The sequence below is a fragment of the Sparus aurata genome, chromosome 7, assembly GCF_900880675.1.
Source record: "Sparus aurata chromosome 7, fSpaAur1.1, whole genome shotgun sequence".
Taxonomy (NCBI): Eukaryota; Metazoa; Chordata; class Actinopteri; order Spariformes; family Sparidae; genus Sparus; species Sparus aurata.
Genome location: NC_044193.1, coordinates 28,479,954 through 28,601,849, shown reverse-complemented (window position 1 = coordinate 28,601,849; position 121,896 = coordinate 28,479,954). Strand labels below are relative to the sequence as shown.

General features: G+C 41.1%; 2 protein-coding genes across 3 annotated transcripts in view; both read left to right on the top strand.

The window, feature by feature from the left end:
• The first annotated feature begins 2,010 nt into the window (after positions 1 to 2,010).
• On the top strand, positions 2,011 to 99,984 carry LOC115585245 (copine-9-like). Its single transcript, XM_030423482.1, has 21 exons — positions 2,011 to 2,090; positions 4,211 to 4,251; positions 27,991 to 28,037; positions 32,244 to 32,347; positions 38,285 to 38,324; positions 38,582 to 38,584; positions 42,473 to 42,549; positions 63,319 to 63,382; positions 64,904 to 65,007; positions 67,169 to 67,273; positions 69,964 to 70,005; positions 70,313 to 70,388; positions 73,459 to 73,512; positions 73,750 to 73,811; positions 74,227 to 74,273; positions 77,249 to 77,430; positions 79,836 to 79,963; positions 85,924 to 86,026; positions 86,794 to 86,851; positions 90,317 to 90,390; positions 95,364 to 99,984. Exons 1-21 carry the CDS (start codon positions 2,011 to 2,013, stop codon positions 95,544 to 95,546), a joined length of 1,674 nt encoding a protein of 557 aa, XP_030279342.1. The 3' UTR covers positions 95,547 to 99,984.
• Positions 99,985 to 118,038: 18,054 nt separating this feature from the next.
• The window catches only part of LOC115585647 (Krueppel-like factor 15), a 10,861-nt gene continuing 7,003 nt past the window's right edge, over positions 118,039 to 121,896 (top strand). Inside the window, exons 1-2 of one of the 2 annotated variants that reach the window (XM_030424197.1) lie at positions 118,039 to 118,277; positions 120,085 to 121,674. In XM_030424197.1, the coding sequence (XP_030280057.1) occupies positions 120,191 to 121,674 (1,484 nt within the window). In that variant the 5' untranslated portion in view covers positions 118,039 to 118,277; positions 120,085 to 120,190. Of the gene's footprint in view, positions 118,278 to 120,084; positions 121,675 to 121,896 lie in introns of those variants that run through there. The other variant, XM_030424199.1, reaches the window with a different exon arrangement.

Genomic DNA, 121,896 nt, shown 5'->3' with positions numbered 1-121,896 from the left:
GTAAATCTAGGATTCATGCAGTACATCCTACATTAATAAATGTATTGAATCAGTGAATACGGAAATCACCTCAAACTAACCGTGACGCAGACAAATAAATCAACTTCTTGTCGCACCGCATCTGAAAAATGAAATAACTTGCTGTGCTGCTGAGCCTGGGATATTTCATGTGTGTTTGTTTCTCGTTATGTTGCGCATTATGCTGCAGAGGCACCCGTCCTTCAAAGTTGAAGCTGAACTTGAACTTGTGTTGGTGCCACACTGCAGAAAATCCGTCATTACGTTTTGACACAGGAGGTGACATCTCACCTCAGGAGACAGCAGAGACCCAAGGAGGAGAAAAACATCTCTGCGTATTCATGTTTTATTTATGTCACTCATAGTGACATGTATTATTACTGTCGCTCAGGAGTCAATACAGCTGAACAAACCACATACACACATGCATTCACACACATCATTTAGTCATATTTTATGCATTTATTTTGATATATTACTGTCATTATATTTTGCCATAACCCTTATGTACTCACATTATTCTCTGTATGTTAATTTTGTGCTCGCTCTACCTTCATGGAAATTTAAATATCATTTATGATATGGGTTTTCTGCTTCCCCCCATATATATTATTTATTAGTTGCAGATTTTTTGTTACCTTTGCCATTTTTATGTTCCATTTATGAGAAAATAAATAAAACTAAACTAAACCAATGAAAAGTCTGCTAATTTTGTCAATTTAAAGCAGACCTGTTGTGCTTTGGTTTTTCCCCATCCTCCAGTTTTTATCATATAGGTTGTGGTGCATATAAAAGATCTTGAAAGTAAGTAAAAGTCCAAAACGCCTCATCAGGAGTCCCACCTTTTATTCCGTGACTTTGTGACATCACACTACATCACAGAGTCACAGATTTGCGGTATTTATGCCCAGTGGTTAGTTTGGCATATATGAATTGATTTAGCACAGCTGCTCTGTTGTTGCTGGAAGTGCTCGGTCAGGTGTGTGTGTGTGCTGACCAATCAGAGCAGATTGGTCACTGATGTGTTTTTTGCATCTAAACGTATTCTAGTATTCACCCAAAATAAAATTATGAACCTGCAAACAAGCATAATAGGTCTCCTTTAGAAAAAAACTAAACTAATGACACTTATAATAACTATCATTAACAAATGATTAATTGATAGTTGATTAACAGTTATTTCAATGCTGACAAACAATAAAATACATTCATTTATTTAGAAATGTAAGGTTTATAAACATAATGAATTCCGAATAATTTTCAAAAATGAACTACACATTATTTGTTAACTATTTACATGAACTATAAAGATCAGTTGCAACTTTCCAGCACAAAAAATGCTTCATAAATGATTGATAAAACATTCAGTTAACAATGACATGTTTATCATATATTTTCATACATCTATATTCATTTATATATTATTATCTACTATCAGTTTACAGTGAAATTTGTATTTACTTAAATTACATTAACTATACATTTATCAAGTGTCAGCCACTCTATTAGAGGAATAGCGGCGTAGATAGACTTGGTAACATGACACACGCGCGCGCACACACACACACACACACGGTGAAGCGGTGAGGGGAGGGGGGAGGGAGGGAGAAAGCGCCGTGTTGTTGCCGGTGCCTCCGGTTGGCTGCGCTCTCCTCCTCCTCCTCAGCGCCGGACGGACACATGGAGCGCACCGTGAGCGCATGAAGGATGAATGAACTTTAAATCTGCCTCACAACTTTCACTCCCTCTCCCTCCCTCTGTTATTCTCTTTCTCTCTCCTCTCTCGGTGCTTTTTCCTGTCTCTCCCTCCTCCAACGCTCTGTGCTCCAGAAGCGGAAAGAAAAAAGAAAAAAAGAAAGAAAAAACGCACAAGAAGAAGAAGAAGAAGAAGAAGAAGAAGAGGAAGACAATGGATTTACTGCGATCACGAGCCTGTTGTGAATGATCCGATCTGGTTTCTCGGCGGATGCTCGTTGGGAGTCGTGAGTCGAGATGATGGCATCTATAGGGGAATTCGACCCTCTCAACACCAGAGTCCCCGCAACTAAGATAGAAGTTACCGTGTCGTGCCGGTAAGGTTCCACTAACTCTCGTACGGATGCGTGTGCGATGCCGTTTAAAGTGTGTGATGTTAGAATCTGTCTGATGTAGAAATTCACATTTCCACATGCAGCAGCAGCATCAAAGTGACGGAAGTTAATTAGATTTCCTCTTCTGATCCATCACTGGTACCTTCTGCTGGAGGGTTATCCCCCCCGGTGTGCCTCCACCTCTGAGACCAAACCTGCGGTTTTTTTTTTCCTATTATTTAAGATTTTTAAGTGGAAGGCATTTAAGTGAATCAGCGGGCAAAAATGATCTTCAAAGAAAGGTTATCTATCTATCTATCTATCTATCTATCTATCTATCTATCTATCTATGACCTTTTACTTGCCCTTTATTGCTTTCATGTAAATCAGCAGCTTCCAGTGGGAAAAAAAAACAACCCTTGATTTCCATGAGTCCAGGCGATGATTACATTTCATATTCACAGACATGCATGGTTGATCGTTGATATGTGCAGCCAGATTGCTGGTGTGACACTGTTGAATATCAAGTTATTTGTATAGGATTCAGTCACAATCCTCAGGACGCACCTTTAAGTGTTGACTCTGTAACCCTGACACAAAAACGTCATTCACATGTACCTGACCTGTGTGCTGTCAGGATGCCCTAGCTGAATGCTCGGCTGCTCTGGAACCGACTGGCTGACTAACTGACGGAGCAGGGCAACTCAGTCAGGGTTTTGCCGACTGTCAGCCTGCCTGGCTGCCTCCCTGCCTGGTGGTGTGCTGACTGCCTCTCCGATCCACTCCTGAATAATGAATGGCTGTTGCTCCCCTCCTGAGATCAGCCAGACTTGAAGTGGCCAGACACCTGAGTTAGACAGCCCCAAACCCGGGTGGGGTTGGGGGAGGAGGAGGAAGGGTTGCTCGAGCTCAGATGGGGGAGATAGATGGGGAAGTTGTTTGTGTTTTCATTTCCCTCCAAAGATTGAGAGGGGGAAAAAAAAAAAAAAAAAGCATTTCAAACATCTGAACACAACAAAAGAAGTCTGGCTTTTCATGTGTTTACTGTATTCTCTGACATATTCTCTGATCTATTTTTTATTTTTTTTTCTCCTCCTTTTCTTCTAAGGATGGGAGGAGGGTTGGGAGAAACATGTCTGAATAAATAAATAAAATCTAAATAGAAAATTAGAATAGAGTTATTTCTGACGGAAAACAGAAAGAGAAGATTGTGAGCAGCACATTTTCTTCTTGGCTTGGTGTTTTACAAGACTCCAGTGTAAATTTACAGTTGTTTTTTTTCCCATAATGTTTTTGCTTTAAATTATTGTGTTTTGTGCATAGGCTCGTGGTTGCACAATGACAATAACACAGCCAGCAGCTGGTCAGCTTAGTTTAAAGGAAAAGTTCACCCAAAAATGAAAAATCTGACATTGTGTACTCACCCTCATGCAAGTTTCGTACAAAAAAGCATTGGAGCATTCTCCTGAAGCAGATGGGGACAAAAAATGTTTTACATGTAAAAAACAACTGAAAGAAAATCATTAAGTGGCATAATAAAAGTCTCTAGCCAAATCCATTTGAAAAGATGCTTTTTACACCCAAGGTCAAGCCTGTGCACTCACTTAAGGCGTGGTGCATGTTGACGCTTTTAGCTTAGCAGCAGCAAAGGTTTTGTCATGTGAATAACGTCTAATCAAATGGGTTTGAGATACGTCTCAAACTTGGACTGGCCCCTAGAATCCTGAGATGCCAAATTTATTTGAAAAGATGTTATTAACACGCCTTTGTGAAGCGCTTAAATCACTGTATCTGCTAAGATAAAATCATCAGCACACACCCCATCTGAAGTGGGTGCATGAGCTCGACTGCACATCGAGGGAGCGTAAATAACTTCTTTCGAATCTATTTGGGATCTCTGGCTTCCGGAGACTTGGATTACGCCAGACAAGCTGTGGAGCCATTTTATGTTTTTTTTTTTTAAAAGCCTGTTTTATACATTTTAAAACACGTCTTCATCTACTTCATCAACTCTTGATACATGGCCATCATTATAAATGATCTCATACATAAGGCTGTGCTATTGTAAACCAGCTTAGACCCTTTGGATCCATTTTGACCTGCACTTGTTGCTGTTTCCACAGGAACCTGCTGGATGTGGACACATTCTCCAAGTCAGATCCTGGTATGTACGAACCCTCTACCATCTGAAATGCTGGTGATGGCAGAACACTGACGTCTGTTGCTGGCCATCACTTAATGAATAAACTATTTTATTACCAATTTAGATATTGAAGTCATTTGATGTGAGCATGTAAAAAAGAAAAAAACTGGGACACACATTTGCTTGATTTATGCACGCTCTTTCTACACCAGTATTCTCCCTTACATGAAGACAGGCAGTGAGACACAATGACTTTTACTTTCCCAGGCTGTTGCACTGTTAAATAACCCAGAAGGTCAGAGCTGACAACTCTGCTGATAAAATACAAGAGTGAGGAGGGGCAGAAAAGTCAAGGTTGAACAAAGGTCAAGACTTGAGTTTGGCTGAGTGTCGGTGTGTTGTGCAGGGGAGAAATGACAGGGGTGAGGAATTAAGGGAATGCTCAGAGCTGTGAGACAACGTGTGGGGTGAAAAGGCAGTATTGGACTGTTGGATCCACAACAACCTGTCGTCATTGCCCCCCCCCGTAAGCCAAAGCGTGGCCGCACTATGTTAGCTATCTCGGGACAATACGTCTTTGATGCAGAACTGGAGCTGCTGATGTTATCAGGTGTCACGTGTCTGAGCTGTGCATCATCCTAACTGAGTTAAACCAGCCACATAATTCAATTTACATTCTTCAACCTAAAACCTGGTAAACAAATCAAGACCGGAGTTATGTCTTCAGGCAAGGAAATATGCATTTGGAAACTTGGAGTAAGGAATAACACCTCTGCCTCCGCATCATCCATCACAGCCATGGGATGCATTAAGGAGGTATCGCACCACTTATTGCCACTTGCCGACAAAATCTGTACGTGATCAAATTACTTAAACCAGTTGTTTATTTACATAAACAACTCTATTTTTTAATTGTATCCGTTTTAATCAGAACGAAATGTATTGTGCCATTTTTAGACACAGATAAGGAGGCAGCAATACGTGCAATGTGTGACAAAGACACCCCAACTTTCTGATCTAAAATAAGCTGCAGTGATGTGTGCAAAAATCCAAATCAGAGACCAACTGCGCTGCAGCTGGATGTAACACGAATTTGCATGCATATATGAAATGGCACTATCGTCAACTGCTGATAACAGTCGGCTGAAAAACGAAACGAGAAAAACATCATGTTGTTTTGTGTAACAGAAACTTCATTGACCCTGAGCTATTCTGTAAGACACTTAAAGTGATGTTTGAATATTTCTCATAGAAAAGTACCATCACCTTCTCACATAAAGTAACACTGTCATATACGTTTGTGCTCTTCGACCTTGATAATAATTTTAGTCTTGTCAGCATTCAGTCTCGGTTTTCAAAAACTTGAAGAGTTGTCTTTGTGCCTTCAATGGCAGAAATCACAGCGTTAATAAGGGGGAAACTTTGACATCCTCAAGGATTCTTCCCAGTTCGCTCACAGTGCAGAATCAACTTTTAGCTCCAAAGCCTGGATTTTAGATGATGCAAAGCAATATTGTGGTGGATAGTTTTGCACAGTGGAGGGTGGAGAACGATTTAAGTCAAGACAGCTCATTTAACACATATCTAGTGTCAGGTCAGCACATACTCACACCTGCTGAACAACTGAACAGATAGATGCAGTTGATTTCCAAAATGAAACCATTCCCAAAACAACAGGACCGTTGCAGTGTGTACCAGCGACAGACCTTTGTTGTACCATCCCAATTTGGTGGGTTTAGGAAAAACATCTTGGTTTGAGTTAAATGAACTTCTCATGTGACTTAAGTTATGAATAGAAATGAAAAGTTATTAGTTTTGATTTAGCCCAACAGCGAGAAGGTCCTGGGTTCGAGACTGGGCAGGGCCTTTTTGTGCGGAGTTTGCATGTTTTAATTTATGTACCAGATTAGGAACATATATACCTTTAGATTAAAATACCAGCCTCAAAATAATATTGACGGTACAGTGTCTTGTAACTGGCTGAATGGTAGGTGGTCAGAGGGTAGGATCACAGCGAAGTTTTCAACCTATAACATTGTTGTAATGTAATGAGTTGTGTTTGTAGTTAGCACCTACATTACATCTAACAAACTGTTACAGACCTGGAATTTGTATTTACCACAGTGCTGTTTCAAATCCCCTGAATTGTCAATTTCTACATAGTGATGCTTTAGGTTACGTTATGTACCCAGATTACCCAGCCATCCACTCGGACCTTGTCCTAATACAGATTTTGTCACACTTTATACTGATTCACCTGACTGTTGTTGTATTAATAACTGCGTCCACGAAAGGTTGACAACAAACGTAAATAAAGGTCATAAAAAGCTGCTTTTACAGTCGACCTATATGCTTGTTTTTCTGATGAGGGCAGGGTGTATCTGGTATGTTCGGAGCCAACAGTGGGACTTTCACACATGTGTGCATTATGACTATATTAGGATGTATTAGGATATATCCAGGATGAGGTGCTTTGATGTTAACCTATGCATCAGCTAAACAACAGGAATTTATTATCAGTAATGTCCGTAGGTATCTTAGTGCTATTTTTCTTTTTATGCTAATGTTACTTGTATGAGGGGAGGCTTCTGTGCTTTTAGCCCATTCTGCTGGATGATCACATCCACTAACCGCTCATGGCTTACGCCCTACAAAGTCTCGGTTAACATCATCATATCCACTAGCTGCCACTGGAATTCAATGTTTCACATTCGCAGATAAGCTAAGGCCAAGACAGGGGCGTGATAATGATACATCTTGACGGGGTAGAGACAGCATAAATGTGAATTCACCTCACAGAGCACTATTTCGTCTGGCTTTTTTTTCTGGAATACTGACAATCATTCACCACCATCTATAATTTATTTCCCATCTAGATTCTGATGATCAGCTGCCGATCATCTCTCTGCAGGATGTAGCCTGGCTATCACAGCCGATAACTCACAGGAAAAATGGAGAAGCTCTTAGACTTTATTTCATTGTTGAAGTACAAAATTGTGCCCTGTGATGGAAAAAGGTGAATAAAACCTGCAGAGCTGAGGAGGCAGTTAAAAGACATGAGGATAACAATAAATAAACAAGAACCGAGCATGGCACAGGCTATGGACGAGTGAGAGAGCAAGTGAAAAGTGGGACAAAAGATGTTGCAGTGCTTCAGTCATTTGATGCAACTGTAAAACACAAGAGATCAATTGACACACGTCTCAAGAAACTACCTTCAGATCCAGATATGTTTGAATCCATGATAAAATTATAATTTTAAGCTTTGCAGGTGTTTGGAAGTTGTGTCTCTGATCACAATCATCAGAGCGAAAAGTGTGGCACACAAGGAAACAGAGAAATGCCAAGACGTTGTTTTAGTTGGAAATGCTTTGACAACAAGACCGAGTGCCTCCAAATAGACTACAAAAAGCCAGAGAACGTTAGAAGGTGTGCGTCTTCTCCGCACCTGACAATCCACACTTCTCTGTACAAGTTTTAGTTGTTATCCCTTTTGTCCTCGTTACATTAAAACTTCCGAAACATGCTGAGCAGCCTCTGAGCAGAAATCGTTGTGGCAACTTTATGAGCCCGCAGGGTGCAACTTTTTCAGACGAATGTTACCCCAAATTAGCCAGACAGTCGGTGTAAATGAGTTACACAAATCACAGCTGGAGAGCACAGCTGTGAGACACCTCACCCGGGCTGGTCTTGAGGCTCGAGTGATATTGTCCGTGACTGGCCACAGATGTGAGGGCATCCTGTGGAGTAACTGGGCTCCAACCAGTACATACAGGGAGCAGGGGGAAGTGGTGCATGAGCCTTCAGTCTGGGAAACATAAGCAGCTGGAATGAGCACACAGCTGGAAGATCAGGACAGACACTAATAGCGATTGCAGTGGCAGACTCAGGGTGTTTGAGGGTCAGGGGCAAACAAGAATAAAAAGGGCACCGGCTGTATGTGGTGGGGCACCAGTGTGTAGAAAGCAGTGATGCATTCATGCGTACTCCTTAGAGGGTTCTATCAGGCACTTTTTAAGTCTTATCATCCAGGAGGGCATCGATTTCTCTCTCATCACAATGCTGTACTTGCAGTCTGCTTGGGTCTAGGTACAGAAACCACTTGGTGTTGGTTAGGAAAACATCATGGTTCTGCTCAAAATACATGTTTTTGTCGCCTCAATCATGGACGGAGATGGTCCAAGTTTCCATGAAATATTGCAGTTTGGTCCCAACAAAATATGTCAGGAATTGTGCAGTGGTCACCTCAAAAAAACACTTGTAATAATGTAGTAATAACTCACCCCTTCCTCTTCACCTCCCATGTGGTAATACGCAAATAAGCATATAATGAATGTGATATGCCAAGTTGGTACAAATTCCAACAATGGCAATTATTCTGGTTTGCAGAAACATTATATCCCGGTGATTGGGCTGAAAAGTAAGTGAACTTTGCACATAGGAGATGAGGGAGGATTCACTCGGAAATCTTAATAATAATCTTCATACTAATAACTGTGTTAAGTCATCTGTTGTTCCAGTGCATTCATATGCTCGCTAATTAACGCTTATTAATTCCATTATTATCACCATTAGTATTCCAGTGGTGGCTGAAACTAATTTACTTGTTGATCCCTGGACTCATGCATACGTGTTCAGACAAACATTAGCAGTTGCTTGAAAAAATGCCCTCTACTGTTTTTGTCATCAGTTAGAGCTGTGTGTTGGCCTGGCAGAGGTGCCAACATGGTGGATTAGAATAATAAATAAAAAACAACGGGTCAGCTTGATTAACCTGGCTCAACTTTTTCTGCAAGACAACACAGTGTCATCTGGCATAGGCATAATTTCGTGGGTGCCTGTGTGCTCTGGCAGCCACATGTAAATGTGAGTACCTAATGGGAAGCCATCTGCAAATTCTCTCTCTCTTTATTAATTATTTAAAATTAAGAAAGAGTTAGTTTAGTTAGAGTTAGTTTTCTAAGTTTTCAAAGCTAACTCTGTGTCCTCTAACTTTCTTGGGGTCCTAATTGTACCCCACCCACAGCCGCTCTACCTCTAGCATCAATTTGGGAGAGTGAAGGTTTACAATGATGCAATGTCTGGTTTGACTTTCTAAATGAAGCTTACTGACAACAATTATGCATTTAATAACATATCCTGCTGTTTGGGCTCATATCAACATTTTAGTTAGTTTAGATCATACTTGCAGTTAAAGGTTCAGTCATTCACAAAAGGTAAATCACATCAAATATCAATCCTGACTCTTGGTTAAACTCGGGACATGAACCCCCACCCCCAGGTTAAAATCCCAAATGTGACCCAACCAACCAACCAACCCAACCGCTAACTGGCTTGGACTTTTCAACAGTGCCAAAGTGCTGTATTTGACGTTTTGGGAGTGAGAACAATTGGTGTGGATCATCATTTCTGCATCACACTTTCCATTTTCCCTGAACAAAACTATAAACATGTTAGAATTGCAGTTGAGAACAAAAACATTTTTGACATCATGACATCGATGTATCTTCCAGATATTGAAATTAGCATGCTAACCAGCTAGCCCAGCAAGTCCAAAGCTCCCATGCTAGTGGTGTAAGCACCAACGCCCCCCCACAGTTCAGACTGCTAACTGCAGTGCTAACGGCAGCTATAAATTATCAGCAATTAGAGGTCACTCTGATGATATCCTATCCCTGTGTGGATTTAAGTATGGATTTGACAGTTGGCCAATACTCTGCTTCAATATGGCACTTGATGGCCATCTGACCTAATTTGCTCTAATAAGCGCACAATAACTTTCAAACATAGGCCGCAATAGGAAGCTGAAATCAGTGACAGGTTTAAAAGCTTTCTGGAAACTGCAGTAACTGCACTCCTACAGACCATTTATCACTAATGTCTTTATCCAAAGTGACTTTTCTGAGCACAGCGTCAATCATAACAGAAACTCTGTGCCCATGACAAAACAACATTATGTAGAGTGCTGCTATTGTAGCCACTTTACACCGTGTTGTCTGGACATGGATCTAACTACACCTGTCTACAGGTGTTTTCACAAGTTCGACCACAAACCGTTGAACCTTCAGTTAACTGAGTTTACGGTCACAGCTGCTCCCTGCTGTTTGTCCAGCCTTTACGACTGTCGAGTCTCAGCTGTTGGGGGTTTGGCAGAAAAGCTACATGGGAGCAAAATGCCATGGCAGTAATGCAACTGCAGTTTGTGACAGGAAGGAGGTAATTGACAGTGTGGGTGCCGTACAGGAGAGAGGAGATTGACCCTCTTAATCAGTCATTCCTTTTCCACTTCTTGTGTATGCCATTTAATCCAATTACACATGTTCAATCAGTGCTACTTGTATGTCAGAAATCTCCATAGTCTGCTGATTGTGAGAATGTTAAATATAGTAACTGAACAGGCCAGAGAGGAAAAATACACAATTTACAATAAGTTCAAAAAGACTGGAGAGCTGAAGGACATGTTTAATCACTCTATTCTGATGTTAATGTCATTCAGAACTACGAGGGAGCACTCGGCTGTATGTTACAACCTCAAGTTAGAAAGAGGAAATGTTGTAAAGATGTTTCAGTTTTTATTAGCCAGATTTGTAAATGTAAATTCAGGGAGAGAGCTGGCCAAGGTAACAAACTAAGCAGCCCTGTCTAGAAATAAAATCAAAAACGGAACAGACTAGCTAAAAAGAAGTTACAAAATTAAGTACCAAAAATTCCAAGACAACAGGTACGACGCGCAAAAAAAGCAAGTAAAGATAATACAATTAACCAGTTGACCGAAATTTAACAACATAATAACTGCTTTGCTGACATTAACCTGACACAGACATCTAAAAGACTGACAAATAGCTCATCCCCTTGGGTGTTAGGAGGAAGCAAACGTAGCCATGAGGCCTGGAAGCTACTCAGCATTTTACAGCCCCAGACGGACTGATCCCCAGATCCCCAGATTTGCCAGCCAATAGCACGACAGAGGGGGGCGACCTAAAGCTGAGACCCATGGAGACTTTCCCAGGAGGTGTGCAAGTGCTGTGCGCTGTCCAAACCCACAGTTCGTTCAAACCACAAGGGGCCTCAGGCGGACTCGCTGCCGACTTCCAGAGAGTCCGCTGAAAGAAAGAACCCAGTATGAATGTAAATAGTCACTTTATTTTAGAGTTATTTGAATTACATAGGCCAAAAATAATATTCAAACACATTATGATACAGAAATATTTAGCAAACTGCTTTTTATTGATGTTGTCTTGGCTGATCAGCAGGCTCTATAGTATTGCAGTCTCACACCCTTGCAGTGCTTGTTGTGATGACAGTGAACACAACACTGAAGATAAGGAAGATAAAGTTTTCCCCATAAGGTGAGACAGTGGAACACTGGTGGGACCACTTAGAGAAACACAGAAAACAGAGATATTAGCAGGGTATATGCAAGGCCCCAGAACAAGGCCCATTCAAGGGGCCTGAATTGATAAACATAGGTCATTATTTTCATTATTTCATCACTGTGACTCATTATGAGACACAAGTAACCGGACTGCACCTAAATTGTGTTTTTTAGATCAGCGCGAGACATTTATTTCATCAGTCAATCAGTAAAAAGAAAGGGTTGAAGCTGGGACAACTCCGGCTGCCCATGTGAAGGCTGTGAAACAAAGTAAGCTTTTTGTGCACTCTGCCAAAAAAAAATTTTTTGTCTTATCCGATCTGCAAAAGTCAAAATTTGACCAGGTGACATGTGTGAAGAATAACTATGAGAAATGTATACAAATATCAATACAAATATCTTCTCACTGACAGTCTCGTTTGCCTATGTTGGTCATATCGAGACATCTCATCAAATTCAGTGGACATTATAACAAATTTCCAGAAAATTGGCAAAAGAAGACTTTAACTTGTGTGTCTTTTCCTCCACTAGTATTCTGTGAGTTTTTGGAGTTAGGTTTAATCAGGATTAACAGCTGTTGGCACAAACTCTCCAGTTGGCAGTACCATTGTTTTTTCCTCGGTGGGGCAGAAGCTTCGGTGGATGTTGAAATCAGGTGCTTGATGTGCATCACGACTTATTTGCTAAGTCTGTTTCTATTATCGACAACTTTTCCAGCTCAGCCGAGCGTGAAAACTTTATTGCAATGTTTATACTTTCTAACACTTCTGGCGTTCCCCCTCAGGTTTGTATTTATGTGCAAATCGAAAATGTTCATACAAACCAGAAAATGGAAATTCACTTATTCTGCCTCTCAGATGTGTGGTTTTGCTGCTGATAAACGGGCTGCTTCCCTCCCTTTTCACAACATTAACAGTTTTTCATGTGTGAGGTAATAAAATTCAGTCAAATGTTCCCATTAAGGCAATTTTTTTCCTTTCTGCCTGTGATGCAGGCAGCTCTTCTGCTCAATTAGTGAAAGTGAAAACAGGTGTGTATCATTCTGTCCTAGTGGCAGCTTTGTCACGTTCTGCGAGGAGGTAAAACTGCTCTACAAAGCATGACCGTTTGCCTGTCGCTACATGTTCTTATCTGGAGTTGACATGCAACCAGCCTTTAGGCTATCCAGGAACAGCATCAACATGCTGGTCCAGATGCTGCCCCAGCAATAAGGCCCGTGGATGGAGCCAAAAAAATGAGGTGCTAGTCACAGTCTGCTGGCTTGCCCGTGGAGCCCCCTACAGGGCAGTCTGCTGTAGCCAGACCACTGTGTCAGCGCTGGAGAAAGTTGTGGCTGCAGCCATAATCGTTTTGACAGAAAACCAATCAAAATTCAGTCTTTGGCAGGGCTTCTTCCTGCTCCACAGCCACAGAAGAAATGTAACACTCCTCCTCAGCAGACGACTGGTGTGCTGACCGCGGCACCTGTACTGGCAGTTGGGTTTGCCAGGGGCGGCATGAAGTGCAGCATCCATTACACAGTATCACTACCAGGCGGCAGCACGCACACCACCCCTTCGCCCGTGGGTGCGCTCAGGCTCCTGAGATGGGGTATTAATCATTACACTGTGAAACTGCATGAATGTATTCACAGACCAAAAGTACACTTAACTCCATGGACCACTGCATCTGTGTTGTTGTCTGTGTTAGGTTTCATTTCTGGCCTGGCAAAATAAAGCTCAGCAGTTCCTTCAAAAGGAATCTCAGGAAGGCTCCCGCAGTATATAATCAAATGCAGAGAACCAGGAAGATTTTTGTTTGTCTTATAAATTATTCTACTTCTTCTTGGAATGATTTGTAGTCCACACCAGAAGAGGTAACAAAGTTCCTGGGCAAAACAAAGAGCAACACACTGACACTTCAATCAGATATTTATCATTATGGATGGAGACCTGGCTCCGACTATTCCCCTGACTTACAGGCACTGATACAAGCACTCAAAATCAATACTCACTCCTAGTTTTTTTGCCTGCTGGTGAAGAGGCTCTCATTGGCCGCCCACCAGTCGTAAGGGCCTAGGTTTCCTAGTTGTCCCTTGATATATTACTTAACGTTAGTTTTAATGCATAATAATAGCCATAATAACAAGTATAACACATTTCTACAATAGGGAATAAGGACAAGCAAACACATTGTCAAACGTACAAAGACAGTGATCTAGTTGAATTAAAATAACTAATTTGACTGTGTAGAACAAAATCAACCATTGAAATATGTGGGCTCTGGGAAATCTTTCTGACATTTTTAATGCATGTTTAAAGACATACAGTTTCCTAGATACATTGAGATTCCTTAATCATTGCAAAAAGTCTGACTTTTAACAAAAGAAAAATAATATGTTAGGATTTAGTGGCATCAGGCAGTGTGGTTGCCATTTCCAACCAACTGAATACCCCTTGTCTCTCCCTCCCCTATGGTGGCTAATAAAGATCCAAAAAAGGGGCCTCTCTAGAACCAGTGATTGGTTTGTCTGGTCTGGGCTCCTGTACAAACGTGGACTGCTCTTGACTGGTTCACCTCCCACTTGTCAGACACAAGTTTTTCTGTGGCCATTGACCATTATCTCTCCTTATCTGCCTGACTGACATGTGACGTACCCCAAGGTTCTGTCCTTGGTCCTATTCTATTCTCCCTGGAAATTCTGCCACTTGGTTCCCTCTTTAGTTGCATAAAAATTAGTTAGTGATTCTGGAGAAAGATAGTTGATTGTTGAGTCTCATTCCCAGGTCATCATGGGTCAGGACAGGACAACCTAAGAGTGAGACTCAACAATCAACTCTCTTTCTCTAGATTTGCCTGCCCCCTCACCGTCAACAAAATCCCTGTTTTATCCCTGACAGATAACTTCCTCCGACTTAATCCTGACAACACAGAAGTCCTTCTGATAGTCCTTGAGTGCATCTCTCATCAAACACAACAACATATTGGTCCCTTAGCAGTAAATGTAAATGAAAAATTTAAAAAAATGGAGTTTCCCTCGATCAATTTTTTTGAGCGGCATGTAAAGAAAGTGGTCAAATCCGGTTCCTTCCAACAAATAAACAGCCCGTATCAAAGCTTTATTATCTTTTCATGACCTGGTTAAAAGTAATTAATGTTTGTCTTCTCCTGTCTTGATTATTGTATTTGCTATTCAAAACCCTGAGTCTTTCTCCTATCCCTTGGCCCGAGTTTGACCAAAATGCGCCAGGCTTCTAACACTAACAGTCTCCACCGATTACCAATTGAGTGAAGAATTGGCCCCTCCTAAATCCCCCCCATTTTGTCCTGTGGTCCAATAACAGTTGAGCAAGCTTAGTACCACCATGTACCTTAGCCAAATTTCCCACTTACTATTAAACTTCTATGTACTAGGTTTGCGTTTGTTAAAATAGAAAATAACTAAGCAAAATGGCTAAAAGATTACTGGGGGACTTCTAAAAGCGACACTCGACACCCTGACTGCGTGGAAGGCATTGTATTTATCCCGGTCCCCAAAACATAGACACATTTTGTCCAATGTGAAGTGTGGAGTAGGGTGTGTGGTAGACCTCACCTTCATCTGAACATCAGCACCATCACCCAATACCCCTTGTTTGTTTCACGGGCTGGCTCAACTTTCGTATTTCAGAATTGCTCTATTCCCTGTCCACGATGTGACCACTGAGGTCTAAAGGCAGGAAGACACTGGCCCAACAATCGGACGTCTGAAGCATTTGGGGAGACTCGGACGAGGTCAGAAACAAATCCGTTCGGTGTGTTCAGCTGCGTTGGAAGCTTTTGGAGCCACGCAGACGTTGTCTGATTCAACATGCGACGTCTGAGAAGATTGGCTGTCGGCCGTCTGAGCCATTGGATTCTCTGATTGGCTGTATGCCAGCTGTATGACCATTCTGATTGGTAGTGTGCTAGCGAATCAGCGCGGTGTGTGTGGGGGGGGGGGGGGGGGGGGGGGGGGGGGCGGAATACTGCGCATGTTTTGTTTTTCTATGCACTCGGTTCCATCATTCCCTGTTTTCATGTTTTGGAGTACTGGCATGAGACTAGCTGTTATGTCCGTTCAGGACAAATTAATCTGTGTTCGTTTGGTAATGCCTCGCTGCATGTTTAGTATGCAGCTGTTTTTGTCTGAAAAAGTTTCGTTTTGATCAAAAGTAAAGAAAGTTGCATGCATAAAGCCCTCGACTAGTGTCTTTTTTACACACAACACTTGCGCCACCCGTTTATTGCATCTCGCGCAAGCGCAGAACGTACACACTACTGTGCAGTGGGCAGCACATCAAAGCGGTTTGTTCAATGCAACTTTTCTGCCAAACGGGTCAGGCGAGAGGCAACGGAGTGGTCGGATAAAGGCAGTCTGGGCGGTGTGTGGGGGCCTTAATGATGATAATTCTATCCTTTAACACAACTATTCTTAGTTTCCATTGATTTTCTCATTATTATTAATGAAAACATAATTAGCAATATCATATTAGATTTCTGCCCCTAAACCCTATGAACTGGACCTTTAACTCAAGGTCCACTTGCTTGCTTTTTTATGGAATGTTCAACCATATATCTGTATATCTGTGACAGCAGGTCTGTACCCAAGCTTTGCAGCTCAGGACCAAACTCAGAGAGAGAAACTGAGCTTCTGAGATGAATACTTCAAGCAAAGCGAGACTAAGACAAAAAAAAATGTGTGAAAGCCTCGGGGACTATGATGATGAGAGCGCATATTATCATGTGAGGGTTTCAGGGATCAAAGTTAGTGATCAATGACAGACCTCCAGTGCAGTACAGATGCCACGAGAGATAACAACGCAGACTTGAAACATGGAAGCACATGATTGCACATTTGGGACACATACAGAAATAGAAAGAAAGAGCCAATTAGAGCCAGGCTTTTGCCCTTTGAGGTTCTGTAAACCAGATGAACTTAATGATACCCAGTGATCCAGGGATATCCACTCGGTTTTCTGTGCAGCACTGTTTTGTTTCTTACACCTGAGGGAGTGGTCGATTGCTCCTCAAAAATGTAATGTGAAAACATGTATAAAAGATTTTCTTCCTTGCAGATTCCCCCTTTAGAGTTTCAGTCGTTAACCGTGCCAACAGTTTTAAGCCAAGCGCGTGTGTGCATCTGATGTTGCACGTGTTTGTTTGTTGCGGCTTTGTACAAGAATGTGCCAAGATCACCGGAGCAATACTGTAAAGCACTTCTCCTTATCTAATTTTATAGATGACTCAGGGTTTGTCCTTGGGGATGTTGTATCACGTTGCCTGGTCAATTAAATTTGAGTTTCTTTTACTCCGCCATCAAACTACCTTCATATCCGCCCACACGTGGAGGATGTATAACTTTGCTATAAACGTGTGCTTCAGTCTGAGGTGTGGAACTACAGCAGGGAGCCGGCTCGCAACGGATGGACATGAATAAACAGAAGCACAGAGCGCAGCAGGCACACATACCAGGACAACATATTTACAGTTCAGAGCTCTTCTTCATTCTGAGCAAGAAACCCTCCAGTTATTTTACTTTTTATGTCGGCTGATAATGTTTCGCGTTGTGAGTGTGTGTGTATAATATCATGGTCCTGCAGACGAGTTTTGTAGCGTGAGCCACATTTACATTTAGCAGCAATTTTGTCTAAAGAGACTTACAGTAATGCATACACTGATGGCGGTGGCTGCCATGTACGGTGCTGACCAGCGCATCAGTGAGCAGTTTGGGGTTCAGTATCTCGCCCAAAGACACTTCCACATGGAGACCAGGAAAATCCAACCAGATATCTTCAGACAACAAGACGCTGGCTCTACATCTGAGCCCCAGCCGCTACCACAGAAGCAGTATCGAGTACTGTGGTAGCTGTTTACATTTTGTTACGATTCCAAAGTTGCCGCACTACAGTAGCTAATCAAACAAATATGTTTGTTACTTGCGTTTCATTTAACAATTATTCCCATATTAGGCCGACAGAAGTGACATCTGGCCTCTGTTTATATCCATGAAATTCAACGCAGCTCTGCGGTGTGCCTGTGGAGAGCCTCTCCAGCATGGGTAGCACTGTCTCCGAGACAAAACAGGTGTCTGAGAGACAGACACCTGGTCAGGCATCAACACTGCTAATCAATGTCAAATAAGATGGACTAGTCTCCTATAAAGCTATAGTTTGCTAAGCTAGTGACTTGAGGGAGGTTTTCCTTTCAAGTCAGCATTTGTTTTAGTTTAGAAAAAGGTGGACAAGGTCCAAGTTAGGGGACCGGAACTAGAGGTGTGGCCCCCCCATTTTTCACCTCTGAGCCACATTCTTGGTCCATTGTTGTGGGAACTAGCACAGAAGCAAATTTGAGTCATATTTCTGTCCGTCTGTCTGTGGACAGATCTAAGTCATCATCATCATAAGGCCTCAACAGTGCAAGATACTGTACACTGAAGAACGTCAGCCATGGAGTTGGTTGTAGGGTTTCAGCCAGTGCAGTTCGGGGGTTTCATTTTTGGCTTCTGGTCACAGCTGTCATCTCTACAGTCCATTTCTTTGCATTTTCTTTGCCTCTTTTCTTTTGTTCCTTTCCTTCCTAACATTTCTGGCTTTTTTAATCAACAACAGCTCATATTATGATGTGCTACGTGAAAGGGCTCTTAAATAGTTCAAAAACCAAAGGGAATGAGCAGTCAGCAGCTCCCCTCAGCTCTGTGGAGAGTTCCGGATTATCATTTTGTTTTTTTTACGGCCCACAACATCACTGCTTTGGCTCAGTCTCACACCTTTAACACTTTCAGGATGATTTACCTACTCTAATCTCTTTAAATGGTGTCATCCAACTGTCCGGTTGCCAAAATTGAGATAAGAAGAGCGAGGACTTGATAAATGTATTGCTATATTCTTCCAAGTCTGCATTAATTATTACTGTGTGCTCAATTGCTGTTTTCAAGCAACAGCAAGAGAATTTAAAACTTTGTTTTCCTGTGTTTTGCCTCTGAGGCAACAGCCTCTCAAAGAGGTGGTTTGGACCACAGCCAGCCTGAAAGAAAGACTGCAGTTACTGCTCAGGGCTGAAGACAGTGCTCTCTCCTCCACTTTTTTGGGGCTGAAAACAACAGACTTACTCTCAGATTATATTTTCAGTTGATATTCTCCGGAAACAGTGCAAAATTAAACGTCAATTAAAGGAAAGACAGAACAGGACAGTTCTTTTTATAGGAGAGCTGTAATTAGGTGACACACTATTTATCATAAAGTTACAGCGACATGCAGGAGCATACACAACATTATTTCGTGACTGATGGACCTCAGACGCCCTCCCGAATGCTGAAACCAAACCAACATCCTCGTTAGCATTTGTTTTGTTTTCCCTTTAAAAAGCTGTGATAAACCCAGCACCACCTGCTCAGAGCCAAACAGCAGACAGACACAGTCAGAGATGAGCCGGCGAACAGAGGAGGAGACAAATATTTCCCTCAGGAGCTGAGACCAAAACAGAGCTAAAAGGAGAGTGAACATCGGACCGTAATGAAATGTCAGACGTGTGATGCTCAGCTTGTTTGATAGCTCTGGACCAAAGAGGGCCAAATAAATATTTCTGCCTTAACATCTTGCCCTGTTATTTATGAGTCAGGTAATGTCTGTATGATTGCTGCCAACTAATCCTGCCGGGCACACAGGTGGCCCATCGAGACATGCTCAACATATAAAAGAATGTTGCACCACCAGGTGGTTCATTTTTGAGGATTTAACATTTTGGCTGATAACTGACGAACCATGTGGAGCCGAAGAAAAATTTCTGTACAGCGGTCTCATCGGATGAAGCTGAGTGGATTTATATAGGCCACATTTTGCCCTGGGAATATATTTATTTATTTATATACTCTTTTGATTAAATGAAGCCCGACATATGATATAGCTAACTGTTTGTTTGACAGGCTACAGCTCTTCAGTGCTCAATCTGATTAGGACCAAATTTGGAAATGTTGTGTATACAGCCACATTGCACAATTTTCATATAATTTCATCCCCAGCGGGCGCTACAGTAACAATAAAATGTGCCATTTCTGCAATAACTGTGGTCTTAAAGCAGACAGATGTTGGTAAATGAGTTCTCCACGAGCATAATGCACAATATATTACAGACTGGTTACAATAGTGCCACCGAGCAGCCATTTCTAAAGATAGATAAAGATAAATACAAAATCTGTTTGTGTCACATTTCAAATGTTTTTACATTTAAATGAGTGCACTGATCATCACAATAAACCCTCTCTACGAGCAACAGTAAGATATCTGCATTAAAAGTATTATTTGTTTATTGGTTATTTTAGGTCACTCTTGAGCAAGTTTGGACTTGTTTCAAGAGATCCTTACATCACCATTTGTTATAATAAATCAATCAATTACTAGCTGAGTTTTTCAGGGAAGATATAAGTCCCATTTGAAAGTATTCATGCATGACACTTTCTTAAGTGATGGATATTTGATTAGAAACGGAACTATTTTCTGCCGCGACGCTCTGCTTGCTGTTTGTCAGGATACTCACGGCGACTCCTTTGAACGGTTTTTACTCAGGCCGTTCTTGATGGGGCTCTCACACATTCCAGGCATGTGTGACCTCAGCCACATTGATGTCGCCCTTGGAGGGATGCGAAGGGCTCTCGTGCATTTCCCCGAGCGAGTGGAATTCTTCTCCATTTGAACTGCGGTAATAAGAAAAATTGAAATCTCTCGAGAGATTACAGGCTGTTCTGTCATTTGGTCAGGGACAAATGCATCTGTTTGATGTATTCTTTTGGACCCAGATGAAAATAATGGAATTCATGAGATATTTTTTCTTCTCACTCCCAGTAGCTACGACTGTACCTTTTTGTGTTTCGCACAGCTGTCCTGCCTCTGAAGTGACCCTTCTGCACTTCAAAAATTGTCATTTCAGTCTCCAATTCCTATTCAGATTTATATTACACTGACATCATGTCAGCCCTGAAGTGCGAAGAAAATCACTGATGACATTGGCTCAGTGAAACTTTGGAAGTTTAAGAGAGAACACTCGAGGAAATCTTTTCCCCGCTTCGTGTTCCTCGCTGAGCAGCTCCTCAAGCTGCACACTTCCAGCACGATTTATCTGGCTCTTTCATTTCCAACCAACACCATCTAAACTGCTATCAGGCTCCCATATGAAACATCCCACTTCTCTTATGTAACACCATTTGCCAGTGGAGTACTGGCGGTTTTCAGCCACATGCATGGGTGTTTCACTCCATTAAAAATCTGTAGGAGAGACGGCCTCCCCGCTCCCACCGGTCCAGAAGTGTTTAAAATTAAATACAATTATGTGTAACATTGATTCAATTGCCATAATTGTACATGATTCTTCCGTGTGGTCTGTCCTCGCAAAGCCGGTGAGTCATGTTGATTAAATTCTAGACGCTGTTTAGATGTGATGCTCCGCTGTACATTCAGTTTGCTGCATCTGCTTGAGGATTGTGACTCACTGTAAGGTAGGAGTGGATGTTTTGTTATAGCTCAGCAGGTGTGGTTGGAGAGTGTGTTCGTTTTTCCTGTTCTAAAAATCCATTCCAGTGCCCGCTGTGGTTTTAAAATGACTCATCTGGAAGATCTTGATAAATAAACTATATGGTCCAGGCTGGGTTTTTTGGGGGGGTCTTTTATTACTTTTTCAGTGCTTTGGCAATCTTCTCTCAGTGTGTGTGTGTGTGTGTTGGTGAGAGGTTGCTGCTGTAAGTGTTTGAGCATACACTTTAAGAAAACAACTTTTAACTGTTTTTAAAGTGTGTAATTTCTGTCATGGCGCTAAAAATAACTTCCAACATTCCCCTCATTCATCGTTACACCCCAGTCGATTATACTTAAATAAAGGCTCAGCGGCAAGGGGAATAAAGACGAGGCCTGAGCCGTTTTGCTAAATAAAGGTCGCTGGTCTGTAATTGGTCCTCAGGTCTCCTGATGAGATCTGAAAGATTGAGTGACCCCTGTTGATTCCGTCCCACTCCCACTCCATTTAATTGCCATGTTCATTTAAAAAGGCCATTCTTTATAAAATGTGTCCCTTCCTCGCTCAGGATTTTGTTGACACACACATGGCGACAATGTGACAAAGCAGTAATCTGCCGTTTCACATTTAGGTTCACAGCTATGAACATGGTTATGTGCATTTTAAAGGAACAGTTCACCCAAAAATGGAATGCACCTCCATGCAGATGGAAAGTCAGGTAAAGTTTGGTAGTCCACAAAGAGTTTCTGGAGCTTCACAGCAAAACAGCGTTGCAGCATTCTCTCGAACAACGGGTAGCTGTAGATGGGGACTTGTTTTGAATTGTTAAAAAACAACAAACCACAAAAAGCCCCCATAAAATGGCTCCATACAGCCCATCCAGTGACAGTCTTTAGACACACCCGAAATTGATTACACCCTTTTTAAGCTCCTGCTAATCGTGTAAATAATGTCTTTTCAAATCAGTGTGGGATCTCTGGGCCTCTGGATACTTAGCTGACCTTTTTAAGTTTCAAAGAAAATCTCCATCTATGAAATGGGAAACACTGCTTTGTGCATCTCCGGAAATGTTTTGTAGACTTCAAACGTTCACCTGACGAGAGCATGTGGGGAGTCGATAACAGCAGAATTTTCATTCTTGGTTGAATTTCCCTTTAACTAACAGTTTATCATCTTTATAAGATGGTAATAATGCAGTGTTTTGGTTTGGGATTCAATTTATTATCTTGGGCAAAGAAACATCCCCACATGGACTTGATTCTGAGAATCGGGGGGAATCTCTGCCATTCCAGTTAAAATGGCTTGCTCTTTGTGATTTAGGCTCTTAAGAAGGCTGGATTTTCACAGAGAAAAACCCTGCCAGGTGCAGAATATCTCTCTATATTGGCTCCCAACCACGCGGCTTTGTCGTCGATGCTCCACTGAGGTTCAAGAAATGGCCTCCAAAGGTTCGGGGCTCTCTTCCCTTATCCCTCTCTTGGCAGGAGATCAATAGATTAATAGGGGGGGCAGGCGGGCTGTGTGCCCACCGTGCCTCACCTAAATTGTTGTGTGAGAGGTGCATCTATGGAGGATTTCTGACAGTCAAGCCCATAAACCCACCACATCTTCTCCAGAGGAAATCTGCCACCACCTGACTGTGTTGGACTCAGATTTTCCACTCAGCTTCTGTTTGCCAAGCAATCACCTGTCCGCCTCATCTTCTTACCTTCATCACGCCTCGCTTTCTTTATCTATTTCTCCAGTCTCTGTCCCCTCTCACTTTACCCATTATTCTTATTCCACCTTCCCTCCCTGTCCTTCTCTTTAATATTCAATTTTGTCCTCCCCCAGTCCTCCATTTCTAGCTCCATCCCCCTCCTCCTCCACCACATGCTCCTGCCTCCCGACCACCTCTCTGTCTCACCTCACTGTGAGCAGCTTGTGCCCTCAGCCTGTAAGTAAGCCCATGGCATCCTGTCTGTGTCTACCTACTCTCTGATTATATTTTCCTGCAGCGCAAATCCAAGAGGCAGGCGGCAAGAAATCCCCTGTCGAAAAAAAACCCCCTTCACACAGGTGACACTTGCTGTCAGCTTGCTCAGCCTTAGCCGGATGAGTACGAAAAAGGAAACTCTGGCATTTTCAATTACACTCAACACAGCGACAGGACATAAATTATATAATATAGGAGGGATTGCCTGCAAGTACATACATGCAGGCTGGAGATTACATGCTCTTTACGTCCCGTAGCAATCCGTTTAAAAAAACTCATGGCGGTGAGTTATTTGCCGACAGTGACTTGCACACATGGTGGTTAAAGTAGTTCGATCTCCTCTGGGCCAGATAAATATTAATACACCAATTTCTGATTTTCATTATTACACACAATTATCGCTGTTAAACCCAATACAACACCGTTGTAAACACATTAACGTCACATGACTGGGCCTACAGGAGCTGAATTAATAGAGCAGGTATCTTCTTGCTCGTGTGACTGACACGATCCACAGCAGATTAACATACGTCTCATCATTTATTTTTTTAATCCCCTGGTCGTCTGTCTGTCACACTGCGGTGATTTCTACGTCAGTCACGTTCTTTACATTATGTTGCGTTGCTTCTTGCCTTGTTGCCTTATTTAATAATTCATAATCTTTCCTCATAGTCATTTTCATCCTTGCAATGTTAATTGCAGCAATTTCAGCTTTGGTCTTTAGACAAAAATACATATTAGTTTGAGTCATGTTTTAGTCATTTTAACCCTTCATGGTTTAAGAGTTACTATCTTCCGAGCTATCTTGGATGGGGATAAAATGTAATCGGTCGGCTCTTCTAGACTCTCCAAATATTATTGGACCGAATTGTCCAAATTCTGACAATAAAAAGAAACCTTTTCATGGGAGATTTGAGGCTTTAAATACGCGCTGACTTAAGTGAGTGAGAACAGGATGCGCAGCTCCAAAAAAGGAAAATCAATATGTGGCGGCCAATGTTGATATTGTGGCAGACCACCACAAATAAATTAATGCGTGTGAAACAACACTTCTATGCTAACTCTAACTTTACAACTTGTAAACTGATCAGTTCATAGGAAAGGTATAGTAGTTATTTCATAAGATTTGCTGCTTCAAAAATCACAAAAGCGGTGTTCATCTGTGAAGATCATCTTGCTGAACATAACGTGTAAATATCATAAGCTTGTGTTTGCGACAGAGCTTATTTTCTGCATTCCATCAAAATCCAATGAAAAAATCCTACAGGCTTTTTGTCGAGGGAACCAGGGCGATGCCAAGTTGCGAGGTTAACCTACAAAATATACGCCATCCCTACACCACTCTGTTTGAAGATTTCTTGGCATAATACACAGTTTCATCAGGCTCTTGTGCAGATTGTACTGATACCACCATTAACATCACACTAATGCTAAACAATGTACCCATGAATATGCATACCTGGCCCTGGGGCTAAGAAATTATACACAGATATCTTCCAAAAGTGGAAGAACTTCTGTGTCATCTCAGAAACAACAGTTTGACTCCACTGTGATTGCAATGCCCTAATTCAAAGCTTGGGGCAACATTGCAGCGCAGTGGTTAGCGATGTAGGCCCCCACAGTAAGATTGACCTTGGTTTGAGATCTGGCCAGGTCAGGGCCTTTCGGTGCAGAATTTGCATGTTCTCTTCTGCGTGGGTTCTACTCTGGCTTCCTCCCATGAAAAGAAGTTAATGTTGATTGGTTACTCTAAATTGTCAGTAAGTGGGAATATGAGTGTGAATGGTTGTTTGTCCCTATAAGTCAGCCTGTGATGAACTGGCAACTTATTCAGGGTGTACCCAATGGCCAGCTGGGGTTTCAGTTAATGGATGGATCCTTGCTAGCTTTGGATGTGCTAAATTTAAGTCCGTTATTTTATACTAATTCCTTTAATGTGTAGCTTAATGACTACAGTGTTTTATTTGACACTTTCCTGGGAATATTGACAGTTTTGCGTATTAATAATGTTGCACATTCCAGTGAAAATGTGTCCTTTAAAGGGCTGAGTGAGGTAGTTCTCAAATGTCTACATTAAAATACATTTGTGTTCAAATTTTTTGTGTAAGTTAGAATTGGTTATAGACAAGGCACATTTTTTAACACAATAATGATACTGGACTTTGTATTTCATCAGTGGTCTATCCAGTGTGCCATCAACAGGAGAAGGCATGGGGGCAGTACAGAAGGTGTGGGGGCTCCACTTCCCCCTTAAACATGTCTGTTCCTGTTTGTGTATGATTCGTGCTCAGTTCAGAGTCACCTGCGCACCTGTCCTGCAGCCAGACTGCTGTCAGGACTTGTAGTTGGAGTAGGGTTCAGAGTAAAGTACGAATTGCCTTGTGATTATGCCGCTCCGTGGCTGACCAGATGGGCTCCATCTTTTCACTTTCCATGAAGCAGGCAATCAGCCAGGTTCTCCGGACGCTGCCGACACTGATGTAGCCTTGGCGCAGATTAGTCTGAGTCCACTGTCTAGCTGTGGTGCTGTTACTCTGCAACCAGGGTAGACATAAAGGTCCTGTGCCTTCACTGCTCTATCTCTGATAGAGAAGTACACTCTGCCTCTTTAACATCATTATTTTAGTTGTTGGGGCAGAGAGAACATTTGGGTGTAACTTTGATACAAGCAGATCTAATCTCTGGAGTGTGCTTGTCTTGAATGTTTTTGTTTCTGTAATTTAATTGAAGGCTAACATTCACAAGCTAATTAACTTGTAATTGATGCACAAAACCCCTTCCCTTATTGTTAACAATCTGACAAAGAGATGTTTGTGTTTCTTCTCAAGACGCAATGCCCGAAAGGTCCGCTGCCTGCTGCCCCTTTCTCTGTTATCTCCCCTCTGTTAATTGCTCATTAGGAGGGAAAATGTGGTTTTAATCATCCAGTCTAAAGTTCATTAGAGCTAATGTCCAAACTTGACAGAGGCACACAGTCGCTGATGGTGCCCGTCTAGACACCAACAGCAACACTTGGCCTATTATTAAAACATCCCATAAGAGCCTTCAGTGAGTGTTCTTTGTTTGCATATGCATGAACATAATCCTAGCATGACAACATGATAAATCTCTGAGTTATAATTGGGCTGCCTCTGCTGTATTCAGGCAGAACACTCGAAGCAAAATTTCACTGTAGGAGACTAATGTAATGTTTGGTGAACAAACCACAGCAGGAATTTGCAAACAGGAAAGCACAAATAATGGTTTGTCAGGGGACCCATACTTCAACTTAGGCTCACAATCACTGAGACTACTTTTGTTTTTATAATGATATTAAGAGTCTAACACCTTTGTTAGCCTGTAATGTCAATATAAAGCCAAACCAACCAAGCTGAAGTCCCAAATTAGTTTATGGCCCTGAGCAGTCCAATATAAAAAGAAAATCAGACACAAATGATGTGCAAATGCTATGCTGGTGATAGAGAGCATGCCAACAAATTCCCAGTCCATTTTTTTGATTTATTTTTCCAATTTTTGAAAATTTGTATTAAAAAAGTATTAACTTTAATATTTCAGTTTAGTGTGTTAGCGTGCAAACAGTTACATTAAGTTAAGGCTGTTGAGAATGTTGTTCATTCTGAAACTATTTGGCCATAAACCAAAATGAATGTTGGTAGCATCACCAGTTAGTATGATTCATCCTCTGGGGAACACAGATGTCTTTACGGAAATTTTGTACCAGTCCATCTGGATCCCCACACGAGTAGGATTCATCTTCTGGAGACCATGATTGTGTGCACAGAATTTAATGACAGTTATTGAGATATTTGACTCTGAACCAAAAACGATTATGCTCCTGGTGTAACTGGATGAAAAGTCAGGATGATTTTCTGTGGAACATGAATATCTTTATCATTTTATGCCAGTCCATCTGTGAGGCGTACATATTGGATGACTGGATGAGGGTGCTAGATGAAAAGTAAAGGGATCGCCAACATCAATAGGATTCATCCTCTGGAGACCCTGACTGTCCGTACCAAATATTATGACAATCCAACAATTGTTGATATATTTCACACTGAACCGAAACGGTGGGCTTACTGGTGGAGCTGGAGGGAAAGCCAGAGGATCATTAAAACCAGCATGATTCATCCTCTGGGTATCATGAATGTCTGTTCAAGATTTTATGGCAAGATATCAAAGAGTTGTTGGGAAGAACGTCAACGACGTCCCTTGCCCACAACGGACAGGAGTCATAATTACTATGGCTCCGTGAACATGGTGTTTTGGGGACTTGTTATAACTACTGATTCTTTCTTTTTCCTTGGAGAACAGTCATCATGGGACTGTATGTTTCATTTGTTCCCTAGAAAAACGCTTCATACACAGTTTTTCTGCCTTTTTGTAATTATAGATATTAATAGGCAGGGAGAGGCCTGTCTGAAGGTGGTGACAACATACCTGCAAGGCAGAAAATATCTAGATTGATTACTCCTTCACTGTTATGTAGGTATACTTGGAGGAAAAATGAGAATGAGCCCACAAAAGAAATACTGTGTTAATATGTTTTCATTATCCTGATGTTCAACTCCTCTTTTGTCTTATTGAATGTGTCTATTGAAGATTAGACACAATTAAATCCTTTAATTGTCTTGAGTTTCCAGTCTGACAATGGTGTTGCAATGTTTTTTTTATTAAGAAATTATCGACAATGCTTCCAGCTGAGACACATCTGATAAAATTAGTGTGGGTAGCATTGATTTTCTTACCTGACAGTTTTGATATTTCTCAGGTGCTGCAGGTGCCAACTTAAAAAAACAGCAACACAAAAAAAAACCATCAGACTAATCACTAAATTGAACATCTACCCTTTTTCCTCTTTTCATCACCCTTCCCCCCTCGGCTTCTTCTCCTCCTCGTTCCCTTCCAGTGGTCGTGTTGTATTTGCAGGCTGTGGGAACCAAAGAATGGAGGGAGGTAAGTTAAGTAACCTTTTGCTCTCTCAACATTTATATCCAGTATCTGTGTCTACCTGTCTGCCAGATGTGTGCATTTCTTTTAGGAATTTAATATAATGAGTATTAACTTTCAAGACTTTCAGCCAGGGCTGAGCGAGGGGGGTTATTAATATGAAGTCCGGAGGCAACTCACTGCAAGCCCTTGAGAACATTGTTGTAGAAAATTGAAAGTGTCAACCTCTTCACTTGCCCACACAAGTGTAACCACCGCTGTCTGAAATAGACTCAGGAAGGGAAGGAAACGCTTCATATGCTTGACCCAAGCTGATGAATTCTTAGTAACGGTTAAAGAATGAATAAATAAAATTGATCTCATTATACCAAGTGTTTGATGATAGATAAAATGAATTCATATCATGACTCTGGGAGATTCCTTTTCGGCCTCATCAAATATGCATCGTCCACTCTGCTCAACTTCTTGCTGTCTCGCCCTCTGTCACTCTTTTTTAAGGCGAGGTCATGTGACCTTCCATTCATTTCTGCTCCTTTGAATTCCTTCCCTTCTTTCAGCAGCGCTCGTTGGCTCGCAGACACATTTCCATGTCATCTCTTAGCCCTATTTCCCCTCAGCTAATTTGCCTATGACATTCTGCCTTTAGTCGATGTATTTGCCCATTTGCAAATTCAAAGTCAACACTGTTGTGTCGTGGGGGGCGCCGCTGATCCTCTCATTCCAAGACACCTCACACCTTTTCTTCCATGTGGCAGGGCTTAATCAAAAACACGGCATGAATTGCACTGCAATCAGCGGAGTAAACATCTCGCTGTCAGCCGTACACATAGACACTATGAGCAGGTAATTGTGCTCGAATAGAAACTGGCAAAATCCTCTCCTTTCAAATGACATCATGTTTTGCATTTGCAAAACTCTTTATAATTTGTCAATGGATGTTTGTTGAAAAAAGGGCATTAGCATTCCGTATTGGCAAGCAATGACCAATCCCTGCAAGAAGCATTGGTTTTATTCTACCACATCCTAAAGGTCTGACAGGATGTCTCCAAATAGCCCATCTTCAACCGTTCACAATAGAGTGCTTTTTTTGAAGTGGTTTGTGTACAGCTGTTCTTTTATGGCTGTTTACTCTTCCCGCTTCATTAGGCTGTGCAGAATATATATATTTTTTATCACAAGCAGTTCCAATTTCCGCTGCCCATGGATAACATCCTCCACTTACACGCTCCCGCAAAAAATCCTCATGGTTGCCAATGGAGGACTACAAAGACCTATCTGTGTGACTTCATGCTGCAAAACTAGAATAAAGGCCTGACTTACTGCAGCAACAAACCTTTGTGGGGAAATCAATGCTTTTAATGAAATTGGTACATTAGTGCATTCACTTGTTGAGGTAAAGTAAGTACATGGAATGTTTATCTAAACTATCCATGTAGTTAAAAAAACTAAACTAAAAACTAACCATTTTGATGGTGCTGGAGACATGGATGTATTATTTAAACCAGGGCTGGACCTGTAAAGCGTTTGCCCCATAGACCCCCATCATAAAAGAGACATCTGTTAACAGGTCACTTCAAACTCTGTTTTCCATTATGAATTTTTCGTCCTTGCCGGTTTCATATTTATAAAACTTTCCTTGGGCCAAAAAAAGTTATTTAAAAATCTTTGCCATCATCACAATGTAGTCTATGGGCCACATTGTTGGCTATGAAACATAATTGGATACAGTATATTCAGTTGGTTCTATACCCAGGAGGTAAACCCAGAAGCTAGAAAACATTTGCTGTATGCACCAGCCTAGTAATTCTCATTGGACTGATTAGGTGCCATCTTTGATTATAGATATATGCTTCGAAATGTGGGAATCTTAAGCCTATAAGCTCTGTCTTATCATCAAATCTTAATTTAGCCTCCACTTCGGAGTATAAAGTAGTCTGCAGTCACTTGAGACACCATACAAATGAATCTTATGAATACACTGTGTTAACTAAGTTGGCAACCAAGCTAACGATCTTGTTTAGCAACAGGCTCACTGTCAGTTATTAGCTCTGAGAGCTTTTTCCCCCCACGCAATAAAACTCTTTACTGCATTAAACAATTTGCAATCCAGTCAACGAGATGCCAAGAGGGACGGACAGAGAAAGAAAAGTGCCAGGAGCTATTGACTGACTAGCATTATCCTGTCCCTGCTGGCTAGAATAATAACAGTTAGCCCACCAGCTTCGAGAGTTCTCTGTGTCACCAACCTTCCATAACTAAATATTCTGAGAAGAACTTCAGGTGGATGTTGCTTTGCAGCTTTCTGCTGTGAGGTCTGATTATTTTCAGGTTCTCTTGTTTGCATTAAAGGTCCCAAAATAAACTTAATTCTTAATCTGCTTCTCACTATCCCACATAAACACACAATGACCTATTTAAATGTGATTGTTATATTTAGTAACAACTATAAAAGAGTTCATAAAGAGTCATATTCAGAGAGGGGAGTAATATACTTTGAACTCACATAAGGCCACTCATTATCCTCTCAATTTGTAAATGGACATTCATTTATGTAACACTTTCTGGTCTAACGACCACTCATAGCACTAGACAACACCTGTCATATTCACCCACTCACACACACTGATGGCAGAGGATGCCATGTGAGTTGCTGACCTTCTCATCAGGAGCGATAGAGCATTTCCAAACTAATGCACCCCACAAAATTTCTATTCTAAGCCATTCTCACACACATCAGCCATTGGGAGCAATCTTGGGTTCATTGTCAGGACATTCCGATACGAAGTAGGAGCCAGGAATCGAACCATTGACCCTCTGATTATTGGATGATCTGCTCTACTTCCTGAGCCAGAGCCAATGTTATTATTATAAACCTGAATACATGTTAATCTGGGTTCTTTCCAGGTGTTGACTCAACACGAGTCCCACCAAGGTCATGCTGTAAAACACAAACAAAGTGCTAAGTTCAGGGTCAGTTCACTCCATTCTGCAGCCTATGGTACACCACATACAACACATATTGCACAGCCTCTGTACTGCTGTACTTTTACTGCAATACCTATTCCATAAGCATTTAGACACAGCCAAACCCCAGCATGAGACCTGCAGATTTCCTAGGCTACACACCTACAACAAACTGCTTCAAAATGAGTAAAGCGGTGGATGGTAAACCTTATACAAGTCAACACACAACAGCTGTACACATCCACACACGGGAAACAAATCAAAGCTCAAATCCTTCTTGTGTGCACCACTGTTGATATTATTTAGCATAGCATTTCTGACACTGAATGATTGTTTCACCTCAGAGGTTTATTGAAAAACAGTAAATCGAAGGGTTACGTTAGATATATTTGAAAAAAAAAACCCTATGGTATTTGTAATAGACCCATTTGATAGGTCTCCATAGCCTGTGCTGTAACCAATGACTGTCTTGCAATCTGCTCTGTATACTCTTATTTCTTCCCCAGTAACAAAGCAATTCCCCAGCCTTCACCCACAATGCCCCAGCACCTATTAACCAATCACGCCTGAGTGAGATTATAAACCAAAGGCCCCCAGCCCTAAAATTAGAAACACTACAGGGAAATATCATGAGATTTTCCCCTCAGGTCGGTGTGGCAGGTAGTTTCTGGGGTCCAATACACTCCCCTGCAAGGCTTTGGTAATGGATAGGCTGGGGACGCAGTTGATAGCACGGATTATGTGCACTGGACACTAAAGACATGAGTAGAGGTATTGAGGCTGGGGTGAGGCAGTGCCAAGATCAATAGCTCATTACACGGTGCTGTCGGGCCAGGCCACGGAGGCGAGGCTGGCAGTCCACCGGGGGGATTACTGGTGTGATTGTCACAGAGATGGAGGAACGGCATGGCCCAGGAGGGAGGCTGGGAACGGAACTGTGTGGGTTCGCAGGGTGGAGAGCTGGTGTGAATGTAGCTTCCTGATTTCTCTGGGGACACAGATTTAGCACACAGCACAATGAAGCCCAGTGTGATCCAGTGTGGTCACACTTTTGCAGAGGACATTTGTATTTATGAATTCCGAACCCTTTTTTTTTAAATCTTACAATGCTAATATCATGCTGAATCTCATTAAACGCATTCTCTTCTCTCTCCATGTCTTCTTGCTTATTAGCCTAATAGCATATTTTGACTCATTAATCAATGCTGCCAATCAGCGGCAATTATCATTTTTGTTCTATTTTCGTAGTTTGGCAGGACAGAGGTCATCGACAACACTAGGAGTCCAGATTTCGTCAGGAAGTTTGTCCTGGATTTCTTCTTTGAGGAGAAACAAAACCTAAGGTTTGATGTGTAAGTATGTATTTGACTCTTTCTGAATAAAATCTGAATTTATTGAATTATAAACTTGGGCACATTCTACTACGTCAATACTTCAATGTGGATCCAGAGTAACCAAGCTTAGGTAGCAGTAGCTTTGATTAAATCTAAATGATTTCTCTCTCTGCAGGTGTTGAGTTGATTATGCCTGATGAGGATAGATGAACAGGCCAATCACTGCTAAAATTAGGTGCTAGGATGCCATGGAGGGAGATATTTTGGAAAAGGCCTCTTACTGAGGCCACTTGATAGCCCCACTGATTAAATTAGTGTGTGTTTACCCACTTGGTTATTCTGTTCAGTTCACCTGTTCTCATTAATCAATAGCAGAGAAAGATCACTTACATGCCTCTGTAGCTTTAATCAAGGTACAGACGTGCTCTCACTGCTCAGTGGGGTCTGTGGAGCAGCAGCTCGTATACAGTGTGAAAGACGGACATGAAAATGGAACAGGAGCATTGTTTGTGGTGATGCAATTAGGTTGGTGTTGTGCATACTTTAACCTAAAAGCGTTCCTCCTGCTATGCAAGGTCATTTCAGATTTCCAATCCACAAACAGTTTTTTCTGTGAAACAAACAGATGCTACAGTCTACTGTAAAAACTGACAAGCTGATCTGACTTTAAAAAATCTGATTACCTTAAAATAACCAGGTAAATTACACTAATAATATTTAAGTTATATTTTTTCAGCTCATACACTGAAATGTATTTTACTCGGTCACTCTTAATTAAGAGGTTTCCTCACATTTCTTGAGGGTGCAATATGTAAGAATTGGCCATCCCTAAAATTCATACTCCAAACAAGTAGGGGGCTGCATATCACCAGAGTAACTGCGAACTGTAGCTACCGTTAGCTACTTAGCTTATTTAGCCATGCAGCTAGCTGTCCGAATGTGAAGCTCAGAGTGGTATTTTGAAAGAGAACGGGTCGGGGCTAGGTGGTGAGCAGCTAATTTCCGTAGATATCTGTAACACAACACAGAGTTGTCTTTAAAATATTGTCAGAACTATCCTTTCTTCACATTCTGTTGATCAGTTTTGCTCAATTGTTTTGTTATGCTGCTGTATTTAATGTTTTAAACTAAAATTCTTACATATTGTTTGGGGGAAGACATTTTATTTAGAAGGGAAAGGTCTTCATTCACTGATTTTTTTCTGCTAAAACAAACTAAATAAACCAATTCTCTTTGTTTTCATGACTGAATAAACTGAATAGACAAACTGACCTTTATTGACAATACAGTTTCATGCTGTTTTACTTTGTTTATGTGTGGTGGACCCTGCCACCTTTCTAGCTTCAAACAGTGTTCTGGAACCTTATTTTCCTCTGAGAACAGCTTGTTTATTCACTTGTGGAAAATAATTACCTCATTAATATTGAAAATATTAAAAGTCTTGCATTTCATTTCTTCTCCAAAACTACATAGTGCCCCTTTATGTAGAGCCAACTTTTACTTACACTACTTTGACTGATTCTGGGCTGCTTTTATGTCAGCATTTTCAAAAAATAGATAAAAATACACATGATACACATGTAGGATACTATGGTGTGCGGTCCTGACATGGGCAGCACCATAAATATATGATGTAGGAGACACTGCTCACACACTACTTTGATATATATATGATTATTAATCACTAGCAATTAATATTACACTCGTTAAAGGGGGCACCACCTCCGTGTTTAGTTATTGGAATAATCCGGAGGACATTATTCCAAACACCTAACTGTACCAGTTGGCTTGGACAGTTAGAGTCCATTCAAAATCAATTTATTCAATATCAATCAATATTCAGTCTCAATATTCTGAAGTAGTGAATTCTTTGCACGTATCCATCGGTTCTCCATATTAAAATTAAGTTCCAGACAAAGACAAACGATTATATGTTTATTGACTAAATAATTTGGGTAAAATAAAAGACATGACAATTTTAGACGAACAACAGATAACAGAAAATGTAAAGACTGCAATTAGGAAAGTAATAAAGTCGTGTGACCGTCGGTAGATGGTAAAGTTAAAGGGTTGGGTTTTTATATATTAAATATTACGGGAGTAATCTTTTAATACTAACGAGACCCTAACCTCAATTCTTTTAAGTTCATAAGATAGAAGTTAGAACTTTGACAGAAGTCAGAACTTTAGACAGAAGTCAGAACTTTAGACAGAAGTCAGAACTTTAGACACCACTCATTCTCACGTGTGTGGATCCAGCTGTATGAAGACGTTCAGCCTGTTTTGTCTGGGCGTCAGGAGGCACTGAAGCTTGGTCTCTTTGAGAGTTCTGGGTTGAACCACGGCACGGCGCGTCGGTCCAGTAGCCAGAGGGAAGGCCGGTACTCTGTTGAGGGACTCTTGGTCCGAAGGCCCAGCGGGTTTCCGCCTTGGGAGCGCTGGGGGCAGAGTTGATCTCGGCTGGGAGCACACAAAGGCTCTATTTACGGAGACTCCTTGCACGGCTTCTGAGGCAGACGATGGACTGCAGCGTTCTTCATCAGATGATTACAGTCTTGAAAAAGACTTTTGTTGGTGGTTTCAAATAGTGGTAGTCAAGTTCTGATTCTGAAACTAATTCAACTTCTTCTGGATCAGGCGGTGATACTTTAACAGTATAAAATCAAAAAGAAAAGAATTTGTCCTATTAAAACTTGAATAAAAGTGAATACTTAAAGTAGGGATTCAATTCGCTTGTCTTAGCTTGTTGCAAAAATAAAAGTAAAGATTACTTTAAAAATAAAAATAAAATAAAAATGAAAAACAAAGAAGAGAAGAAAGAAGAAGAGGGAGAAGAAGCAGGGGGAGAAGAGGACAGGGGGAGAGCGTGTCCGGAGAAGAAGAGAGAGAAAAAGTAGTGAGGAATGAGAGAGAATGAGAGCAGGGGAGAGTGTCTGTTTTTATGGCCTGCAGCAGGGGCTGGCTGACAGTGTCACACCTCCTGTGATCTGAGTTGAGGCTCCCAAAAGTTAATCTAACTATACTATTTGTATTTAACATTTCGAAATCGTGTTTAAACCTTCCCAAAACTTCACCATCTTAAAAGTCGAATGTTTGCCTTCGTGAAAAGATGCAACATGATAATGATCATTTGTCATTCGAAAGAATTATAACCTGATTAACACATGAAGCACTTAAGTATACAACATATGACAATAAAGTATACAATACACAGTAGAACCAAGGACTTATACATATTCCTTGTAGTTCTATCTTTTAACAAAACATATCAGACATTTAACTGGTAAATAATACAAGTATTACACAAGGAATGGTGATCTTCAAATCTCTCCTCCATCGACAAAGGGGAGGGGGTTTCTATTGACCTCAAACTTATTGAGTAATAAACTTCATTTGGGCTTCACAATAACATAAGAAAGATCTTGTTGAATGACCTTCTTAACTCTATTTCGGGATCCGTTAAATTTAAGAAATTGAGATGTAGTTTATTTGTTATTTAAGACTTATTTGAATTAGGGTGAGAACAGAAGACTGCAAAAGGGCGAATGGTATGTCAGACCCAGGAACAACAACGATCGTAAATAACAGTTGGACATGTGAGGAGAAGAACACACAGATAAGGTTCCCCATTAAGCCTTCCCCCACTGGAGAATGTTCCAGAGGAAGAGAAACGTAGATTTGAAAAACATCTTAAATCACCACATCTATGTTAGAAACCAGTCCTTCTTCCTTTTGGTGTGACCAAAGAAAACTCTATCAGGCTTGACCTTGTTTGACCTGAGGAACAGGGGTTCATCTTCTTTGGAGGAAGAGGAACAGACCAGATGTGCTTTAGTCGTTGTAAATTACAAAGAAGATCTCTGGTGATCTGTTTATTGCAAGAAAAACAACATCTTCCCACTCTGTGGAGAGGAGAGGAATTTGCCAGGCCAGGATATGGGGGCTTTCAGTCCCAAATGCTGGAAAAAGGAGTTGATTTGGGTTAAAGGTAATCATGGCCAAAATGAGACCACTTTACGATGCAGAGACAACGGCTTGTGTTCCTACACACATAATGATTAAGAGTGCTTGGCAAGTTATTTAAGGAAATATCGTTTGCATTACTTATTACTTACAACAGCTTCCATGATCCCACGCTACTTCACGACATCATCATTCTTACTGGACGTTAAAGGAGTTGAAAAATGGAGAGAAATTGTTTAGCTTCAAATAGCAAACACAGCAGAGGCAGGTGGAACTTGTTCTTGCAAAATATCTCCACCAGCACCTCCAACGATAGCAGTTTACAGCAGATGTTCCCGTTTTATTAAATCTATACACAAACCAGAACTGGTTGGAAACAAATAAACAAAAACACGTACCCAAATGTTGCGCGATTCCATGAATTGTTTTATTTATCAGCAAAAGTAGGTGAAATACTTCCTGAATTGGAAAAAGGAGGTTGCATTTCATCAATGGGACTCTCAGTGGAGTTCTAGCCCCAAATTCGACTGAGCATATTCCAAAAAACATGAAAGGATAGCACGTCTCAGATTTTCAAAGCGAAGAAGGACAAAATACTCACATTTGACTTGTTTATTAGGCGCTGAGGGGGACTCATTTAATGTGACCTTCATCTTATAGATGTTTTTACTTTTGCTCTCACCACAAACTGGCTTTCAGACTCAAGTGGGTCAAAGAACGTAATATTTTCATCATTTCACTTTTTATGGGCTTCCCACCAATAATTAATCTCGTCTTGAATACATATCTGTCCGTCTTCGTCAACACCTTTGATAACGTCGGGTTTGCAGCAAGAGTTTTTAGTGCTAATTTTCCCTGCTGAAGTTATATTTAGTTATAGACCTAGGTTTAAACTGCATAAAAGCTCTGACATAGTCCTCAGGGTGGTGGATTGTGAAGGAAGCTGAGTGAAGTGTGGGTTCACATTGTGAGTGTGAGGTAAAGGGAACCTTTCTTTCTGTCCGATATACCCAAAATAATTCAACAATTTATTTAATTTAACTGGCAGTTAGTGTATCTTGTTCTCCTTGACTTGGCAATTTGAGACATTCTATGTTTTTGGAATGTGCATACTCCTTTCATGACTTTCTGTTGCTCAGCCCAGCTGGCCAAACTCAACAAACTCCAATCCAACACATCCTCGTACCTAGAAGACTGAAAAGAGCAATTGCTAGCGACTCCTAAAATAATATATATCACAGTTCCCAAAAATACACAACTGATGCTGCTTTCTGACCTTCATCATGTGGTTTCACTTTGGTTGGGTTTAGGAAAACATTGCGGCTTGGCTTAAAATGACTACCTACTTATGTGAGTGCAGTTACAAACTTCTGGTTACACAGTTGATGTGATAAACCGTCTCTGACATTAAAGCCCTGTGCTTGTCTTACCCGGTTGTCCAGCCTGGCTTTCCAAATCCATAATTACTCTTTATACTACTTTACCTGACTTCCTCCTTTTGCGGGCATTATAATGATTACGCCCGCTAGAGGTCACCTCCTAACGAAAATTGTAAATACAGATAGCTTACCCTTCACAGTTGGCTTTTTGGTTGCTTTTCCGGTGAGGATGGCCTTCTCCGGACCTTGGTCTCTTGTGTGAGACATCTCTTTTATTTCTAAATGTGTAAAAATAAACGCAGATATTTCATCTTGATAAAAATCCTGAGTATGTTTTTTTTTAAGGTGTATGCTGACCGTCAAAAGTTAGATTAGCCGGGATGATGGTGCAGTGCCACATAGCACTCCAGAAGTCCCAAACTTACAGTCAGTTCTTGAAAAACTCCTGAAACCAGATACATTTTGAGGTACTAGAAAGAGTGAAATTTGCGCATCTGAAGGCAAACAGCTCCATTTTTGTCAGGACTAACCCTGGTGGCTCTGATCATGTAGCTGTAAATCGCAAATTCAACAGTTCTTCCAATTTCATCACCCCTTTTTTTTTTTATCGCAGGTACAATGTGGACTCCAGAAGCTGTAACATTTCCAAACACGTAAGTACACAATGTCCAACTCAAATGACAGTTCTGACTCAGCTCTGACAACTCCCATCAGCCCTCGAATGTACCACGTTGTATTCAGCGCTACTCGTACCGTTGAGGCTAATTTGCAGTGAATGACTGAAACAGCTTGTAATGATTCAGCATGAATTAAGTCTGTTATTTTGTCTACTCTATTATTTGGTATACTGTGAACCTGTCTAGTGACACTCTTTTCTTTCTTCCTACCAAATTAACTTGTGGGAGAGCAGAAGGTGAGTGCTGTATTTGCTGAATGTATTATCCTCATGGGTGCTGGCACCACAAGATCCTTCATTCATTTCACCTTTTATTTCCCACTACATTTCAGCATCCCCGCAGGAGACTTGAGTGATTTTCTTTTTATGTGTGTGTGTGTGTGTGTGTTTCATTCACTTTAATTTTATTGTTTTCTTGTCCCCCTCTTTTCATCTCATTTCACCAAGGACGAACACCAACAGCTCCCATCCAGAAAGCCTCCCCCGTAGTGTTGTGCCTCATTTTGTCTGTCTGCATTTTACCATGAGCCCAGGTAAAGCCACTTTCAGAGCTCGACTTCAAAGTGAAAGCAGATGTTGTTGTTTCAGACGGTATAATGCGGCAGATTTTGCATGTCAGGACATTTACAGGGAGCTACACGCGTTACGGGTTTGCGGAACTCACACCTACACCTGCTCGCGCCCACACGCGACAAACATCAACGCGTAGTGCTCTGCCCTCAGTGCTGTGCTGTTTTATTGTGTTGTGTCATCTCCCTGCTTTTTTTATGTTCCCATATGTCTTTCCCTGTAGTTTGTGGGCTGGTTGTAAACTTCAGAATCTGTTGCTCAATGAAAATGATGATTGAACGGGAAAACAATTTATTTCTCATTCAGTGTGGCCTTTTTGAGAATTTTAATATTTACAACATTAATGAAGTAATCATAGAATCTCTGAATTTTTGTCTACCCTTTAAATTTGTGTTTATTTTGATCCATCTTTTTGGAAAAAGCTGACTTAAAGGGATATTCTGCTGTAAGTTTAAGCCATGGTCTAACACACCGTGAAGCTGTGTTAGACTCCCTGTCGAGAGATAAAGTTTGCAGACCACTAGCTAACGTAGTTTTAGCATCCTCAGAAACGACCGCACGACAACAATACACTGCAGTAAATGGGTCCAAATATAAAACCGCCATCAAAAAGCCACAAATAATGCTCAGAACAGCACCAAACTTCAGCAACATTAGAAACAGGGTCCCAGCACATATTTCGAGGCATCAAACATTTGATATAGTTGCCGTATTTGTCGGAATAGATAAACAAATCTCACCACCCGAGAAGCCTTCATTGTTGTGGGGAAGCCCTGTGAGTCCATTACCGAGTGCAGTAGAGTCCTGCAGTAATGATCATCATTGAGCTGCGGGACTCTACTGCACTCGGTATTCGTCTCACAGGGCTTCCCCACAACAAGGAAGGCTTCTTGGGTGGTGAGATTTCTTTATCTATTCCGACAAATCCAGCCATGATATCAAATGTTTGATGCCTCGAAATATGTACTGGGACCTTATTTCTAATGTTGCTGAAGTTTGGGGCTGTTCTGAGCATTATTTGTGGCTTTTTGATGGCGGTTTTATATTTGAACCCATTTACTGCAATATACTGTTTTCGTGTGGTCGTTTCTGAGGATACTAAAACTATGTTAGCTAGCGGTCTGCAAACTTTATCTCTCGAGAGGGAGTCTAACACAGTTTCACTGTGTGTTAGACCATGGATTAAACTTACACCAGAATATCCCTTTAAAACAGCCTAAAATCAGTCACAGTAGTGAAAGTTAAAGTTGACTCTACCTAAAGGGGCACTATGTAGTTTTGAAGAAGAAATGAAAAAGTCAGAATTTTAGTTTTTACAATAATAATGAGGTAATGATTTTCCACAAGTGAATAAACGAGCTGTTCTCAGAGGAAAATAAGGTCCCAGAAAACAGTTTGTTGCTAAAAGGGTGGCAGGTCTGCCACATATAAACAAAGTAAAACAGTGCAAAATTGTGTTGTCATGTTTATTCGGTTTATTCAGTCATGAAAACAAATAGAGTTGCTTTATTGAGTTTCAGTCAGTGAAGATGTTTCTCTTCTGATTAAAAGCTCTTCACCAAAACTACGTATTGCCCCTTTAAGAATAATCAGTCAACAAGCGCCTGAACAATGCTACTCGCTGGGACTTCCTGGGCTTCATAACCAGACCACATTATGTCGACCGAGTTTTTATTGTTGCCCTCTGGTCGACACTATAATGTGCCCAGGAGCAAATCTAATCGATTTGCAAAGTCTTTTATCCCATCTGCCATCAAACTCCTAAACTAATTTTAGAAGAATTTAACCTATTTATTTATTTACTCATTCATTTATTTATGACATACCCATGTGCCTCTTAAATTGTTTTCTGACTGACTGAATGAATGATCGTTGTAATGATTTAATTTTTTTTTATGTTTGATGTCTGGAAAGCTACAACTAAATTGCCCATTTGGGATAGATAAAGTGGTCTGAACTGAACTGAACTGAACTAATTTAGTGTGTGCTAATATAAAAGGTGGGATTAAACATTAAATTGAATTTTTAACTTATTATGACACTTCAATAAGAAGAAAAAGCACTTTCATGGAATTTTAATAACTTTAATATCTTCTACCATCCCTGTTGATTTTGGAGTCTTTCATACTATCCACAGAGCCTGTTTACTTTAGTGTTAACCCTGTTTATTAAAGCACATAAGGGGCAGAAATGTGTAGAGTCGTTAGTTTAGTGTTCATATTTTATTGGGCTGGTACCCCTGTGCTAACTAATGAACTCATATGTTGGAAAAGTTTAAGAGGTCCTGGAATAAAAGCTAATAAGTCACCAGAGACCAAGTGTAGAGTGTAGAGTTAAGAGTTGCACCGTGGCTGCATCATCAAAGGCATTGTTAAAGAAGAGGTCCACATTTTCTCAGCATTTCTTCGATGCAAATAGGAGGATTGAATCCTGTTTTTGACTTGCTGTAATTGTTTCTCCTGTTCATACAGGCCATGACGCAAAAAAAAAAAACATTGAAAATTCTGTAAGAAAGGGTTCAACAGTTTAGGTGTTGAGGTGTTTTCTATACAAAATGTCCCCTCTGTGTTACCGCAAGGAAAGACGTCTCTCCTCGCTATTTGTCTGACGCGCGTCACGTTAGCTGCAGGTGAACATTGGGATGCATTTCTGGGGCTGTGGACTTTTTGCCTCATCACTTACAGTGCATTAAACCAAACACAAACACCCGCTAGGATCTGGTCCTGAGCGACACATCGCTCTGCAGGTGTTCCTCTTTTTATACATCCAAGGCAGCATCATAAAATAAAGAAGCAATTTATTGGAGAAAAAAAAAACAATAATAATATACCCAAGTGCAGGGTGAGTCATCAGCATTTTAATGATTTTCCAGGAAGCTGGAGCATGACGTATGTAATAAGAACACCTAAACAGCTATTTTGGCTCCATGGGGATTTGATTAAAGATATTCCTTGATGTATTTGTGCCTCTCTCTGATTGGTGGTTAAAACATTTTTAATTGGTTACATTTATCATGGTGATTAATCGATTAATTAATTGATAATGCGAGATGTCTCACCCCTTAGCAACTTCCATCATCAGCTTCTTAAAAACAGCGTGTCGAAGTTTTATAGATTAAACACACCTTCAATATCTCCTAGATGTAGTCTGATGAGGTAGAAGACCTGCTGCTTTCTCCTGTTCCATGTTTTCCTGGTGCGTTTTGTGAAGAAAGAGCGTGACGCACAAGGAAAAAAAATAAATAACAGAAAGGCAAACTCATCCTCTGGCAATGGGAAATGAGTCAGTTGCTGTCATTTGCGGTTTTACCCACGTCAAAAAAGAAAACCTGCATTCACATGCTAACTTTGGTGCGGAAATGGTATTTAGAAAAGCATTAGGAAGGGACACTGTGCTCAGGAGGAAAAGATTACAGCAAGTGCTTGATGATAGACTCCTTTAAGGTATCAGCAGGTTATATTCATGTTGCTTTCCCGCCGGTGAGAGTCTGCCTTGAACCTGGACTGTCTCTTGGTTCTGTCATTCAGCTAACCCTCTCTCCTCTGTCCCCCATAGGACTTTCTGGGCCAGACCTTCTGTACCCTCGGAGAAATCATCGGCTCCACAGGGGGGCGGCTGGAGAAGACTCTCTCGTAAGTTCCCCCCGCCCCACGTCCTATCATCCTGTCACATGTGTCAATAAGACACGACTGCTCTTTCTTTTTTCAAGCATTGATCAAAATAAGTTATGCACATAAATAATCTCAACATAAAAGGCCGTCAAAGTGAGAATCAAATGAGTCCCCCCCCCCGTGCTCCGTCTCTCCTCTCGTGTTAATTGATGGCCACGGTGGAAAACAACACGATATGAGTCATCTCACTAATGCTATGTGAGATTAAATGGCCTCATCTTTTATATTGTTGGACGAGAGAGTGAGAGGGCAGATCAACCTGTTGCATCACTACACGCCGAGCTGTTGCTGTTGTTGAGGTCAGTTATTATATGATGCACAAGAGCGAGAGAAGCCTGCGGAAATATTTTAGTCGAAAGTCGACACAAATCTGAATATTGAGGGATGAGTTCTGCTCGGTTATATGTGGATGGAAGAAATCAGTCTTTTATCATGTTGCAAAAAGGGGAAATACAATATGTACCCTACTTGTATTGCCTCTCTGCAGCGTTAGATAACACACAGTACTGTGACGAGCGAAGAGAGGAGTCAGAGAAGTCATGAGCCAAATTTGAACCCATTTTACTGCGGAAACGAGGTATTCCCCCACGTCAGCCTGCACTCTGCGGAGCTCATCATGAAGGGAGCGGGGAAACAATTCTTCACAGCAACACTCATCAAAGAGCGGAATTTGCATCAGAAGCTGAGTAATATCAGCCGAATCGAGCCATACTGCGGCACAGCGGCTCATTTACCTGCAGGATTAAAAAGAGACATGATTTGATTGGATATGGTTTTTGGCGTTTCATTTGTGGCTGCGCTGATTTCAAGAATATTGATATTTAAGGCTTCATTCTCCAAACGCAGGCAGAAATAATCTGCTTGACTGAGCAGGTTTATCGAGTCAGAGAGCTAGAGGGGCATGAGGAGGTGGTTGGTACTTTGCGAGGTTTTGTTCGTGAGTCGCCCCCCTGACTGACAGGCTAGCATATTTCTTTGTTTACTTTGACGGAGTCAGCTGAAGCGCTGCCTCGTTTCAAGCGCTCCGGGTGGGGTTGTGTGCTGCCAAGTTGACGCCACAACCTGCTACACCTCTAGAGTGGTAAACCAAGCAAGCCAGCTTCAAGAGACAGCCCGCAAAAGACGGAGCTTTGCCAACTGTGAGATACCTTGCAAGGACTGTGGCAAATAATTACTTTCATATCAATCAATCTGTTAACTATTTATTTTATATTTTTTTCTTGAACTGTCCCTCTCATTTTCAGAATCCAATCCAAGGAGTTGATTCAAATGTCTTAGTCAGTGTGCAATGAGAAAAACAGCAGGCAGTAGGGCAGATCATATTTGTTGGACCTTTTGGTGCTGTAGATCTTGAGACAGCACAGGTTGTTGCATTTTCAAAACTGCACTGTGCCGCTCTTCTGTCTGACTTCCTGTCTGGCTCGATCAGCTCTGTGCAGACTGACAGCTGCGTTTCGCTTCTGTTGAAAACATGAGTCTCCGCAAAACAGAGTTCAGATCTGCTTCTGGAGTGACGCTGAGACGCCAGTGGAAACGGCGTTCTCTAGAATAGCTGCAATCAATTTTAATGCGGCAGAGACGAGCGCAAGGTCATATATTTCACTCTGGACCCAAGTGGTGGTTAGACCAACTGATCCATCCATCCATTGCCTGTAACCACTTTATCCCTTTTATGGGGTCGCAGGGTTTTTGTTGCTGGAGCCAATCCCAGCTGTCTCTGGGCGAGGGCAGGGTACACCCTGGACAAGTCGCCAGCTCATCGCAGGGTCCTTACTGATGGCAGAGGCCGCCATGCAAGATGCCAACCGCACATCAGGAGTATTTGGTGTTCAGCATCTCGTCATGGACATTTCAACATGCAGCTCAGCTCAGCCCAGCCCGGAGATGGGGTTTGAACCAGCGACGTTCCGATTACTAGATGACCTGCTCTACCGGCTGAGCTATAGCAACCCCCCCTTCAACTGATCTAGCTACCTTGCAATCCCAGCACTTTACTTCTAGCATGGCTTATGGTACTCAATGTTCACCAACTCGTTTTTCCCAGGGCTTTTAACCACATCTTAGTCTTTCCACTGCCCACTTGTCAGCTGTCTCTGCAATCATTCAACCAAAGTTGTATTTTTTCTACTGTCAAGCGATTGATTTCCATGGCAGCTGACCATCCATGATGAATGCCTTGAAAAGCAATTGAAAGCTCTGCAGAAAAGTGAACTAAGAGAAACTAGAGGCTTTTTTGAATGTCCTTCTGCTGCTGTTTCAGTGTTCACAACTTAACTTTAAACTCATGCGTTTTATATACTATTTGTATTTCCACCAGAGTTTCTTGTTTCTGTCCAAGTGTATAATTTACTCTCCCCAAAGCTTGCTTGGCATTGCTGGTGGAGTTTAAGCTCAACCAGCAGCTCTGAATATAAAGTAATACTTGTATATTTAAAACTCCAATCTGTCAAAAGCAAGTCCTGATTGGTTTGTGAAGTTTTTTTTTTTTTGTCTGGCAGTAAAGTATATGAATTACTGCCTCTAACTTCAACGGGACTTGCTGCTGAGTCCAGTCGGCTAGGGGCCAGTTTATGGGTCCTGCAGCTAGCTGTCCCCTGCCAGTAACACTGTTGACATGTTTTAGAAAGCTTATCATGCTCAGGCAGACCAAACAATCAGCCGGTCATGGTCCACTGTCGGCCCAAATGCCACAGTGCTGGGCCAGCAAGGGATGATGGGAAGAACAGAAAGGGAGTGTGGAGAGAGGGGAGGGAATACAGCGTTTTACATTTTGGCATCATTGAGTTTAAAGTGAATGTGATGCCCGTGCTTGTAGACACATACACAGCGAATACAAAAGTAGCTGTTAAACCTGACATCAAAAATATAATAAAAACAAAACAACAAAAAAACGTTCAAGCCATAACTTAGTTAATGGACTTTTTTTATAAGCATTTAGCATGTCTCCTTTTAACCATGCAAACTCTGTCAAGCACAGACATGCACACACAAATGTTTTCAACATGGAAGCAATTTATAGATTTAGGCTCCCACTTTTTAATTAAATGTTCTTAAAGACAGGGACAATTACTCACACTCATCACAAACCTGCCATACGATCCATGTGATTAATCATATTTCCACTCCGTCCTTTAGTAGATTTCACCTTGAGGAGAGAAATGAGAAAAGTGACATAAGTGAAAGGTTACATACAAAAAGACCCCTCTTTGAAGGATTGTTATAATGACTTATTCTCTGATTAATGGGGGACAATGGTGCTTAAAGACGGTGACAAGGAGCATTCTCCAGCATTGTACAGATAACAGTCCAATCTATGCATCGACTTATGCTATGAATGAGGAAAAATACATGCAGCATTTAAACTCACTGAAGTCTAAAGCAGGGACTGGTAAGATTGTAGAAATCAGATGGGAGAGAGCTAGCTCTTGGCAATTTAAGTCTGCTAAATACATAAATAAAAAAGCAAAAATTGCCATCACAAACGTACCTCAGTCGGAAAAAGCTACCTGGTATGACAGCTACTCCTTGATGCTGTAGATGTGTGCTTTGTGCTAACGTTAGCCACTGAATGAGTCTGTTGCTGCTGCAGCAGATTGCAGTCATAGATAACTGTATCCAACTAGCTCTACTCACATGAAAGAAAACGGCTAACATTACCATAATGAGCATAACCGACAAATATGGCTACTGTTATTACTCACCGCTGTCAAGCTAGCATGTAAGCATTGGGAAATTTTGGTGGCACTCTCTGCCATTCATGAGTGACTATCTTGCTAATACATTTAGCAATATATATACATACATGACATATATATATATATATATATATATATATATATATATATATATATATATATATATATATATACACATATATATACATATATATACATATATATATATATGTATATATATATATATATATATAGATATATATATATATATATATATATATATATATGTATATATATGTATATATATATATATATATGTATATATATATATATATATATATATATATATATATATATATATATATATATATATTCTAACATCAGCTGTTTCACCACCTCCGTCTTGTATGTCAGTGAAGCCTGATCTCAGAGTATGGGTTTGTGGTAGGTAAACAGATTTATAGCATAAATACACATCAAGAAAAGGACAAAGTGGCATCCTGTGACGTGAGTTTGCTACAGTTGTGCTGTGACGAATTAAAGAGTCATTAAGCTAAATGTCAACTTCATGAAGTCACAGTATTTGTTATGCTCCCTTACCTAGAATTTGCCATCAGATATTGAAGGGGGGATTTGAAAGCTGATAAGATAAAGGTCTCAGACTCCTTGAAGAAAAAGCAAACAATCCACACCAGCACCGGTGTTGAAAAATGGTCTTATTAGCTGTTAAATGCTCCACAGAAGTATTCATTTGTATTATGACTTCAGTGAGAGTGAATCAGAAGAGTAAAGTTGAAGGCTGTAAAACTGAAATAATGAGCTGTTACACCATTAACACTCTGGAGAGCTGAGGGGAACTGCTGAGTGGGGTGATAGTGAAGAGACCACTCTAACATTTTATGTGGTCATTTGATCCTTTGAAAATGTATTATTGCAGCTGTAAATGTATTCCTGTACTGCAGAAAGAGATACTGTACACCTTGACGGTGTAATTTGTAAGAGATGGACAGAATTCAAAGGTAGCTCCAAAACTATAGGGGGCACTGTGTAGTTTGTTTTACGACTGGTTGAAGTGTCAGCTAATCCGTCTTAGGTTGGTGAAAGAGAGGAACTAGAAATTCAGATGGGGTAGGGTTGTATTTTTCTGTTGAGTAAGAAAAATAAGTGCTAAATATTTCCTGTCTTGACATTAGTTTGTTCATTCACCAGACTAAGTCATGAACACGGCTTGTTTAGACATCTACACATCACAGAACATGACGCCATAATGCTGTGCTCCTCATACTGTGTTGGTAATGTTAGTTCACTTTTTGTTTAAAACTTGATTCTGCTCATATCTTACATATTGCCCCTTCGATACACAGTGGCATATTCTGTACCAGTGTCGTACTGTGCTGACATGTACAATGACAGAAAAAAAATCCAACTGACGCTGACATTTTATATTATACTCATCCAAAACACTTTTTTTCCCCCATCTTTCTCTGCCATGGATACAAAAAATCCTAAAATACCTGCACCAAAATACCTGGTGGCCTCGATTCCCTTTAAAGATAAACGTTTTCATTTAAAAAGAAAAAAAAATATATGAATACAGCCGAGATGCAAAACTGTCACAATATTCCCTAATGATGCCTCAATATGTTGTGTCCGTGGCTTTGTCTCAAAAATACCTGCGTCCCCTCCACACTCCTCCCCTCTCCGCCACAAGCCCAGCGGTTTGGCTCTTGACGGCCTGAAAGATTTGGAGCGGAGCGAAATGAAAGCGACCAGAGTGAATGCATATACCAGGAGTGCTTTAGTGGAAAAATGGCTAAAAATGAAAAAAAAGGGAACAATATGAGACCAACTGAGAGCGATCGCTATTCCTCCCATATGGTCAATGTCTCTGATGGCTGCCTGCAGGGAATAGACAGCTGTCTGGGGCTCCTGATAGATCAGACACAGCAAAGCCCAGGGGGAGAAACAAAAGAGGGGAGGAATAAAGGGAGGTAAAGGAGAGATAGAAAGTGAAAGGGTGACAGACAACTCAGTCGACGAGGTAAGGGAAAGTAATTTGACGGAAGGGAGAGGGACGGAATATGTTGAAAGAGACAGAAACAGTGCAAGGGATCTGGGAGAGGAGAGGATGATGAAGTTGGGTGAGGGAGCTGGTGCGATTGAAAAAGGAAGATAGATGTTACTGAGGCGGAAAGAGACAGATACGTGTTTACTTTCCAAACTGCACAGTCCTCTCTATATGTGCTGTCATTTAGAAGAATCCCTACACTTGTGGTGCAGGCTGTGAGAGACTACACACACACACACACACAATCACACAAATATAAATGCTTGGACAAAGGCAAACCTGGGTTATTGATTTTTTTTTTTCTGCATTGGCTGTCATCAAACACACACATACTACACACACACAAACACACACACACACACACACACACACACACGCACGCACGCACACACACACACACACACAGATTCCAAACATATATGCTGGTGGTAGCCTCCACATGTCGGTGGGTGTATGTTTTTATAGGTCAACAGTTTTAGAAACGGGCTTCATGCTGCGTGGCGAACTAAGCACTCCTTTCCACTTACCTGTGTGTTGCTATGGTAACCGAGGGGGGCTATTAGCCGAGGCGGTAACAATGATCCAAAAAGCACCCTTTTGAAAAAATAAATGGGGAGCTTGGCGGGATACATTATACGGACACCCATACAGTATGACCACGTACTAGAGGTATTTTTACCCGGGAACTGATGTTTGTGTAGAGAGGCATAACCTTCGCTCGGCTACATACATGTGTATTATGCAGGAATTCAGCTAAATAGGAAGCAGAGGAGGACTGAGCATGAGCTGAAACTTTTTAGCTCTACCACATAATCTCCACTTGCAGTTGACAAGCAAGGAAAAACCCAGACGAATCGTCCATTTGTAAAGGTAATGTGAAAGAATGAGGCTGATCTATTAAGAATCCCACACGCTGCCAGGCGCCCAGATGTAGATTGATGAGGTGGATAGAGGACTAAACAAGCTGTCCGCGGGGATGGTTATGTTGCCGGGCGTATTACCGAAAAACAGCGTGTGTCATGAAATTATACCTGTCTGGATTCTGCTGCAAGACATCGGTCAGACTGCCGGTGCAGGGTGTCACAGGGCAGGGTGTGTAATTGAGGCCAGTTGGTGGGATGTCTTCTGCTCCGTGGCTGATGTCATATAGACAAAGACCAGCACACACACACACACACACACACACACACACACACACACACACACACACACTTTTGGCAGAAAAGTGCATTATCAGTCACAGAACTGAGACATATTTTCTGAAAGGTAGTGAACACTGGCATATTGCAGGCAGTGTTATGTCACATAACTGAGCTGCCGGTGGTGGAGGAGGCAGATCTGCAGATGTTGTCTTACAGGTGCCACGCCATTGTTCTCGTGGCTCATTATTCTGAAATGACAAAAGTAAAAAAAAACGTCCCATTGGAACTAAAGCCTATTTGTCCTACAGCCCTTTATTTCGAAAACAAACACCCACTGCTCTGAAAGGCACGCTGTTCTGAGAACACACACTGTGGTATCACAAAGACACGTACGTGACTAAACTGACATTCTTATTTTAACTCAAACTATAATCTTCTCCTCAACTTAACCAAGTGTTCACTAACAAGACCACGCCACATTTTAACGTTAAGCTAGCTTATTTAAATTGGTAGAATATTTTGGAGAGGATAGGAAAGGAGGGGTCGAGGTTGGTAGATGAAAAAGGGGTTTCAAGGTTGGTGGATGAAGAGGGTGGTTCGAGTGATGTGCGGATTGGTTGGACCATCTAACAACCAGGGAGGTTGAGGCTCATAATGGGGGTATGTCTCACTGGGCACACGTCATTGTTGGCGTGGCTTCATCATCCCCCCATGGTTCCTGTGCTAGAATGGCCTGGGTTCCTGTTCTGGAGGATCTTCTTGCCATGGGATGTCGATGTCACAGGCTGGGCTGCCGGTTATAAGAACTTGAGATGAATGGAAGAGAAGTGGTTAGGCTTGCCTATATAGATTTCACAGGTGACTGAAACAGAGCAGATAGGTGGTTGAGTTAATGAGGCACATGTGGTTTGATGAGACTTTGGAGTTTAGCTTGATGAGACGCAGGTGGGTGGATTGACTGGGCCTGGGTGGCAGATCAGCAATGAGGAGTGTAGGGATGGGTACCCCATTGGAGTTTAGAACTGGGTTCTTAGCGGGGGCTTTTAATTTGAAAGTAGCAACCGGTATTAGCTTGGTGCTACGACACAAGCAGACAACGAAAACAGCTACAGAGACCGAGGAGACGCTAGCATCTCCTGGATCTCTCAGCGGCTGTCCAGTTGCTCATCTTGATGTCCGCGGATAAAGTGATGGACTGACGGCTGTGATCAGCTGTTTCCTGGTTTTGAAACTCCCCGGCTGTGGGTCGCACCATAGACATATACAGTATACAAAGACGCCTCATTGAGCGCTGGACCGTACGTCAACGTCGCCGCCATGGGAGGAGGCAGCTCAGCCCCGTGAACTAATACAAGTCAATGAAGTGAACTTTATAAAGCTCACTTCTACAAAGTGCCATAAGTTAATAAGTTAATTCAGGAAACAGATACGAACCAAAAACAACGTTACGTTCTCTGATGACTATAAACATTAACTACTTCTTATATTTTCAGTCTACAGGTCCGCACCAAACCACAATATGTGTTTTCATAATGTTTAACAAGTGTTTATAACTGCTAATGTATGTAACGCTGTTACTGTGATGATACATGACAGTTAAATATTTAATTTGTGTCTATAATAACCAGATCCTGACATGTAAATGTGACATCTTTATACCATACTGTCAACTTGTTTAATTACATTTAAGTTTAAATAACTGACTTCATAAAATATGAATCAGAAATACTTCATTGATGCCCAACGAGAAACTGCAGCGTTACAGATGCTCCCATTCAAAGTCAAGAATATGCAAAAAAATAGTACTACTACTACTACTACTACTACTAATAATAATAATAATAATAATAATAATGATGATAATAATGATGATGATGATGATGATAATAATAATTAAAACTATATATGGTGGGTATTTATAATAGTAGCCCACTGCAACTTTACTCTTTTTTTTACTATGATTAAATGTTATTTTATACAATATCATATGTTATAATGTTCTTTCATGGAGTATATCTCTATACTGCTGAAAAAAAGAAAGCAGGCTCACTGCTGCTGCAGTTTATCTTGATTTGCAGACTTTGTAAATTTTTTGTCGCAATGATTATTATTAGTACTTAGATCATCAAAAATCAAGCATAATGTGACCATGGATAGACACTTAAACAAATATTCAAAATTCAGAAGTTTTGACTATTTTTTTAATGTACAAAATAACTGTAATTACCACACATATAGGCAAAAAAGTACCGAAAACAGGTACCGATATATACCGCTACCGATTCGCAGGTACCGAGTATCGGTACCGTATCTGTTCAAATGTGAAAGGTACCCATCCCTAGAGGAGTGGCGTGGTCAAGTTCCTGAACCATGTTTTGATGTCCAAACCAAACCAAACAGCTGCTTTTTCACAACGTTAGCATGTTTATTTGTTACCATGACAGCAAAAATAAAATTCTGTTATCACCATCACAACAAAGGTCACCTGACTTTCTCCTTTCCAGCACTTCCAAGCACAATAAGATATTAAAAGCAAAAAACTCCAATGCATTTTTCTGAAACAATGGGCTTCTTCTGGACAACGTGACTTTTTGTTTTAGACTTTGAGTCAATAATAGAGAAAGACAATCTGACCTCTGTTGTATTTAACCATTACCAAGTTACTTTGAAGTTACAAGTTAGTTCCCAAGTAAAGAAATCCATTTCATTGTATAATAGAGCTATCTACTTTTTAATCACCTGACCTGCTAAAACTTTTTAATCACCTGACCTGCTAAAACTTTCTCAGGGTCAGGAGACATTCCTGCAGATCATCTTATTGTGTGTGGTTATCCTCATTAAATGATCCCCCCGCACCCCTCTGGGCAGCTGGCTTTATGCCTTGTGTGTGAGTTTGGCTCTTCAGAACAATTAAACACTTGAGTTCAGACGTTGTCAGACAAGACTTTGTTCATACTATCATCAGAGGTCATAGTCAAGCAAAACCCCCCTATTTCAGAATCAGACCTTGGTTTGTCAGCAGGAGGGGCGACAAGGTACTTCACCTGTCAGACCCACACTGAATGTGCTTGAATTTATACAGAGAATGTGAAAACTCTTCAGAGTTCAGGGAGGAGGTTGTTTTTAACAGCAACCTCTGCACTAGACAGTCTTGCAGCAGTGCCTACAGAATCCCACAGAGAACAGAGTAGCAAAGATGTTCCAGGTCTACCAAATACATTTACAACTGAAGCAGAAAATTCCCAGGACTCCTTCATTATCTGTGACAGGCCCACTGGAGGGAGCTAATAAACTGAAGCTCTTGTTACTACCTGACAAAACAGAATCTCGTCAGACGAAGTTATCTGGGTCAATAAACCCCTCCTTGTCAGAAAAATGACCATATAGGTCAACTGTGGCACAGGGCACCCAAGAGACTGAGGTTAGTGTCCAGATCACCAGTGAATTATCTCATAGGTACAGTTAGAGTAGAAACATTTTTATTTTACCCCAAGCAGCAATGTTTTCTTAAACCTAACCAAATAGTTATCTTGCATAAACCCAAACATACTATGAGGGTATGATGAAGTCAGATACATCTGTCGCTGGTACTCAGCAATGGTTTGGGAACAGTGGTATATTTCTTTCGGAAGGGTCATTGGCAATTTACCTATTCAGTCATTTAAGAAGGAGGATATGTTGGTCAAATTCAAGTCTTAGGGGGTCCCTTTCCCCCTGACAGTGTCACATGTCCAAGAAGGGTGGATTAAAGGATACTCTTTATTGTGTAAAATTGGTGAAGTTAACCTTCAAGTGACATTATTAACATTTAGGTTACAAAAACATTGTATTAATGGGACTAGTGATGCCCTAATTCTGTAAACACATGTTTCACTTTAGCCACAGTGGCTTTGTTAGAGACACTGATCTAAGTTCATTAGCAATATGCTGATTCCATTGCTCATTCTTGTTGTGCCATCGATTTTAAAACCACGCTACCAGAAGCCTGATATGACAACTTCAGCTGGTGAAGTTTTTGTCATCCTTACCTTTGAACTCTTGGGACAAAATTGTTATAGGAGCTACATGCGAGCCTACTTCCATTAGTGGAAACGCCACTGCTAGGCTAACTTTTGTTCTGCTTCTGTTTCTGTCACTTCTATCTTTGCAGATAAACATGGTTTCTTGCCCTTGAGGCGCTACTTCTTCATCCTCTCATGTTGGACTGTGGGCAGAATAGGCTAGCTTGTCAGCATACTTACTTCAGTAGACATCTGTGCAACACAGTCAAAAGATGTGTCTGACAACACATCAACATGACTTCAAACTTAATCATTGTACTGCTTATTTAAATATTTTGATCTCGAATTCTCACATATAGCTCTTTTAAAAATGGGCATGTTTGGTGTCATTACAGGAGTCTACCTTCGATAATTGTACTGACCTTTACAGCTCAAGAATGACAGAAATTACCAATCCATAGTACATTTAGATGATTTAATCATTTACAGTTGACATTAGGTTTTCCAGACACCCAGAAAATAGGGGACATTTGACAGTTCGTGATATTATGTTTTGACTTCAGAGTAGCTTAAAGTTTACTTTCTGAATTAGAATTCCAATCTTACAATAAAAACTATGACAATTCTCTACTTTTCTTACTATTTACCTCTCTCTCCCTCACAAATACACATTATTGTCGTCATTGTCTGTCCCCTGCGGTCCGTGTCCTACAGAACAGTCACCTGCCATCTGGTGTGGCGGTTCAGGTCTCATCTGGCCTGCTCTGCTATGACAGGCACGAAGACAAAACACTTCTGCTGCTGCTGCTCCTCTTCTGTGGGGAATGTTAAACCTCATCAAGCCCCAAATCAAATATGTGACATTTAATTTTTGCCCCTGTTGCATACAGCATCTGATTAAAAAAGTATATTAACCTTGGCCGTGTTGAATTGCTAGACTTCCATAGAATGTTTGAGCTTGGTATCAGCAAATACCTTCACCAGAGATGTCTGTAAATCTGTGAGAACTATCTATACAATAGGAAATTAATCTTTGTTCTTCTTATTTGAAGAAATCAGCCTTGGCATATCAGCAGAGTGATTTACAATGGTTTATCTTCCAACTGGCAACAATCAGTTGTTACTTTGTCTTGCAAACCAAAGATATGTTTGCAATTGGCTCTGTTTGAGCAGGCGGAAATTAGCCTGGAGCTAGTTTCATGCTTGCCAGCTTTGAGCATCTTGGCAAATAATGTGACATTGTTGTTCTGTAACAGTCATGGATGCAGACAACAACTCTAATCTGTTAGCGACACCACTTGTTAAAACAACAAAGTATCTGAGGCAGGAATACAAGTTTTCAGATGGGATGATTAGGAGTGAGTGATGACAGCTTTCCCATAGAGAGCTTGTCAGTCTTCTTTAAAACATGTTTCATGTGGGGATGCATGATAAATATCGGGGGAGCAGATGTAGTTATTGATATGTTTGGATTTATGTGCTTAGGGGGCATTGTTAGTGTGTCCAAACTGTTGTTTTTCATGGTGGGATATCTCCTGGAATGTTATTATTTGGGGGAGGTTTGTGGGTACTAGTGGATAATATTTCTGTGCAAGGATTGGTGTGATGTGCCTTGTCTTATTATGTGTTAAAAGCCTGGCTGCAGGTTGTAGCCTTTAGATGTTTCGCTACTGTAAAAGTCAAGTCTGGAGGAGATAAAAGCATGGATGACCTTTTGTAGATCTGTAGAGGAAAGGATTGACCTGATCTTGGTTAAATGTCTCAGTCAGACAAACCAGGACTGCACCCCAGCATCAAAAGCCATCTCTGAGTCAAAAATAACACCTAGGTTGCAGGCCTCATTAGAAACAGCCCCCAGTCTAGAGGAGGGATTATAAATGCTGCCATTGCTTAAGGGCCAGAACGAGTAATTAAAATGATTCCCGATATGGAGTGATTCAATAGCAGGAAATCTTACTACAGCCAATTCTTAACTCCCAAACCACGTTTGAACGGGACATACAATTATGTGTCAACCCTGCAACAATGACAATAGAGATAATGTCTACACATGATTGCCTCCTGGGGTAGCATGCCAATACAAAACAAGAGGGGACACTAAAAAGACCCCTGGGGAACCCCAGAAACGAGAGGAGCATGAGAGGACAACCTAGTGAATGACAACTTCTGTGGTGGTAAACACAAAGCCAATGGATTCATTGTATGTTGTTCCTTAGACTAGTCCTCTTGTGCAAGTTTTCAAGAGACACTAAGCAGTTAAAGCAAACCATACTCCCTTAATCCATGAAGCCTTGTCTTTTGTAAAAATGAAACATATAATACTTGAGCAGAAAATGAATTCCACATTTGTGCACCTTGTCAGTATCATACTCACACTCAGAATAGAATAGCTCTCTTTGTCTCTCTTGCATTTTTCATGTCCAGGTCTTTATGAGGTTATCATCTGTGATGGTGGTGATTCTTGGCACCTGCACAGATCCCTTAGTCCTCCATCTGTTTTGGCAAGACTTCAAGAGACACTGTCTATTGTTTCACTCGTTAAAAATGTTATCCCTTCAACGTTAAAGCGGCTGGAGCTGACACTATAAACAGACTTGTATAAACTAACCTCGCAACATTTAATATAGAGCCAACCCATTATGCATCACCCGGTATAAGCTGTTAGGTCGGAACTCCCCACAGTGTCCTTTGTTGTGAATACCTACATGTCTACTGTGTTTTTGAGAGTGTGTGTGTGTGTGTGTGTGTGTGTGTGTGTGTGTGTGTGTGTGTGTGTGTGTGTGCGCACGCCAGCTGTGCACACAGAGAAATGCCAGCAAACCCACACAGTCCATCACATGGTTTCTTGTCTAATGTCACCAACACTGATTTCAGTTTTACAATCGAAAGAGTTCCCTGTAGAGATCAGTTGACCAAGGTTTACCAAACCTTTTCCTGTGTAATCCAAGTCCCATTTAAAATGGTCTGGTGATTTCATGACCACTTATATTTTTCATGCAACGCTTCAAATTCATTCATTCATCATTCATTTTTGCCTTTTTCTTAAATAAAGTCCTAATTGTTTTTAAATGCATGAGAAAAAAAAAAAAAAAAGCACAACTACTCAATCTCAACCAATCCCACCGACCAATCCCAGGGCCACAATCACAATCTGAATGCTGGATGCTGTTTCAAAATGATACATTCATTAATAATGATAGATGTAAACAATGCAAGATTTGAAATATTTAAAAAGAACATTTCTGTTTGATAGGAAAACTTTAGTGAGCAACACTTAATGAAAACATGTTTGTCTACAAGGAGATACCATAAGGGAACCATTTAGATTTCGGTCTCAAGATGGTGTGGTCGAGGGGGAGCATTCCAGTATAAAGACAACAATACTATAATGAGGATGAAGCGTTTGTACTTTCTGACAGGGAGTTCATAAATGGATTAAGAGTGGCCTTGGAAGGAAACAGGGCAACACAATGACAGGTTAACTGCTGTGGGAATAATTACAGAGACAGAGGCAATTACACCGACTGAATAAAATGTTTAGTGGGTAGATGAGAAACACGGGGAGGATATAAACTGATTTAAAAGAGAAATAAGAGCTCCGAGGTGAGCTGACCTTCCTGGTTGATACTGTGCTATTGCTTCATTAGTAGGACTGGTTGTAGCAGTGAATTCAACCATCCATCCATTTTTGCAACTCGTCTGGGCCAAAGTCTACTATGCGTTTCTGCTCTGAGGTAGTGTTTTCCCTGATATGAAGTTGTTCTAAAAGCCTTTGCGATGGCGACTTTGGTTGTGTGAGAAACTTACTTTTTTTTTCTTTTGCTGCCTGGACTCTTTATATTTACTGTATATACATATATGCAGAGATATGAGGAGATGGATAGAAATATAACCTAATAAACTAATTGTTTTAACAGCTATCATGATGTCAAAAGAGGCCTACTATGTTTTTTTGTTACAGTCTTTTACTGTATAGATGTTGTTGTGCATGTAAAAGATCTTAAAAGTTCAAACAAAAAAAGCCCTCACCAACAGAAGTTCCTCTCTCCCACAGTAAACACTGCTCCTGTAACACCTCTTCAGTAGTCCCGCCCTAAATTCTGTGACTTTGTGACATCATACCATGTCACTATGTCACACATTTGCATAATTTATAGTTTGGCATGTAAGAACCAATTTAGCATGGTTGCTCTGTTGTTAGTGGTGCTGGGTCAGGCATGTGTGAGCTGACCAATCAGAGCAAACTAGGTATTCTGAAGGGGAGCCTTAAAGAGACAGGAGTTTAAACAGAGTGTTTCAGATAGAGGGGCAATACAGAGCTGTAGAAGTGGACAGTATGAGAAAACTGATGTTTTTTTTATTCTAGTAGTAACCCAAAATAAAATTATGAACCTGAAAATGAACATGTCACCTCTAAAATAAAGCACTAATGCTCAGTCGTGTTGATTTGGGTGATGAGGCTGACTTTTCAACAGAAATACATGTGTGATCAACATACAATATGTCTCAAAACAGATTATGCATACACTACAACCAATACCTCAAAACTAATACAGGTGTGTCCGACACAAACAAACAGTCAACAAGTCAGCAATTAGTATATAACAATGAGGAAGGACACTGATCTTTGAAAAGTGCAGTGTCATTGCAGAGTACAGGTTTAACGAGATGTTTTCGGTGAACTCTCTGCGCAGAGCAAGAAGCTGTTCTCTAACTTGGTCAGGAGATTGTTAATGCTGCGACACCTGCGTCCGCAAACAAGCTGGGAAAACAGTGTCCTACCGCGGCGAGCTAATCAGTGAATCATATTCTGCATTGTTTGGTCAGACTGAAAACTTTGCACACCGAGCTGTTAGATCATTCCTGAGCCGACCAGCCAGAGAAATTATTGGGTGGAAAAAGGAAAAAAAAAAAAAAGTGAACAAACAGGCCAATACGCTTCTGCATGGCGCTCTGTGAACTTTTCAAATGACAGCTATGACCCCAAGGTTAACCAGCGTTCTGTCAAGAGACTGTACTTCATGTCGCTTCATTAATAGCAGATGGCAGCCAGGCCTGCTCCATCTCCCGTGAGCTGTTTACAGCTGATGAAATAGCTCACAGCTGCCTCACTTTCATGGTATCTTGCGATGGTACTGTGAAAGAGTTTTTGAAATTCCAGTTCCAATACACATAAACTTTTTTTTCTTCGCATCGCATTATACAATTTTAAGCTTACAGCGATATAAACACATCTTTAAAAAAAACGGCGCTCTAACAAGTCTCTGCGGTCATGTGCAGCACAGGAACAGCGTGTCATTATTATTCTGAATTCAGTGAGTAGTCAAGGCTCGGACAGACACTCCAGAGCCCAGGCAGTTCTTGTTTCCGATAGGCAGGCTTGAGGCTGTGCAGTTGGACACGCTGTGTAGATCAACTCATAAATAATTCTCTTGCTGTAGCTGCTTGCCACAGCTGGCCGACAGCATGAGCGAGAGAATCCATCGACTTCAATACTACGTCATGGAAGAATGTTTGCTGATGGACACTGATCACCTTTGGCTTTATTTTCATCTTTTCTTGTCCCTCTTTCCTGTTTGTCCTCAGATCAATTTTCCCTACATGGTCACTTCTTTCTCACCCTCTGCCAGTTGTCTTGCTCTTTCTTCTCTGTCCTTTGTATCAGTGCTCAATACGTCTGTGTCAGTGGTCCTTTGATGGGGCTGTTATTCTGCAGCCTGCTTTATCGTCACACTGAACTGGGACAGAGCTGATATAGTTAGTGAACAGCAGCTCTGTCTCCCTGGCTTCGCCTCAGGCCCCTTTGTTTCCAAAAAGTTGGATTTGGACACCGCTGCGCCACGATTACTCCCAAAAAGGCACCGAAAAGGCAGCTCTAAAGAGAATAATTATTTGTAATGAAAATTGCAGAAGGCAATCTAAGTTTCGGGCTCACGACGTTATTTAAATCAAGCTGAACTGAATCACAAATGAACAGCGGAATGGCATCTTCTGCACCATTTTATTACTAATAACTGTGTTTTTGGTGTGTGCACGTGTGTGTATAAGAAGGATGAGGATTAGAGAAGGGAGTGTGGATATCAAGGTCCAGACACATTGTAGCTGTGCCTTACAATTTGACTTAGCTGTCATCTGTGCAGACAATGGATGTCTCTCTATATACTTTTCAAAAGCACAGTCGGATGTAGTTTTTCTTCCTTCTTAGACTTAAGTTTACTGATGCACATTGAACCCACTGGATAGAAAGCAAACATGCATAGTTTGCCGTTTCATTGTGCCATTCAAATGTTGAGTGGGAACTATTATACCCTATATAGTTGACTATCGCACAATGCATTGTAAAAAGTACTGTGCCACTGATCACTTGGTCACTAACCAAGCATTATATACCATCATGCATTGCTATGGCGATGAAAGAAAAATGACCCGAGTGGTGTCACAAGTGATTTTTTATTTGACAGATGAGCTCACTAGTCCGCGGTATCTGACTCCCTAGGTAGGGAGCAGGGAGAAGTGAACCCATAGGTGCTTTTGGCCCCAACCTGAACATAGAGCCAAGAGTGGGACAGTGGGTGGGCATGGTGAATGAAGCCTGGTTACTGAAACATGACCATCAAGCTGAAAGGCTAACTAGCTAATACTAGCAAGCTAGCTTTGTTTATACAGAAAGAGAAGAAAATACTGCACTGCGTTACTCGCGTCAGTCTAATCACCAGACTCACGCAAATAAAGCCTATTCATTTGTGTTTTTTGACCAAAGGTTTATTCGCCCAATCAGCCAGAATACCTTGCTGTAAATTAGCTAGACGCACAGTGGGTGTGCATGTGTCTTTGATTGAGTTGCTTTGCCTCTGACTCCCCAGAGAGTCCGGTTCTTCAGTTATCCTGCAGTGTTTTTAGAAAAAACAAAGTAATAACAGCTAGTCTGTGTGATTAGTTCAGACCTTACAGGAGGGTTCAGTGAAGGTAGGAAATAAGTAATTAAATAAAATGTTGTTGAGATGTCTTCATACCTAAACGACTGAATTGGTCGATTGCCAGTGACACCCCCCAAAAAAGTATTTCTCTGTTTGCAAAACACTTGTCGTCTGCTTGCAGTTTGGTTTAGACAATAAAACTACTTGGTTGAGTGTGGGGAATGATCAAAAACATTATATAGCTATTATATAGCCCAAAATCACAATCATCGTTTCCTTACTTCATTCTCAGATGTTGCTGTCTCCGCAGACATCTAATACAATTACCTTGAAAACAAATGGATTAATTCACAAAACATATATGTATATATGTTATTGTAATCATCATGCAACACTGAAGGGTTTCTTTCTCAAATTATTTAACTTAATCAATCACAGTTTACAACTTAATTCTCCTCAGGTGTGACATGATTTGTATGCATGCTGGTGTATCTCCAGGTGTGTTTGGTTGCCCAGTCTGAGTCACAAGTCCTGGGGCAATCCTTCCCTTGCATACAAATTGTGTTGAATATAAGAAAACTGTTTGAAGTTTGAAGCCAGGATGATATTTATATATATATTTTAATATATTGATATCATTGTGACTAAGAGAAAGTTTAATTAAAATGTGACAGACTGTTGGCTACATGCCAACATCAATTAGGTATAACCCTGTCTCTCCTACTCTTACATAACATTCTCTTTCTTTCGACACGATTCTTTCATCCTCACGTCATTTCTTCTTATAGTAATTGTAATTCAGGAAAGCATAATGAAGCGGCAGCCAAGCTTGGCCCTTTTTTGGCCCGCCTGTCACACATTTACTTCTCATTTTTCTTCCTTCACTCCCAATCTGTCCCTCCTGTTCTGTTCTCCGAGTCTACTCTATAGACATTCCTCTTCTACTTTGTTTTTGTTCAGTTTTTCGCTCTTTTGTGACGGTTCAGTAATTGTTCCTTCACTGCAGTCAGTTACTCTCATAATGAGAAATTTAATCTGAGTTTAAATGGGAGACAAAGGGAAAGAAAAGAACGTTTACAAGCTCTGACCTTGTGGGAAAGGAAAGACTGAGGGTGTGAAGAAAGGGACGAATACTACAAGGCATACACCTGGGCGAATTTCTGTTTTTGTGTGTGAGTCATTCGTTCAGTTGATTGAAAAATATGAAATAACTGTTTACCAAAATGAATGAGGTCTAGTTATATTTAAAGCAGTTTCTTTAAGTTTTAAAAATGAATACACAAAACAAACATGAATGTCATTTCCACATGATTTTCGCTTGTTTGTTGTTTGGAGCTCTTTTAATAATGTCATCATCACACCCTTTTCTTCAGCAATGGAAAATTAGAGCCACAGCCAACTGTTCATCTAATGTAACAAACTCCTAATATTCAAATAATAATAGTAGATTTATTTATTTTTTTCCAGATTTTCCTCAAATTTCATTCCAAATTGTGCAAAATTTGGATTCAGAACTCGCGCTAATTAGTGATACCAAGACTCGGGAGCAGCTAAATGCATTTCAGCCATTCATTGTCTTAATTATTTACACCTGTCCTTTTTCTGCTGTGAAATGTCAAAAAAGGGTTCAGAGAAAATATCTTTTCCCACTGATTCACTGTAGGTGGCTGTAGAGCATCAAAAAACCTGCCAGGAAAGACAGAGCAGAGGCCAAACAACCAGTTAGCAGTTAGCATCTGAGTGAAAATCTGACATCTACTTTGGAAAGGACAACTAAATGACATTTTGTTCTGTAAAAGTTACTGTGGCTCTCTAGCAATTGTCACCTAAGCACTAGCTAACATTAGGAGCCACCTGTAATTCAGTGGCTTTAACATGCTACTGGCAAAACCTCTGTTCAAATGAGCTGACTTGGTGTGTGGTCAAAAAGTAGCGGGTCAAAACTTTGCTACCACAGCTGAAAATCAAGCATGAGCAGCCACACAAGACATACTTAGAAGATAGCTAATGTTACTTACCAGTCAATAGCAACAGGTCCAGCATGATATCTATCTGCAGTCTTTTATTTAGCAAAGCTGTCACCAACAAGGACAAGGAAGTGCTTGATTTTTGCTCTGTCATTGTTTTTCTCTACTTACCTTCCTCCATCAATGTCCTCGTTGGTCTCTTCACCTCTGTCATGATGTCTCTAGAGGCTGCTGAACTTCAGGTGTCTGTGCTGGCCCCTAACCTGACAACCTCCTACTGGTGGTCCAAAGCTACTGTGATAGAGGTGTAAACACCAATACTTCCTGACAATGCTCTCAACAGAGTCAACGAGCTACACGGCTAACTGAGCTAACTCATCACTGCCTTGGGCTAGCAGACACAGCCTGTCAGCAGTGCATTCATTTAGCCAAAAACGCTCAACTTCCAGCCATGCCCCGGCCGAGACACATGCTCAAGAGACTTCCGCAAACCGAGCTGGCTAACTTGCTCTTTAGTGCACGCCTAACTTGAAGGAGGAGAAAATTATTGAATCGCGGGGCGCTTCTAGACTTTCCAAATGTTATTGGACTGAATGGTTACAAGTCATTTCGTGGGGGTTGTGATACTCAAAAAGATATGTCCACCACGTCATAAATTGTTTGTTTTTGCCTTTCCTCTTTTTTTTTGTCAAATGTGAACACTTGAAAAAGGAAAGTGAATAAATGATTAGAATAAAATGGATATAACTGTGTCGGAAAAAGCACCCATTTTTTGGAAATGTTACTTGAAAGTAAATGCAGGACTGCGAATGTGAGCTTTTTCCTGCAAATATGATCCATCACCTGTCACAATAACTGTAAATGACATCTGCTTGGGAATTGTATTATTTATGTCATGCTGCAATTACCCTCCTTCTCTGTCGTTGTCTCTGTTTCTCACTCTCTCGCCTTTCGCTCTCAGTGGGATCCCAGGAAAGAAGTGTGGAGTCATTATCTTCACTGCAGAGGAGCTCAGTAACTGCAGGGTCAGTGTTGCCGGAATATTTTCATATTGTCTGCATCTTTTGTTTGCCCTGATGCTGTTTCTGTGATCACTTGCAATCCTCTCCCCCGCATACACAATCACACCTACACGCAGGCATACACGGACACACACAACATGAAATAATGGGACAAAAAATAGATCATAAAATTTAACAAGTTTAATCTTTAAATGACAAGTTTATTTTTTCACTGCTCAGTGTGAATTAACAACTGATGCTGTGTTACCCGGAACTCCCCACAGCTGTCTGAATATGTTTAAAATGAACTGTCAAGATGGTGTCCTGCTATGAACTAAGTGATTTTTCTCTTCCAATTCTGCCATTCCCCTGCCACAGTAATATATTAATACTAACCAGGCAGTCAGATACTGACAGCATTTCCTTGGGCCAGCATGTATGTGTGCATGTGTGCATGTGTGCATGTGTGTGTGTGTGTGTGTGTGTCTGCTCCAGAGACCATTATGTGAACAGGCTTATCTTGGTTGTGTTTACCATCGTTTCTCTGGGAGGTTTTGCTCCTGACAAGTACCAAATGCTCTTCATTTTGATAAGTGTGTGTGTGGGTGTGTGTGTGTGCGCGTGTGTGTGTGTGTGTGTGTATGTGTGTGTAAGTGTGTGTGGACTGGACTGACAACCCCTATCTGTCAATAACAAGCTTAGGCTTCCCATGATGCCTTCCGACTGGAGGCAATGACTAAAAGGCCTCATTAAGATCTATCTATCTATCTATCTATCTATCTATCTATCTATCTATCTTTGACTGTCTGTAAAATAGTCTGAGAGGCAGAGACAATGGCTTCATACATATGAATGAATGGTGACAGCAGTTAATGAGGAACTGTTATTTTCTACTCAGATAGATAGATGATATCACCATTCCATCCATCTATCCACCTTTCTGTCCATCCACCAGTTCATCCATCCGTCCATCCGTCCATCCATCCATCCATCATCCATCCGTCCTTCCGTCCATCCATCCATCCATCCATCCATCCATCCATCCATTCATCCATCCACCCATCCATCCATTCATCCATCCACCCATCCATCCCCTCTTCTCCCAGGCATCTCAACATACAGGCAGAAATTACACTGCTTCTTATTTACTGCTGTCACCGTTCATTCATATGTATGAAGCCATTCCCTCTGCCTCTCTGACTACATTACCGACAGCCCCATAATAAAAATCAGTTTCTCCCAATTATGAAGTATGTAATTTTAAATGGAATGCTAGATTGCAATCACTGTAATCGGTGTGTGCATCCGTTATGAAGCCATTCCGACTGCCGATGTTTGGGATTCTGATCCACATTTGCATTGCCATTATGCATGAGTTTTAACACTGAGGGACTCGCAGTTGTAAGATTGTTATTCCCAAACAAGCCTGTGCCTTCATCGACGAGAAATTAGTTCCTGAAGATAACAATTTGCTGCCCTAGAAATGAAATTACATCTGAACGAATATATCGACGTTCAACTAAAACTGCTTGTCCTCTCTCTCAGGATATTGCTACCATGCAGTTGTGTGCCAACAAGCTGGACAAGAAAGACTTTTTTGGCAAGTCGGACCCCTTCTTGGTTTTCTATCGGAGTAATGAGGACGGAACGTGAGTTGGCGCATGCAAGGCGGACTCGTTCACCCACTGTATGTCTTTAACCTTCTGCCACCCACTGTCATGCCCAGGAGAAAAACCCAATATGTGGACTGCTGGAAGGGATGTAAACAAATTTGAATGAATTATTCAGTTGAGAACTGATTCGATGTTCTGCAGGTGATATTTCACCTGACAGTGAAGAATGCACGGGAAATGGCCCCGAGAGGTTTCACAGTTTTTTCAGTAAACAGCTGAAACTGACTTAATTTCCACCCTGAGCCTCCTCCCTTTGTATGCTCAACCTCCAGTTTTAAACAGGATAATGTAATGCAATATGGCTGAATGGGATCCTAACTCATGGTTCCTTCTTATCAAAACCTCCCGTTCCTATTTCCAGTACTTATTTCTGCTTCTCCTTTGTATCAACTCGGTTTTGGACCATTTGAAACAAAATGCTTATTTGATTAATTAGTTATGAGTTTGAATTATTATTTTATAAACACTACGTTCTATTTGGGCATTTAGATGTATACTTAGACCTATGAAGGTTATCAATGGCAACAGAAAGTAATGGAAGAATTTCTATCAACCTCCAGATATAATATAGAATATAATAAAGAAATACACCTATGCACAAGGAGTTGAAGTTGTTGAAAATTACATGTCAAATAGCATTTCTGTTTTTATTTTAATATGACCATGGAACCCCCACATGAATTTGTGGAAATGAAAAATGCAAATTGGATTATTGCAATTTCATTTTTAATGTGGGAAATTGTAATGCCATTGACGGAACACATAATAATGTTTAAGTTTCCATCGTCATTTTGAATAAAGTCCCCTATCTGCCCACATACTGTAATATGCATAAAAACATCTTAAAAACTTAAACCTTGAAAAATAGGGTTTATGGAATCCTTACCTTTGAAACAGTTTGGCAGTCTGACAATTTAATTCATACGTGAAGACTGCATGCCAAAATGCCTAAAGAACAGTTTATGTACAATTTTGATTCATAAGGTTTGAAGGGATACTTTTAAACTGGGGCCGTGTATGTTTATGTGTTGGTGTGTAAGTGATTCATACTTACCAAAAGTTTTGCAATCTGTGCAGTACTTTGGTGAACTGAAAGTGCTTATCTCTTGCCACTGACAAGCTGAGGCTCTCTGACGACATTAAAGAAATGAGTCCTTCGACGATAGACTACTATCGTAACCATATGTACTTTTTGTAACCAGAAACACAGATCTCACTCATGTAGCAGCGTCATTGTTGCAGGAATAGCTGGAGTTGGAGAAATGAGTTAGGGGCTCACCTAGAGGAACTGCCAGCAAGAATAAACTGTAGTCATGGCTAATTATTCAACTGATTTTGACGGTCTAGATGAAGCAACAACTGCTACAACTCACCTCAGGAGATTTCACAGAGAGACGTCTCCTTGAATGAAATTTTTTGTTTCTGATAACAAAGGATTTTTTCTGAGGGAATTGTTTCCTGTAATGTTGTCAGACTCAGAAGAACAACCTCAGCCTGACAATGACAAAAACAAGCACTTTCAGTGGATGTAACTCTGACAGTCATAGCCGCTCCAAAGGATTAAGTTGAAGCCAATGCACCCATGTCTCAGCTGCCAGCTGAGGCAATCTGCTGGACCGATTCCGAAACATTTGGTAAGTATGAATAATTTACACACCAGAATATGTCAGTATAGGGCCCAGGTTTAAAAATACCGGAATCCCCCTTCGATTGAAATGAGATTGCAGCACTCATCCCCGAGTGAGGGAAAGGAAAGTGTTTCATGAACGTCCTGGCAGTGAAGACAACATATGAACAAGAAAAAACATCATCTGGTTTCCACCTGTTCAACTTTTTTGTGCAACTTAACTCATATAACAGCACCCACACATTCAGATAACAGGTTTATCCAAATGTATAACGTGATTACCTCATTCCACATGTTAAACAATAAAAATCAACCTGCAATTCTATCGTGTCCCCCAGATAGAAACAGATCAGCAGCTTAAATAAAATACACAACGACCTGCAAAGCGTTTTGTAGCAATGCAGAGGAAGGTGCAGATAAGTGATGTGGGATTATCTTCACAGGTACAATGTGAGCAGTAAAAATGTGCTCTGCCTTTCAGTGGCCTCACGTCTGTCATTCTGCTGGCAGGTTCACCATCTGCCACAAGACAGAGGTGATCAAGAACACACTGAACCCGGTGTGGCAGCCCTTCACCATCCCTGTTAGAGCTCTCTGCAACGGTGACTATGACAGGTCAGAAAACATTTTGCACGACTCCGTTATGTGGAGAGCGGATACAGTGTCTTTGTGATGTATGTAATTACTGTTTGGATCCTGAAGAATCACGTGTGAGCAGAATAGATGTGAGTGAGCCACCTGGTTTTCATTGCTTTCCACATGACATACCTGTGTCCTTGATAAGCATGCAGCATTTTCTCCGATGAAATGAAGACGCGAAACATGGAAGGCACTGACAGACCCTAATGTGACTGCCATCTCCTGTTAGCGGGGCGGTCAGAATAATGCCAGCAGTCGGTCGTGGTGTCCCAGGGACCAGCACTGGTGTTATTGAGACTGACTCAGCTTCCACACAGCTCCCTATTCTGCATTCAAAGTCAGGTTGGTCTGTGCTGAGCGGCTCTGATAGCCACTTGCTGCCAGGTACTCACTGCATACTGTGCGCATACACAAGTGCACACTTTAGCAAAAAATAGGAACTATTACCCTCTACTTATCCTCGTGATATGTTTTAGGTTTTTTTTTACTTATCACCCCTTAAAAGTTTATCTGGATATTGAACTTACTTATGTACTTATTTCCTAATAAAAGTAATAATCATGTGATAATACACCCCGAAGGGTTGCATGTTTTACATAAGGCTATCGTTGTCATATTTTTGTCATACATTTTCATGAACGGTAACTGGATGGTATGTTCAGTGTAACTAAATGTCATAAACTTACTTTTCCCCTATCTCCAGCAGGTTATAAAATGGCTCTAGTTGTAATAATTTACATGTATTAATCACTTTCTTATTGGCCATATGTGAGCACATTGTAACTCTGCATGAAAAAATGAGACCTTCCCTGTCTCTTTCGTTGCTCATACAAGCCTGACGATGATTTGTTTAAGCTGTTTAATGCTGCTGAACTGTGGATTTCTTTGTGAAAGACTCAGCTCTGATTTTCTGTGACAGTCCAAAGGACGTGAGTTTATGGTCGCTCTCAAGTACCTCGTCTCAGTGCCTCACCCTCTCTCTCTTCTCTGCTAATAGAGAGCAACAGCAGCTAACATTAGCTTAGAAATGGGCTAAATACACACACACAAATTGTCAGTATGATCACTGTTAGCTAGTTTGCAGCTATAATCGATACATTGCATTGGCTGTTTCTAGCAAATATGCAAAAACTACGTTAAGTTTCCAGTTGTCTCAACAAAACCACTGGAAGTTAAATAATTATATTATATTATATTAAAATATATTAAAATAACTAAATACAGTTAACCAAAAGTGTATACTTCATGCAGTGAAGTGCATAGAAATGTTTGTATGTACAGGAACACAAAAATGTGAGTGAGGATTATATATTAATATGATAAGATAGGAACAGTATAGGCAGCAATTGTAGCAGGGAGTTGCTGGTAAGATCCAAGAGTGAATAAACAGTCTGGGTGTAGGTACGAGTCATGCCAGTTGTAGCAGTAATGCAACATTTCCTCCGCCACTTGTCGCTTACCCATTAGCAAAGATTGGTTAAATATCCAATTTAATTTAAGACCTTCTCAACCATTTTAAGTGTTTTTGTGGTAAGTAGTATGTATCTATTTATTTGTTTGTAACATTAATCAAAGAGACACGAAATGCATCCCAGTTTAGTTTTTCAGCAAGTTACTGCAGAGCTTTGGAGAGTCTCCCACAATGCCTCTCAAAGCAATTACTCACATCCCTCAGGATGAACAGGTCTTCCTGTAGAATTAGATAAATCCCAACTAGCTTTGCTAATTACTAAAAGGTTTAATTGAAATCATTCAGCTACTAAATGAGGTATTCCATCACCTCCTACCACTGAATTTGTGTTATAACATTTCTGCAGTTTGAAAAATCTGCACCCTCAAAGGGTTGCCAGTTTGTTGAAGCTAACATTGCTGTTGTAGCTAGCTAAGGCTAATATCACTAAAGCTAACATTTTTGACGCCAATGTCACTAACGCTAGCTGATGTGTATGTGCTCATGAAACATTGTTATCTAGCTGGCTAGCTAACAGGAGGGCAGTTAAGCATGCTAGGCTAGGCTAGAACTCAGCCATTTCCACGGTTCTTGTAGTTTGCCAAGACTCTCGATGCCGATGACACACAGCGTACAAACTTAGAGAACGCTTGGACCAACTATAACAATTTTTACACAGAGATACACAAACCAACTAACATTATATAACTATTAAATCTAAATCATAATAATGGTTTTAAGGAAATTCATTAATTTTATTCTGCACCTTTCTACAAGCTCAGTATATGTATTAAAACAAGATTTGTCTATGTTGATGTCAGTGTTATCATTTTCAGTCATTTCAATGGCCCAACAACATTAACATATAGAGCATATCTGGCTCTTCACATGTTTATTCATAGCGCTGCATGCAAACTTAAAAGCTTTATTCATTTCCTTCCCATTTTCTGTGGAATTAATGCTGTACATTTGCTGGAAACTACTCTGAGCACAGACAGGCCTTGGGTTCACATAATGACCTGTACCTGCTGAGCTAATAATCCACTTCAGCATTCCACTATTGAATCAGTGAATGTGTAATTGCTCTATTCCCAGTGAGAATGATTGAAAATACGTTTTTTTATTAGCCAGAACTTTAGGTTCTCCTTTCATTGACAGGAAATGATCTTGGTAAGAGCAGATCCTAAGACGGAGATTTTCTCTGTGTCTGTTCCAGGACTGTGAAGGTAGATGTCTATGACTGGGATCGAGATGGAAGGTAAAATCATTGCGGATAACCGCTCACTATAACCTTGTAATTCACATTGAAGTCGCTCAAATGCCAGAAGAAAATGAAATGTGTGTGTACATTCTGTTTTGGTGTGCTACAAAACAACTAATTATGCAGCAAGGAGAGAGATCAGGCAGAAAGTGGGAGATTGACAGGCGCGAAGACGGAGAAGGAGATGTGGATAGAGACAAAGACATTACTGTTTATATCAGATTATAACATTTGTGTTCAAGCTTGCCTATGTGTGTGTGTGTGTGTGTGTGTGTGTTTGTGTGTGGGTGTTGTTTGTCTGCAGCCATGACTTCATTGGCGAGTTCACCACCAGCTACAGAGAGCTGTCTCGGGGGCAGAACCAGTTCAATGTCTATGAGGTGAGACATGACATGGGGGTGGTTTGTTGTTTCTTACCGCTTTTGTTTTTACGAAGACCTTGTAACTCCAATTTAGGTGATTTTGATATTTTCACTTTAGCTGGCTGGCTCTCAAAACGATAACTCTTCAAGCCCTCCAGTAAGCCTGGCTTACACAACCTTTTGTAGAGTGAAGTTATAAAATACAGGTGATACAATGGGTGATAAAAATGGCTACACTCGAAGTAAAAAAGGCTGAAAACATCTGTCAGTTCTTTCCCCTCGCCCTCAGAGGAATGAATGGCACGAAGAGATACACAGATGGATAAATATACTCGCAAAAATCAAAGGTCCTGGTTTGTGTGTTCTTCAGTTTTTGTGATTTTTATGCAATTTGGTTGTTCTTCCTGTTCAACAAACAACGTACATAAGGGAAATGTGTATATATATATGTATATATATATACATATATATATATGTATATATATATGTATATGTATATATATATACATATATATAGGGGTTATGCTCAGTGACTACGATGTGGGAGACCGGGGTTCGAATCCCGGTCGGGACAAAAACATCATCCAGTAAGGGTCCTTAGGCAAGACCCCTCATGATATACCAGCCTACCTCTGGGATGAGAGAACACATAAATGATAGAGTCATACCAGCTCAGACGTCGCCCGGGTCAACAAGGTCTGCGTCAGTTGCTAGGGAACCAGGGCAAACTGATGAAAAATGGGCTACTGGAACGAAACACAGATGGACGAGGGCAGAAAATACAGAGTTGCTGGAATGCTACTATACAAGCAATCCCAGAGAGAGGGGATACATGCAGCGAATGTGGGACCATTGGATGCTTCGAAACCCACAATCAAGGCTAACAAAGAAACAGCTGTTAGCCCAGTGTTCCAACATCTGTAATCGAAATCTAGTGGCAATCCCAGCTGACGCCAACATCAGGAAGAAGGAACACGAGAAACTTGAGAAGTACCAAGGGTTGAAAGAGCAGCTGGAACGGATGTGGAAGGTCAAGGCTAGCGTGGTCCCCGTGGTAGTGGGGGCACTTGGGGCAGTAACCCCCAAACTGGGAGAGTGGCTCCAACAGATCCCAGGAACAACATCTGAAGCCTCAGTCCAGAAGAGCGCAGTCTTAGGAACAGCCAAGATTCTGCCCAGAACCCTCAAACTCCCAGGCCTCTGGTAGAGGACCCGAGCATGAGGATGACAAAGATACCACCCTATATATAAATATATATGTATATATATATATATAGATATATATATATATATATATATATATATATATATATATATATATATATATATTGACAAGGACAGAGAGTACCATGTTTGTTGGGCCTCGCATTACACAAGGCCAAGTTAAGGAGTGTTTAACAACAATAAAAGGGGGATTTAGGTTAAATTTGGCTATCAATAATAATTAATTATTATTTGGGACAATTATTAATTATGATAAATGATATGATCCAATTTGCATTAGATCACCTTGAAGAAGGGAAAAGTCTCATAAAAATGTACTGAACTGTTTATAACTCTGGTTAATGATTAACTTAATAACTACAACCAAATTTACCATAACAGCTAGTAATTGTTGGGGGATTTTGGAGTTCTTGACAGTGTAGAGGTTGGCAACATTCACTCTTGTACAATATTAAATGGACAGTAAGAAGGTTCAAGGTCTTTTATTTAACACAAAGATGGAAACACACAATCTAACATGTACTATATACAAGTGTGTGTTTGTGTGTGTGTGTTTGTGTGTGTGTGTGTTTGTGTGTGTGTTTGTGTGTGTGTGTGTGTGTGTGTGTGAGTGCCTGGCAGAACAAAGAAACAATGGCGGTCAATGATATCACACGTGGGTGTGATATGCTCTAGCCTCAAGGAATGTGTGTGCCTGTGAGCGTGTGTGTGACGTGGTGCCAGGTTATAGAAGATGGTTAGTAGCATGCAGAGATCCTGAGTCTGTGTGAAGCATAATTCGACTAATGTCCAATTAGCCGTCTAGGAAAGCAAACTACCAATAACTTGACTTGAGGTCACAGTAACACCAAAACATTGAACAAACACATACATTGAACACATCACATCAACCAGAGTTTAAAGTCCTGTACTTAGCCTTGCTATGGTTTGCTTTCTAAGCCCAGTTCAACGTTACCAGTCTTTGACGATAAGGTGCTGGTGGTTTCAGGAGAAAGTCTGGGCTCCAATGTTGAACAAGCTGTTCTTGCTGTGCAAGGTTTGATGAAAGTCAGCAGAGGAGGAAACTGGTTGTTCCTTTCCTTTGTGAGGATAGCAATTTGGTTCTAACCTGCTTGGAGTTCCTCAGATCCTCAGGTTGGCAGGACCTTGTGTCGCTGCAGTGAGGAGAAGTTATTTGGGCCTGCTGCCAATGCAGCTTGCAGCTCTCCACAGCTTGCTGGGCCCAGAAGAAGGGATCTTGAAGGCAGGCAGCCCTGTGGGGGGAGGTGGAGAGGAGCCCTTGAAGATCCGAAGTTGAAGCAGTTGAGGGCGTTGAGTGAGAGAGGGAGAACAATGAATGCTCTGGGGTTTCTAACTACCTGATCAGCGGGGGGTCCTGTTTCAATTTTTAAAAGAGTATAAAGCTGATTTTGGATATATCTATATCTGTCAGGATACATCCTACAACAAGCTAGTTAGCCTGATTGCCATTGTTAGAACATTATTACAACATCAGCCACCCAGCCGACTAACTGGCTACAATGCTGTCAGAATTGATGGGATATTACCAACTGTTTTTATTACCTGGATGTATGGATGGATGGATGGATGGATGAGTAGATGGATGGATGGATCGATGGGTGGGTGGGTGGGTGGGTGGATGGATGGTTTAATCTCTTTATCTCTCAGAATCCAATTTTATCTTCTATCGTCTCTATATAGACACAGTTAAACCTAATATCAGTTTCAATTCATGAGCCTCCAGTATTACCAGGGATCTGATGAATTATTCATCTTCATTATTAACCATCATTCGGGGGTATGAAGTGCTTTTTACAAGTACCCTCTCCACCACTAACATACTTTTTTCCCCTATTGCCGGCAGGTTTTAAATCCCAAGAAGAAAGGCAAAAAGAAGAAATACATCAATTCTGGCACTGTAAGTCCACCCACCTCTCCCATATCATTTTCGTCTATAATGGTATTTTATGTTATCTAACATATTTGAATAGGTATCAGCACCTCTTACATCTGTTTCTTTCTCATGGACTCCATTTGCTGTCTGGCCACCTGTTCGTCTTTTTCTTTCCTGTCTACCTGGCCCCGGTCCCTTTCCTGTGTATCACTCTGTATGTGTAACGGTGTGTGTTTGTGTGTGTGTGTGCGTGTTTGCCAGGTAACTCTGCTGTCCTTCAAAGTGGAGTCCGAGTATACCTTTGTGGATTTCATCCGAGGAGGGTGAGTGGAATAATAATTGGCCTGCTCTCACAGTGAGCACCAATAGCGGCTACTTTGGTTATTTGTGTTTGTGTTTGTGTGTGTGTGTGTGTGTGTGTGTGTGTGTTTGGAGCTATCTGAAGATACCAGGTTGATTTTCCCAAAAGCTTTTGTGAGCATCACACAGAGTTCGTATTTGCATTGGTAAATGATCTCATTGCAAATACCTAATTTATTCAGTTCATTCACTTTTAATTACTGGTTCCATTTCTTTACCTAATTAGACCTTCAAGATGGCGAAGGGAATATTGTCCCACCATACTAATTAGCAACCGAACTCATACAATGTGTTGGTGTGTATGTGTGTTGGAGATATTAAGACGTGTTATGCTCTTTGTTGTTTTCCTCTCTTTGATTGTCACGTTCTTTGCAACAGAACACAACTGAACTTCACAGTGGCTATAGACTTCACCGCATCCAATGGTAGGTCACTTGTTGGTGTGTTTTAGATACATGCCTTGTCTTGGATGTATCACTATTTATTGTGGTGTGCATGCGTATGTTATAAGACTACACTGGCTCCCTTCCATTGCATCAAAAAACAGATATACCAGATGTGATCTCATGAACACATAAACAAGAAGCTCACAGCTTGCAGAATGGCTGTATGAACTGCCAGTGATGAATCAGCTGTCTTCCATAACTAATGCTAAAGGAATACCTTGACATTTTGGAATAATGCTCCATTATGCATTATTAATGAAGTGCCTCAGTTGTTTTTCAGTTTGCATACTGATTAGGCAAACAAGAAACAGTGTCTTAATTAGTAAGATTTGGAGGTGTTGTTGTCTGTGTGAGGTAGTTCTGAGAAAGCTAATAATCCTATGTTTCTCAAAATGCTGTACTATTTCTTTTTTTAACTATTAAATTGATAATTTTGTGTACCCCTTAACACTGCTGATGTAAACTAGTCGCTTAATCTGGGATTCATCTGATCTGATTTAATGTAAAATCAAGTATGCATTTAACAAACAAAAAACAAAAATAAACATACCTGTACTGTATTTGGTGTTGTCAGTTCAGATGTAGAGCCCAACCTGGCAAGCTAACTGTCCTAACCTGGTTTAGTAGGTATTTGTGGTAGGTGTTTTTTAAATAGTGTCGTTCCAGAGACGTCTACAGTGTGGTGTACCACAAGGTAATTTATTGGGCCCATTCATGTTTTATTTTTTGAAAGACCGGAAACATTTTGAGACACTTTATGCAGATGACAGCACCAACCTAATCCAAAAACGTTGGGACGCTGTGTAAATGAAACAAATAAACAGAATGCAATAATTTGCAAACCAACTGTGTTTACCACTAACGTGTTACAAAGCGCTCCTGAGCCCATGTGTTGATCTATTAAATACAATCACGTATTTCTCAAAGTGGTGAACCCTGCACCCTCCTTGCTTGAGAACGACTGAGCCTTTCAGGGATGCTCCTGTTATACCATTATGATACTATCACTTTTTACCTTTCACAGTATTTTGTTGCCTCTGTCCCAGCTTGTTTGAAACATGTCACCGGCATCACATATGAATATACAAATTATTTTCTCAAAAATAATTTGTGTGTATGAGGTAAAAAATTTAATTGTAATAAGCAGCAGACACCCTGTGCACAGCAGAGCTTCTCCTCTGGGTGCAGTCGGTACAGGGAAAACCACAGTGGTTCAAAAAATCAATATAGTATAAAAATATAATATGATGATATAATAAAACAGGAAGGCAAACAACAAGTTCGCTCCTTGTTGTTCTTGATGTAGTTGACATTAAAATAGTGTCAGTCATATCTTCTCTATCCACATTAAATATATATTCTTTGTAGTGTAATTGTACGGAAAAAAGGCAATCACATTTCCTTTTTTTTTTATTTTACACAGCATCCAAACAAAAATATGATTTAGTTTAGTTTAGTTGTTCTTTAATGTGCAAATCAGTTGTGTTTTAAAAAAATACATGACTGGCCATGTTGCATAATTGGCTCTCGTTGAGAAATGATTAGAAGCTGGTCCAATGCAATGGCAGGAAGGTAAGCAATTCTATTGAATATTGTTATGAGTCATTCATCAAGGACTAACTGTAAGAAAGTTGATTTTTGAGTCTCATTCCCAACTTATCAAATGCTGACCCTGATTACAGCTCTGTTCTACAACCATTTCAAAGAATCAGAATTTGATGAGTTGGGGGTTAGGGTTAGGGTACCTTTAAAGGTGCTATATGTAGCAACTGTTCATCACAACTTCATGCTCAGATTAAATGGGGGCAGATATAAAAAAAGAGAGTTGGGGCGTCTACCCTGATTGTGAGACACACGGAAATACACAGTTGTTAGCATTAACAGCTATTTATTTGCCAGCCTAGAGAAACGTTGCATGATCAGCATCAAACTTAATCTCTTTAACTTGCAAGAGCCGTCTCCAGCAGTGAACGGCAACGTAAATGTTAAATCTTGTTTTACTTTTTTCTATCGCAACATAGTGTCTTCCTGGGAGTGCTCGGTGGTGGTGTTGGTGGTGTTGGTGATGGGGATAATGGTTGCTTTTCAAGAGCTTAAGCCATTGTTGAGTCTACTGCTCCCTTCATGTCTCTGACACAACTTTAAAAGCAAAATTCTTTCATACAGCTCCTTTAAGAAGCTTAACCAGTTTTTGGTGCTCAAGAGACTTCCAAGTCAGTGTGTTTTGCACCTTCACCCCACTTTCTAAATGTGCCCTCCAATTGTATAACTTGCTGTTGTCTCGTAACTGTATTTTTCCTCATCTGAAACGATTCAAAATGACACTTGAGTTCAGTATTTTCAGTTCATACAGGCAGAGGTCTAGCATTTGAAAAGCACTTGACCCCTTTTCCCTCTAAAATGCATGATGACCTTTATTCATTTTCCATGGTCGTTACAGTTGTGCAGCTGTCTTGAATAGATTGTTACATTTGGGCTCTTATTTTCACGCAGCTAGCAAGTGCAGTCGACCGTGTGGGCTGCACAGGGCGCGGTGAATGTGCTTGGTATTTTCATGGCCAGAGGAGCGCGGTACACCTGCGGCGCTGTTGGAAGCTAGATGGGATTAGGAGGAATACATTATCAGTAGGTGTGTTAGGAGCAGGCATTTATCGTGGCTAATCAAATCATCCCCTGCCTTTCATTTCTTATAAAGCAGGGCACTCATTTCATAATAGAGGAAAGAGTCCAGACCTGCTTATCCCAAGGGCAGAAGTCAGAGTTGGTATTCAGTCAGATTTGCCTTGTTACCATGTGTGCAAGAACAATTCCACTGTTTAAAATATAGCAATTGCACAAGCCACTTTGTATTTTTGCAGGTAAAAAGCCACACAGAAGGAAGGAGCAAACATATCATCCTTCACTTTATTATATTGTCAATGTGTGTGTGTGATATTTTTTTTTGTTCTTCCAAGGTAACCCGTCCCAGCCCACCTCCCTCCACTATATGAGTCCCTACCAGATGAATGCATATGCCATGGCCCTGAAAGCAGTGGGTGAGATTATCCAGGACTATGACAGCGACAAGCTATTTCCTGCCTATGGCTTCGGGGCTAAGCTGCCCCCCGACGGCAAAATCTCCCACGCCTTCCCACTGGTAAGAGACACACACAGACAGATGATCTGAATTCACACATACAGGACACACACCTGTACACAGTTCACATAGCAGGGTGCGGCTTGGACCAGGGAGGAGCTGCGACAACAGCTGTTCGCTTGAGTTGAGAAGTTGGCTCATCAGCCCGCCAGCAGGGGTCTCCTAGCATCCCCTCGACTTCCTCCTCACATCCTCCTCAGGGATCAGGGCGAGCAGTCAAAAACCGCTGGATGCTAAGCTGAAGTGAAGCCAACTCTGTCCGTGTGTTATCAAAATGAGTCTATCTGAGTTATTTAAAATAAAGTCAGACAAAGCCGAAAGCCTGCGTTACAGAACGCCTGAAGAAGAAGAAGAAGAAGAAGAAGTGATAATGTGACAAATTGAAGGAGAGGCAGTAATTCTAGTTTATTCAAATAGTCAGTTTTATTTAAATTCAAGAGTGCTCATCAACATTCATGCATGTACCCCTAAGGTCCTAACAAAAGTTCAATGCATTTCCTACCTTATAAAAAAAATGCAAATGCTTTTTTTTTTTTATATATATTTTGGGGGAAGAGCAATGCATAGTCTTAGTCTTTCCCCCCTGAAGGTGTCACCAGTGTTATTTCAGCTCAAGCTTGGTGAGTTTGAGTTCTTAAGAGCATCAAGAAGTGGGCACACAATATATAAAGTCATTTACCAAGCATGAAGGATCTTTTCTTGACTCAGAGTGACATACCTACAGCTTCCATTTGGACCTCCCTCTCTTTCTTTTATACTGCTCTTGGGAGTCCCTGCACTTTATGGAAGTACTAAAACGCTAAACCACAGGAGTTTAAAAAAAAAAAAGCTTTTATGAGCACCTTTGAACTTTATCACTTTAATATGTATTATAGCTTTCTTGAGTCTTAAATCCTCGTCAGTGCCCCCTAGAGTTCACACTGATGTTTATGCCCACTACATGAACAACTTTGAAAATCCGTGAACTTACCAACCTATTGTACTTGCATGAACTATCCATAATGTGTGAGCAAGTAACCAGTGTTGCCCTCCGTGGACAAAGAAATATACCTGGAAAATGTCATCTGATACTATTCTTACAGTAGGCTTTGGAGAAGAGAATAATTCACTCTAATTTGACAGTAACCTCTTGAGTTTCCTGTCGATGTTCTGTTTACAGTACACATGGACATTATAAATTGTAAACAGTGTATCAGGCAATGGTAAATTAAATGCAGATAGAATTAATATTTTCCCTTATATCAGCAGCATATTGAATATTCAATACATATATGGAGATTCAATGTCACATATTTCTGCATTAAACTGTCCAAAAATTAAAAGAGCCTTGCTATATTTATATTTAATCAGTTGTTAATAATTATTAATAATTATAATCGTTTTGGCAAACAAGGTGAGGACTCAAATGCAGACACACACGGGAGGCAGGAATAGGGAAACAAAACAAAAACTTTATTTAAACAAAAGCTGACTTTGCAAAAACAACAAGGAATCCAAAAAGCAAATAAATGAAAACGTAAGAAACAAAAATCAGAAACATACCATCTGGGAGACACTGGAGGAGAAAACAGGGTGGCATCATGGGGGAGAATGAACTGACCAAGATGTGAGGGATATAAATATCCATATACACACACTAGTGAGGGGATCCGGTACAGGTGAAGTGAGACGGGAAAAGGACAGGTGAGGGGAAGGAACGGAAAAGCAAGACGCGACACATGAGGGCACATTTTCAAATTAAAACAGGAAACAAGAGAAGATAAAAGACTGGGATCATGACATTAGCAGTGTTGGTTGTTTAGCAAAACATCAGCCCCCACAATCCTGTGCAACTTTACAAAATCATTAAAGCAACATAATGTAGAAATTCAGTTAGCATTTTGTGCAATTTGGCGCCCCCCACAGTTTCTGAGTGCAACAACACTGTCCTAAATACAAATCCCAGGTCTGTATCAGTTTGTCAGATGTAGTGTAGGTGCTAACTACAAACAAAACTCACAGTTGAAAACATGTGTGTTGAAGTAAACATGTGTGTAACGCTGTGATCCTGCCTTCTCACTGAAGTGACACAGAGCAGAGACAAGTGATAGAGACAGAGACCACCATTCACCCTGTTACAAGACACTGTACCATCAAAATGACTTTGAAGCTGATCATTTCTGGTAAAAAAAAAGTTACGTAATGTTGCTTTAAACTAGTCTTTGATTTTCATTGTTTTGATTGAGCGACTTGTAGAAGCAGTAATGAGATGCTGCGTGTTTAATTATCTTTGGAGGAACTAGTTATGTGCGCCGATGTGCCTTGTTTATTCCACTGACCTGTTCATAAGAATGCTTTTTAAACGTGGTGTATGCATGTGTTTACACTGTGCGCTTTATTAATGAGCTGTCTGCTGCCTGTTGCAGGGCGGGGAAGACGAGAGTCCAAACTGTGTGGGCATAGAGGGGGTCCTGGAGGCTTACTTCCAGAGCCTGAGGACCGTGCAGCTGTACGGACCCACCAATTTTGCACCCGTCATCAACAAAGTGGCAAAGTAAGTCTGAATGTGTGTGTGTGTGTGTCTCCTTGTGTATGCGTGTTAGATAGAGTGAGTGTACAATTATAAAATGTTGTTTTCTTTCAATCAAGCCCTAAGATTTTTTTTTCTTTTTTTCTCCATTTTCATATGTACAGGCCTCGATCAAAGTGTATTAGAGGTGTGACTCACAAGAAGCTTTTTCACCAAATAACAGGTTTTATGTTATTTATGAAGCAGCGGGGAGGCAAGTCACCATGTACCGGATTACATGGGTTACAGCTTCCCATCTAATAAAGCTAATAATCAGTTAAATCGCGGCATCACATTTGGGTAGGAACATTTAAAAAGTCAATTTGGGGAAAAGGGTTTGATTTAGATTTGGTTTATTTGTGTGCTTTAATTTCTAGTTTAGTTTGGAACCCGGAGGTTGAGCTCCAGAAATGCTTTATGAAAAGACATCTGGCAATCAAAGACTGCCTGCTGACATTTTCCTTGTATGCTAACGAATTATCGACCTACTTGGTGTTCAAGAGAGATTTCTGAATTCTTAAAATGTACTAATCTTTATTTTATCACTTTATCTGTTCACTTCATCACTGAAAAAACTGAGCATGATTTATTCAGGGTAACATCACTTTATTTATATATTATGTAGAGACAAGTCTAAAAAAAACAAGTTGAAAGTGACGATGGGGCGCTTTTATATTGAATGTCATTTATGTCTTGAGCCCATGAAACCTTCTTTAGAAACACTTTGAAATATGAATGAAAGACTGAGAAAGCACAGAAATTGAGACTTGGGATAAACTTACTTGCATGATAGTTTTAAATTGTTTTGTATATTTTTAGATCTGAGATTTTGGCTGTATTTGTGTGTTTATATAGTGAAATCATTATTTTTTTTAACCTTAAATTTTAACCGTAAAAAAATCTATAATGACATTTTGAATGCTCACTAAATATGTCTGTGACACTTTTCCAGCCCATTCTCACATCTAACAGGTCAAATGCAGCAGCCTCAGTGGCCCTGTGTTTTAAGTTTGATGCTGTGAGTACAGTACAGTTCCTTTCAGTACCCCTCTAGTGCAGAAGTATAAAAAGGAAGTCACGGGGTGGTTGGATTGGTCATACACTGTGTCAGAGGAGCAAGGTGGATTTGCTTTTAAGTTACGTTTCATAAGCTGACATGCATAAAGTACGCTCATATTTTAGTCTAAAATAACAATGTTGAGTCACAGTTACTTATATTTACTAACCTTTCACGAGTGATAAACTTAGGCCACTTATGTTACTGCTTGCATGAACTAAGTTAGGAGTCTGAACATAGTTATGTTAAACAAAACTATGATCTTTACCTAAACCTAACCCAGTATTTTTTCTGCCTAGTCCTGACCGAACTGCAACCATTTGCAAACATAAATAACAGTCCAAAAGTTATAACGTGTCTCAGTGTGTGCTTGCCAGCAAGCTATGTGTTGAAAGTCTATCCAGACATTGCTAGAGAGGAAGGTAGAGCGCCATAGTCTGAAACTTAAACCGGCTGTAAGTATTGTCGTCGTTTTTAGCTGACTTCCTGTCCCTTTTGCGGTTAGCCACCCCCTCCATGAATGTGCAGCGGTAATCATCAGACACAGCAGCAAACGGGTGGAGAGCAGACAGGACCGCCTCTTTATGGAGTTCTCTGTCCTAATTGGATAAAGTGGGCAGGGATACTCAAACATTTATTTATCTCGATTACGGAGGAGGGGGAGAGACATGTGCCACCGACCAAACACCTTATACCAGTGATTACAGTTAATATAGGACTAGATTAAAATGATATCACTTACAGCAGCTTGAAGGCCACTGACCAAGCTGCCATGTTTGATGAGTTGGGGGTGAGAATGTTAAATTTTCTGGATCTTGGCAGCTTTATAAGGTTTTAAACTGTCATAATAATCCATCTCAAACTTATAGTTTGCTGACAGAAAGGACACCAAGCATGTGGGGTGGGGGGCGGTTGAAAAGGTCATAAGTCAAGACAAAAATAAAAGTCTGCAAGACAGGACCAAAATGAACCTGGACTCCATTGACACCTATAGATAATAGAATAGATAGAGAGATACACCGTCTCAGAGAACTGTGGCATAAACAAATGTTACATCACAATATTCAGGTGTTATAATAACATTTAGGATCTGAGATGCATAAAAGAGAGTAGCTGACTAACTCAAAACAGATACATCAAGGGAATGTTTCCAAATGAAGTTTGCAGTCTCAATTATTCCAGTCCCGGTAGACACTGTGCACAGTGCAAAGTACAAAAATACAGTTTCGCTAAATTCAAAACTGACTCGGGGGAGGATTATCCGTCTTGAGAATCTGGTCTGATCTGGTCTGATAGCAGTTTGAAAAAGAAAGAAACATTGTGCAAAGGTAGACAGCGACAATGGATACACAGATGGAAGGTGCTCGGAAATGTTTGTATTTTCGTTGAGGTTCGTAACAGGACAAACACATAACAGCAATGAAATCATGGTCCAATATTCAAAATAAAACATAAAGGTGAATCAAGCCGACGCAGGAGTAAGCAGGATGTACACATGGGGTGTCCTCATGATCCAGAACAGATAAATGTGGACTAAGGTGGGGAAAGTGTTCGTAATGGCTAATAGGGCATACATTTCTGTGCAACATTATCTATGTGAGTATGGAAATTTGATTTGTCCATCAGCCATATTGAAAGGTGTCTGTATGAAGAGATTATTCTTAAATCAGTTCCAGCTATTCTTTAAAGAGAAACTGTATTCACTTTTGGCATCAGATTTTTTTGGGAGAAAGTTGTAAACCAGATTCGTCATTCATTAAAATTCAGGTCAGTCATTTAGACAGAGGGGAGCTGTATAGACTCCAAGTGGGGGTTGGATGAATAAAGCCCTATTCGCACAGGACTAGTATTACCTGGGGACCTTGTGTGATTTAGAAATTATCCCACCACGTCTGTGTTTTGTGCGGCGCATTTGCACGGGATAAACAAAGTCTGTGTTTTAACTTGAATTTACTGACGTCTTCCCCCGGATATGATGTTAAGGCTGTGCGATGGAGAGAAAGATAGATAGAAAATCCTTACAGCATGCTGCCATGCATGTAATCTATCTAATCATCTTTCGAGATTTCGCTCTTCTGATGGATTTGAGCTTGCTGTTTCTGCGAATGGGTCTTCATGCTGTGTACCTAGATGAGCCTCCTGAATTTGCACCCAAAATGCTGTCAAAACTTTCATTTGTAATTGCCAACGCAGCCTCCATAATTCTCGACCGGGGAAAAACACAAAAAACCTTAAAAAAAAAACAAAAAACAACAACCCCCAATCAAAGAGATGCCGATTCGCACGGGACTAAGATTACCACATGACCTCTGTGTTTGGCGAAATATGGTAGGTAATTTGTGGTGGAATTCCTACTTTACAAAGTACGAACATGGCAGATTCACACAGGATTAAGATCAGAGACGACCTCCGCAATTATTACAAATGACTAGAAGTCCCTAGGTTATACTAGTCCTGTGCGAATAGGGCTTAAGTCATGCATAGGACTTACCTCAACCCAGAGACCAGGGCTGGTGCCGATTGTGGGGTGTTGACCTGGCAGGCCTTCATGTGGGTTGCTAGTGCTAGGTGAGCCCAGGTGTGAATGATGTTTTAAGCTGTCTGGGGATGGAATTCATTACATAATTGTACGTGAGGGATAGGTAATGTCGTAGGCCACCCCCTCTGTTCAAAGACAGTCGTTCCAGTTTGACACAGACAGATTATTTTACTCCTCTTATTTTGCCTAAAACTATTTCATCAGAGCATTTACAAATGATTCAAAGAACACTAGATATTTTTTTTATGATTGGCCCCCATCATTTTAAGAGAAAGGGAGATAATTAGAAAAAACCTCAGAACCATAACCGGCTACTAGTACTCATACTGACTGTCCATTGACTGACCAAGGAGGAGGAGGAGCTGGCCACATGAAGGAACAAACTGATTCATCTCTTTGTCTATTTTTGTAACAGCTAAAACTCTTGATATATGACAGGTTAAAGGTTGATAAAGGGTTAATACAAAACCCAAAGGTTTCTGGATCTGCAGGCAATTCCATGTTTTTGTGGAGAAAAACGTAGATTAACTTGTTTGTTAGACCGGAGTAGTGTTAGACATTTTAGCGTACGTGTCACTGCACAGAATTATCAGTTGTCAGTTTTTTATCCCACGCTGTGTGTGACACCACTGTGTTAAGTGGAGAGAGGCACAGGGGTGGCACCGGTGAGAAAGCAAAACAAGACGACAGAGGTGCTTACACACACACACACACGCACACACACACACACACACAGGCTCATCCGGACATGGGGCTAAAATTCCATACACATACATTTTACACAGATACACATGGAGACATAGACCTGCAGATCAATGTCATGTTCAGACAGGTGGAACAGCTAAGTCGCTGGTATTAGATGCTGTCTCCTTCCAATAAATGCAGAAGCGGCAGGTGAATGACAAACACACACATGCACACACACACACACACACACACACACACATACACACACACACGCCTACGTGTTGAAACAGTACTGCAATCTCATCTGGCATCATATCAAGCCAGAGCTGAAATTCTGCACTGTGGATGTATTATTATTATTATTTATTTATTTTTTTTAAATCCCATGTTGGAAAGGGAATGAAGTGCGCGAGAAAAACAACAAACAAGGTCACATGATTTTCTTCACGCTGTGTTTTTCAGTGCTTGTTATTTTTGAAGGGTCTCTCTTTTTCCTGCTGCAGGCTTCAGGTTCAGGTAGTAAATAACTCAATGTTCTGGTGGCGCGCAAACAGCATCCTCAGATGAAAGGGTAGCCACGGTGTGTGGGAGGGAAACGGATACATTTTAATTGATTTTTTTTTATGTAGCATTGAATCCAAATTGTATTTGATCCCAGAGATTCCAGAGTTACATATTGGTTAGTCATTGTAATAGTATAATTATTTTCTAGCAGGACTATGTAACATTTGAATTGTGCGGATGAATTGTATGTGCTAATGGTCAAGAAGGCCGTTGATAACACAAACTGCTAATAGACAAACAGTGCCTTAACAGTGCTGTACAGTTAAATATATTATAATATTACAATTGATATATAATGGTTGGAATTATTTAATGTTATTGTTCCACTACATTTCTTTTGCTCTATAAAGACAGTGTTGGTGGATTTGGTTTGCAAACAGCCCTGCATCCAGTTTTGCCCTCTGCCACTCGCAATATTGCAACAAAAAAATTCCTCTGCTGCCCAAAATGCATTTTCCATATAAAGCACAATTATGAAAGAGGCATCTGTAAAAATGCTGACAGGACAGCTTGAAGGTCCCTTTTGTAAGACAAGTTCATTTTTGAGTCTGACTCCCAACTCATCAAATGCTGACACATTTTTTTTTTTTTTTTTTTACAAAAGGACCTGTAAACTACAAACAGAGTTAATTATCCCCTGTCAAACTTTTCCTGAGCCAAGAAAAAGCAATTTAAAAAATCTGTGATGTGAAGTCTTTGGGCCAAGCTAGAAACGTTCTGCCATATGCGCCTGGGCAAGTGATTCTTAATGGACTGAATTGGCTCCATCTTTGCATCCAGTATGCAGATTATAATATATCTTTGAATTTTAGCGCAGGGACGACATCATGGGGCCAGAACATTATTCAGGGGTCATTTAGAGGAGAAAAAAAAAAAAAAGGCCATGCAAGCAAATGTCAAAGGGTCAGTTAAAAAAGTCACTGAGTGTCGTACTCCAACCTCGTACAGAAGTCCTGAGGCGTTATGTGTGAGACCATCAGGCAGGTGTGTGCTTTGTGTTTTCTACATCGGCCTGTCACGCAGGAGCACGAGCAGACTGTAAACTCTAACACGGGTCCATTTTCTGTGTGTGCGTCTCTGTTTGTGCACGTTCCCCAGCTGCGCGGCAGAGATTACAGATGGCTCGCAGTACTTTGTCCTGTTGATGATCACAGATGGAGTGATATCTGACATGGTCCAGACCAAAGAGGCTGTGGTCAATGTGAGTAAACATACACACACACACACACACACACACACACACACACTGATGATGGACTGATGGATAAGTGGAGAAGTTCGTGTGGGGCGGGGGGGACTTGTGTGATTTTTCTCCAGAATGATGCCCTCTGTGATGTCTGGTTATTAACAGCTTGGTGTGTCCCAGAACAGCTTTGAGCTGATTGAGAAATAACTATCAGTTTTTCTCTTCCTGATTTAAATCATGGAGGAAATGAAAATACTTTTTTGCACGCATTGTGCGCTCCCTTTGGTGGAGGGATCAATGTTGATTCAATAACCTGTCAAATGAACGTTTGAGAGGTGTCTGATCCAATTAGGTCGGTTCTGAGTGATAAATCTCACAACAGGCAGCGTGGAATATTGAAGGCTTTAGTTGTTTGTCATTTTCTTCCTCTCCTAATTATCTTACAAATGCAGTGTATAATACACTTTGAGGAAGTCTCACAAATGTGCTTTGAATCCTTCAAATCACATCAATCTTCTTTGATGAGTATTCTCCATTCGCACTGCTTTTGATCTTAAGATTTGGAAGATAAAGGTGAGACTGATGTCCCATTAATAGATCGGTTGAAAGTGTAGCATATTGGATGAGGTTAATAGCTTCAACACTGAGAATCAAAATGAGCACGTTTGAATCAATGCTCACTACACCAAAATTATGGAACTTGTTCTGCCAAATATGCCTTAGTGCACCATTAGCATCTAATAAACCAACTGAACTGATTGTGCATCGTGTTTCCTGTACAGGCAGCGTCACTCCCCCTTTCCATAATTATCGTGGGTGTTGGACCAGCTGAGTTTGACGGTGAGTGTTCCATTTTAACGATAGGTCTAAAATGTTTCATGTCAACATGAATAAACATGACACAGAAGAGAAATGTTTTTATTTTTTTTTTTTTTTTTTACAGAAGATTTACAGAGGCAATTTAGCAAAATACGCTGAGAGTAGTTTTATTTAAATCTTTCAAAATTTAAAGGGGCAGTATATAGTTCTTTTTTTTCAAGCAGAAATTCAAACTCAGTATTTTGATATTAGCAATATTAATGAGGTAATAATACCTAATAACACATAACTGAATAAACAAGCTGTTCTCAGAGGAATACTGTTTGAAGCTAGAAAGGTGGCAGGGTCCACCACATATAAACAAATTAAAACAGTATGAAATTGTTTTGTCCTTTAAGGACAGTTTGTTTGTTCAGTTTATTGAGTCATGAAAACAAAGACAGTTAGTAAGTAGGGGTGTGAATCTTCACTGGTCTCACGAGTCGATTCGATTCCGATTATCTAGTCAACGATTCGATTCGATTCGATTCGATTCGATTTGATTCTATGATTCACGATTACTGCACATGCTATGTTTTCATCAAAGGATGCAGGCAGTCATATATCTATCTATATATATATATATATATATATATATATATATATATATTTATATATATATATATATGTATATATATATAAAGAGGGAGTATATATATGTATATATATATATATATAAATATATATATATATATATATATATATATATATATATACTCCCTTTTTATGTTATGTGCTCTGAGAAAGCACAAGCATCACATAAACTGGAACTGCTGTTTACTAGTTAAGAATATGTTAATTGACACATGAAATATGTTTTACTGATGTACATTTTTACCACTGCCTTAATTGGCTGAGCCTATCTATGCGAATAAATATACTCGACTAGCTTGGCTCATTGTGAAATTACCTGGGCTTTGGTTACGTGGTAAAGTGCAGGAGTAACCTTTTCTGTGAAGTGGCTGCGTGACCGGAGCTTTTATCGCGGCTCCAGTGTCTTCAACAGGTGACGAAACCCGGTGTTGTCAACAACAGAGTAATGCCGTAGATTCTTACCGATAAAAGCTGCCACAGACTGGGCTATTCACTTCCTTTTCTCCGAGTTGTGTGGCAGAGTTGGCAGCGTGTTCTTGGCTGGACCGGGTCTGCTGTCTCTTTAGCAGCCGCAAACGTTGACGGTAGCCTCTCCAGTTGAAAACGGCTGGCTAACGTGGTTTCTTAAGTTAGTGGTATTCCCGAGGTAATTGATTTTTGTGTGACACACTTTACACACCGTGTGTGTCTTGCCCAGTTCGCGCTTGTCAGTGTCTTCATAAAATCCGAAATGTGTCCAGGCGGCTGCTTTTCAAATGCTACGTGAATTTGTTATGACCTTTTCCTCAGCCATGTCGCATAATGAATTAGGTGACGTCAGTCAGATGAGACGCATTTACCGTAGTTACTGTGAACCGGCGGAAAGAGTAGAAAAGAGAGAGAGTTGAAACTTGTAATGGCGCGGCCTGAAAATCAACAAGTTACGTTAGCAGGCTATAATTGATTATGGTGCGTCAAGGCATCGATGCATAATCGTCCATGTCCGCATCGCGATGCATCGTTAAAATTATTAATTTCCACACCCCTATTAGTAAGCATAAAAAAAATCAGTCACTGAAGATCTGTCTCTTCTGATGAACATTTCTACTAAGTCTACCTTTAACAAAACTTATCAACAGTTAACAAACAACAGTGTTGACAAAGACATTTATTGTTTTGCAGAGATTTCAATTAAGTTAGCATGCTAACCGGCTAGCCCTGGCATGTCCTACCTCGTTGTCCACATCTACGGGGGTCACTTAGCTCCACAGCTAACTGAGAAACACTAACACCACAGCCACAGATATCTGCAGCATAGTGTATAGTGAGCAGGAGTTAGTGGTTATGCTCCCCCCTATAGTGTTGGAGCTACCCTTGTATTCTGGCCATTTCTTCCAAATCTCACCTTTAATCAAAATTCAAACCACTCATGTAGCTGCTTTCATCTAGTTAGCTCGGTTAGCCATGCAGTAAGCGCGCCGTACCGGGAGCTTTGATTGATACTACAAGACAGGATAGGTCGGTGCTAGCTGGTTAGCATGCTAACTCAGGCAGATATCTCTGCAACACAATACATAGACTTCCTTAACATAATGTCAAGACTCTTATTTATTCACATTCTGTTCATAACTGTAGTTGTTTCGATCCTTTTTCAAACTAAAATTCTTATATTTTGCACCTTTAATGCTTCTACTTGATAGACTACACATCACATGTATCCCTCCAAAATGGCTGTGTGCGTTTTCTACCCTAAAAATAGTAAGGTCATATAGCAGTGTACCTCTCAATTAGGCCTACAGCTGAGCAGAATGTGATGGCGGACAACAGGAAACGTGCACTGAATGTGTTTGAAATGTAAACGGTGTTGATTCAATTCATCAACCTTGACATTGGCAAAGACACAAGGATGGGATGTTTTAAATGAAAGGCGGCATTCGACTGGCCTTGACTTTTCCTTGACTTGATGAGACGCTTGAGAGCAAACAGGAAACCACTATGGTCATAGCTGCATCATAATTGGTTCTTTATTTACACCAGTGTGCCGTGCCTCTTCCTCATCGCTGCAGAGAGTCAGTGGAGTCAAGTGTGCAGGCGTCTTACTGACCACAGATCAATGACTTTTCCACCGGGGACTGTTGGTGTGCGAGCAGTCTGTTACTGCTCAGCAGGGTGTGACAACTTGAGCCTCATCACTGTGTCAGATGGCCCATCCTTTTCTACTTGTTTGATCAATTAAATGGTGGGATTGCTTGCGAAGGCGCTCAAGCGTGTTTAGGGGTCTTGAGGTCAAACTAGTGTATGTGAGTATGGTGTTTGTGTGTGGCAGGGTCCGCCAAGGTCCGTGTGTGGGTGTATGTGTGTGTGCAACTTATTGCCAGGTCTAATTGCTCTGTGTGCTCTGGCTTTGAGTCCGTACACTCCATTTCTCAAAATAAGTTGTGCAAGTTTTATTCATTTTATGCCGTAAGTTCTGGTGTTTGTCCATTAATATTTCCAGCGTGTGTTTCATGTCTTAGCCGGAGCGAGTCCAGATGCAGGAAACACACCGTTGTGCTCCGCCAGAGCACAATTTGTCCATAGTTGAAATGTCAGTCTGAAAGTGCTCCCCCTTTAAAGCTCAGAGTAGCCAGAATTATTTCCATTTTCTGACCTGTACTGTAATTGGGCATCATTTTTAGCTCAAGAAATTACATTTTTCTCTGCATGAAGTGTTCTAGCTAGTCTCCGTTGAATACATGTTCCTTTTCCCCCACGCTGCGTTCCACCTCGGCAATTACGTTATGAAAATACAGAGGAGCACCTTGTACCTTTTTACTCTCCCTCAGCGGTTTCAGCATTGAGTCACACTCTCTCTGTTGCTTTCCATCCTTTTAGCCATGGAGGAGCTGGATGGAGACGAGGTGAGGGTGTCCTCCAGAGGACGTCTTGCTGAGAGAGACATTGTGCAGGTAATCATCACAATTCTATTAAACCTCGCGGGTTAGACTCGAGCATGCCTTTGGTAACAGCAGTGGCATTGGGGGAGATATCTCTGAAGGGGGATGACTTACATTCATAACACACACTCAGACACACAGCGGGGACGGCCTAATACAATATACATTACTCATTTTACAGTGGGCCACAGAACAGGCTCAGTGTCTTGCTCTCTGATTCTGGTTTCACCCTGCCACACAACTCAAGAGTCCATCCATCCAGTTCAGTGGAGTAATCTATATAAGACTGCGAGTGTGTTCCAACATGAAAACTGTTTCTGATATGTCTTTATATATAAAACCAACTGATTTATGTGGATGGATGGACAACAAATGTAAAGTAATTGTAGAACTGCAATGCATACAGTGTCACAGTGCGATTTTTTTTTTAATGAGTGTTTTATATTGTGCAGTGTTGGTGTGGTTATTCTTGAAGGGAACACAAAAGGTGCCACCAGGAGTACTGACTGTATAGAAAAGACACAGAGATTGCTATTATTAGACTATAATGAATAAATTAAAGCTAAATAACCTCAGGCTTGTCCCAGCAGTCTTTTTCCTAAAAGAAGCAGCTGCTGAGCACCAATACACAAGGGACGAGACACAACCGGGCGACGATTCAACTGCCAGGTAACGGATGGAACAAAATGTAGTCTGGTTCAAATTGCAAATCTGGTTTGTTCAGTTGAATGGTAAATGTAAATAGAAGTAAATACAAATGTGAGACGCATCTTTTGTTTTAAGCCAAATTTTGGCAGTATACTCACTGGAGGTCACTCCAACCTCGTCAAATTCGGCAGCTTGGTCAGTGGCCTTCAACCTCAAACCGTGACACTCTACCTACCCAACCAGCATCAGTGTTGGACGTGATGGGCCGCTCAGTCTAGTCAGCACTGATACGTTGGGTTAGACTTTCATAATAAAGGCTCTGCGTCAAGTTCTCAACAGTACGTCACATAAAATGCCTGGTCACACATTCACAGTCAGTGCGTTTACATGACACTCAAGAAAACCGAATTACTGCGTTAGCCTGACTATGAACGGATCTTTAAGATGCATGTATACACCTTAGTCTGACTAAAATCGGACTGGATCGGATTTCTCATAGTTGAATTACACCACGTTGATTATTCGATTGATAGTCGCATTACTCCAGCATGTATACGTTTCCAGCGGATCGGATCGGATTTTGCGTTCTGCGCAGGCGCGAGATTTTTCCCCGGGGCCGTGAGCCGGAAGTAGACGGACGGCGATGGCGGTGGCGGCGGCGGCGGCGGCGGCGGAGGCTTTCCTCCGAAATCACCGCAAGAAAGTGCACCTAGTTTGTGTAATTATCATGTACACCATATACGAAGTGTACAAAGATGTAGCTTCGTCTCGCTCTTCGTACGCCATCTTTCTTGAATGCTGAGGCAGCTGGTGACGTCAAGAGGTCAGCCGGAGGTGGCCCCGTTAACACTAGTTGAAATGGGTACAGCGCCACCTAGCGTACCGGGGAATGACATGCTTACGGCCAGTAATTCGATTTTCTCAGTGGCATGTATACTCGGATAATTGCAGTTGTCCGATTGAGCAGCATAGTCGAACTATGGCTGTAATCTGACTAAGCTGTGCATGTAAACGCACTGAGTGAAGCAGGCGGAATGCTTCAGATGTTATCAACGCTGTTATGCGGTTAAGTTACACAAAAAAGAAAACAGTTTGGGCAGGTTAAATAAAAAGGTTCCGAAATGTTAATTTGGTTTAAAATAACTAAGGTAATGTAGGTATAGTGGACCAAACCACTGTGAGGCATACGAAAGGGGAACCAGCCTTTAATAACTTTAAAACATGTCGTTTTGCATCTTGTGTCACTTGTTTAAACCCTCTGTTTGAAACATGCTACAGTCAGTTTTCTTCCTGTATCAGAGAAATTAAATGAAATTAAATTGTCCAACATCACTGGCTAAATATCTTTAATAAAACAAAACTGGGTCTGTGTGTTGTGGAGTAACGGGGAGGGGGGATACTCTCTCTGCTACAACACTTGCATTTAGGGAAACCCATCACTATCCACAGCTCTGCACTGTTTTTTAAATTGTAAAGAAAACTAATCGTACCTAACCAATAACCGTAAAGGTTAGAAACCTTCTGCTGTGGATCTTTGATGGCTCCTTCCTCACTTCAAAGTGAACGTGGGACGTCTGCGACAGCTGTGATCCGGTGATTATTTTTACTGAACAGGTGACACTGCTCAAACGTCTCAACGAGCAGATCATGTATTACACACGACGCTTTATTTATTTTTATTGTAGAGCTAAGAAGTACATTTATGGAAGTATATAATCGGCACTATAAAAACTGGCCAAACAAAGCAAAGACATTTCCTTTGCCCTTAAAGACACTTCATCCATTATCATTTCGAAACTCAACAAGAAATTGTTTTTCGCAGTGAGCTCTATAGAGAGAGACAGAGAGCAGTAACCCCGTTGGGACCTGATAAAACCAGATGCGGCAACAGTAAACAGTAATTTTGGGGAGCCTTTTAGAGATATGAGAACACAAACAGGAAGCATATAAAATTGCCTCTGATAACAATGTACTATTAAATATGTGAGCAGTGTGGAAAAGCCCGGCTAGTCAGCTGTCAGAGCATTGGGTAGAGTGATAAATGAGAGCCAACAATGATAAATGCTTGGTGTATTGACTTAGAGAGGAAGAATGTGAGCATGTAAGAGATCAGCGTAGCAGCTATTTATTGCAAAAAAGTACAGCCAGTTTCAACACTGACAGCAAATTAATGAGCCACAGTAATAGTAATCATAATATATGCTCTACGTGCAAGAGGTTTGACTTAATTGTGTTGTTTTCCCGCTATCAGTGAACGCAGAGGAGGGATTTGTTTTGTAAAGGCGTCATTGTGCGACGCTTCACCCCACACCGGGTTAATAACAGGATAATGTGGCTCCTCATTGTAAAGCCATATTGATATCGCTATCATGTTTTCACAGTCCTGTCCCTCCAGTTTGTTTCACTAACAGCAGTAATCACATTAGCATGCTCACAGTAATCCCTTGATTGCCTTTAACCTTATTATGACGCTAATTCAATCAGGATGTTTACACTTGTGGCAGAGAAGAAAAAAAAACAAAGTTCAATCACTCTACATTTCCGTGCATTCCTGGTGTTAATGATGCAATATGACGAATGCCTTCAGTGCAGCCACTGATTCTTCTTCTTCTCCTCGTATAACAAACAGTCGAACTGCTCCCATTAGAACTCCCAACTGTGTAACATAAAGCTGTTGGCCTAAAGTATTAACTTGAGTTGTATATTTATATATTTTTTATTTACACATACAAATGAAATGGAACAGAATGGAACATAATAAGTGGTTTAGTATTTTGATGTACAGTCTCTTTCAGACAAATGCAACAGAAAGTCAGTCTCATGTTTGATTAAGAGGCCTTAGTTAATATTAAATAAAAGTCATGTATTACTTGGGACGACATCAGAAACTTCCAACTTCCAACACAGCAAATCCAATTTGAATTATTTCGTCACATTAACATTCATGCTAAATATATATTCCATATGAAATACAGAGAAATAAAGATTAAATGCAGGTCTTGTTATTACAAACGGGAAACAAACCCGGTAATAAACGTTGATAAGCAGCAAATTAGCCAAGCCCGGGGGGGGGGGCACATCAAAGTCTGTTTAGAGGTATTTGGAAGTTATGTTAAAAGTTATGTCCTAAAGTGATGTCACTTGAGTCAAAGTCGGTCGGGCTTTGCTTTGAAAATGAAACAAATAGGAGGTGTATTAGAAAGAAGGGAGCTGACTAGACCTCTCTAGCCCACTTTCATCTCTATCTGCAGGCCAACCGCTCGAGGCTACAGTGGATATTTGTAGCATAACTCACCTGAGTCAGGCCCTGGAGCGTGCGCCTCAGCCTTGCTTCCAAATTGACATGGTGGCCACTCGTGGTATTTCACCGAAAAATGCCACTGCAGCCCAAAAAGCATTTTCCCCATTGACTACCATTATAAAGGAGACGGTTGTGAAACTTTTGGCAGGACACCAAGAACTGTAAACAGGGTCGATTATGAGTGGGGAAGGAACTCGCCGGCGGGGCCAGCAGGGGAAACTCTACCCCGCATATTCAATTGGCCGCTTAACCAGGAAGTAAACGCAGAATGTACGCTATCTTTGCATCTGGCATCTACTTCCTCTATATAAATCTATGACATGAATCTCTGATCAAACTCTCAGTGGTTGAGTTGCATTGTGGGTAATCTAGGTGCTGATGTCTGTTGTGAGTCTGACAACTTTAGAAGGAGTGATGAAGTTGTCCTGATTTTGATCTATGGTGGTAATAACAAACAATATGGAACCTTTAACAAATAGGACGACAAAACAAAGAAAGAAAATAAAAACATGGTTCAGTAGATCTCGATACACTGTGAATGAAACTATTTAGGCTGTGAGGTGGAAAAAGAAATGTTTCAGCTTGTGAATATTCAGAATAACGCCACCTGTGAGCGAAAAAGGACAGACGACGCAATGTCCTTTCTCTCTATGGCAGCATAAACCGCCACCTAATAAAGTTGTAATTGATGGGAAAATGAGTGCGGGGACTCACTGAGAGAAGTTGGGGGTGAGGCCATTAATTAAAGCTTTGACGGCATGATAGGCTGCTTTTTAAAATCCATCACTGATGCAGAGTGAGACATCATTAGTTTCCTCTCACGTACCAGGCGCCGAATATTATGCGAGTATTCCTTCCTGTAGCCGCCATGTCTCGTCTGAATAAAGCTGTAACAAACATTACCACAACGGAAGCTGCCTTTTCTTAAACAGACACGTGAAACCAGCGATGTGTACAGTACAGATGCCTAAAATAGCCGGATTAAACATTAACATTATGAGAGTTTACATTCATTCTTTGTTTGCATTGCTTCCAGTTTGTTCCGTTCAGAGACTACATCGACAGATCTGGCAACCAGGTCCTCAGCATGGCCCGGCTGGCTAAAGATGTCCTCGCCGAGATCCCTGACCAGCTGCTGTCTTTCATGAAGAGCCGAGGAATTGAGCCGCGACCGGCCCTCTCCACCTCGCCGCTGCCGGAGCTGCACAGGCATATCTGACCCCCGACACAGCTCGTCTCTGCCTCTCCACCCTGGCTCTCCATCCTCCCCACTCTGCTTATCTGCAATCACCTCCCACACAGTTATTTGTCACTTTAAAAGAGCAGGGGGATCGACCCGTAACTCGCCCTCTTCCTGTCTTATCGCCGCCGAAGCTAAACAGGCACATCACACTGACGCAGCGGGCGCTCATCCCTGACTCACCTGCTGCTGCTGCACCTCATCTTTTCCTCTCTAACTCGCCCTGTTATAGAGCATTGCTTTTCATTTGCTGTCTCGCAGACGAGTGAGACTGAAGCATGACTGTCCCTCTCCTCACCACCGACTATCATTCAAAGCGCTTGCACAAAGAGTCTTTGCATTTGTCCTTGTCCTCAGCAGGTGTTGACACTAGTCACATTTGGCACGAGTCCCAGAAAGTGTAAGACACCAAATTTAATTCGGAGCGAGTCTCCAAATTAAAGCAGAGCCCTCGATTGGCAATCTTCGCCAGCTTGTATCGGGTGCATTTGGGGGATTTCTGTGTTTGTGGTTTATATGCTACACTGTCGTCATTACCATCAGGCTGTGCCAGATCTCTCGAAACGGAAATAGAGGCTTCCAAACAGTTAGCTCGATTGGGGAGTTTTGCAACCGTGAGGCATGGCGCCCCAGGAGGTGCAGGAGAGTTGAAGGCAAAGACACTGCCTGAGGTGAAAGGGACAGGTGCATGCTGCCGCTCTGTAAGCAACAAAAGTTGGTTATTGTAGTTGTGAAACAGTTAGTGGTTGGAGCAGCAGCAGCAGCAGCTGTGATGTACAGCTCATACAGGCAATTTCGGGTGCTTTAAAAACTCTACTTTAAGATAATTAAGGTACTCTCAAACCCTTCGCGCCTGATTGTCGCAGTTCGCTTCGCACTCTTTCTTCTCTGAGTCATAACTCAGTCGAACCACAACACACAGATGTGATGCACGCATTTATAGATTCAGTGTGACTTACACTTTCCGCGGATGGACGCCAGCCCAGATGTTCACTGTGCATTAATGTCTTCGAACCCACGTAGAAATCATAGTACAAAAAGACGCTCTCACGGCTGCAGACCTGACGTGCAGGATCATCAACGTTTTTTTTTGCTTTTTCTTCAGTATCAGAGTGATCTGGTGATGGGAGCGGTGTCGCAAGTTCAATCCAAAACTAGAACGTCGATTGAAGTGAGCTTTCAGTTTTTTGATCATGGAAATCAAAAGCCGGATCAGTGATTCTGCCAGTATGTTTTCTTCTCTCCACCCAGCCTAATTACACACACCCAAAGAAGAAAAAAAAAGACAACACTTCAAAGAGGACACAGCTAGCTGACCGGTAGCCCGCAGCTACACTTCCAGACACTGTGTGCACAAAGATGATCAATTGACTGGCACCAGAGAAGACAGCACCAGAGCTATTGGGTTTATCTTCTTCTTCAGAGATTCTTTATTGATTTATTTGGGAGCAGGGTCTACCTGGGACAGATTCGGGAAACCAAACTTTAAAACAAACCACATTTATGTCTTGTTGTTGAAAAGCTGTCGAAAAATACGACTGTACGAATGTAAATGACATTTGTCAGGGCATAAAACGAATGATCTCTTGACAAATCTAGCTACAGTAACAGTTTATCACTTCATGGCATATATGTATTGTGCTGCAGAGATATCTGCTGAAATCAGCATGCTAACCAGCTAGCCCCGGTGCTCCAGAGGAGCCTAAAAGATAAGGAAGGGTCATTATATCACTAAATCTGGCTTTGGGGCCGCAGTGGGACTGTAGTGCTGGTTTCATTGAAGTCAATGGGAAACAGATGAAAAAACTCACTAAAACCTGACATATCTACACCGTCCAACTTCTGGCGAAGAAATGCCTCCAGAAAATGAAAGACCACACTTCCCTAATGATTGACAGGGCTGATAATATTGTGATCTGGCCAGGTCTGACTGATTTGAGCTGTTATTCTGATGATATGCTACTCCCCTATTTGTTTCGAGCATGAATTTGTCAGGAGTATTGCACCTTTAAACTCGGAAGTTAAATTGAGTAGTGGATTTGGAGAATCATCAGTGGCAGGACTGTAAACCAGACCTGCCGAGCTAATAGCTAATTTGTCGTACTTCATGGCGCCAGTTTGTCAAAATGTAAAACAAATATTGGCAAAACAAGCGGGGCTCAGTTTGTAGCCCATGGCAGCGTTTCACTTCTGGTTTACAGCCTCCAAATTATGTGAACTGTAGTTCCAAAAATTAGTGCATGGTTACTTTTATTATGAAACCTCTGATTTAATGCAGCAGGATAAAAACGTTACGAGAGGAGCGCTCACAGAGACGCCATACGTAGAGTAGCAGACAGGTGTCGGCAGGTCTGTCATTGTGGTTCCGGTCGCAGACCTTCACACAGACACATATACTTAAACAAACAAACACACACACACACACACACACACACGCACACACACACACCCCTCTCTCTGCCATGACACACCCACCCCTCCATTTGCCCAGCGTGGGCCGAGGCTGGGTGCAGATTCCCCCCCTGCTGTTAGAGAAATGCCAGTCTCTCCGGCTGCCCTGCAGAGAGGAGGAGGGAGGAAGGAAGGAAGGGAAGACAAGACGGGGAGGAGGGGAAGAATGCAGAGGTGGGGGACCGTGAGCGATGGAAAAAGATAAAACATGAAAGAGAAGGCCATGAGAGAGGGGAGCGAAGAGACAGACGGGCGAGGAGGAATGGAAGAGGGGAGAATCCAGAGGTTTGTTTTTTTTTTTTGTTTTTTTAAATGCATGGAGAAGAAAAGTTCATTTAGACAGAGTTATGCATATTTTGGGAGAGATATCTCAATAAATGATAAACGCACATTCTCTGAAAAGCAATACACCTGACTCCCAGTGTAGTGTCTGAATGTCCCTCCCCCTCCCCTGCCATGACTTGACATTTTGTTCCCAGGCAGACTGGAGCTGTGTGCAAAGTGGGTGCAATCTGCCACCTAGTGTTCATCGTTTATATAGCAGGGTTAATCTTTATTATGCATGACTGCTGTACACTCCTATACACAGTGCAGACGCATGACCTGATGCAACCGTCCTAACTACCATAGCTGACTGCAAGCGAAGTGAAATCAGGCACCCGGAGAGTTCTAACGACGTGTCGATCATAAAGAACTGACAGTCTGCAGTACGTTCATATGTGAAACGTGACTTTTTCCGAGGACGTTTTCTTTTTCTCGTGTCAGTGTGATGATGGTGGCTTAGAGGGGTGTTTCTGCTGTTTCATGTGTCGTGCAGGTATAATCATTTTTTTTTATTATCAACTCGTACGATAATTACTTTTAACCGTCAAGATTTTGCATGTTGAGGAATAAATAAGTGTTCAAGTGGTCTTTGTCATTGCAACTGCTCAAAAAAAAAAAAAAGAAAAAAAAGAGAGAGAGAGAGACATATATCTCGAGGTAATATGCATTTTTTTCTTGTGTCACTGTACATTTTCATTTGTAGATTTAAGAACTTGCTGTGTGCAGTGTCTTGCAGAGACGTGGAATATTCAGTAAGTGAAATTCCCCACGGAGAGACATGTATTTTTGATATTTTGCAACGATGTGGCCTCCTCCCAGGGTCATAAAAGGAGGCATGGAAGGCCTCTGCAAGACACCAGTGGTAAAAAAAAAGTATTCTGAGGGAACTTGTGGCGTGGTTTTTGTACAACAAGAGATTTTTTTTGGTCTGTCTCTTGTCTGTTTCCTACGGCTGTATTAAAGGTGCAGTGTGCAGGAATTAAAATTGAAATGTAATTTTCAACAGAATATGAAGACATAACTGTTTTGATGTGATCCAAAAATGTCTGTGTGTGGTGTTCCAGAGATACTTACTGAAGTTAGCATGCTAACAGGCTAGCTCCTAGCCAGTTTGTTAAAAGAACGCCAATAGTCCCCCGGATGCTCTGAGCTCCCAGTCCGGCACAGTCAGCTACTGCGACTGCTAACTTCATGTTAAACTGAGCTGACTGGCTAACGGCAGCTACACGTAGCAGCAGTGAAGCGGCTATGTTTGGAGTATAGAGTTATAAATTCAACAGGTGGGGAATTCTTGCACACTGCACCTTTAACAAACTGTATGTATATTCATGGTGTTTAAAAATAAGGCTGGATAAGGAGTCATTGTACAGTAAATGATGACGTATGTTACCCACTTGTTTGCTTACAGTAGAGCTACGAAAGCCTTTTACATCTATGTCACTAATAATAAATCTATCTATCGTCTGTTGACGTTTTTATGAATGTCCAAATAAGAAGAATGTAGAAGTCTGAACTAGAAACTGTTTTGACAAATCTGTTGTCGTGTTTTGATATAAGCTTTGACTACGTTTGTGTTTACTCATATCTCCTGAAGTTGTCCAACTGCGTTACAGTGAAACATAAAAGCGGCACAATCTGATTATATTGTATGTTGTTGTTTGTCCACAGAGAGATGACTTAAAGTGGCGAGCCGATTCTATTACAACATCCGTGGTCGTGATTTATTGGACAGCACCGCGCGAAGTGCTGAGTTGATTCAGGAAACAGATTAGAGCGCTTTAATACACAGAGCTATATGTTCCTATTATAACTTATTTACAGTACACACGGATGAATCACTGCCCACTATATCTGCTACCATCTTGTGTTCAAAATAAATCCCTGGCAGAGTTGCGATACAGACATAAAAGTAATGCCAAGTATGGAATTGAATTGTTAAGAATATACAGAGACTTTAACTGTTTTCATCAGCAGAACAAATTAAAGCAGTAATGCCAATTCAATTTCAAATTTTTTTATTTATTTTAGTTTTTACATTGATATGATGGGGTTTTTTTTCAAGGTTAATAACACATATCCGCTAGCTATTAACATTTCAGCACATGCTCATACCTGAATGACTGAATAGGAAGTAAGTTTCCAATATGTTATGACTATACCAGCGACAGAACACATTACCAGAATAAATGGGTAGATTCAACTGGTGAGTCTGTATTCTCACAATAAAATGAAATACATTTTGATATTTGGTACACACACATAAAAAGACTCAAATGCTACTTATTATTATCACGCTCTTTAATTTAGTTTGACATGTATTTGATCTATTTATATATCTGTGTCACTACACAATTGGTTAGACCTGTATTTAAAGTAAAGTATAAGTAATGTGTATGTTTTTTTTTTAAATGAGTTCATATGTAAACATTGATTTACTATCTGACTAAACTATCTGAAGAATCAGAGATTCTTCAGATAGTTTAATGTTATTAAATATTTAAAGATGTATATTGAACTTTATTAATGCAGGCAGTTGATGTTAGGGGGCCTCTTGTTTCAGGGAGGACCTTGTCATGTCATATTAAAGCCCCTGTACGGAGTTTTTAACTGGATATAGAAAAGTCTCTGGTTTCTGATGATGTGTCTCTGTTACCTACAACAGCAAATGAGCCCATCAGCGTGAAGATACGCTTTTTCTAAGTAGTCTAATTCTATACCTCTGAAAGGCATTGGTCGGGTCGGACCACTGACGAAACGATTTACGGCAGTCAGACCGGAACTGACGACATTCAGGATACGGCCAAAGTGATACGGCATAGCTGTTTTGTTGCTACGCTAGCCAGTGCTAACCGAGCTAAAACTTTTGTCATGGCTGATAATGAGACAAAGAAAAGAAAAAGAATTAGAACCGAAGACCAACGAAAGGCAGAGAGGGAATCCGATCGAGCTAGGGCTAAAACACGGATAAACATTGGCGATTCCTTCCAGAGATGGAGAGAGTTGCGGGGCTTGAAGGGAGGGTCGGATCCATAATTCGCCCGATTCCTCCTAGACAGGTTTGTAAATTTTATTTCATTTATGAAATGTAATGCGGGACGTAGTTTACAGCAATACATGAATTCATGTTGTTACAACAAAGCTGGCTAACATTACCACTAGATTAGCTCCAGTTACTACACTCGTGAAAACGACAACAAACGTCTTAGATCACGCATCCATTTCAGCTGTGTGTATCAGCCCAGCCGACCTGCAACGATGCATCGGTAATATCCTCTGTCATTATAAATGATTCAGTTTCTTACTTAGAACAAAACATCCATCACAATCACTGTGACTTTGCTGTAACGCTAGCTCTGTAGCACCGTGGGTAATATATATAGCTGGGAAATTGCAGTGCAACAGCAGCATTACTTTGTTTCACCGGCGGCATATTATATTAAGTAGAAATACAAATAGACACATTACCTCGTCCCTATGCACGCTGCAGATAGCTGCTAAAAAAAAAAAAAGTTTTCAAAGCAAGTCCCGTCGTCTTTCCGACGTTTCCAAAACAAATCTACACGCGCCGGCCAGACAAACGTCTTCACGACAGTGGGCGCTAGAGCTCATGGGAAATGCAGTCTTCATTCCGGCAAAACACTACCGCTTTCGTCCAGCGGGGCCGCCAAAATCAACACTAAATGAAAAGTCTGTACAGGGGCTTTAAGATATCTGCTATATCAGGTTAAAAAAACTCACCATTGCACATAAGACCCAAACAGTGGACTTCTGCTATGTGTATTTGACTCCATCAACACCATCCTCCTCCCTGTGTGGACTCACTCTTTATACCCTGACTCCCTTATTTACTGCAGTAATGATTACTGTGGCCACTAGAGGTGCCACCTAACAAGAAATGTAAATATGGCTCATTAAGTGCTGCTGCACAGACAACCTACAGTCTAAGGTAATTTTCTGATGATGATAGGCTGAAACATTCTCGTGTTGCTGTATATTACAGGTTCCTCTGCTCTTATTTGGGCTTCTTTGGTTCAAAACCTGCTCATTGACAAACACAATTCCGTTGGTTGAATAAGAGAAAAGCCAGTCAAGGAGAGGGTGAAGGTTAGTAAATATAAAATATAAAGTCAATAAAACACTGAATAATACAGTATATGACATTTCATTCCAAATGCGCGGGCAGTGATCTGATATAATAACATCCTCCACTTGGAAGCCAAAGGTGACCTACTGATGTGTGAGTTTTATTTCATCCCAAAAGCGTGTCTAATATTATGATAATTTCTTATCAAAATTAAAATCCAATATTGATTTCATATTTCAGCTCTGTTTTGGTCTCTACCAACATCTGAGAGAAACATCTTTCTCTTAGGCGCGGCCAAAATCAAACATGCAGTCGTTTGAGCCAATGTTAATAAAAACAGTTATAATCATATCCGCTTTAAAGGATCAAATCAGCAAAATCAATAAATACATACTGTTTGTCCACATAGCCACAGTGGTATAGTTTTGGTTTACGTGTTCACTTTTTGAGACGCCTGCTTCCATCCAAATACAACGGAGGGGACGAGAACTTTGTTTTTGACGCTCAAATGGTTAAAATATTTCATTGGAGTCTACCAAGGACATGATCCTGATAGCTCTGGACAATCCACACACTTTACTGAGAAGGTTTTTGTTTGGTAGCAAGTAAAACTGGCCACGATGATGTCCGTCTGATTTTAAATGACCAATAAAGAGTTTTCAGACTACTCACATCACTGTGAAAATAATACAGTGTATAATGACACCAGTGGGACTGACAAACATTGACAATGATGAATTACCGACCAAATTTAACATTTTAACAAGTTGCTATTCAAATCATACTGAATTATATGAAATAAAGAAAAAGAGGATAGGAGACTAATCTAAAACATACTTTGGAAGATGTTAAGCAATCAAGTATTTCTGTGTGTACTTAAGAACACTTACAAGTCCCTGTAGAGAATCACCGAACCGGCTGTTAATTATCATGTAAGGAGAGAAAAAGTGAGTGAACAGATCACTGCAACGGTACAGAGGAACAGTCGGAGCCGGACGTGCTGTGACGGCCTATTAAACATAATGGCTTAAAGAGGCTGCCTGATGTAAACATGCTACCAGCCGAGGTGTTTTTGAGGCGAGCAGCAGCCAAGGAGAGGCAGCAGGAGGGGCCGAGAGGCTGCTCGTACAGCGAACGACCACGGCGTCGAAACTTGAGACGCGTTGGAGTGAGACGTCAGAAAGACTGATCTGTCTTTCCCGTAGGTGCACTCGGCACTCTCATATCCCCAGGAACAGCATCGCTCTCCTGCACAACAACAAGCATATCCTGATGACATTACAACATGCTTTTCTCTCTTTCTAAACATAATTTTTTATGAGAGTGTGGAAAGAAACAAGGAACAACATCTGGCAAAAACGTGTGTTTTTTAAAGGGACTCGAACAAACCTGGTTTTGTGGGACTTTGGGTAATAGGTCAGAGAGGCTTAGCTCAGGGAAACTTTGGGCAAATATAAATGAGGCCTTCAAGCTGGAAAAAAAAGAAGAAGGAAGAAAAGGGAGGCACACTTGAAGTTTGCAGCAAGCTGCTTGAGGGCTTCTACAAGTTGGACAGGCTACTGTAAGATTGTGCGTAACAGTTTGCGAGAAAATTGCTTTAACTATCGGTCTCAAACAAAGGCCATTGAGGGTTCCGTGCGCACTCCAAAGTGGTTTCCTAAAACATTAACTGGAACCTAGTTAAATGTAGCTCAGGAAGGCCATATGATACGTTACGAGAATATAGAACCGCTGCGCTTAATTCAAAGTGACAGATTCCGCTGTATGCGCTGCGAGCTGATGTTGAGTAAATAATCACAGAGACGTAATCGTGTCGAATTTTAAAAGACTCAATAAAAGAAACCAGTAGTATTACCAATAACAACAATGTGGCTGTTCTGTTTTTCCACTTACCTCACCACGGAGCTGCTTTATAAAACAGCTTTTTGTTGTTGTTATGCTGTCACAGCTGAGAGGTGCTGTGGACGGACTTATGAACCGAAGAGAAACGCGGCCAAAATCGGCACAATCACACGCTGTGTAAAACCGTGTAACGTCTCTCCTGAGGGGCTGAGTGGAGTCCTGTCAGAGGAATAGTTTAGAAAGTTGTGAATTTCTTTTTAAATTCAACAAACTACACTTATCTGTGCTTGAGATTTGATATTATACGTACATGCCCTTATGTCACTTTTCATAAATATCTGTATACAACGAGATATGAGTAACAGAATCTTCTTATGTAATTTTAGCATTGTGTGTATTTTGGAGTTAGGATAATGTTTATTCATATTTTTAGACTTGCACCTTTAATGATATTTTGTACTTGAACTCCTCTTTGTACTAACCTGACATGCCAGATGGTTTGTTACACAAAATCGTGTTAAAGGGCGTAAGTGACTGTTCGAAAAATAACCTTCGGTCTATCACAGGCTAACTTCAACCGATCAGATCAACATGAGGAGAGTGCCACCGGCAGCAGAGCCCGTCGGTACACAAAATCCAGTGGAGAGAACAGTAAAAAAACATATTCGCCAACGAGGAAAGCCCTCAGCTCTCTTCTTTATACTTCTCTCAATGATATATACTCTCTAGTTCTGATATAACTAGTCCTACAGCAACATCTATGTTAACGTCTTCAAGAGCCGCCATTGTTGTTGCTTCTCTCATTAATTGTCAAACCTAAATCCTGCCCGTCGTTGCCAGCAGTTCCTCATACTGATTGGCTGAACCAAAGTATGTTTGGCTGTAAATGCTTCCTCGCCAATACCTAGATTAGAAGGTTGACACCACTGTCATTCTCAGTCTGTACGCTAAATATAAAGCTACAGCCAATAGCCAGTTAGCTTAGCTTGGCAAAAAAGACTGGGAGCAAGGCAAGACAGCGGGCCTACCCCTGCTGGCACTAGCTTCACATTAGAGTAAAGATGTAAGAGTGATACTATTGTTATCTAACTCTCAGAGCATTTCTTAAATGTGGAATAATTGTTTTATTATCATTACCAATGTTAGCGTTTGCTAGATAGCTTTAGGGGGCAGATGATTAGAACATCAGTGGTGCTGTGGCGTCGAGGCAATAGAAGGTGTAAGGCCACATTTAGCGGCTGAATGTTGTCAACGACACCTTTTTCTGTTTAAGAGGATTCACTGGGTAACAGTTTGTTGTCGGACACCGGGGGTCAAAGTCAGCTCCCACTGTGCCTCTTTGTTAAAAAGTTACTCACTCACTGAGATCTGAGCTGTTTCCAAAAAATCATCCACTAAATGACCAGTGTGTTCTGCCACAGCTACAATTATGTTAACAGCGTACTTGGATGACATTGCATCTCGCATCTTCTACTTTACTCATTTCAGTCAATTCCCTTAAATCCACTCACAGTGATTATCTCACTGTGTACAGGCAGTCGAGTCCAAAAAGTGTTTGACAATGATTTTCTTCCTCATCACACAATCCCTCTGTCTCTTCCCGTCACAGGGATCTGTGAATAGGCAGAGACATAACGTAAAACCATTAAATACGGAGTTGGCCTCCATCACATGTATACTCCGGCAAACCATTTTTAGATCAGAACAGACAGAGGAGGAAGGGGATATATAATACCCCTGTTTAGGGGTTTGAATAAAGGCAAAGCTTTGTTCTCTGTGTCTGTAAATGGTTTGGATTAAGACTACAGATCCAGGACTTGGAGGCATAATATTCTCTGTGGAGCACGGCAGTAGCCATGACAGCAACGCTAAACAGTGCAGCCTCTGTCCTGGAAAAACAGCAGTATCTGGAATCTGAGGAGTCTTGGAAAACAATGGGGGTAATGACAGAATGTATTATTACTTTTTTTTATGGCGTAGTAGATCCCAGCAGCAAAATGTCATGGCTTTAAAGGTACGATCCTTAAAGTTTAGCACTACGTGACGCAGTGAATCCTCTCAGCCCATAGTTTCTCAATGAAAGCCATACACACTGCTCCCAAAGGTCAAACCCTCTATTATTAACACATATCAGCCATTTGCACCATGTGTCGTCAAATCCACCGGACTAGAGGATTTAAGGATTAAATATTTTGTAATAGTGTAACTGCTCTATGAGAGAGGTTTGAACTTTGAAGTGTCGCATTGGTGGCAGGTAAACGATAAACTGCATTAACGGATTTTGTGGCCACTTAGGGGCAACAGAAACAAGTTGTAAACAAAAGGGTACATTCCATTTAAACTGGGAAGTCCCCTGAAGTCGTATTTCTGCTTCCGATGCAATTCACCATCACTGACCTCAAAATCCAACATGGCTGCGATGCATATCACCAGCTGTGAAAGCTGTAGGATACACTGTTTATTAGCACTTCATGCAATACTGTCCAACTTCAAGGTCTGGGTATACTTTCAAAATAAAGCTTGCTGACAATCAGTTCACATATAAAGACATATAATGACTTTGGGACTGTTGTTAATGTTGGTAAATGTTCAAAATTTGGTTACATTAATGTGAAGTCATGTCACAAATATGTAACTTGTGTTTCATAATTACGTAAGGTGCCCTACTTAAATGTGAGGGGAAAGCCTTGTTATTAGAATAGAATAGAATAGAAATAGAATAGAATAGAATCACTTTATTGATCCCATTATTTTGTTACAGCATCCTACCTGCCCTACCACCTCCTTATTGGACTTTTCTCACCACACTTTTGAAATGACAGAGTGAAAATTGACTTATATTGCATAGTCACAGGACAGTGATGTGATCCACTGTTAAAACATTTTTTAAATATATATATATATATATATATATATATATATATATATATATATATATATATATATATACATATACATAAGTTATACATAAGTTAAATGAGGCATTCAATCTAACAATTATATATATATATATATATATATATATATATATATATATATATATATATATATATATGTATATATATATATGTATATTCAATCTAACATGTATGTATATATTCAATCTAACAATTATTTATATAAAATTGTTAGATTGAATGCCTCATTTAACTTATCTAACTGAAACATGTTGCCTGTTCTGTTATCCGTCTATATTATATATAATAAACTGACAGAGAAATGCAGCCAGATGAAAAGCAAACAGGACCATCTTTCCTGCACCTGATCCACTCGGTCACCAGCCAGCAGAAAGCATTAGCAGAGACAACAAAGCGGGGACATTAATCTCACAGCAGGCATTATGGGGATTTGCATATTTGGTGTTTGGGCCTGAGTAAACGGCCTTTTTTTAGCATCAAATATTTATTAAACACCCACTCGCAGGGCGAGATGACACTGCTCCATTAATTCCTTTAAACTGAATGTCTGATTTCAGATATCAGGTTGAATAATGATCAACCTGTTTAACAAGACAATATCGGCCTCGCGCTGTATATTCCCTAAAAAAGTGGGAGTGAATTCTTGATGTGGATGATGGAAGATGATCGTTACCTTGCACAAACAACCCATAAAAGCTCGACTCCTGAGGCGTTGTGACGACAGAACTGGCTAGTGTCCTTGAAAGGCAGTTGATGAACTCTGGCCTGGACGTGTTTTTATGGGTTTAAACAAATGAATAAGGCAGGAGAGCAAACAAGTGTGGGATGTCTGGTGATTTAGGTCAGTCTTCCTCCTGTCTTCTCCTCTGTCTTAATAATAACAGAGGCAGCAGTGGAACAGTGGACTCTGTTACACATCATGTGCGTCATTGTGTCTGAAGTCATGGTTCATTAACCTGTCGCTCTTGTTTTCTCGCTCACTCTTTAACCTTGAATAATACCTGGACTCATTTCTGACCCAAGTGACATGTGTTGCTTCACTCTACGCCCACAGCCACCCTGCACCAAGGGTCACATATTACTGTAACACTGTCCTTCAGCGGTGCATTAATATTTGATCCGCGTGTTTAACTCAGACAGACAATTTTACAAGGTCTGGTATCAAGGGAAGAAAAAAATACAGACCATACAATCCTGATAATAAAATAAGTCCAACAGCTACTGAATGTTCCGAACTTTGAGTCTGACACCAATTAATAACCTGAAGATGATATAATGGCCTGTCTTTGTTTGTTGGGTTAAAGGTTATGTTGGAAAAAGCCCTGAGTTGGCACATCCACTGCATAAGAGCTCTCATCAGATGCCTCCGTATTAGGGTACGGGCTAACGTAACGTTAGCGGTCCTGTCCTTCTCTTTATTGGATTTGGGCAGGTTTACACAAGAGCAACCCCCGCCAGACTCATAAGGCAGATAGCATTACGTTACGTTGGCCAAACACACTGGTTAGTCCTCACCCTGAGACCTTTTCTCTCTTCACAGTGAATACGAACAACAGGGCATACATGCAACCTCTGTGTTGGTTGTCCTAAGTATGTGAATCCATATAATAAACAAGATTCCAGGTAATGTTGGCTAATTAGCTTCTCTCCATCACAACAACAATGCTGCTCCTTTATTTTAATGTCTTCCACATGAAACATGGTTGACTTTTTGAGACATGTGCTTTAACTTTAGTCTTTTAGCACCATATCATGCATGAAGCCATCAATTACTAATTTATAAATTTACCCTTGTTGTGAAATCAGTCTGCCGGAGAAAGATCTTTAAACCAAGTCCTATTTTCAATATCGCAACTGCTGTTAGCGTCATTTCAGCTAACTTCCTGTCCATTTTGCAGCAATCCCCTCCCTCATCTCTAAGTCAACACATGATTGTGCAGTGGTAATCTCCAGACGCAGCAGCAAACACGAGGATGCTGCTCTCTACACATTCAAGAGTAGATAGGACAGCCTCTTTATGGAGTTCTCTGTCCTGATTGGATAAAGTGTGCAGGGATACCAGAAAATGTATTTTCTCTTTGACAGGAGCAAGAGAGACATGGGTGACTGACCAAACACTCTATAACAGTGATTACTGTTGGAATATAGAGCTATTTGAATCTCATTCAAATAAAAATATATCACACATTCACACCTCGTATTAAGCTGCCTAGTACAACCACAGTCTGATCTGTTGGCCACCGAGCAACTCCACTGGAGCGTCAGTGCCAGTCCTGGATATTGAAAGAGCAACCGTCCTGCCCAAGCTCGCTTCTCTGACCTTTAGGCCCACACTGCCCCCCTAAAAATCTGCCAGCAACAGATATAATTTTGGTCTGGAAGACCGACACTAGCCAGATGGAATTTAGAAGTGTACTGTCAACCGTGGTTTGAGCATCTTATTGGGATGCCTCCTGGATGCCTCCTTGTGCAAGTACAGGCACATCTGGAGGAGCAGGTGGAAGCTTTCAGGGGCCAGCTGCTAGGAGGGCCCGTGGAGGTCAGCAATAATCATCTTAATCTTAATATGAGCAACGATAACCACATTTCATTTTGAACCAAAATATTCAAACAATTGTTTGAGTTGATTATTTTGGACCCAACATCAAAACGTCCAAAGTGCACCGCGGGCGCCCGGCCACATGACCTGAGAAATGTACTGATCTTAACAAATGGCTAGCTAATGTTGGAATGAAAAACCTCGCTATTATCGGAACTGCACATAAATCTGGATGCCAGTAAATAAAGAAGAAGCAAGAGAGGGAGCTGGAAAGAGTTTCGAGAAGAAAGCAATAATCTCATGACCAACTTTCAGTTCAGAGAGCTGTTCCCATCCAGGCTGAAGAGGTGAACGACAGCCAGGAGGTAATGTTACAGCTTAAGTTACTAGCCAAGAGGTAATTGGCATGAAGGAGCCACCACCACCCGTGACAAAGACGATGATGTCGATAATAGTGAAGACGTTCTGCATTTGTTACCTCCTCAAAGGAGGTTATGTTTTCACCAGTGTCTGTTTGTGTTTTGGGTAGGTTGGTTGGTTTGTCAGCACAATTTCACAAAACTTACTCAACAGATTTCTCCTAAAACTTGGATGGAGGATGGGTCTCGGCCCCAGAATAGACCCCATTAACTTTAAGTCCAGATCCGGATAAGGGGAAGGATCCAGAATTTTTTCTTCTAACTTTTCTCTATTGCGACATAGGGCGTTTTACCGTGTTGTCGACTGTCAGGGAATAATGGATGGGTCTAAATAAAAAAGTACAATGTAACACAGTTCCTTCCAAAAATCTGGATGTAGTGGATCAAAATTTGTTTTCATCGGGGTAAGGTAGGCTTTTTTCAGTACAGTACACACAATAACATGGATAGAAACCTTCAACCACCACCAATGTGCAGCTGAGATAATTGCAGAAAGGCACCAGTGGTGATAAGGCTTGATTGAATTCATGAGGACCGTTGGGTCTCAGCGGAGGTATGCGCTCTACCCAGTGCCATCTTAGTTTATTTTTAGTCAAGCAGTTTTAGAAGGGCACATTCAACAGATCTTTTCAGGGGTCCAGACATTTCTGCGGGCAGACCACATGACATGACAGTCTGGCGGCATCTTATATCCCACCTGGTCTGGGAACGCCCCAGGATCCCCCCTGGAGGCGCAGGAGAACGTGGCTGGGGAGAAGGACGTCCTGTGGTTACCTTGTTTAGCTTGCTGCCACTGCAACTCAGACCTGGATAAACAGCAGAAAATAGATGGATATGTTTAGCATTTCTGCACTGCAATCTTTTGACACTTGTTGGTCAACATATACTACACACCAATCTATAATAAACTCAAATCAGCCTTATATTCAGCCTGCGGTTTAAAGGGAGCAGCCTTATGCTTTGCCAAGGCTAAACCCACACAGACACATTATTGTGTTGATACATCATTCAGGATCCATTTACACGCGCACAAAAGTGTACAAAGTAAAAGTCTGCAAATGTTATTAGCTGCGCTGTGGCTCTGTGCTGTAGGAATGATCCTATACCCTTGAATGCGAGTCCGTATGTAGGCAAAAGGCAAGGACACTTAATCCATCAAATAGGATGAGACTTGCCAGTGTAACTAAAAGCCAGCTAAGCTGTCTAAGAAGTGCATTAGACACAGGAGGGATGTGTGTACAAGTGTGAGTGTTTGTCTTGGTAATAGTGATGGGTCCGGGGTGGGGGTGGGGGGGCTGAAAGGGTTGAGACTCTTGCTTTATTAAAGACTTGTGTAATTCTCGGAGGGAATCTTTGTTCCCAACAACAAGCTGTTTTTTTTTTTTTTTTTTTTTTTTTAATATTCCACACTGCTGTTGGTATTGTATGTCTCTCAGGAGAGTGTCTGAAAATAGATGTGTGTGGTACTTTAGAAAAACAGTAACTTTAGGGAAAGGGTGAGGAGTCCTGAAATAAATGTAATCACCCATAGAAACTATTTTCTTGGAAACATATTTTTAACATCTCAGAGGTGAAAAACAAAACATCACATGTCACAGTTGGATCAATGTTTTTTTTTTTTTTTTTTTTACCAATGCTGTGGCACAGAGCTCATCATTTCACAACCATCAACTAGGCCTGGGCAAAAAGACCTGACAATAATGATGTAATATTGTTAGGGTATAGGGTATATCATGATACAGGATGTACAAGATACACGAAACACATATCTAATTTATATTCGAAATGTTTAACTATATTTAAAAATCTCTGCAAAAGTGCATCATAACTGCAAGGAATGGGTGACAAATTCAGATATCACAATCTTTCTGACTTCATACAATGATATCAATGCTATGACAATATTACAGGAAAGACCAATTTAATGACTAAGAGCGTGAGGAGAAGTATTAGAACATGGTAATTAGAACGTCTGGTAAGTTTACAAAAAGTAACTCGCTTTACTGTAATGCAGCCTTTAAAACCAGGAAAAGACAACACTTTTTGTCACCATCTCCATATAAAAACCAAAATCCCGACTGATACACAATATTCATATATATATATATATATATATATATAGATAGATAGATATATATTGACAATGATGATGTGATAAATATATCTAATATATTCACATTTTAACAATAAAACTTTGTTGTCATTAAAAAAGCAAACATCTCTGGGAATTTAATAATTAATTAATAATAATTTATTAATCAGGAGAGTGCATACCTCCACCAAGGCCCAACAGTCTGTCTGAGACTCAGATACCAGGCAACTAATTAGGCTGGATTTTCTGTTTTTATCAAGATCCATGCATTTTTCTTTCTCTCCAAAAAATAATAAAATCCCATCTCACAATGTCAAAGAAAAGTGAGAAAAATTCCTGTATCCATCCGTATATCCGGATCCACACCAAACGTTAATGATGTCTTTTCTGGGCTGAGACCCATCCATCCAAGTTCCATGGAAATGCATAATCAGTTTTTGTGTTATCATGCTGACAAACCAACCAACAAATGGACATGGGTGAAAACAGAAGCTCCTTGGTAGAGGACAGGATATATGCCGATAGGGATATACTGTATCTGTGACAGGCAAATATTGGCCAACCAATATCCAATAACAATATCCAAAATGTAAGACAATATGTAGTCTTATATATCAAGAACACTGCGTATTATTGTTATATTGCCCAGCTCTCGGCATACAAAACTCTGAATAAGACTTATTTAGTGTCACTGCAGAGTAAGTTCAACCACAGGCTTGCTCCAATCACCCAGTGAACTGCTGCAGCTTTCTGTTTACATGGCAGGGTTTAAAGCTGCAGGGGGCCTGGTCAGCTGGGGAGGATAAAGCTGGTTACAGCTCGAGCACGCCATTCAAGGTTACAAACAGTTTAACGGGGTAAACAAAACTGTAAGGGATCACAACAAGGCACTATCACCCAATCATAAAGGTTTACAGTTACACATGGATTTGCATTCCATTTTGGGTTCCATTTTCTTGATAACCAGTTTGTCCAGCGTGGATACGAAACTTGTACTGACTAGAAAGTATTTACAGACATCTACCTTCCAGTGCTCCTTTGTGCGTGTGCCAGCTTTGTTCAGTGTATCATCTGTAATTGTTACAACCTTGAAAAATGCACCAAAGAAGAGCACACATTTTCCCCATTTTCACTTTTGGCACATTGCATGCATTACCAGAGGAAATAAATCAATTTGATTCATTAGGTCCATCTGGGGCTTACATAATATGCATATGTGTAGGTGTTTGTGAGTTTGAATAGAGCAGCTGAAACCAATTAGTTTGCGGGGCAGAGAAAAAGAACCTCTGTGGACTTCATGAGACTGTTAGGGAGTAATCACTTTGAGCCCTGCATTTCCTCAAATATAACATCAGATTAGACCTGAATTATAAATCTGGGGACCTGAAATTGGCCACAGAGATAACTCCCGTCAGGCTTAGCCTAATAAGATACAAGGACTTCCTAAAATATCTAACAGGCTGACTATTGATGCGAGCTGAGACGTAATCAGTGTGTGGAAACAGAGAAGTGTTGACTGGGTGCAGTGAAAGGCAGCTTCTCTTTGAGCACTTTGTAACACACAACCTTACAGGACCTTGGTCTGATTTCAAGTCAGTTTCAGCTGGGAGTGGCTAAATGAGCCATCGGTCCATTTCATTTGGGGGGAAACAGAATCATTGAGATAAAACAACAACAACAACAACAACAACAACAAATTATTTAGACTCAATGTGTTGTCACTGACAAAATCACATTAGGATTTTAGCGTATGTAACTGCAGTGGTGCGAATCGTACTGACATTTTGACTTGTAATAGGACAAGAAACTGAGGTGTTATTGATAAGTCATGACGAAGTCAAAGTGAAGACGGGAGCACGCGTCATCAGAACTGCTCGTCAGACGGTCGAATAACTTCAGAATTCCCCTCCCTCGACAACTTCCCTTGTTTCTCCTTTCTCTTCCTTGTAAACTGCAATTCAGCCTCCCTTTTAAGCTCACCTTTATCACCTCTTTCACAATGACATGTTGCGCCTCAATGGAACTATGAATGCCTTCCGAGACTGAGGAAGTCAGACAACACCTCATACGACTTCTTTTCGAGCATAACCTGACACTGAGTCATCAAGCACGATACCAGGAAACCCAAAATTGAAGCATTTTTTCCTCCTGTGACTTGCCAAAGTGTCTTCTGGGAATAAGGCAGAAGTAGTAGCACATGCAGTCTCTGTAGCTTTTAAGGTCACATTGATGAAAAAAAAAATATAAACAAATCATTCTTTTAAACTAATACATTCTACAAAGATTGTAGGGAGGTACACAATAAAAGTAGCTATTTTTACAAAAAAATTTTATCGTGATGTGAATTAATCTTTTTTTTTAAATTATTTATTGGTCCAAAATGACTGTTTTGTTTATCATTGTAAAAGAACTAAGTTATTTAAACCTCTAACAAGGTTTGTGAGCCAGTAGTATAACACCATTTGTATCACGTGGTATCCGTGTTTTATCAGCCATTAAGAATCTTAAGAATCTTAAAGGTAGTTGCCAGTTTGTGGAAAATAAATAAATATATAAATAAAATGGGTGAGTTCTACAGTATACTGCACTGTCCTAACTTTCACTAGCTGGCATTAGCAACATTAACCTTAGCTAGCATTAGCACTGTTAAGTTAAGCGTTAGCGTAAGTTAAGCCTAGCTAGTGCGGCAAAGTGGCCACCACTTGAGTTGCACATGATTCGAACAACAGTGGTGTGATGCAATGGAAGCGGCGGGGATGGAATGTCACATTCAGTGGTTGAAAGTTGTCAATAACACCTTTAACAATATTGCATCTTGTAATAGACGCAGTATTGGAGGTAAAAAGGATTAATAGTGGCAATAGCTGTGCAGTCCTAATGCCAGTATGGGTAGTACTTGTTGTGCCGATATTAGCAGAAGTGGCAGCAGCATTATAGTTGTGGTAGCTGTGACAGGAGTTGTAGAAGTATTAGTAATAACTGTAAAAGCATGATTGTCAGGGTTTTGTTGCAGCAGTGGTAGCGTAGTAGTGCTTGCGGTAGTAGTTGCAGCATTTATAGAAAAATTTCAACCAGGAGAAACTTGAGTGAAACAGAGTCTGACGATCTATTTAATTTATTTGCATGTGCCCATAACACTAAGTTCAAGAATATGAAAGAGTCTTTGGTGAATAAAGCCCATCGTCATGTCGTCTTAAGATGGTGGTGATGCCATGGTTGTGCAAAATAAACCAAGGTCGAAGCCTGGACACTCGTGGTGAGCAAAAGAGTGAAGGACAACGCTGAAGATGTGGACGGATGTAATGTGGAGTGGGCCTACTGATGAGCACATTAGACAGACCCGTGGGTGCTGAATGTGATGAGGACCGGACGTGAATGAGATGGAGATGGAGGGTCGCATCATTCTGACTGAAATGATAACTGGCAGCAGCATTTAACTTCAGCCTAGCTCCATCAGATGTAGCAGTGGCAGCCTTGGTAGTCTCAGCAGCAGCAACACTTGAAGTGGGTCCTACAGTAGGCCTTGTAGTCGTAGCATAGGTATGACTAGCACTCTTCATTTTAGATCGACAACAGTTAGTCTTAGTTTTCAAAGGCGGTGAGTAGCACTGGACACTCCTGGTTTACATTAAGTAGTAGATAGGCCTTATCTGTATGTGTATTAGGAGCACCCAATGAGGCACCCTATTTTTTAAATCCAGGGATGGAATGTAACTAAGTACACTAACTCAAGTCAACAATTAGGTAGAATTTTGAGCTACTTGTACTTAACTTGAGTATTTTCATTTTCTGGTACTTCATACTTCTTCTTGACTACATTTTGGAGGCAAATATTGTACTTTTTACTCAGTACATTATTTCCTAACTTTAGTTACTAGTCACTTAACAGATTGCATGCTGTATCAGAGCCAAATAAGTGGATGATCAAATTTAAAATAATAAAAAAAATAACGACACTTATTCTTATAGTCAGAATCTGATCGGATCTGATAATTGGCCAGACCCATAATCGATTGACTTATAGTGTACGGTATAGGCTTACATCTAAATATGTATAATTTGCTTTTACTTGTACTTTTGATACTTACTTACATTTAATATTAGATACTTTAAGACTCAAGTATTTGTATGAGCGACTTTTACCAAAGTAATATTTTAACATGGTACCTTTACTTTTACTCAAATATGACTTTTGGGTCCCTTTAACATCTCAAAATGCAACGCAGTGCTAACAGAATTCATTGCACGGCTGCTTATATCGACAATCACATACTGACACGTACACGTAAGACACAAACTGTAATGCAGGACAGACACTGCAGCACTGTCAGTAACAATAGTAGTAGCAGAAGTAGTACTCAATGGGAGTCCGGTGCCAGACTGACCCCCTTCGTGTGACACTGTGTCCTTTTACACAGCCAAATAGCCACCAACTCTGTTCTGTATACTAATACACACTGCAACACTCCTAATGTTTACAAGGCAGGCTGAAGTGGATCATTTATCCAAACACACTGAAAGGTAATCTAACCTACGCAGGCAAATCAAATTAGGTTGGAGCCAGTGAAGTAACTCCAGCCCAGAGGAGCTGTTTATATGAGGTCTGCTCAGCTGGAGTGAAAGCAAAACTTCTATTACTGATGTTATTAGGAAGCATGTAAACACACTCTCTTACCCACTCAATGGCTCCCTCATTCACTCAATCACGCCGCCGACTATTCAGACATGCTCATGGGCAACAGGCAGAAAGCTCAGTGTGCAGTCTGAGCCGCAAAAATGCTGATATGTGTGCCCTTATTTTTTCCAAGAATATTATCCTGTTGCATGTATCTCAGCAGCTTGAATACCACAATGTATGCAGAAATGAATATTAAAGGACACCTATTATGCGTTTTTGTTTTTTTCCTTTCCTTCTGTGTTTAATGTACGTTCTTGTGCAGGTGAAAGACTTGAAGGTCAAAGTCCACACCAACCGAAGCTCCTCTCTCCCACAAAAAACACTGCTCCTGAAACGCTTCGTCGGCAGTCGTCGTCGCCCCCCCCCCCCCCCCACTTTGTGACATCACTCTACATCACAATGTCACACATTTCCATAATGTGTGCGCTGTGGCTTGTAAGATTTGATCTAGCGCCGCTGCTCTGTTGTTGCTAGCAGTGCCAGCTCAGGCGTGTGTGGACTGCCCAATCAGGGGAGACTGGGTAGGATGGAGGCGGGGTCCTGAGAGAAAAAGGAGCTAGCGCAGATAAACGAAAAAACAAAGACAAAACTGATGTTGTGCTTGTCAGGCATGAAAATGAGTGCTTTGTACTTTAAAACGCTAAACACTTTTACATGAGAAACTATTACTCCAATTGACCAATAATACATGTTTGAATGATAGTTCATCTGAAAAAGCTACAGTAAAACCTGGTCAGAAAATAATAGAAATGTTAGAGTACCACAGGGCATCAGAGTGATTCACACAAAATACACACAACACACTCACTGGAAACCCTAATGGGGGGATTATAGAAGTACAAACATCTGGATTAGGACAAAACAACAGGCAAAACCTGTATGACCTATCTCAGTCCTCTGTAGTTACTGTAGGGACATGATGGTGATTTTATGATCTGCTTTAACTCACTCACTCACACACACACACACTCCATTGACGCCAAGCCAAACCCTGAGGCCGGCCTCTCTCTCTACCGGGAGCCAATTGCGGCGCGCCGAGCAGGCGAGCCTTCATGAGCCGACCCCCTAATTTGACGGGTATAACATACCCAGCTCCGATCATGTGACGGCTAAGCGAACAACCACAGAGAGAGAGATAGAGTGATAGTGTGTGCACGTGTGCGCGCGTGTGTGTGTGAGAAAGAGAGAGGGAGAGAGAGAGAGAGAGAGAGAGAGAGAGACGGCGTGTAGATGGGTACAGCTATGCAAAGACCGTGTCGTGGAGTTATATTGCCATTACGCACTATTACGCACTGACAGCAACTTTGAAGGGAAGAGCGCTCGGCGCGGAGGAGCGGAATTTTTGGATTCCTCGCATTTGCAGGTGAGCGCATGAGAGGCAGACACGCTGTTGTGATCTACCAGTGGGCTGAAAAAGTGTTTATGTGTTTGTTTATTTGAGCGCGCGTGTTTTCTGTCCGTCGTAGTGGAGCGCAGAGTGTCTCCGCCGAGTGAATGGAGACGCGTTTAGTATCTGTACCGTGTTCCATATGCGAGTTTAGACATACGACTGTTTGTTTCATGCATTGAGCTGCAGCCACTACAATAAAAAAAAACATGCTTGAAATTCTTAATCTTTAAATCATTTATATCTAATATCATGTAAAACTCGGTATTTTTCTGTGAGCTGCTGCCACAGTCTGCAGTGTTAAACACGCCATGAATCTACAGTTAACTCCCATAAATGATTATTCTTGCAGCGTGGTGAGCACCAGGAGACATCACGCTGTCAAAGCCTCTCTGATGTTTCGCAGGGTTACCATAGGGCAAATGACTTAAGACTCGGCCATGCCAAAATGTTCCAAACTCTCGTCCCAAACTTTTTTTTTTTTTTTTCCATGAGGTATCGCCTGTGCGCAGCAGCAGACCCCCTGCCTCATGTCATATGATCTTATCATATTAGCCACCATATCTGAGTCGAATTATGGGGGTGAGATCAATAATTACACAACCAACTTTATGGGACTCAACAGCAGAGAAACAGTCGCCTTAAAAGGCCTGTGATTGTCAATGAGGCAATGATGTATTCAATAATCATACATTATTTCCCAGAGGTCCAGAGACCTCACTCTGGAAAGCGGCTGTTGTTACGGATTTACAGGAGAGGGCGCACAATCATTTTGTTTTCAGCCTCTCCTGCAGTACGAATGCAGCCTTTTTAAGGGTTTTAAAGTTGACTTTAGCGTCACGCTTAATCGTCATGAGCCACTCATTGCATTTAAGGCCATTTGATAATGTCTGGCATTTGTTATAATCCATGTAAATGTAGCCGTGGCGCATTGTTTGTGGGCTGTTTGGTGGATAAAAATAGACTAAATCCTTCACTCACCACCCCATTGAAATTTGCTGTTCTTGGACTGAAGGACTGAGATGAAATACCACTGACACTGACGTCAGCTTTTAGATGAACTTTGTATTTTATTTTATTTTTAATTGTAATGCCTTCCAGCATGTCTTTAAAATGTACGTCAAGTCGGACTAAGCTGTTAAAAATGACCAGAAGAGAGAAATGAAGAGAAAACGCATCATCGAATGACTGCAGGCCCATGTGGCTTTAATGTTAGACATGGTGAGAAATGGGAACCCCTGATTCCACATGGTCAGCGTGAAGTGTGAACCAGCAGCTGCAGCGTCCACACGCGCGCGCGCACACACACACACACACACACACACACACATGCGCACATGCTCAAGGTCTTCAAATTCCACTTCCTTTCCACTGGTTGACTTTCCTTTTGAAGTGCCATCAGCTGCAGACCTCTTGAACAAGCAGCAGGTAGTGCAGAGAGATCATAATAATCATTTTCAGTCAGTCTGCTGGTTTACTTATTTTGATACAGTGTTAACTCGAGGCATTCTCTTTTAAAACATTAACCTTGAGTCTCACCGATACAATGTGTTACTGTGTTGTCCAGCTGTTTTTGTTTAGCACATATTCGTTAACTTTACAGTTGAATTTAATCAAAATTTAACTCAACCAAGTACAGTCAAAGTAGGTGACACAGGATGGTCACTACCTGTTTTTATACAAAAAAACTAATCAATGGAGGTTTGGCTGTTGTGCAGTCCAATTCAAATGCAGTTTTCTTTCATTGCCATAACTGATGAATGCACTTGTTTGTCTTTTGCAGGAAGAAAATTACAAAGTTTTTCATTAACAATCGGCCAATCTCCAGCGGAACAGCTTGATCTCCAGAGCACAGCAGAATCCGGCTTCATTCATTCATCCGCACAGGAATGGTGGATCACTTGCCGCTTGGTGAGGAGACCTTCCTGTATTATACCGGCTCTCCGGGGTCTGACTACGCCAATGGTGGTGTGTCGCCAGGCATCATGGTAACTGACGCATGCATCTACCATTGCCACCACCACCCCTACCAAGGGGTGACGCTCTTGTCCTCCCCTCGCCTCTCTGAGGACGACCTCAGCGACTCCTCCAGCCCACGTTCATCCCTCTGCTCCAGCCCTGAGTCCTCTTCGCCGACGTTACGGCACGTTCTCGACTCAAGCTACGAAAGCAGGAGCAGCAGGAGCAGTGGGAGCTGCAGCTCCTCAGGAGAGAGTCAGGACAGCCTGCTGGACCTCCTCCTCTCACAGGCCTCCCTCACCAATGCCAGCAGCAGCTGTCATTCTTCTCCCTTCTCCTCTCTATCCCTATCCTGCCCATCCCCTTCTTCCTCCTCACCTGCCCCACTCTTACCCATGGGCCTGGCCTGGGAGTCCAAGAGAGAGCAGCGGCTGAGTCTCCTACACCAGCAGGCCAGAGAGGACTGTTATGAGTTCCCTGTCTTCCTGGATGAGATGCAGGATCCTGCAGCGTTTCTCTTTCAGCCCACCCTGGAGGAGATAGAGGAGTTCCTGGAGGAGAACATGGTGGTGGCGATGCAGAAAGAGGAGGAGGGGAGCGATGAGGGGATGTCAACAACATCAGAGGATGCTGAAGCGGAAAGTTCAAGGACAATAGCTAGAGATCATGTCTCAGTGTCGCAGAACTCAGATCAGACTGTGCCTGTGGCTAATTCTTCACTCTCCTCCTACACAGAGACCAAACACACACCATGTGCTTCTGACATGGACAGCTCGCCATCAGTGGATATGAGTTGCATAACTAGTTCGAGTTCTACAAGTAGTGGAGTTGATGCAATCAAACAGGAGGAATGTGGTTCACTGCCAGCCTCATCAGAAGGTACCAGCGCTACCCCCAGTGTACCTGTCATCCTACAGATCCAGCCCATTCAGATCAAACAAGAACCCAACCCTAGTGCCATATCAGATGCTGTCACCCAGCATACCCAAACTCAGACAACCGAATCCCAGCCAACCCAGGCTCCATCGGATATCAAAATCGCCCAGCTCCTGGTCAACATCCAGGGGCAGACCTTTGCCTTGGTGCCTCAGCTGCTTTCCCCGGCAAACATTGCTGGCTCATGCAAAAATGGAAGCATTGCTTCGTCCAAATTTGTCCGGATCGCACCAGTGCCCATCGCTGCAAAACCAATTGGGCTTGGGGAAGGTGTGTTAGGTGCAGGTTCAGCTGCAGGGGTCCTCGCTGGAGGTCAGAGGTACCAGAAGAGTGCAGTAGCAGACCTTATCAAAATGCACAAGTGCTCTTTTCCCGGCTGTAATAAGATGTACACCAAGAGCAGCCACCTTAAAGCCCATCTGAGGAGGCACACGGGGGAGAAGCCCTTCGCCTGCACATGGCCCGGCTGTGGATGGAGGTGAGCAGAACCAAGTGTTCTTATATAGATTAAGCAAAGGATTAGAATAAGCAATGAGCTAAAGAGGAGGCAGTCACTGAACTGAATACACGATCAGCCACAACTTTAAAAGGCACATCCAACTGATGCTCGATCTGATTGGGATCTGGGAAATTTGGAGGCCAGGTTGATGCCTTACATGGCTTGTCACATTCTGAGGGCCATTGCCATGAGGGATCTACT

Excerpts from the sequence above, each read along its gene's own strand:
- LOC115585245 (XM_030423482.1), top strand. The coding sequence starts at position 2,011 with ATGATGGCATCTATAGGGGAATTCGACCCTCTCAACACCAGAGTCCCC. Across the intron at positions 73,812-74,226 it reads GTGGATTTCATCCGAGGAGG|AACACAACTGAACTTCACAG; the intron begins GTGAGTGGAATA and ends TCTTTGCAACAG. Across the intron at positions 79,964-85,923 it reads GTCATCAACAAAGTGGCAAA|CTGCGCGGCAGAGATTACAG; the intron begins GTAAGTCTGAAT and ends CACGTTCCCCAG.